We start from the raw sequence: 124869 nt of genomic DNA on the forward strand, positions 1-124869 counted from the left end.
GGATGACATCATTGACTGTAATCTGGATGATCGTGCAGACAGCAGTCTTGAACATGATTGTGGGCCACAATCCAGTGTTCTTTGTTAAACATCGCTGTTTATTTAACAGGTTTAATTAACTGTACGCCATAATTCACAGAAATAAACCGTCTTTCTAATGTCCGAGTTTCCCAAGTGGCAGAACACATGTAACTGTGAACTTGCGTGCATCTCATAATTTTACGTTGCTGAAGCAAAAAATCTGATTATTTTCGGAGATACATTTAAAAGACGAAGCGTAAGAATAACAAGCAAAATAAAAATCGAAAGGCATTTAAAAAAAAAGATTTACTTTATTTTACTTTTTTATCATTTTATTTTGCAGGAAGAGATCGGACATGAATGATTCTTTAAAAGTAATAATGAATGGGATTGTGGCGAGAGAGAGAGAAAGAGAAATGCGAGCGTGAAACCACAGAGCCATGAATGAACCCGCACGCGGAGAAATGGCAGGAAGTAGGACACGGGCTGCTTTTCCACATCGCAGCCACCAGGCGGCGGTGTTTCTTCCCTCTCCGTGTGGAATCGCTCCACTTTGGATTGTTTGATCTCACGCTGGGAAGGTTTGAAGTGGCGGCTCCATGTCACACATGCGTACCGACAGAGTGAATGGCGCGCGGGCGCAGGAGTGACTCCGAGGGAGCAGAGAGAACGGAGAGCCATACCAGAGCTGATCCTCGGCAGCTGGGTAAAACCTTCACAGGGGGTGGGAGGAGGAGGAGAGAGAGCGGAAAAAGAGGCGCTCGTGGAGAAGATGAACATGACACCCGTGGGAGGTTATTGTATTAAAACCACCGGTGTCCACTGTGTAGGACTCGCGGAGGAGTCACGGGAGATGTGAAATCGGTTCAGCTGGGGGAAAAAAGTTTTGCAGCTGTTTATTACAATGGTCATTAATGGGTCTCACCTGAACAGCTCCGCTCAGGACCCCAGTGACGCCGCGTTGAGCCGCCCGCCGTGGGTCACCACAACTTTGGGCTGCTTTCTCATCTTCACCATCGTGGTCGACATCCTGGGGAACCTGCTGGTCATCTTCTCCGTGTTTCGAAACAAGAAGCTCAGGAACGCAGGTGAGCTTCAGCAAGTGTGGGAATCAATAGGTGGAGAGGAGGGAAAAAAAGTGACGGTATGTTGAGCGCGCGTGGCGCCCATGAGCGGCTCGCGCGTGATTACTCAGCTGCGACACAAACAAAACAAGCGTCAGCATTTCAAAGCGATGGTCGTGGCGCGAGCCCACTCCACCAGACCACGTTCATTAATTAGGAACCAAGTTTGTTACGCAGGCGCTGGAGGTGATAGAAATGTTAAGCGTCAGTTTGGTGAACACAAACTTCAGCTCGTGACATGCAGCCGACATTGTTTACTCCGTAACCTCCACGTATTTATTTAATTTAATTTTACGTTATATTTATTTAGCAGCTTGTTATGTTTTCCATTTATTTTCATATCTTTTAAAAAAAAACAAACAAACAAAAAACAATGAATACCGATCCAGAATCGCCCAGCGTTCTGTTTAAACTGTGGACTAAAGACCTGTCCTGTTTAATCCACATTTTACTCCACAGTTTACAGCTAGTAGAAATGAAATTCTCATCAGCTCGCTTCGAAGTCCTTTTGAGGCTGGTAACATTTCAGCGACCTCCACAAAGTTCCAGACTGGTAGCAGCCGAAACGACGTATTTTGAAATGTTTTTTTTTACGATTCTTGACAGTCTGAAACCGCAGGGAATGCCTCGCGCTGCACCAAACGCCCCCAGGCTTCCTATTTATTGTGAATTTAAATCCTCCATCTCACTGTGAGGATCATGGTGATGTGAACTAGATTGTGCGCGCTTTGTGAGCCATCCTGGCTGGACTGGGGCAGTGGAGGCGGTGAGGCATTTAACAGTCAGAAGACAGAGCGCTGTTGAGAAAACCCAAGAGGCTCCTGTCGTACTCAGGTCTGCTGCTCACTCTGACCGGCAGCCGCGCTCAACACCGCTGGCAATGAGAAACATGCAACCTGTAATTTGAGTACATTTATTCGTTCTTAAAAACCCCGTGTTAAGAAATAAATATCTTTGTTAAAGAAATGAACCTGCAGATTTTTTTAAAATGTATTTATAGGTGATCAAATTTTGAATAAGTTCTTATCGGTAATTCAAGACTTTAACATGCTGTAACTTACAGACTCATTTCCTTTTTTCTGTATTCAAAATGACTAAGGCAAGAAACACATAAGGTATATGTTTGCTGATTTATGTAAAAGAGACGGAGAACACTTGCTGGTAGGGCTGGATGATATGGCTGAAAAACTTAAAACGATATAAGTGTTTCATATCTGTCTATATCGATAATTATTGATTATTGTTTGGTTTTAAATATTTGAAATACTGCCAAACTGGTGACATGACGTTTCCTGTTTAATCTACAGTTTTCACTCCAAGCTGTTTTTCTTAAGAAGTTATGAGGCACAGTGGCAACCTTAAACACTACATTACTCAGCAAGTTGTTGCTAGGTAACCAATGAATGAGTTAGTTAGTTAGCTGATGCCACCCACCTTGGTTAGCTGCCCATGAGAGGTTGAGGGGCTAAAGCCTTTCCTCTGCTTACATCTCCCAGAATGCTGTGCGATTCTGGATCGGAGAATATTCTATATATTGAATATCATCACCTTCCTAAAATAGCGGCGGTTTAATGGTTGGTAGCACTGTGGCCTTGCAGCAAGAAGGTCCTGGGTTTGATTCCCAGCCTGGGGTCTTTCTGCATGTTTTCCCTGTGCATGTTGGGTTCTCTCTGGGTACTCCGGCTTCCTCCCACAGTTCAAAAACATGACTGTTAGGTTAATTGGTCTGTCTAAATTCTCCTGAGGTGTGTGTGTGTGTGTGTGCCTGGTTGTTTGTCCTGTCTGTCTCTGTGTTGCCCTGCAATGGACTGGCGACCTGTCCAGGGTGGAATGTGTAAAGTCTCGCTGGAGATAGGCACCCCGCCCGGCCCCAATGGGATAAGGGTGTAAAGAAGATGGATGAAAGAAAGAGGTAGTGATTTTTTTTTTGCTTTTGACAAAAAATGACTTGGGCCATTATTTTAGGAAGGTGACGATATTGAATATTCCATCAGATGTATTGCCTGTCGATGCTGATCCCATGTCTATTGCGATATGCACTGCTAATGATTTATTGTCCAGTTGTCAATTTCTACCTAAATTAATTGGTTAGGAATGATCTCACATGCAGTTGTATGGACTAGATGTGGAAATGGAGAAGAACGTCTCTGGATAAATTAATTCCGTTGCTAAGTGCGGTAGAGCATCAGTGATACTCTGGGCCCATTTCTCTTCAAGTCCATTAGCAAAAGGTGGTTGTTCATAGTATTGACAATAGAAAAATGAACAGAACAATGTCTGTTCATTTTGCAATGTCTGAATATTGAGTGTTATAATTTGAACATTGATATGCACTGTTGCTTTACTTTGTGATGATCAGCCACTAGTGAAGTCCTAAAAGAGATGCTGGTTGTTCTCTGTTTCTTTTGCTTGCATCTAGAGGTAGTTGTGTTATGGAAAGTGAGTGAAAAACATGTCCGTGTAATGCATGGTAATTTTTGGAACAAAGGCGTAACACAAGAGATGGGGCAACTTTAAGAAACTGCATCTTAAAAAAATGTTCCCTTCATTATGGTTAATTACATGTAAGGAGGTCATAATCCAGCACCAGGAATTTAATCAAGCATGTACGTTAGCCTGAGTTATTCCAAGACTTCAGTGTCTACTTTGAGTAAACTTTCCAGTTCATTAAACAAACTATTTTCACTTGTTATCCTGAGTGTGGGTCCAATATTTAAGGATATTAAAAAAGAGATGATGCTTTGTAGCATTCTTCAAATAGCATCCATGAATATTGACAAGGGTTGGGTAAAGTCCAGACAGTTGCTCAAGATCATGCTTTTGGTTCACTGTCGCTCCTCTCCCTTCAGAGCTCTAAAGATGTGCATGCCTAACTTGAATCTGTTCTGATTTTGAACTCAAACAGCTGCTGGCAAATTGTATGTGGATTGGCAGAAGTATCGACTGACATAAACTCATCGCCTCTCGCAGGAATCTGATGCTTGTTTGACCAAATGTTTGACCCTGCAGAAAAGAAAAAAAAATCTCTGGACTGTATTTTAGCCGTTTCATTTTACAGCCAAGAGAAATTTAATTTCCCTTTGGCGAGTCTCTGTTATGGCTAAACAAGTAGGCATACATTTTCTTGGCATGTGCTAAATGTTTTTAGAAACTGCGGGGCAGTCTGAGTAGAAGGGGATAAATTAAACAGCAAGTAATGAAACGTACACGGTAGAAAAACCTGGCAGGCATCATAAGACGCATGCAGCAGCAGCAGCAGCGCTGCCGTCTATGCAGGGCCAAATCCTCTGTCGGCGCATGAAACGGCCCATGATAGAGTGAGCAGGGAGCCAACAACACATGGCGATTACTCTCAGCTGCACGAGTGAGCACGATCATCATTGTGGCCTCAACTCACTGCCAATAAATAATCTTAAATGTACCGTTTCTGCTTGTGATGTGGGAGGTTTTGCTTTTGTGCTGGAGCTGACGTGAATCAGGCCAACACAGCCTCGTCTTTGCTGATATCGGAGCAGCAGAGTTTGGATGATCTGAGAAAACCAAATCTGACAGCCGGGTGTGAGTGCTGACATGCCACCTTGCTGGGCTTTTTCCTTCCATCCCACAAGACTCAACGCTTTTTGAATGATAGGTGTCATCATCTGGTATTTCAGTGGACAGTGAAACAGAGCAGACTTTTTTTTTTAGCATAGTACAAGCTGCCTCACTGAGCGTGATTGTCAGTTGTTTCTTTATAATGGAATCATATATTTTTAAAACACATTTGCTTGCTTGTCCTCAGCTGGAGTAAAGGAATGAAACAGGAGTTAGTGACAGCTGTGATGTCAAGTGTCTAGCCAAGGAACCAAGAGATTCAGAACATCAGAAGCGATGGTGGCTACCTGAATATCAGAATTCACATGGGACAAAAAGTAAACATTACTGCATGGAGCAGTTGGTAGCATTGTCGCCTTGCAGCTAGAATGTCTTGGGTTAAAGTTCCAGTCTGGAGTTTGGATGTTCTTCTTGTGACTGCATGGGTTCTTCCCGGGTTCTCCAGCTTCCTCCCACAGTTCAAAAACATGACCTTTAAGTTAACAGGTCTGTCTAAACTGTCCTTAAACAGATTGTGTGGCTGTTTGCTCCTCAGTAGAAAAATACACAATGGAGGAAATCAATAAGAGACACCAGTGGTTAATTTATATCTCCACTCTTAAAACTGTTGCATGTAACTTTTATTAAAAGAAATGTTGTTTTACATGTTTATTAAAATAGCCACCATTGGTAACAGTATGTTATGTGACAAATAAAAAATAGAGCTCCTCCACCTCCTTTGAGTGCTATGATAGCTGTCTGAAGAAATGCAACGCTCCCAGTCAGCAAAATCCAATCAGAGCCAGGAGGAGAGTCTTAATGCTGTCAATCATCCTCAGATATGGGCATCTCTGCCATTTGCTCATGGTAGAGTGTAGTAGTGTGGCAGAGAAAAGGGAAGGGCATGACTGGTGCATACACAAGAATGATCGACAGCAGTAAGATCCTTCGTCTGGATATGATTGTTTCTGACTTAGTGCTGTATTTATGGTATTAACTGGGAGAAAGCAGAGGACTTAGATTTTTTCACAGATGATCTGTGTCATATTATCAAGTCACAACATGGGGACAGTTTTAGCAAATATGTAAACAACAAAAAACTTTTTTTTAATGAAAGTTACATATTACAGCTTTAACTTTTGTACTTCATTAAATAGTTTGGTTTTGCTTTCAGAAGCATGATTATCCATCGGTCTTCTTGAGAAGGCTGCCAGCTCTGTGAATGCGTCTCTCTGTCTGTTTGGTTTCTTAACCTCTGAAATGATAGAGAACAATGAAGTTTTTTTTTACATTTTTCTAAAAATGCAAAGTAATCACCTCCAGCAATCAGCTTACCAAGTATTCTACGTATTCTCTCTTATCAGTGTTCTCTCCAACACCTTAAACCAGTCTAGCCAGTCTTCAGCGCCAACACAGAAGCTGTTTCACCTGGACATCATTCACCATTCTCTAGATGCCTTTTTCTTTATTGTTTATGGGCATGTTTTGAATATTCCAGTGGTTCAAATGTTTTTGAGGTAGCCAAACTGAGCAGTCACGTTCTTCTCTTTTATTCTCCCTCCTGATGTTTGGCTCAGATTTGATTGGATCAACTTCACCTGCTCTCTATGCCTGGATATGTGCTTCATAAAACTGCTGTGGTTCATAAAAAAATGTTTCTTGATCGTGGCGCTGTTACTCAAATGGAGCAGTACGGGACAGTTCAAACAGTGACTCATCTAATCATCTACAATCTGTAGTGACAGGTGGAGAAAAGCCTCACAGACCTGATACCTCTGTGCCCAAAGCTCTGCCTCCGCAAAAACTAAACCAGAAGTTCCATACTGCACTGTCTGTTTTGAAATAAGAGTCTGTGTTCATTTTGCTTTGGTGCTGCGTGATTTGGCTATGCGCCACTACAATAATACTTCACCTTTTAGTCTCGGTTTTATAATTATTGGCAATTAATATTTTGCGGCGTTACTGTAGCATTAGGACGTATCTGCGTATGTCACTAATTAAAAGGAATGTTTTAGCTTTGTGAATGCGCTTCAGCTGTGTTGTGAGCAGAAATCGGCTCAGCCTCATGGAGCTTAATAAAGAGAAAAGAAAACAAATCCACGTATGTTATAGAGCAGATGTTGATTTCACAGCTTCCTGTTTAATTTAGGATCCTTATGCTGTGAGAAAGTGTGAGCCTTTGGTCTGAGCCTCGCCAGGGTTGGAATCGTCTCTCACTGTAAGACATGAAGTGGGTCTTGGATTTTATTCGTCCTTTCAAACTTGTTTACGTATACTTTTTCATATTTGGCCCCATTATAACCACAAATGTTTGTACATTTAATTGGGATTTTATGTGAGAGATCAGAGAAGTGCACAATTGTGACTTGGAAGGAAAATGATACATGATTTTTAGACAGGGTATTACAAAGACAGATCTACGAAGTGAAGTGAGGATTTATAATCTGTACTCTGACACCCCTCAATAAAATCCAGGACAACAAATTTTCTTCAGTTGCCACCTAGTTAGGGAATTAAATACATTGTATTTAATTTAACGTGAAAATTATACTGTAGAGAATTCCAGTTCCTAGTCCTGGGAATTCTGAATTGATCCAAAATGCTCAAAAATTGATTATAAAAAATGTTCAAGTACATCTTTCCTGCTCCTCTCTGCAAGTATACTGTACATCACATTAAGTATACACTCGGCCACCATAGAAAGTCATCCCACTTGCTATTTTGAATAATTCTTTGATATTATTTCATTTAAAGGGGCAGCATTATGTGTTTTCCAGGCATGTGCTGACATTTTATAGCACAATCAAGTATATGTTACCTTCAGTTATTATAAAAATGTCATGATCCTGGGTTGTTTTGAGTTTTCTTTCTTGTAATTTGATTACTTAACCATCTTGTGTCATCCTTTCCCTGTTATTGGTTCCAGCTGTTTGTAAATTCCTTGTTTGCCACTGTGTGTATTTACTCCTACCTGTTGTTACTGTTTCCCTGCTGGATCCTTGCGTCGTCTACTGTGTCATTTCCGGTCCTGTCCTCTTTCTAGACCCCTGTTTGGACTTACATTAAATCATTATGTGACTTCCATACTCCTGCCTGTGATTTGATCCACTGCTCATGTCACAAAATGTGACAAAAATGCAAAATGGCTTACCTAACTTTGAAATTGGGCTTCTGTCTCTTTAAAAGCTTGTGCTCTTTCTGAAACTCCGCCTTCAGGAAGTCATCATAACATGGGTCCTCTGTTAGCCCTTTTTCAACAATTTTACCAGCGTTGCACTGAGAAGTAGCTCGTATAAATGCACAGTTTCATCCGGTGTTTGCTAATTGTTGCTTTCAATTTTGCTTCTTGGCAAACATCTTAAGCTTCAATAACTTTACGTCTACTGTAACTTTACCTCTACTGTTTTTAAGCATTCGTCAACTTGAACCATCCTCTTTCATCTTCCATCATCATATTGTTACTGAGGCTAGCTTCAGCACTTCCTGTTTGAATGGCAATCTGTTGTTCATTGTAAACCATAACATTCTTTCCTCCCCCCCACCCCACATAAACAAAAAGTACAAAACCCAGAAGGTCAAAGTGCTATTTTAAAGTTCTAAAAAGGTGACAGCTTGGGAAAGCTGCACTGCATGAGGTGTTCTCTGCTAGCCGTATCGGTTGTCAGTTGGCTGGATAATGTGCTGCTGCTTTTGATGACAGCGACAGCTCTTTGCAAGCCCTGCAGAACAGCCCAAAGCTTCAGTTTCACTAAAACTGAGGGACAGTTCCTATGAGTGCCCAATGCTGGCCTAGAACCAGAGACCTTTATATGATGTAACAAATAAAAAAAAATCTTTTTCCCCTTACCAGTTCATTAACCAGATTACCTACTTAGTACATTGTTTTTTGCAAACTGAAACTTCAAGAAGGGAAAACAAAAGATGGTCAACATACGTTTGAACCCATTTCCCCACCTTTGCTTCCATAGAACGTCTGTGATTATTAGCATTTTCATGGACGTCTGATGTGCAGGAGTTCAGTTGTGAAAGATTTCAAATATTGATTTTGTGCCTGCCTTGTGCTGGACAGTTGATGTGATGTTTGCATTGGCTGTATGATAGCAAGATTAATAGTATTAGTATAATAAAAGTACCATTAGAGTCAACATCGATTCTTATCAGTGACTTTTAAGATGTTGGTTAAGCAATGCCCAGGATGTGTGCACTAGTCATCTTTTGTGAGTTCTTTGTCTTGATGTCGATAACTAGACAATCATGACTATTTTGGTGGTTATGCATAGAGCATGTGCAGCATTTAAATGTTATTTTATTTTGAAACGTGAAAATGTGTTGAAAATCGTACAGCTTCCAGGTTAAATATATATGCATGGAGGAGATCTGCAAAGTTTCTGCATTATAAATGAAGCACTTTCAGCATAGGCAGAGTTCAAGTGGACCTGGGAGAGTGAAACAGAGTATGTACTGTATGTACAGTACCTTGCAAAGTATTTCCACCCTACAAACTCTAATGTATTTCCTTGACATTTTTTATGACGGAGAAACCCTACGTAGTACATTGTGCAGTAAAAAAAACATGATGCTTGTTTTTCATGTTATTTTACAAATAAAAATGTGGAAAGCATGCCATGTATTTGTATTTATGCTTCCTGACTTTAAGCATTGTATCTGTAAAGAGTGTTATTCTTCTTTACATGGTCAGGATGAGAGATTGCTATAAAGTCAAGGACTCAATTCAAGTGATTGTTTGCTGTGTTCATTCAGTAAAAACCGTTCTTCCAGTAATTTTTGCATTTTGTGGTGTACAAAAAGTAATGTCCTACAATATTTGTGGAATTTCTAAATATTCAGTTTTATCCTTGACCTCGGTCTTGGTCTTGGTCTCGGTCTCGGCAGAGTCGGTCTCGACTCCATCCCTATTTATTTTTCCATGATTGCCTTGGATTTAGGTGCTTCCATGTTCCTTAACTCTTTCTCACCTCAGTTTAAAATGTCCGATTGGATATTTTTGCTTATTTTCATTGTACGCAGTTCTTTAAACGTCCTTTGAGTAAATGTATTTTACCATTTACCCATAACAACTGGAACTTTCAATGTCCAGAGTGCCCCTCAGATTAATTTCACTCCCTGCTACGGCAGATGTGATATTACCTTAATAACCTGATACTGGCTGGAAAGTGCAACGTCTTCCCTTTCAGAAACCGTTTGAATTTTTCAGATAGCGCCAAGTGTGGCGGAATTACGGTACTGCAAATTTGGCTGTATCATCGGCACTATGTTTGTATGTGGAAGGGTTAAAGCTGATGCTGTTTGTTCACTGATGTCATTCCCAACCCTCTGAGGCCTCTAAAGGTGGACATATACTGTCATTAAATTAAATGGCCCATATTTTTAACAAGGCAACACTTGAAGACAATTGCTTGCATAAAATTTTACTAAGAGCATCAATTTTCTTCTTCTCTATTACACCCCGTTGTGTCGGCCTTTCAGATAAAATTACAATAAAAAACATTGAAATTTCTAGTTGTGAAGTTGAAAAAAAAGAGGAATTATTAATATTGGAAGCATATAGCTAAACAAACATAGGTGTTTTCTCTTTTCCAATATGTTATGATTATATATGAACTATATTGCTGGGGCAGTCTCATATTTCATGCAGCTGATGGGGAAATTTTAATTCTGATAACTCAGGAAACCTGTGTAAAGGTTATGCAAACCTTATTCTTGGTTCATATTTGTCTCAGTGTCTCATGTTTACAGTTCTGTATGAGAGATATGTGAAGGTGCAGGAGTCATAGCTGCTCAGCAGGTCACAGCCGTGACGACCATGATAAACATCAGACTGGCACAGTGTGGACGAGCAGCTTAACGTTACGTGAAAAGCAATGAAAAGATTCATTGGGAGAAAAACAGTCAGTAATTAGGGAACCATAGTGGCTGGGGGTCATGACTTTGGATTTAATTAATAGCTTGTCCGAGCTGAATAACAGGACAATGAGTGTAACACGATAAGGATCTCGTTTCTTTTCTCAGGGCACTTAACTCCTCAGCTAACGTCTGAGCCGCAGCCTGGACATGGTAAAACAGAGCGCTAGCGGCCTACCCAAAGGCTCCTCCTCAGCTGGTAATTTATGGACAGCATAAGCGCTTTTTCACTGTGCCCTAAAACATGTCTTAGCCTTCATACTGTTTCGATAATCACATCTTGTAGATCTTCTTGATTTGCTGTCAGGAGCCTTTCTCGCTCTTACAAAGGATTAACTCTTAAACATCTGATCACATCAACTTAAAATATGATTACCTTGCACATATTTTACGTGGCGCTGGGATCAGATTTATATTGCTCTGCTTTAGGCCTGTCACGAAAACAAATTTTGCTGAGTGATTAATTGTCTCAAAAATTATTGCGATAAACTATAATATTGTTTGAAGACCTTATTTTCAAAAGAACACTTAACACTGGAACTGATAAACAAAGTAAAACAACCAAAAACAAAAATAAAATGGATTCTCAGTCTGCATTAACAAAAATGTACTTGAATAAAAACCAAACAACATGAAGCCAAAGTGGAAATAAATACTGCATTCAACCAAAAGAGTGCAGATTATGAAGTCTGTATATTATATTACCCTTCAGTAATAATTAGATTTAAATAGAGAAGACGGGCACATCGACTACCTGATGCAATAGTTCACACTACATGATTTTTTGCCTCGATTTTCCCCTTAGGACAATTCTAGTTCTAAGATTGTCGCTTTTGTAACCGGTTATCCTGTAGTGTGTGGTGTGTTACGGTAGATCGTCGTGGCCGCTCCAATCTAAATCAGGGGTTTTCCCCGACTGGGAGGTTGACGCAGCCTGTTCAATGTGACAGGTAGCCAAAATTGCTACCGCAGTTGATAAACCCGGTAACTTTTCAGTTGCTCTTCGTTAACGTGACATAAATAGGTTATAATGATTTTCATTCAGTCAGGACTGACACTAGCCACATGCATTGCAGGTAGATTGTAGTAAAGCATTGATTAATGTCTGGTTTTAAAATTAATTAACTGAACTTGTAGCGATTATTTTGTGTCCATTGTTGGACACCACACGGCAGGAATGAACCCGATCGAACTGTTATACCTAGGATTTCTGTCGGCTAATGTGTGGTCTGTCACGTTTTGAAAATGGGCCGACAACGCTAAGATCATGTAGTGTGAACTGGGCATTACATTAAGGAAATGAGGAAGGGGGGGTCAGTGGAGAGCACTGGAGATGAGCCTTTTTTCATTCAGTGTCATCAACAGAAAGAGAAAAAGGCTGGAAGAAACGATAAAGCCGATAATTAAAATGAGGTCGATAGTTTTAATTTATCGTGTGATTAATTGATTTATTGTTTATGGCGACAGGCCTACTCTGCTTGTTGGTGTTCTCAGACACAATGTATGAGGTGAAGGCAGGTGGTTGTGTTTCTAATCTAAAAGATAAACATACAGGAGAAGTAACTGACGTGTGGGCGTGCGTGTGCGTGTGTGTCTGCGTGTGGGGGCGTGCGTGCGTGTGTGTGATAAGTCTAGTACTCTGGAAACAAATATCGTTCATGTTTTAGGATTCTTGATGTCAGGACAAGCAATATTCTAGGATAAGTTTTAAAACAAAAATCTAACCAACAATCACTAATTATATGCAGATGTTCCTTTTTGTTGGAACCAGTAGGAGTCCAGACTTGGCTATGAATACAGTAACTGTAATACTTGCTTTGGGCAATTACTGATGAAACTAGTAATTTAGATCAACATTACCAAGTCGGGGCACTGCCTGATTATCAGGAAAATAATAGCCAAATAGATCTGTCTCCGTTATTGTCTAAATATTTGCCTTATAAGTGTAGGTTTTAAAAGAAGAGATAAAGGCATAAGTCCCACACCACACACTCTTTGAACAGCAAATATTATATCTAAAATAAATACAAAGAAGTACTCTCACTCAGATGTGATTTTATTAACAAAGTAATTCAACCTTATAGTTAAACACTCTAATCATCAAACTCGTTATGCTGGTAAGAAAAAGATAAAAGTTTGATGAACTAAGACAACTAACGGCTAGACTTAAAAGTGTAGAAATAGAGTCAATAAAATTATGTAATGAAATCAGTCCAGTACGGATTATGAATATTGAGAAGCCAGATTTATTTAAAGTCCAGTGACTGTATTGAAGAGTTTCACTGATGAGCAAATTAGCTTTTAAGCTAAATAACATCAGTTGGAGTAATTGTCATACTTGGTATGTATTCCAAATACCATTTCACAATGCAAAAGACAAAACTTTATTTTGAGAAATTTATGTATTATAAATTTTTGAGTGAATTACAAATCAATAACCTTATCAAGAGTTAATTTCTACAACTATTTATAAAGAATATAATGTTTTGCTGTCTAAACAATCTTTTTTTCAGTTCAAAGCACGATAAATGACAAGATAAATTGTTTACGAGCATCAGCGGTTCACCTACAGTTGATGGCACAAACATGAAGAAGCTACTGTATGTTTTAGCTACTATTATCTTTAAGAAAAAAGGATATTTTAGAATGATTTCAGGACTCTGTTTCTCTACTTTGTGGCCAAAAATGGGAAGGAAATTACCCATAAAAGAGACAAGCTCAACTTACTGTTCTGTCAGCGATTAAAGCACTCATTGGGATACAGTTTGAACAGTCTGAATATTTGGTGGCTTTAGCAGCATCACTCTTCTATTTGGAACGGGCTCTAAGTATCAAGTAATGCAATAAAAATCCAAATTTATAATCCTCAGCTGTTATTTCCGTCCAGAACACAACCTGTTGTGAACAAAGTTCCAAAGGACGAGCTGAGTTTAGGCATTCAGCTGGCTCTGTGTGACTCTGGAACCAGGAGACAATTAGCTGTCCAGCCAATGACTTGCAGTATTGTCAGTTAGCACACATTAGCTTAAAACATGGTTGTGTCAGCTCTGGTCAGCATGACATCAGAGCTTGGTCAAGTCAAGTTTTTCTGTATAGCGCATTGCAGCAACAAAACAGTTGAAAGTGCTTTATAGCATAAAATTATCACACAGACACCCATTATGAAACAAGGAAACTTAAAATTTAGTCGTATTCCATCATCAAAATCATCAAGAAAATACACATAAAAAGTGTTGTTCAATGTTGCCTTTTGCTAGTAATCAAATACAACTTTATATCGGTGTGTTTTGAGCCTTGATTTTAAGGAATCAACAGCCAGTGTCATGTTGTGGACAGCAATCTTGGGAAACCTGTAATTTCAAGGTTCCTTCTGCAGGATTCTGAATAAAACCAGGATCCAGGATGAAGAAAGGGTTATTTCTTCAGCTGTGAAGTATAGATAGCTACTGGATGCACAAAACAGCAACTAATATATCCTTTGGATTCAAACTCCTGGACATGGCAACAAATGTCTTCTCTCTGCCAGTAGGAGAAAGTGGAAGGTTGTGCGTTTTGTCCTTGCAAGAAAAGCAGTTTATTGCCATGTTTTATGCAGAAATGCGCTTGGACAGCAATGTCGATATTTCTCTTCAGCTAGCCCGCTTCCTCTATTTGGTTTTTGTCTTTGCAGGAGACATGGACACTTTTGAGGAATCTTTAGCTAACACAGTGAGGAATTATGTCAATTTGTACAGTTCTTCACTAAATAGCTACAATAATAATAAGACTGTAAAATGGTTGAAACCCCCTGACTGGAAATTGTAATGTCATTTCCCACTAAGGAAGTTTAGTCCAGGATTAAACTCAGGGGTCCTGAGTTTCTTTCGTGAAACTTGTCCTCTGGACCCAGAGTGGGTTAAGAAACTGCATTGTTGAATCACATAGTTATACCAGATTGATACCAGCTAGTCAGTTCTTCATGGCTTGAGCCACACAGCACTTTCAACAGCTGTACGTTGCATAAATAGAAATATATAAGTATAAAATATAAATATATTTGTAAATGTGCATGCCTTCTAATTGAATTTTTTTTAATGGTGTTATGAATTGTTATCTATTTTTGATTTTGTTATTTAAAGTATAAGATTTACTCATTGGTTTGTCATCACTATTTTAGAAAAAACACCAGTATTTGTGCCATCTGTGTGTAAGTGGGTTCACAATTTTCCACTAATGAGCAGCTATGTGGACCCCTTTCCAAAAAGTTATTATTTGTCATCACACATAATCTAGAAAATACGTTTTTCCAATTTACCCTTGAGTTACAGAAAAGCTGATAGGCACATCGATTACTGGCTGATTTTTCACACACTGTACTGAAGTTTGACAGATGTCCTTCTGAATTTTTTTTTCTTTTTCATTATATGCCTTTGTCATTCACTCAAGAAAGTATCATTGCCTTTCTTCATAATAATATAATGTGTTGTATTACATCACAGAGTTGGGATTGAATCAAAGCATTAATATTTATCTTTTTATTTTGATAAATTAAAACAAATGAAACCAATCCTTGCCTCTTATTTACTGGATTGTTAGTGGTGCATCAATACGAAATATATTGGCTATCAGTAGAAAATGTAGGGGCACAATAATGATCCCTCTGGCCAATACTGAGCGACTATGACAGCTACACGTAATATTCCGAGGAATCATGCAGAGTAAAATAATTGTGAATGTGTTTGCTCAGATTGTTTTAAGACTCTTATAAAACAATAAAGAATGGCCCCATAAGCCCTTCACATGTTTTACAGCTCCTAATCTCTGTTGTCTCATCCTTTTCATCGCTGGTCTTCTTTGCACATGATGGTAGGTTCCGTGATTATTACAAACAACAGCTATAACCAACGCTTGTCTCGGGTCAGGGTGGTGTCGAAGTCAGCCAGTTTCTGTAGTTATTCCGGTTGCCATGCCTGAACGTTTTTGGAAAAATTGCTCCTCTAACCAAAGGGTCTAACCATATCATTTGCTTGTAGAAGAAGTTATTTAAAAAATTGATGGATGTTGTTTGATGTCAGTTATGATTACTCTAGTTTTCTGATTTTTTTCCTCAATGCGGTGACCTTATCTGTGTTTTTTGCATTTTCATTTTCAAAAGATTGTTTATTGAACATGAATAGTCTCGTTTTGGAAAGTTCAGAACCTTTGAGCAAGTATTAAGCATATTTTTCAGTAAGCCCACATTTCTGATATTTTTTATTGGTCTGACGTAGTATTGTAAGTTTAAAGGTCATGTTTTCATTAACTGTAAATGTAAAATTATCATAATAAACAGAAATCAAGGCTTTCAAACTTCTGTGTAATTAATTCATTAGTGATAAAGTTCCTGAAATAAATGGACTTTTCATTAATATTATAGTTTATTAGAATATTAGTGAATTTATTGTTTTGGTCTTCCCATCAGGGGTGGTCACTTAGGGCACTGAAAGTCCATTCCAAATTCAAAATTTGTAAGATGACTACCATTCAAGTGGGAATGACAAAAGAACATAACTTTTATGTGTGTTGACCTCCCTAAGCCTGGGAATGGATTCAGAGAAATAGCTGCTTAACTTAAATTGCTGATATTTACAGTCAGAGCAATATTTAAAGTGCTTAAATCATCAGGGATTGATAATGCGCCTGGCTGCACAATATCATTTTATTGTTTTTAATTACTATTCCGATAAAATTGTGAGGTAAAATAAATCCTCCAGCGTCCCCACTGAGTCTGGGTCACCAAGTCTCCATAGCAACCATTTATTTTAAGGCAAACTGTACAAACAGATGTATATTTTCCGTTCAACAACTGCACTACTACAGTAACAATGCAGCAGAATCTGTTAAAGTTAAAGAAGAGTTGCAATTAAAAATACATTTTATAGAAGCAAAGTCTCACAAGTCCAAAAGATGTCAGTGCCTGATTAGACCTTTAAATGTTGATTTCAAAAGATCAACATTTCTCCCTACTTCCCCAGAGAAGTTTTAGACTTTCAGTTTGTCATTTCCTGGACTATGTCATTGTTGCCTATCATTGTCATTGGCTATTTTTAAAAATTTTGTTAAATAAAAAACACAGTGTCTAACATTATATTTTTTATATTATTTATTAATACAGTATTAACCAAGTCTTACTTGTTAGTTCCCCACCTTTTTAATTCCACTTCTTCCCAAGCTTTACCCGTCCTGGTACAATCGATGCCTGATGTTGTTTTTTTTTTCTCTCTCTTCTCACTTAAATCTGACCTTCCAGGCTTCATATTCCATGACACCCTGTCTGTTTGTATCACTTTGATTCAACACCCCCACTGTTCTCTGAGGATTTTAGGTTGTCAGGCTACATACCTGTGGAGGAATTCTGCCAATAGCGTTTTGCATCAAGCAAGTCAGGCAAGAAGACATTTTTTTGTAACAAACCCTGTGGATTCCAGATTAAAGAATGGCCTGGTGGGCAGAGAGAATCAAGGTTCTTTATTAGTGTGAAACAGTGACCCCCGCTTGATGTGGTCAAATCTAACAAGAGCAGGTGTTTAGCATTGCGGAGACCCCCTGTTTCTCGTTTCGCATGCTCACCGATCAAAGAGTGCTTTGTCTTGAGGCCAGAATAAAAAAATTAGTGTTAGTGCTACAAGTGCATTTCAGTAAATGTGTTATTTTTATAAATTTTTGTCAATGTAATTCTGAAAGTCATTTAAAATAATGAAACTCATCTTACAGGGCTTCATTTCAATGTTAATGTCAATGTTTATTACAATCTGCTAGGTTTCCTCATACAGACACTCTTTACGCTACTTTGAATAATTGATTGTCCGTACTGTACACTCTGATAACTAGAATCCGTTGGAATGTATGGGATTGAATTAAAATGATTTTTTTGAATTTGGAGACGACAGTCGCAGTGCATTGGCCCAAAGAAATAAACTGAATTGAATTGAACTGAATTATGGCCTACAGTTAATGAAACCCCAAAGTTCAGTTTCTCAAAACAAAAAACAAAAACATATGAATGTTGTGCTTCTACAATATTCATGTAGAAACCATAATCATGGAGAAGACTGCTAACTTGCCAGTTGATCAACAAGTAATCACTGACACTGATAAGGAGAGTGAGTGAGAAAGGTTACTGCTAAAGAAGCTGGATGTTTAAAGTGCTGTAGTGAACATTTTAATTTTAATGTCCAGTGGAAGGAAGAAATGTGGTAAAAGAGGGAATAACAGCAACAAATGGATTAGATTAAAAAAGCATTGGATACACACATGTAGGTGACTGAACTAAACCTGAGAAAGAAACTCCAGTAATTTACACAAACTGAGAGCATAGGCTGAAATGTACAGTCTAGGTTGATATTCCTATAATTAAAGTATGATCTACTCTATATTTGTATTCATGTATATTGTTTTGCTCTTATTTAATATTAGGGCTGATACAATAACAAATGTTGCTGGATGATAAATTGTGATAGAAGTTATTGCTCTTCACAATAACATTGTGGCTTGGAAACCATTTTTTAGGTTACATAATAGTAATGGCGTAATAAAGCCACTTTGCTCTCACCAAAGATCAATAAACGTTCATTTCTAACAAGCATTTAATCGGAAGTGGGAGACATTTTAAATATTCAAAATAAAAAAGCAAAGCAACAGGAATAGCAAATAAACGGAATTATGAAATCTCTGTAAACAAAATTGTCCTTCAAGAAAAGAGCTAGTTGAGACCAAAGCACCAGACTGAAGACTTTAATCACCCAGTTTTTGGTAGAAAGAAAGAAAAGAGAAAAACTCTAAATTATGCAAATGATTGAGGAAGTTATTGAGCTTCTTTTCATTTATCACATGATTAATTGATTTATTGCTCACTGTGGCAGGCCTAACAGCAACATGTAATTTCAATTTTTGTAGTTTTGAATTTGAAATCAAAAGAATAAACAGAACTTGACTGCCATGTTTAATAACTGGAGTACATTGGAACATATGTAATCAACTCAATCTATCTGTTCAGATTAAATTGATGTTTGTGAAAAACACATGAGCATTTTGTGAAGGGCCTTCAGACGACATCTGTTATACAAGTACAGTAATTATACAGTGTACAAATAAACTGAACTGACCTGACACTCAATTTTAATAATATTTATTGAGATGCTCCGTACATGAGATCACGTTGCTTCCATTCGCAATTCAAGTCCCGTCTCAAACAAACTCCATTTGTTGCCCGCCCCCTCACGTTTCCCTGTGCTATTTTTAATCATTCATTATATTATTAAGTGAAAACTTCTTTGTGCTTGGAGTTAGCTTGAGATGATGTCCCTGTGGACCATTAGGGCAGTGAGATCAAGTAAAGCCTTTTGCTTATTCAAGGGGAACTGTGCATAACACATACATACTGTAAAGTGCCTGCAGCGCAGTTTTAACTATTTGATTGTTACACACATGCAGGGATTTGGAGGACAGAGATGATGGCAAGTGAAAAGGGAGGAACCCAATTTTTTGGAGGAAGAAAACATACAAAAAGAAACACATCCTTCTGCTTCCAAGGTGACCTTGGAGGAAGCTCTTTGGTCCACCACTGCTGGACTACAGTAGAGACGAAGGTTGGACTCTGCAGCTTCTAGCTGTGAATGTGTCAGACCTCATGACTGTTAAAATGCAACAGCAATGACGAAATGTAAAAAAACAAAAAAGAAGAGGTACGGTTCAAAAAATAGAATCAAATACTTTGCTTAATCTTGCAAAAATAAACCAAAAAAGCCACAAAAGGGAATCACTACTTAAGTTTTAGTTTTTTTTCTGGACATTTTAAAAAAATGTCCAGAGTTGAGTCATTGGACTGAAAGGCAAACAGCTCAATCAGGAAGCCTCAGCAGTCTGCATGAGGCAGCGCAGTGATTCACTGTAACAGGATGTAATGATGATTATTATGGCAGACACATGAATGCCATTTGATGCAGCCTTGTGAACACGGCCTCACACAGCCTTATCAGGCCACTTTCTCGGTTCAGCGCTGCAGTTTATCATACTACACTAACTCGCATATACATGCACTCCAGATGAGTGCACCATTAAAAATTAACTATTTCACAAAGTGCACAGTAAAGACATGGGGGCAGGGGGAGCGTTACGTTCCAGGGGTTAGACGGGGCCACGCTGTCCATACAAATTATGGATGAAGTTCATACTAAGGCGCTTCTAAAATTGGAAAGCAGTTCTTAGGTTGGTACTGTTGACTAAATTTGGATCAGAAGTAGTACTATTTATGGAAAGGGTGAGCTCTGTCAAGACTTGTTGGAAATTTAAACCTGTTGAAGTATTAAAGGCTTTATTTAGCTGCATGAAGTAAAAATATGAAAGAACATGCTCTATTGTTTTATGTTTGGTGAAGAAATTGCCTGGTCTTTACCATGTGGTCAAATCATTTTTTGTTTTAACTCTAATTTACAAAATATGAAGCTAATTCCACCATCTACTATTTAATAAAGATGAAACCAAAGCACAACAATAAAACTAAATACACCTCATGATTCAAATGCTTTTGATTTTCCTTTTAGTAGTAATAACTTGACGTAGTTTCTATATAACTTCATTTGTTTACTCCACTTTGGCTGGATTCAGAACTGCAGCCATTTCACTAGCAAGGACCACGCCACAAAGATATAGCTTTAAAGATTTATTGTTGGAGGGATGAAGGGGTAAAGATGAGGGGGTGAGGATGAAGAGATGAGGGGATGAGGGATGAAGGGATGAGGGATGAACCCTCCAGACGAAACATGCACTACAAAGAAGCAAAACATTGTTATGAATGAAGATGGATGAAATGAAAGAGTTAAAGGGTAAGGGAGGATGGGGTTGATGAAATGTAACAGACTGAGATGAGTTGGTGAGCAGAGTATAAGAAGGCCGCCTGGAAAATTAGAGGTGTGGTTTGGACGTGGCCCTGCTCCTGAACTGAAGTTAACACATTAATTCCATTTGTTTCTGGACAGATCTCCTTTACATGTAGTGATTTTTTTTATTTTTTATTATTCCTCAAGTTTATGTATACAAATATGACAAATGATGTTTTTTAAATGTAAAGATACCATGGTGCAGGCTCCCAGTTGCAACATTTTTTATTTGGAAATTACATTTTTAATGGACCTGACCCTGAACTTTGTCGTCACCATCTGATAAAAATAAATATAAAATTATTTTTAATGACCCTATTAGCGATATTCTTATTCAGTTTTTCAGACAAATGCTTCTCAAGAAACAAAAGAAATATTATTTAAAACAAAAAACAACATGAAGTCCATCTGATGGAGTTGACAGTGCATGACAGATTTGACACAGAACTGAAGGTGGTGAATACTTTGGTCTACAGAAAAGTTACCTGTCCCTGACAACTGAAATTAGCTGAAAAATAACAAATTATAAATACATTTATGAATAGAGGAAGGTCTTGAAACATCTAAAATAATAATAATTATTGTTTTAGTGGATCATTTTCAAGTATATGTTAACTTTAAATGCCAAATTTAAAACTTTACTTAGACTTGAATATACTGGAAGAAACAAAATATGTAAAATTCCCCATCTCTGTCTTTTTTTTAAAATGTCAAAATAAATTTAGCTATGTAAAAATGTACAAAATTTTCTGACTGATAAAAATCTTAAACCATTGGTTTTAAAGTGGTAAATATCCCTCAATTTACATATTAAGATTAAAGCAAAGTATTTCTTTATTTGAATGCATTAAAACCATGTTGTCCACTATGTAGATTATTTCTTATTCTGAAGGTTGTGTACGGCTACAGATTGGACACAAAACTAAGGTTTGTTTTTCTGGAGGGCTTTAGGAGAGCAACAGTTTGGGAACAGTCGTGTTTTGACAGTGCAGTTGCCGTGGCGAAGGTGTAGGATAATCCCAAAGAGGCGGATTATTTTACTCTTTTTTTTCTGTTTTCGTGTGTCTGTCAAGTTTGTGAAGTAATTAGCAGAATCCACTGCATCTCTCTAATGAGCAAGAGCTCGGCTTCCTCAGCACAGTATGCATTTTTTTTAATAACCCATTAACATGCTCCCTGTGATTATTATCTGAATGAGTGTGTTTTGTCACACTCTCAGACATAACCACTCAGCATTTGGGTTTGCTCCAGCGTTCTTTGGGAGTTGTCCAAAAGCAATAGAGAATTAGGCGGTTCATGTTCCTGTCCATGCTGTTCTGAGCAGCGAGAGCCTCATTTTCTCTAATATTTGCAGGACACATCCACATGGCATGCAGCATGATGGAGAAGTAATGCACCATTTTGTGAGAAATATTACACTGTAACAACTCATTTTCAGATCTGTGTATGAATAAAAGAGCTGCTGTTTTGACAGCTTTACTTTGCAATAAGTCAAAAATTTCTCATTTGAAACACTAGATGAGATTAGATTTTTTCTTTTCTGTGGGTTTTTTTCAGATTGTTGCAGATAAAGAAAGTCAGGTTCAGTAATCTCACTGAATTATTCCAATGCGGTACATAAGATCGCGGTGATTGTTGTAGTTCTTTGGTTCTATGTGGCTCCTAAAAAGATGACATTTGACCACTTGTGGAGAGTAACCTGTTGCTCTCCAATATGACCTTGTAGACAGAATTATTAGCCCATACCTCTCGTTGTAGCACTACTGAAGCTAATAGTAGTGTTTTATAATCCTAACGTCATTAAGGGTGTAACTTATTTGCCAATTTGATTCTTAAAGAAGCTCACCCCAGAGTGTTGAACATTATCAAACATCTGCATCAGGCACACCTGATGTTCAAGGCCTGTAAAATATCTCACACTACTAAGGTAGTTGGTGGTTCCATGTTCCAAATAAGCACTCTACATCCTGACTGGAGCACTGGTGCAGTGGGACTTTGGCTATGCTGCCATTCCTTAGTACACCAGGTGTGTCAGTGAAAAAGAATTTCAATGAAAACCTTGCAGGTTAAAGCAAAGTATTTATTTATTTTAATGCAATAAAACCATGTTATCCACTATGTAGATTATTTCTATGTGATAGAAATAATCTACATAGTGGATTCTATTTTGTTAGACCATCTTCCACCTCAGTCATGAACTCTTCTCCATCTACAAGTTGGTCTTCAACCAGATGCTGCTGCTCCCTTTGCCTCCCCCCCATGTCTATCTTTAGTAGTCAGGTGAAGAGGCAGCTGGACAGACTGAACCGGAACAAGGCTGCAGGTCCAGATAGTGTCAACCAAAGAGTCTACAACATCTCTTCAACCTTAGCCTGACCAACGAGAAGGTTCTGTTGATGTGGAAGACATCTAGTCTGGTTCTGGTACCAAAGAAACTCACCTTCTGTGGGAAACTCCAGAAGACACAGGTGGAGGCCTCAACAATCATGGGAGGGAGAAGTCTCTGGAGATGATGATGGTCACAAACAGACCATGGTTTATGTCTAACCTGGTGGTCAGCAACACAGGAGCAACACAGGCTACTCTACTCTCACCATTCCTTATCACTGTGTACACTTTAGACTTCCAGCACAAGTTCGACTTCTGTCCTCTACAGAAATACTCAGATTACTCTGCAGAGATGATCAAGAAGCTGCGTACTGAGAGTTGGTGGACCACTGTGTGGCATGCTGTGGGAACAATCTCATCTTGAACATGAACAAAATAAATGAGATTCAGCTCATCAATCTTGCATTCCGCCTTTCTTCCATGTACTTGAACAGACAATTCGTACATTAGCTATTTTGACCATGAAAATCTTTAAATCATACAGAAAACACAGTTATAGAGCAGTCAATTGAAAAACTCAATTTTCTCCTTGTTAGTACCTATTTCAGTTGACAAGATGATGAGTAAGGCACTGCTTGACTTGCCTCCCCTGACTGCATGTCACTGCTTGGCAGTGACACTTGACTGTTGTCATTAGGGTCAAATGTTGCTCTCACAGGTACTATCACTATCACCAAATCAGTCCTGCACAGTTCCAGAGCCATAGCTTACACCAGGGGTGTCAAACTCCAGTCCTCAAGGGCCGGTGTCCTGCAACCTTTAGATGTGCCTCTGCTGCACCACACCTGAATAGAATAATTAGGTCATTAAGGCTCTGGAGAACTTATGTACACAAGGAGGAGGTAATTAAGCCATTTCATTCTAGTGTTTTGTACTTGAGACACATCTAAAAACTGCAGGATGCCGGCCCTTGAGGACTGGAGTTTGACACCTGTGGCTTACACCATCATCCTGCTCTGTCTTTTGTCTGCTGGATGACTCATTAGCTTTGGCCATGCTCTGGACTCCCTAGCTGGTTGCTATTATTTTGAAAATAATAGATCAAATATCTCCTCAGTCACAGTGAGTGAGGAACATTTCTATGTTTTAGAAAATTACTTACACTTATATTCAGAGAATAGTGAGAAAGTACAAATGCTTATAATCAACTCCCCTGAGCCCTTGATTAGATGGATATAATTTTTGGAATGTAAAAGTTGAGTTTGTGACTTTGCTCTGAAAATGCTTGGCGTTGCTGTGTATCTCAGAACCTGCTCTGCTCCTCCTTTGTAAAGTAGATCTCCAACGCGGCAGCAGCAGATGGTGTCATTTAACGCTGTACTTGGAAAGATATAAGGTGCAACTTGGTCAGACAATATGTTATTCATACCTGTCAGTTGAACGCGACAATTTTACCTGAATCATCATGTGAAGGTGCTAACTTACTGATGCTAAGTTACTGATGTGAAGGTGCTAAGTTACTGATGTCTCCACTCAGGTGGGTTTTGTTATGGCTTGTGTGTGCTTTACTAAGTGTGCAACAGCCACTGTCTAAATCAATTTGAGTGTAAAGCTAAGAACATATTTGCAAAGTGGGCCAGTTCACCAGCTACTCCCTCCTGTGCAGTTAAGGGTCAAGGGAAGGATTAATGACTAATGAATTAACCTGCGGCCTCGTTCATATATGTGTGTGCTTACAAAATAAGCAACCTGGGACTTTTGACCAGGATTGAGAAGTTTCTGACAATAACAATGCTGAGTGTCTAAGCTGAGTCTTGTGGAGGCTGTTTTAGTCACAAGAATTGACTCTGTAAAACTTTTGTGGAAAATGTCAAAATAATCAAAAGCATACAAGGGATCTCCAAGATTAAAGGCCATTCCCTTTCTTGTCGGATTACATGGATGTGAAATAATTTAGGCATGTTTTACATAGTAAAAGAGCAGCTGTTTGAATAGTTCATACAACTAAATTGTTTTAAATTTTTAGTTCTATTCGTTTGCCAAGTAGGTTCTGCTTTTTGAGGAAAAGTTGTAAAACAAGTAAAAAAAATAAGTTGATTGAATATATTGGAAGGATTACTTCACGTCCTTCCCACCTATAAAGATGTAAAGTTGTCTGATTATTTTTGATGCAAGACTTAGAGATTCAAAGTTTAAGGTAAACTTTAAAGTAAAACTTTTATATAAAGCTTTCTATGATGGTATACTCCTCACAAGAATTATTTCATATTTGAAATATTTTTATTTTTAATTTTTGTAACATTTGTAGAACAATTTGTAGAACATTTTTTAAAACAATGAAATGACAATTTTACAACAGGAATGGAACAATGGAAAGGCCCATTATGTGTGTGTGTGGGGGTGGGCGTGTGTGTGTGTGGATCCCCCTCACCCACAGTTCAAAATAGATCAAGCAGATGGCTTAGAGCCAGTTTCTAAATGTGACTGATGTGTATCTAACTTTTGAAAAAATACTTACTCTCTTTATAAAATTACTTTTATTAATTTATTAGTTCACGAGTATTCTCATAGGTAAAATTTCAAATTTTTGCATTTATTTATGAGTTGAAAAACAGGACAAATACAAAACTTAAATTTATACACATTTATTGACTTACTAATGTAGATGTCTACATGCATTTTTAATTGACAGTAATCTCACCCATACATAACTCCTTGTGTTTCCATAGCAACTAAAACAAACAAGAACCTGACACAGGTTGTTTGACATCATCATGTTGATGAGAACCTCTGTGTTCTCATCAGTGATGTCATAAATGTTCAGAGAGATACAAGAATTCTCAGTTTGCTTTTCAACTTGGTTGGAGGTAGATCGATCCCAGAGAGACGACTTCAAACTGACTTTACAAACCATTTTAACTGAACACCAAGTCAAGAGGATTTTTACTTTTGGTTGTCAGTTTTCTTTTGGCTTGTCGTGACACCAGTGGAGCCATGGAGAAAGAAGGAGACCATCTCTGGTTCATCAAGTCTGATCATGATGAGTTTCATTTTATCTGTGCTGCAAACTAAGAGCTGTGACTCAGTTTGTGTCTCAGTTTGTGAGTTATGGTAACCTTCATCAGGTGAAAACTTCACATCTTGTCTAGTATTGCTTTGCTCACAGAAAACCTTCTTTTTGACAATTTGAAATATTTAAAACGTTTCTCTTTCCTTTTTCTTGTTTATTGTAGATGCTTTCTGTAATTTCTGACATATTTGTGAGTAGTGTAAATTTGACTCGTAGCTTTAAATGTTAAAATAAGTAATATATAATTATATAAAAATAATAAAAATAAATAACAAATAAATAATAATAACAAATGAAAAAAATAATAAAATGAAATACTAAAGTTTGAAATAAAGTATTAAAGTATTCTTTCAAAAAGCAAAAGAAATTTAAGTGACGTCCCAACAGAACCTTAAAGCTGTTTGCTGAGTCTTTATAGTGACCAAGTAATACATTTCCACCTGACAGTAAAAGTCCTTAAACAGTCTTTCATAAAAACAGGCACAACCTTTTGTTCTGTCTGCTCTGCTCGTTGTGGTGCTCAGTTTTCTCACTTGAATATTTGGCATCACTTCTGAATGTGATTTTTATCAATGTGCTTATGCGTTCAGCACATACAGGCTGGCTGCCCAATAACAAATCTGCCAGCTGCACATGGACTGCCGGGGACGTGACACGCCCACGTGGACTGGTGCAGATGATGAAAATTGTGTGACACTGGCCTTGCAGTTGACCAGACAGATGAAGATTAGTCAGCTTTTAAAGCCCCAGCTGTGTCATTGGCATTTGTTTCTTTGTGTCTCTTTATATATATGACATCTAAAAATAAAAATAAAAATCTTTTGAATTAATGTGTTAAAACTTAGGATGAAATTTAGATAGTTAAAAATACGTTAATAACATATTGACATGACAAACAGAAGCAACAGCAAACATTTTTTTTTTCTAAATTAAGAAAAAAAATTGAGAAGAAATCGAGACAAAATCTATTCTGAGATAAAGTTGAGAAGCCACAATACAAAAATAAAATACATTTTCAAAAGGGAATCTGAATCTTACCATGCTAGAATTGATCTGACACTGATAACGACTTGGTATGGATATTATTGATATTTTTGATCAGCCTGCCCACCTCTAACAGTAGCCCTGTCTTAGAAACATGAGGATTTCCTGCAGGTAGAATATCTTGCTGTCAAAAAAAAAAAAACATCTACACAAAGGTTGCCAACATTATTGGGAAGTGAGTTATTTTGTTATGATAACAATACACATGCAAATCATAAAATACTAATTAATTTGCTTTGACTTTTCCTAAATGATTCCTATCAGTACTGGAGGAAAAAAAAGAGAAAATCCTGATCAGGTCATTTCTACTACATTGTCTACGTTTTGAAAGAATGAGATACTTTTTAGTTTCACTAACCAGCTTTTTCAAAATGCAGTGGTCACCCATGTGTTTAAAATGATGCTTATTTTCTGTGTGTAGGGGTGCAGGGTGTGTGTGTGTGTGTGTGTGTGTTTCCCTTCAGAGTTCAAAACTTCCTGAGAACTGCAATTATTTAGAGTCTGTTCAAAAGAGTTTAATCCTTTAGCCAGTGGAGTCATATTTATATATGAAATATTTGAGAAAACAACCACAGTCGAAACAAGAAGAAAGAAAAGTTGATGTTGGATTGGTGGGAAACTGACACAAAATAAGATTTTAAAGAAGGAAACTAAAAAATTGTCCATCTCATAAACTCGGATTGTTTGGGGAAAGAATTGTGTGATAAGCTTTTATGAAAAGAAATGTATTTCATATGTTCAAAGCCATCATTCACATAAAGTGCACCATATCATCTAAAAGAAGACATTAGAGAGGGCAGAAATTATGGTTTTAGAAAATATTTGTATGCTTTTAAGAGTTTATGATATGATTGTACAGGTCAACTGGGGTCAACTGTACAGTAGAAATAACTACTGCAGAATCTTAATCGTCATAAACATTCTGGCCTCAGTTTCCCACTGGAACAGCAAAAACCTCCAACAACATACAGATGATTGTTAGGCTAGGACAGTTACATAACTTATTAATTCCCTCAGCAGAAGCTGTTTCCCGTCTTGCTTTCTGCATTTTATTCTCTTCAGCAGCAAGATAACACAATCTTCTCACATCTTCCGGGCTTTAATTTTAGATATCAGCCTTTTTGGAACATGAACCACCTCAGTAAATACTACGATGTCCAAGTACCGCCAAATTGACAGGCAGTTTAATACAAAAGAACTTGGACTAGATTTACTGCTGAGGTTATTCAAAAGGACGAAAAAGAAAAGAATGAGCGATGTTCTATTGGTGTGGTTATGGTTGTTTGGAGGAGTTGAATTTTTGAAAAAGGAAAAATAGGGCGCTGTCTGTTTTGTAACATCAAATTTTAAAACCTATAAATGTTAAACGTATAAAAACAATCGGAATCTGCCTCTCTATTTGTTTTCCAAAGTGGCTGGATGATTTGAAAGCACTTTGTGTGTTTGTAGCCCGATCTCTTAAAAATAAATAGTGAGTGTGTTACGCCGACCCGAGAACGACATGGTGTTGGAGCAAACGAGTCAATGCACTTGACCTCCCAAAAGGGAAAACTTGCAGCAGTCTTACAGGCTTGGCGTTGACATACATCAACTTCTCTACCTGCTCATGTCTGTTTTTCGCCCACTTCTCTTGCTCTACAAAAACACATTCTGTGTGCCGCTACTGCCACCAATCAGTGTGATGGTACAACTGCATTCTACAATAACACCAAAAGTTTACAATAGCGACAGTTTTAACAATACACTTAAAGCCCTACAAGTCCACTAAATAACATAAACTGGATCTGCAGTATCTGACGGACTAACGGACTACTGCCCTACGTAGAAAACAGTTTTCTGGATTACAAATTCATTCAACAGGTCCATGTAGATATGATGAGTGATTGCATATTGGCTGCACTGAAAATCAGAGTAAGCACTTTGGCTTCAAAGAGTATCTATGCAGGAAACATGCGAGTTCTAAAACAACAGGTTTAGTGGTGTTAATTTAATTATATGGAAGTTTCACTGATGAAATTGAACTGACTTTTGAGAAAAGTGGTAGAGTGTACAAGTTTTTTTTCTTCAAACCACTTCTTCATTCTTCATTCAAAACTTTTGTGTATGTCAACATGTGACAGGTTCATTCTAAACTGTAAATGAGTGAAATAAACAAATAAAAAATTAAGTAAATAAATAAGCAGAGTGTAAACAGCCATCGGTATTGTTCCCACATTCACATTCTGACAGAGGTAAACACGTCGCCACCGGCGCTTGTTCTTTGTTCACCGTTGAATACTGTGCTTCTTTCTAGTTGAAACAACCAATTTGCTCAAATGACTTCTGTTTGTTTGCTAATTAGCTTTGATTTTTATCTTGTAAAGAGTTTATGTGAAAATTTCTGGTAGAGCTCCGGTGCTTTGGGACAACACTTTGACAACCGTGGAGCTGAGAGCTTGCAGCTTCAGAACGTAGATATTTCCTCTCTAATCTCAGTGAATTATGTTATCAGAGCAAAAATCCAAGCTGCTAGAACAGGTAGTTCTTCATTATTTGTATAAAAAAATAAAAATAAAATTATTTCACAGAATTCCTAAAACCCGGCCACAAATGTGTCACACTAAATAAGCTGAACCCTGAAGTCATGCTGCAGCTGTATTCAAAAAGTAGAGCAAACTGCATGTAAACATTCATGTACACACACCATACATCAGCTGTGAAGCATAATAAGCTCAGTTCCTACGTGTATGAAATGCTTTCCACAACCGTGGTAGAGAATATTAATAATGAAAAGGGACACTTTCAACTTCAGGTATAAATATTTATACTTTTTACCTCTTTACTCTTGCAAACTTGCACACCTTGGCACGGTTCGTTTTCATCTCTGCAGTAAACTGAGGTACATTTCCAAACCAGTGTTCAGGAACCACAGTGATCATCGCGGAGTTAGACCCGCTCCAATTTTCAAATCTTCCACACCCTTAAATATTTTTGAAATTTTGAAGCTGAGTTCTTAGTTGTACTTTAGCAATGATAACCCCAGTAACCTTGAAGCGTGTTGAGTGTGCTCATTTCATAATGAGCAGCAGCAACTCCTCATTAAATACTTACTTTCAAGGGACCTAAATGGCATAGATGGGATCAATCCAATCTTCTGACAGGATCAAGCTGCTTTGTAATTGCAAATGGGAATCCAGCCACCACGTAATTGGTTGCTTTTTGTGTGTGTGTGTGTGTGTGTGTGTGTGTGTGACTGGGTATTAAATGCCTACGGGAGCCTGTTTGCCAGTGTGAAGTGGGGGTTATATGTTCTTCACTCAGTGGGTTACGTATCATTTGGTCATTTAGTTAATTTGATAAATATTGAAAGTGATTTGATATCAGTCTAAGTGTGAATCGCAGAATGGACAGGGAGCCAACACAAAGCACAAAGGAGGGGAAATGGTTTGTTAAAGGTGCTTAAAAATTTGGAAGCAAAACACAAAAGCTAGCCTGGAGTAAAACTTTAAATTGACATGATCAGCACCTGATCTCTTTGTTTCAGAATAATCAGTTTTATCCAGTGAGTTGTAGTAGGTGACCTGCCACCATATGACCACAGAACCTCTAACCTTAACCCTAGTTATGAGCATTTCAATGTTCAACTTCAGGACATTAAGTTCACTAGTTCATTTCCAGGTCGTCTTAAAGAAAATACATTACAACCCACTTAAATAGAATGGAATCCATTTTAATTGCAGGAAATAGAGGACATTTGGTTTAAAAGATGCACATTTAACCGAAATTACGACATTGTGTATTTAAGTAGGAAATTTTAGGAACATTCTCACACAACAAAAGTTTTACAATAATTTTCTTTCAGGCAAAAGGGTCATCAAAGATCAGCAGCTTCTCCCCTAAATTTTTTTTTTATTTCTGTTGCTTATCCTTTTACCTAAAGTGTAATTACTTGAACACTTTCAAATGAAAAAATACCGTTTGAACAATATCTCTGCTCCATTTTAATTGGCCGATGTTGTGTCTGCTGTTTTCTCTGGCCACTGCTTTGCATACACAGTTTGTTTTCAGGAGCCATAAAGTTTGATTATTATAGAGCACTTCTTCCTGCACTCGAGGGCATTGAGGCTAAAGTTGGTGAACGAAAGCCTTTGTATGCTGATATGTATCTTTGACTATTTATAAGCAAGGTTATTTTTCCTACTCGTCATAGTTTTATCGCTGTTTTCTTTCGGAAGCAGCCACGTTTTGAGTGATCCTGGCAGGAGATGTCATGTCCCATAAGCCCAAACCCTCTGTGAGAACGTCAGACTTCAGACTATCATTTCACCCATCAGAAGGTGTGGTGTTGTTGTTTGAAGCCCGGGGGCTGCATGTCATTGACCCTCTAACCTGCTGACAAATTTAGCAAAGAATCAAATGTTTTCAGTGATTCTTCATGTGACCATCAGCAGACAGAAATGATTTTGTTCTGTTCAGTAGCTCTCTGTATGCAGAGCCTCATCTACATACTCTTGCATAGACGTGACTTATGCTGTCTCATAAATTATCACTTGAAATGAAGTGATAAGTCCATTTTGTCTGTGGATCATATTCATTTGTTAGTTTAACTTTGGTGGGCTACAAATGAATACCGCAAACAGCAAATTTTAGATATGAAGCTGCAACATTAAATTTTGCTCCGGGGGAAAAAAAAGTAGATCTCTGTTTTTTGTTGTTGTTTTTTTTAAAGTTAAATTACAATTTAGATTTGGAGTTCTTTAACCGACTGAGTTTTTTAGGAGGCAGAAAAACTCCTAAAAAGAAGTGCGTGAAAAACCGCAGCTCTTTCACGCACTTCTCTCATTCACACGCATACAGAGTTTAGATAAAAAAACAAAAGATAGATTGCAAAACGAATTATAGTCAATGAAATCTGTTTTTCATCTGCAGGTTTAGGATGTATTTGATCACGAGTTTCCAGCTGTTGTCAGTGCTTTTGCTACATACAGAGTAATCAGATGCCATCAGTTTTTTTTGTAAATGTTTAAGGAATCTGAACAGATTCTTTATTTTCATAGTCAGAGGCAATTAAACTTTTTTTGTCTTAATATTTTTCTTTATTTGCTTGCCGCTGCCATATTTTAGATGACTTTGTACTTTGCTTTTTTTGTTTCAAATGTATGCATGGCTCAGTATGTTCCACATAGACATTGAGATAATGCTGTGATTTAAGAAAAAAAATCACAGCATTTTGTGTTTCTGACGCGTTTAAAGCAAAACCTGTTTGTCCTCGCTGAACTTCAAGTCAGCTGCCCTGTATCTGGGTCAGCCCATCAGCCCCCCGCCACACACGGCCCTTCGCTGCCTTTCAGAGAGCTACTCAGCAAGCATTGTATCACCTGTGGAATACATGATGGGAGGCATGGGGGACAGAAATCTAAGGTTTTCTTATGGGAGCGTGGTGGGGGGCTAGAGAACACTTAAAAAGTCACATTTTACAAGGTAAATTTTTCCCTCATTGTGTTAGACGCTCGCACAAAGGAAAGAGACAAATTGCTTGACATTATTTCAGTGATTGCTGTTTCTTTATGCACAGGTCATTCTGCAACCATTTCAACTGATTGCAGTTGTATTTCGTTTTACAAAGTTCTTAAGGTAAAAATAGAAAAAATAAATAAATTTTTGTAAATGTATGTCTGTGATTTATAATTTAGAGTGCAGCAAGACTTCAGACAGGTTGTTGCCGTGACGACTTTAAGCAACCGCCGATCGGGGGTCAACTACTCTCACAGTCGTTACGTCGTTCCTGCTAAATAAACTTTGTCTGATATTGTAAACCCAACAGTGTCCAAAACATATTAGGTTTTATGAAGTGAAGTGAAGTCAGTGACTCGATGCAACCTGCTAAGTTTTTTTTAGTTTTACAAATTCAAATAAAACAAACTTGATGTATTGTTTTATAAGTAAGATTCATTGGAATGCATTTATGATTGGATTTAAAGGACTTTTTTATGAAGTGCCTTATGATGTGAATTATATAAACTTTATATAAATGCACTAAAATGAAACTCAAATTAACTAAATTGGTGCTGGTCATTTTAGTTCTTCATTATTTTTATGTATTACTTTTCATTATTATTTTATATTTTGGTCATTTCGTACCAACCATTCATCAAGTCATAACATGTAAACGGACGTTTCTAATGGATTGTCCTTTAACATCTGATTTAAAGTTATTTACTGTGATCTGTTCCTAAGTCCAATAAACAATAGAGTTGTTTTGGTTTTATTAGTGGTCAAAATCTTGATATTCAAATTGATCCAAACTAAAATAAATGGAGTCAGAGCGGAATATAAATGCTTCAGAAAAGTATATGCAATAAAATTCAATTACATGTGAGATATAAACATTTTCATGATGATTCGTTTCCATAACTAGTCATGAATACATTATTATGGAGAAATAAACTGATAAGCTATATATGATATAGACACGAAATAGTTTTTACAGGTACAAAAGGAATGTAGAAAGGACTGAAATGGCCTAAGACATTGGGGGACAAACTTTAAGACTTTTATATGGACAGTGTCTGTATAAACGCATAAACTTTGTTTTTGCATAGGGTTGTGTTTATCCACTTTTGGGTTTAAGGAAAACACATATAATTTACAAAGCAAAGTGTGTGTGGGGGGCAGAGGGGCAGTTTAAGTTGTAACTACAAACAAAGTGAACAAACATAAAATCCTTTCTACCATTAGTGTCATTCTGCCGGTTTCCATGGAATGTCCGCAGGAAATTGCCTGCAAGACAATCCGGCGTACTTTAAATTGTGAGTGCTGAGCAATAAGAAGATACCTGAATACCTAAAGGCCAAAATCTAAAAGACCAGTGAAACACCCTGTGGTGTGGAGTGGTGACTGCCAATCAAGAAACATAGGCATGCCTAGAATAAGACATTTTACTGGATGATAAATTGTCCCAGAACTTATTGCGATAAATGATAATATTGTTGTTTTGAGAACATTTTCAAGTAATACAGTAGTAATAATGGCATAACAATGCAAGAACACATTCTTAAAGATCAATAAACATTTAAATTCTAATTAACATTTAAACGCTGGAACTGGAAGACATTTGGAATATCCAAAATAAATAAACAATAGAAACAACAAATAAAATAAAGCACAAAGCCTCTGTAAACAAAATTATCTTTCAAAAAAAAGGGAAAGTTGAGACCAAAACACCAGACTGAAGACTTTTATCATTCCGATTTTGGTAAAAAGAGAAAAACGATCAATCAAGCAAATGAAAATTATTGAGTTTTTTTTACTTCATCGTGCAATTAATTGATTTATTGTTTACTGTGACAGGCCTAAGCATGCCCATTGCACACATGTTTTTGAACATAGAATATTCAATTTATAGTCATTTTATTCATACATGCAGTTGTAATTATTTTTAAGGAAAGGAAAAAAATAAACTAGAAAAACAAAATTTCTGAAGAAATTGATGTTAACAGAGATTTTGTAGCCTAACAGGTTTCACGAAAGCCAGTTAGCAAAGTGCTAACATGTGAACAAATTGTGGTTCCATCAAGCTAGCAGCTACGCTATCAGAGCCACAACAAAATATCCCACAGCAGTCAAACTTTTAAAATCGATCACATTTCTTAAAGAACACATTACATTTAACAACTGTAAGCAGTTCTAATAATATAGTAATGAAATTAAATAGTATATTTTATGGACAGAACACAAACACTTCTTACCTTAACCAAGCAGTCGGAAGCAGAAAGCTCTTCTTCTTCTTTTTGTTTTTAATGGCGGTTGGCAAGCAACTTAATGGTGTGCATTACCGCCACCTACTGGTATGGAGTGTGGATCAGGGCGCAACTTAAAAAAAAAAAACACTAAATCCTTTCTATCAGTTTAGTTTTCTTAAGAAATTTTATGAAATAACATAAATATTCATGGGGCGTGCTGTGGTGGCGCAGGGGGTTAGCACGCCCCACGTTTCAGTTAACCGCTCCCCAATCTAAAGTCTTACATATAATCCTGTTACCTTCAAACATGTAATAACCGCTTTATTTATTTTGTGTTTAATTAATATCTTATTAAGTTTAAATGTCTCTATATCATATTTCCTAATTTATTGTACTTGCTTTATATTTTCCACAATTAATTATTACATGTTCTACTGTTTCCATATCCATACCACACTCACATCTACCTGTTGGATGTTTACCAATCAAATTTAAAGTTTTGTTTAATCCAGTATATCCAAGGCACAATCTTTTTTTTTTCATACTTGCTCTTTTCGCTTTTCAGACTTACAATACTTCATTTGAGCCAGCTGGGGGAGACAATTCTCTGTTTTAGCCAGTAGGGTATTAGGGTTTTCAATGGATTTTCCCCATTGACTTATAATGGGGTTTTTTTCGTAGTTTTTTGCGAATTATGTCGCCATGTTCATCCCGAATCCCACCAAAAGTAATAGCTGGAATGGCGTGAATTTTCTGCAGGTTTTGATACCTCTTTTGTAGGTGTGCACGCAGCGGTATGAGCCGCATTAACGGTTACGGATGAAAAATAAAGAATTATAATAATAACTAGAAAATTTCGGAAGAAATTTAGCCGGGGCCTGCCAAGGCGCGGCCGTGGAGTTCGGGCCCGGCATCGTCGCGCCACAAATCGGCGTCGACGCCAAAGAACGCCGCGACGTAAGCAGTGGCACGCGGAGAACCGCAAGAACGTTAAGCGAGGCGGACGTGCACCGTTCGGTACGATTTAAAATGTTGTCAAGGTTTTTATTTTGGAAGTTTCAGTATGCTTCATTTCAAAGGGCCAAACTAATCCCATGCGTAATAGTCCTTGGGTTAAAATAGTTATATAATGCTCAAAACACAAGTAGCTGATGTAAAAGTATTCAAGGCTTTTATTTTGAAATTTTCAGTATGCTTCATTTTAAAGTTCTGAACTAATACCACGTGTAAGAGTGCTTTGGATGAAAAAGTCAAATAAAGCCAAAAAGAGCAATTACGTCATGTAAAAATATTCAAGGCTTTGATTTTGAAATTTTCTGTATGCTTCATTTCAAAGGGCCAAACTAATACCATGTGTAACAGTGCTTTGGATGAAAAAGTCAAATGAAGCCAAAAAGAGCAATTACATGATGTAAAAATATTCAAGGCTTTTATTTTGAAATTATTATTATGCTCCATTTTAAAGTTCCAAACTAATCCCATGTGTAATAGTCATTGGGTTAAATCAGTTATTTATTGCTCAAAAGAGCAATTATCTGATGTAAAATATGTCAAGACTTTTATTTTGGAATTTTTGTTAAACTTCAATTCAAAGGTCCAAACTAATTCCATGTATAACAGTCATTGGGTTAAATCAGTTATATAATGCTGAAAACGCAAGTAGTTAGCAAAATGCTAATGTTAGCATCATTGCTGTCACTAGCATGTGGGACATCACTAGGATGTTCTCTATAATGGACTTACTCCATTCAGTATACTAAACATGGCTAATAAGTCCAATAAATAGCTAATAGCTTATTTAAGCTAAAATGCTAATGCTAATGAACTGCCTTGCTGTGCAAGGCAGTTCCCTAACCTGAGAGAAACAGATAATGCAGAATAATATTATTGCACTGCCTGCGGCGGTGCACTAACCTCAGGGGCATGTTGAGGCTTTTATTTTGAAATTTCAGTATGCTTCATTTTAAAGTTCTGAACTAATACCACGTGTAAGAGTGCTTTGGATGAAAAAGTCAAATAAAGTCAAAAAGAGCAATTACGTCATGTAAAAATATTCAAGGCTTTTATTTTGAAATTTTTAGTATGCTTCATTATAAAGTTCTGAACTAATACCATGTGTAACAGTGCTTTGGATGAAAAAGTCAAATAAAGCCAAAAAGAGCAATTACGTCATGTAAAATTATTCAAGGCTTTTATTTTGAAATTTTCAGTATGCTTCATTTCAAAGGGCCAAACTAATACCACGTGTAACAGTGCTTTGGATGAAAAAGTCAAATAAAGCCAAAAACAGCAATTACCTGATGTAAAAATATTCAAGGCTTTTATTTTGAAATTATTATGCTCCATTTTAAAGTTCCAAACTAATCCCATGTGTAACAGTGCTTTGGATGAATAAGTCATATAAAGCCAAAAACAGCAATTACCTGATGTAAAAATATTCAAGGCTTTTATTTTGAAATTATTATTATTCTCCATTTTAAAGTTCCAAAGTAATCCCATGTGTAACAGTGCTTTGGATGAAAACGTCAAATAAAGCCAAAAACAGCAATTACCTGATGTAAAAATATTCAAGGCTTTTATTTTGAAAATATTATTCTCCATTTTAAAGTTCCAAACTAATCCCATGTGTAACATTGCTTTGGATGAAAAAGTCATATACGGCCAAAAAAAGCAATTACCTGATGTGAAAATATTCAAGGCTTTTATTTTGAAATTATTATTCTCCATTTTAAAGTTCCAAAGTAATCCCATGTGTAACAGTGCTTTGGATGAAAACGTCAAATAAAGCCAAAAACAGCAATTACCTGATGTAAAAATATTCAAGGCTTTTATTTTGAAATTATTATTATGCTCCATTTTAAAGTTCCAAACTAATCCCATGTGTAACAGTTACTGAGTTAAATCAGTTATATACAGCCCATAGCAGCAGTAGTTCTAAAGGCCAGTTCTCAGTCCTGATCTGTTTCAACTGAGGATAGATAGAACTACAGTGATGCGTATTCGTAGTCCTAACCAGCAGCCAATAGCCTCTTGAGTTCCGTTGCTATGGCAAATAATGGTCTCAGCAGGTGTGAGCTCTGAGCTGTGAGCTCTCAAACACACAAGTGTGTTTGAGCAAACACACTTTACTGAAAAAAAGCATTGGAAACAAATCCTTCTTGTTCGGGAACCGTAATACATATTCGAAAAGCGTTTCGAGCGTATGACAGTTCAATGTGTCTTCTGCGATAGTCCCGAGATTCATATCTGTACCTCACTCAGAGCATTTACAGTGATGAGAGAAAGAAATGTTGTGCCCAGATATGAACCGAGATGGGCTGTCACTGTAATTTCAGCAAAAATGAGAAAGTTTGGGTCGCTTAGAGGCAAATTGTGGACAAACCGTAACTGGTATCGACGAGCCGTCTTCACTTTCGAAGAGATCACAGACGTATCTACAAAATGAAATTTGAATGGCATTTCTAGGTGAATTTGTGACGACACAGCAAATCCTCAAAAATAGGGTATTTCTAGGATTTTTCCCATTGAGTTATAATGGGGTTTTTTTCGTAGTTTTTTGCGAATTATGTCGCCACGTTAAGCCCAAATCCCACCAGAAGTAATAGCTCCAATGGCGTGAATTTTCTGCACGTTTTGATACCTCATTTGTAGGTGTGCACCCAGCGGTATGAGCCGCATTAACGGTTACGGAAGAATAAAGAATATTAAAGAGACGCTTCTCTCCGACAATAGTAATAGGTTCCTGCCATTGCTTTGCATGGCAGGCCCCAACTAGAAAATTTCGGAAGAAATTTAGCCGGGGCCTGCCAAGGCGCGGCCGTGGGGTTCGGGCCCGGCGTCGTCGCGCCACAAATCGGCGTCGACGCCAAAGAACGCCGCGACGTAAGCAGTGGCACGCGGAGAACCGCAAGAACGTTAAGCGAGGCGGACGTGCACCGTTCGGTACGATTTAAAATGTTGTCGAGGCTTTTATTTTGGAAGTTTTGTTAAACTTCATTTCAAAGGGCCAAACTAATCCCATGCGTAATAGTCCTTGGGTTAAAATAGTTATATAATGCTCAAAACACAAGTAGCTGATGTGAAAATATTCAAGGCTTTTATTTTGAAATTATTATTCTCCATTTTAAAGTTCCAAAGTAATCCCATGTGTAACAGTGCTTTGGATGAAAACGTCAAATAAAGCCAAAAACAGCAATTACCTGATGTAAAAATATTCAAGGCTTTTATTTTGAAATTATTATTATGCTCCATTTTAAAGTTCCAAACTAATCCCATGTGTAACAGTTACTGAGTTAAATCAGTTATATACAGCCCATAGCAGCAGTAGTTCTAAAGGCCAGTTCTCAGTCCTGATCTGTTTCAACTGAGGATAGATAGAACTACAGTGATGCGTATTCGTAGTCCTAACCAGCAGCCAATAGCCTCTTGAGTTCCGTTGCTATGGCAAATAATGGTCTCAGCAGGTGTGAGCTCTGAGCTGTGAGCTCTCAAACACACAAGTGTGTTTGAGCAAACACATTTTACTGAAAAAAAGCATTGGAAACAAATCCTTCTTGTTCGGGAACCGTAATACATATTCGAAAAGCGTTTCGAGCGTACATGTGTAACAGTGCTTTGGATGAAAACGTCAAATAAAGCCAAAAACAGCAATTACCTGATGTAAAAATATTCAAGGCTTTTATTTTGAAATTATTATTATGCTCCATTTTAAAGTTCCAAACTAATCCCATGTGTAACAGTTACTGAGTTAAATCAGTTATATACAGCCCATAGCAGCAGTAGTTCTAAAGGCCAGTTCTCAGTCCTGATCTGTTTCAACTGAGGATAGATAGAACTACAGTGATGCGTATTCGTAGTCCTAACCAGCAGCCAATAGCCTCTTGAGTTCCGTTGCTATGGCAAATAATGGTCTCAGCAGGTGTGAGCTCTGAGCTGTGAGCTCTCAAACACACAAGTGTGTTTGAGCAAACACATTTTACTGAAAAAAAGCATTGGAAACAAATCCTTCTTGTTCGGGAACCGTAATACATATTCGAAAAGCGTTTCGAGCGTATGACAGTTCAATGTGTCTTCTGTGATAGTCCCGAGATTCATATCTGTACCTCACTCAGAGCATTTACAGCGATGAGAGAAAGAAATGTTGTGCCCAGATATGAACCGAGATGGGCTGTCACTGTAATTTCAGCAAAAATGAGAAAGTTTGGGTCGCTTAGAGGCAAATTGTGGACAAACCGTAACTGGTATCGACGAGCCGTCTTCACTTTCGAAGAGATCACAGACGTATCTACAAAATGAAATTTGAATGGCATTTCTAGGTGAATTTGTGACGACACAGCAAATCCTCAAAAATAGGGTATTTCTAGGATTTTTCCCATTGAGTTATAATGGGGTTTTTTTCGCAGTTTTTTGCGAATTATGTCGCCACGTTAAGCCCAAATCCCACCAAAAATAATAGCTCCAATGGCGTGAATTTTCTGCACGTTTTGATACCTCATTTGTAGGTGTGCACCCAGCGGTATGAGCCGCATTAACGGTTACGGAAGAATAAAGAATATTAAAGAGACGCTTCTCTCCGACAATAGTAATAGGTTCCTGCCATTGCTTTGCATGGCAGGCCCCAATAATAAAGAAACTTTTCTTGGGAGAATAGCAATAGGTTCCTGCCATTGCTTTGCATGGCAGGCCCCAATAAAACTTTATTAATGTCTTGATCTCAGGAAATGACTGTCATTTGGTGGTAATCAGGAGAATATGTCACAGATTGTTTGCTCCATTTTTAACATTGAAATCTGAATTTCAGTTTTAAGTGTTTTATTTTCATTAGCATTTATTTAAGCAAGTGAGTTATTACAAAAAAATTCTTATTTACAATAAGTAAACTAGAAAATTTCGGAAGAAATTTAGACGGGGCCTGCCAAGGCGCGCCCGTGGGGTTCGGGCCCGGCGTCGTCGCGCCACAAATCGGCTTCGACGCCAAAGAACGCCGCGACGTCACCAGTGGCACGCGGAGAACCGCAAGAACGTTAAGCGAGGCGGACGTGCACCATTCGGTACGATTTAAAATGTTGTCAAGGCTTTTATTTTGGAAGTTTCAGTATGCTTCATTTCAAAGGGCCAAACTAATCCCATGCGTAATAGTCCTTGGGTTAAAATAGTTATATAATGCTCAAAACACAAGTAGCTGATGTAAAAGTATTCAAGGCTTTTATTTTGAAATTTTCAGTATGCTTCATTTTAAAGTTCTGAACTAATACCACGTGTAAGAGTGCTTTGGATGAAAAAGTCAAATAAAGCCAAAAAGAGCAATTACGTCATGTAAAAATATTCAAGGCTTTTATTTTGAAATTTTCAGTATGCTTCATTTCAAAGGGCCAAACTAATACCATGTGTAACAGTGCTTTGGATGAAAAAGTCAAATAAAGCCAAAACAGAGCAATTACATGATGTCAAAATATTCAAGGCTTTTATTTTGAAATTTTTGTTAATCTTCATTTCAAAGGGCCAAACTAATACCATGTGTAACAGTGCTTTGGATGAAAAAGTCATACAAAGCCAAAAACAGCAATTGGATGATGTAAAAATATTCAAGGCTTTTATTTTGAAATTATTATTATGCTCCATTTTAAAGTTCCAAACTAATCCCATGTGTAACAGTGCTGTGGATGAAAAATTAATATACGGCCAAAAAAAGCAATTACATGATGTAAAAATATTCAAGGCTTTTATTTTGAAATTATTATTATGCTCCATTTTAAAGTTCCAAACTAATCCCATGTGTAACAGTGCTGTGGATGAAAAATTAATATACGGCCAAAAAAAGCAATTACATGATGTAAAAATATTCAAGGCTTTTATTTTGAAATTTTCAGTATGCTTCATTTCAGAGGGCCAAACTAATACCACGTGTAACAGTGCTTTGGATGAAAAAGTCACATAAAGCCAAAAACAGCAATTACCTGATGTAAAAATATTCAAGGCTTTTATTTTGAAATTATTATTATGCTCCATTTTAAAGTTCCGAACTAATCCCATGTGTAACATTGCTTTGGATGAAAAAGTCATATACGGCCAAAAAGACCAATTACTTCATGTAAAATATTCAAGGCTTTTATTTTGAAATTTTCAGTATGCTTCATTTTAAAGTTCTGAACTAATACCACCTGTAAGAGTGCTTTGGATGAAAAATTCAAATAAAGCCAAAAAGAGCAATTACGTCATGTAAAAATATTCAAGGCTTTTATTTTGAAACTTTTGTTAAGCTTCATTTCAAAGGGCCAAACTAATACCACGTGTAACAGTGCTTTGGATGAAAAAGTCAAATAAAGCCAAAAAGAGCAATTACATGATGTAAAAATATTCAAGGCTTTTATTTTGAAATTTTTGTTAATATTCATTTCAAAGGGCCAAACTAATACCATGTGTAACAGTGCTTTGGATGAAAAAGTCAAATAAAGCCAAAAAGAGCAATTACGTCATGTAAAAATATTCAAGGCTTTTATTTTGAAATTTTTGTTAAGCTTCATTTTAAAGGGCCAAACTACTACCACGTGTAACAGTGCTTTGGATGAAAAAGTCACATAAAGCCAAAAACAGCAATTACCTGATGTAAAAATATTCAAGGCTTTTATTTTGAAATTATTATTATGCTCCATTTTAAAGTTCCGAACTAATCCCATGTGTAACATTGCTTTGGATGAAAAAGTCATACGGCCAAAAAGAGCAATGACGTCATGTAAAATATTCAAGGCTTTTATTTTGAAATTTTCAGTATGCTTAATTTTAAAGTTCCAAACTAATCCCATGTGTAACAGTTACTGAGTTAAATCAGTTATATACAGCCCAAAGCAGCAGGTAGTTCTAAAGGCCAGTTCTCAGTCCTGATCTGTTTCAACTGAGGATAGATAGAACTACAGCGATGCGTATTCGTAGTCCAAATCAGCAGCCAATAGCCTCTTGAGATCCGTTGCTATGGCAAATAATGGTCTCAGCAGGTGTGAGCTGTGAGCTCTGAGCTCTCAAACACACAAGTGTGTTTGAGCAAACACACTTTACTGAAAAAAAGCATTGGAAACAAATCCTTCTTGTTCGGGAACCGTAATACATATTCGAAAAGCGTTTTAAGCGTATGACAGTTCAATGTGTCTTCTGCGATAGTCCCGAGATTCATATCTGTACCTCACTCAGAGCATTTACAGTGATGAGAGAAAGAAATGTTGTGCCCATATCTGATCCGAGGTCGGCTGTCACTCTAATTTGAGCAAAAATGAGAAACTTTGGGTCGCTTAGAGGCAAATTGTGGACAAACCATAACTGGTATCGACGAGCCGTCTTCACTTTCGAAGAGATCACAGACGTATCTACAAAATGAAATTTGAATGGCATTTCTAGGTGAATTTGTGACGACACAGCAAATCCTCAAAAATAGGGTATTTCTAGGATTTTTCCCATTGAGTTATAATGGGGTTTTTTTCGTAGTTTTTTGCGAATTATGTCGCCACGTTTACCCCAAATCCCACCAGAAGTAATAGCTCCAATGGCGTGAATTTTCTGCACGTTTTGATACCTCATTTGTAGGTGTGCACCCAGCGGTACGAGCCGCATTAACGGTTACGGAAGAAAAATAAAGTTCTATAATAAAGAGACGCTTCTCTCCGACAATAGTAATAGGTTCCTGCCATTGCTTTGCATGGCAGGCCCCAATAAATAACATGGCAACATTGCTGAGGTCATAAAGCAAAACAAAAAATAACACTGAGACAAAGACCTAGGATAAATTTGACATTAATCATTCCAGCTGAATCATGTGCAGGTTTCAGACAGAACCTTCTTTATCTGCATCATTTGAACTGCTGGTCAAAGGACTGCAGCCAAGGTTGATCCAACTTGGTCACGTTGCTGCTTGCTACAGTAATGAACTATTTACTAGCAAGTTTGTGAATCTGTACCTAGTAACATATTGTCAATATATCATATTATACAGTCTCTATTAAAATTAAAAGGCTGTTATAGTGTTTTGATACTAAAAAGCTGTATTAAATCCTGCCAATAAACACTAGCTTGGTTCTTGACACACAAAGATGACAAAACCATTGCAGGCAGGCTACCGGTGCCTTAGCCTGCCAGCAATGGTTTAAAACTCCTAAAATAAATGAAGGGTGAAATCAAAAAAGACACATAACTCTATGCAACCATGTCCCGTGTTGTAGTCTTCACACCCACACACTGTCTATCCATTCTCTACCCCTAGGTAAAACATCCTCAGACATCCTTTATTCAGTGAAAAAGAAGAAACAAGGGAAATACCAGCAGGGGAACCGATTTCTACTGAGAAACTAATGACATACTTGGAAGTCTTATGACAGTGCTTGAGATAAACTGCATTGTTTTGTGCATATATGCTGTCTTTATTGATATTCTGTCCAGTTGTATTGCATTTTTTAGGAAGTGTCCCCTAAATAACTTTTTAGATAGTTGCCAGTTGTACTCCTCTACCAGAGTACAAAAGTTTTAAATCATCCCCTGTTTCATTTCCTATTTTGACTTCAGTGAACAAGTAGTTATTAAGGTTGTCCTGATGTAGTATTCAGTATTCATGAAGATATTTTGGCATTTTTTTTAAAACTTGCCTGATTCTGTCATGATTCACAAAAACCTAAGATCCTCACAGTTTCTGTTTCCTCTGTCCAATCCAACCAGGCTGTGTCTACTTATTGTGCAGACTGTACTTAAAATACTGGGAAGTTATTATCCCAGTATGTCAATTTTTCACCTAACAGCTCTTTGGGAATCAGTTTGTTGGTACTGGAAAATTAACTTTTGTGTTGACCATAAGATCAACAAAAGAAACATGGGACTGCAGAATGTTTTCATTGACAGGTTCAGGGTTCAAGTTGGCTGTACATGATCACAAACAATAGTCCAATAGGCTGATTATTGACGACAGGTTCCCAGTTTGTACTAAGGCACCAAAAGTGTACAAAGAAAGAACCACTGGATCCACGTACTCATGTTGTTTACGTAAAATTCTGACTCTGCTAGATAATTGTTGGATCACCAGCTATGCATAAAAACAACATCATTATTAAAATACACATTTAAGATTTAGAAAATTAATAAACTCCTGGTTTGAACAAGACACATGGGATGTGGTGGAAGTGCAGAGGCAGCTGGGTTGTAGGGATCGTGTTGGATAGGTTTTAAGATGAGTCTTGAATGTGGTTAGTGAGGAAACTCTACAAAGAGCCAGAGGGAATGCATTCCAGAGTGGAGGAACAATCTGGCTGAAAGATCTTAGAGCCATGGTGGAAAGCTGCTGTGGTTTCTGATATGGGCAACTGCCCAGGGCGCCCCTTTCCCTTGGTCCTTAGATGCCTCTCCTGTCATGGAGTAGGTGGGGTCTGGGAGGAGTGGATGGAAGTGTGGGAGAGGCCACAGAATATATTGGTATATACTGTATACTTTCCCAATATATGGGATAAGTGCATATTGCTTTAAGCTCTAGAGATATTTGGGGGCACGTTTTATGGAGGACTCTGCATGTTAAAGGTTTTTCCCTTTAACATGCAAGACAAATTTACAGCATATCTGAAGAACTCTAATGGAAGTAGTATTAAATAATTTAAATAAAACAGGAACCTTGTGAATCAGAACGGAACAAGTCTGGGATAATCAGCGTCGTAGCTGCACAGCGGCAGAAACATAACTTGTTTCTAACACCTTGTTTTGAGGGGAACTTAGCAAAACAGCTCCAGATGGGGTTTTCTGCTGGCCTACTTTCCATCTTCTGTTCTGAATCACAGATGGCAGAAAGATGGCACAATCAGGTACTTTACGTTAAAGTCCTACAAATAAAGTGTGATGGTGTAGCAAGGCGCTCACTGGGGAGCAGCTGGAGCACTGTAAATCCTAGCAGTACCAAGAGCTACGACTCCTAGGGGAAAAAAAGTACAGTATCCTGCACTAAAGGACCTTATGTTGATTAAAATGAATGTGACAAATATTACAGTCTGGCAAACTTAAATCTTACAACAGCATCCGGGTGTTCAACGAGGAGATTAGAGTTGCAGAAATAACACGTTTTCACACTTGCTCTGAAAAATGGCTTCATTTTCATATCAAATCCTGATGCCAGTGCAAGACATATAAAGACTGTGTAATCAGATTGACAACATGACATTGGACAAGTTGTCTGGGGGGGTTTATCAGAAAGAAGTGACTGGACCTGTCAGGCTGTGTCACGCCACCAGCTGTGAGGGCCTGGCTGACATCCAGTGTGACACCACCCGTGGTCTTTTGTCATCTCTGCTCCCCGATCGCTGCAGAGTAAATGTGGCGGACAGGTATTTTCACAACACATGATCCTCAAAATTGCCATAGCCGCTGTGTTAAAAAATATAAAAGGCCCGGATTTTTGGAGATTGGCATGCCTCTGTGAAATGTTTTTGGGTTTTAGGATAGTTGGGCAGACTGGTGGTAAACGTCACTGGATGTGAGATGGTGCTTATTAAGTCACAACCCAGGGCCAAAATGGAAAGGGCGTTCTAATATTATCGAGTAGGAAAAAGGGAGCTTATTTATGAATAAAGCAAAACAGTGAGCTTTGGAATTGCATTTGTGGAAACGTTTTTCTTTGTCATGGAATAAAAATGCTCCCCCCTTCCTTTGAACTTAGCTGGACAAAGGACGTTGTGTGTCAGTTCTGAGTATCTCTATCAATCAGTCAATCAATCAAATTTTATTTGTATAGCACATTTCAGCAGCAAGGCATTTCATAGTGCTTTACATCATTACAAACACAGAAACACAATGCAATATAGAATCAATCATTAAGTCAAGTTCCATCAATAAATTTGCAATTGATTACATTTCAAATACAATCCTAAACAGGTGGGTTTTTAGTTGAGATTTAAAAGAAGTCAGTGTTTCAGCTGTTTTACAGTTTTCTGGAAGTTTGTTCCAAATTTGTGGTGCATAGATGCTGAAAGCTGCTTCTCCTCGTTTGGTTCTGGTTCTGGGGATGCAGAGCAGACCAGAACCTTCCAGACCTGAGAGGTCTGGAAGGTTGATACAACAACAGCAGATCTTTAATGTATTATGGTGCTGAGCCGTTCAGTGATTTGTAAACTAACAGCAGTATTTTAAAGTCTATTCTTTGAGCTACAGGGAGCCAGTGGAGGGACTTTAAAACTGGTGTTATGTTCTCTATCTTCCTGGTTTTAGTGAGAACGCGAGCTCTAAGGAATCTCTTACCAATGGGGAAACATTCTCAGCCTGATAAGATAATTACACAGGACCAGAGGAGGGTGGGGAAAAACCTTGAATTGAAACATGGAAACAAAAAGGAAAATTACACTGCCATGGCCATTTGTTAATGACTGTTTGTTGTATAATTGTTATTTATTTAGACTTCGACTTCTTGTGGTTAATTAGAAGTTGGGTTGAGCAAAACACAGAGGCTGAAGACCTAAGATTGAAATTGAGGTTCATCTTCCAACAGAACCATAACACTAAAGTTTTAGTTAAAAGCAGATTTAGATTACAGCATATTGAGGTGTTAGAATGGCCCAGTCAAGAAAAGAACGAGCAAAATAAATTCAATCATGTATAGACCTACCCAGAAATAGACCTGCAGGTGCAACGACAGTGAAAAGTCATTCTACAAAGTATTGAGTCAGGGAGGTTGGATGCCAATCCTGGCCACACTTTTCAGATCTATATTAAAAATATCTTTTGTTAAAGTTTTAAAATTGACCTATCATTTTTTTTCACTTTGACTGCTATGTGCTGCTTTGAGTCACCTTGATAATATTGTAATAAAATATTGAGCTTATGGTTGTAAAATGATTAAATGTAAAAACGTTCAAGAAGTACGGATATGTTTGCAAAGGTAATATAGCTAGCAGCAGTTAGCTCTAGAGGACAGAAGGCACCAAGGGTCAGTTTATAAAACCTTTTCTTCCTGTTTACAAATGAAGGGAGGATCTCCTATTTTTCTCTACCAGGAAGGGCTAAAAAAATGTTTTATCTCGTAAAGAAGATGGATATTGACAGATTATGTCTTATGTCTATATTAATGGATTGTACTCTGTGAGCTTTGCGTTCATTCCACTCTCTTGAAATAGCTTCAGTGCGACATGCGAGGGGATTAGTTGTGCTGACCATCCACTGCTGTCACAGTCTGTATTCATAAACACAACACCAGCAAACCCAGTAGTGATTTGGGAATGTAATCACTGCCTCTTCATTAAGGCTTCATCTTGTTCGGGCTTTTTTATTGGTTTCCTCTCTCAGTGGTTATATTTGCATTTTATTTTTAAGTTTTAGCGATGTAGTTGTGAAGCTGTTTTCATGTTGTGTGTTTCTCTGGAAGACAACCAGGAACCATCACAAACCTCCTCTAACCCGTGACATGGTAGATGTTCAGAGCTCATAAACTTCCATAGCACACCCCTACACACCAACACACACACACACACAGACAAATAATTACAAACTGTATTTCCTCCCATTCCTAGGGGACTCATCTTTATTTAATACTTTCCTGTTAGCTAGCATGGCTCCCGCTGCTCAACTCATTACTTCCATCAGTCTGGGGATCTAAGAGTTCTGATTCCTGGGATCATTTTCTCTGTTTCAGAAACTTATAAATTTACAAGAACGCCCCCGACCAACACAAACCCTCTGAGACAAAACAGGGTGTGGATTTTTCTTTTATTTCATTAAAAAAAATGAATTTTTTTTCCTACAGAAATTAAGAGACCACTTAAGATGATCAGTTTTTCTGATTTTACTCTTTATAGGTAAATGTTTGAGTAAAATGAAAGTTGTTCTCTTATTCTATGAACTACTCAGACGTTCCAAGCAAACATTTTGTACTGTATTACTTCTCATTTCTAGTGTTCTTTATATTCCTGTTAGAAGATGGAAATGCATTTTTTAACACTTGGTTGGTAAATACTGTAACAGGAAGGTGTAACTCACTAACTGCAGCTGTGCCTTATCGACTTACATCATACGTCTTAACCTGCTGATATTTTTTATAAGCACATCTATTGTTGTAACAATACGTTGTCACTGGGATCATTCCGCCAGTGTTGTGATTGTCTAAACCCAGTTGTTCTCCAGTAGTGGTTTAATGATGTAACACTTGGTGAACTCTTCTCCACAGAACTGACATCAGAAGATCAAAAAACAGACTTGCTGTGAACGATGGGCCGCTCCATCCCAGCCTACCCTGTCCTAACTTTTCTCCCTAACGATCTGCTTAAAGCACAGACATCAGAGACAATATGCGGCTGAGCAAGCTTTCATTCTTCTGCTACAAATGAGGTTTTAACTTGCCTTAGGACAGCTGTGTTACCTTTTGACAGGTCTACCATCTCAGTCAAACTCGCAACCTTCCCCCGTCCCCTGAGGGGGTCACATCAGGCCCCAGCCAGACACTTTTTACTGAAAGAGAAAGCCCATCTGGAGCTTGGCATCCCACTTGCTTGGCTTCATGAAACACCGATAAGAAACCCCTTAAAGTACTGATAAGTATCTCTGCCTTAATCACCTCAGGGATGGATTATTGCTTCTCTGTCGGCCAGTTTCTGCTGTATAATCTACAGCTGATACAAAATTCTGCAGTCAGCCTCTTAACTAATATCAGAAGAAGACACAGAAGCAAGGTTCTCCCATGCCAGTTAATCTCCTCTGGCTTTCTGAAGAAACATAGTTAGAGATTCATTTGTTTTCATTCTTTATTTTTAAAGCTTCGCTTTCAAGTTGTACCAGCTCTTTGGCCGTTTTTTGAGTTTCATTCACTTCAGTTTTATTTATGTAGCAGCACTTCACAATGCGTCTTGTCAAGACACTTAAAAAAGTAAATTCAATCCAATCTTACAGACAAGTACATCCATTCAGCTGATCCTATTTATCAAACAATGCATCAAGTTCAGTTTATAATTCAAATTAGTAAAACCTTGTATTTCTAAGGAAACACAGCAGACTGCATCAAGTGGAAAATAATAAAGGGCAACTCCGAACAAATGTGTTTTTAGCAGGAACTCAGTGTTTCAGAACTTTTCCAGTTTTCCAGATTAGAGAATGTTGCTTCTCCATGTCTGGATCTGGTTCTGGGGATGTAAACAACAACAACAACAGATCTTTATAGTCATGTAGAACATAAAAGTATATTATAACCCACAGTGTAGTGTACTAATACTGTAGTGCTGTGCATTGGTCACCACTCTTTGTAATATAGATATTAACAGATTTCACCTTGACATAAAAACATAGACATTTATTTCAGAAATCCCCAGAATAACACACATTTTCTCACTAAACATGGCGCCATTGTAATGTGATATCAGATAATGAGGTCCAGTCATACTCTGAGATGCCTTTTTTTTTACACATTAAAAGGACGGTTCTGGTTTTTTGTTCATGACAGGAGGCATTTCAGTCATATACGTTTGAAGCTCTACTTCCTTGTTTCATTGCCTTCTTGGTGTTTTATCTGTTTTTAATTTGCACTGTTGTGTTTTGCCTTTTATTTCCTTGTATGTGTTTAGGGCTTTGTTTGAAAGCGCTTTACAAGTACAGTAGTTATCATTATTATTTGGTTGAATGTCACAGTGATTCAAGGCAAACTCATTCAAACCAGCGCCACCTGGTGATGACCTGCAGCACTTGTAGAGATGTCAGAATCCCGGGTGACGTGTTGAAGACAGTCGGCACACCCTTTGTTGAATTTAAACAACTGAATATGAGATTAAGCTACACAACATGTGCCAGACTATTGGTTGCTTTTCAAATGACAGTATGCCAAGTAGCATTGCGGTATTTCAGTTTGTCAAGCTGCATTTTCATTCTTATATTTTAGATATGCTTTAAGAAACCATCCACTAAACACTTGGTGGAACTGCACATCTGCTGAGCTCCTTTGGTGACCAAAAATGGGAGAAATCTTTTGGTGCAAAACATTCTTCATAATTTTTGAGCACATGTTTTGAGCCACCACAAACACAAACTGGTTAGATCAGATGAGGTGATGAGCTGAGATAACTGTATGGAGCTTAACAGGGAAACTGGTTTTACAACCAGATCGTTCACACCGAACACACACGGCCACTGCAGCATGATTAAAAGATATTTCAAACAGAGACTATTAGAACATTCATGCTTTCTGATCCAGTTTAGAAAATTGTTGATTTTGTCTTTTCTAAGTTTATTTGTAAAATAAAGACAATTACCAGAGTTCATCCAAAAGTTACAGGTCCTTTTAAATACAAGCATTTGATTTCCCTTCGAATGAAATGAACAGGACAATACATTGTTTATTTGTGTACACCCAACAAATACAGATGTTAGCACCTTGGACCTTCACAGCTCTGAGCTCTCACCTATTTCTAACACACAAATCTGATCATCAAAACTCCAAACCAATATTGAATTGGTTGAGATTAGGCAAATGCAGCTTATGACTGTGTTTTTGGGTTTTTTCCCCTATTATTTCTTGTATCTGGCTTTAAGTAATTAGGTCTGCTTAAAAATGGGAATTGTATTGTTTTTAAGTTGGAGGCTTAACAATAATCTAAATGAAAATTATTTATTATTATTATTTGTGACTATTTCCATTTTCGTGGAAGTCAGGATTTGATCAAAATTAGGATTAATCCTGCAGCTTTGACAGTGAGCTGAACATGTGGGTAACAACTCAGTCAGTCATCTGAGGAAACCGAGGCAGCGCATTTTGAAGGACAGTAGTCAGAGTGTGGCTGAAACCTCCGAAACTTGTCAGGGGTTTGAAAATTTCCACTGCTTGGGGAGAAAAATCTGGACGGCTCTCAAAGTGAAACAAGAGTCCGATACTGATTCCGACTTTCCTGCAGAGGAAAGCGCTTTAAAAGAAACAAGAGGACGAAGGTCTCACCTGTGCTTGTTTGTTTTTCGTCTTTATTACTGTCGAGGTTCAAAGGCGTTGTGACGTTTTTTAACTGATGGCTGATTAGATCATTTTATTAACCACAAATAGGTATTCATTATAATTTTCATTAAATATGGATCTTTATGTTTTAGGAGCAGTGACCGATTATAGCCATTGTTTTTTCTTATCCCTGTGATTTTGATGACAGCACAATAAAAAAGATGACCTGCATGACTAGGACACTATGAGCAATAATGTGATGATGTAGAAAATGAGCTAAAAACATCTGGAAATAATTAATTGGATAATCAGAACAAAGATAGAGGATTTGTTTTCAAATAAAAAGGCTTGTGGAAGGAGAAAACCTGAGATAAAGAGTCAGACCTTTAACCGAGGTCAGAAATGAGCAATTGAACAAATAAAAAGTGAGAAGATAACAATCTTTCTGAATGATAACCTAACCTAACACTAGCTGAATTGTGTATCTGATTGCAGCCTGTTCACTTTACTGTAGCAGCTATGAGAAGAGCAAGATGACTGACCTTTTGTGACCTTAAGGTCCAGGTCCTTTTATTTATTTTTCTTCAAAAATCTGTCAAAAAAGTTTGCCAAAATTTGCTGAAAAGGTTGTAAATTAACTTGCTAATATTGTATTATCTTTCTATTTATAAGATGATTCTGAACTGTGTACATATGCCATGAGGAAATCAAGGCTCACAATGTTATTATTGTAGATTTAATGATATAAAATGGGGCGGGGGGAAGAATCTAGCTGACCTAAATGGACTGTATATCTTTTTGGCTTACCAGTCCGTGTCAAAATTCATTGCGAGCCACAGTGGCAAAAAGGCTCAGATGAGCTTCACTTGTACCTAAATCCTGACTGGAATTGGATAAAAGTGCAGGATTGCAGAAATGGAAAAGGGACACAGCGCTGGGCCATATCTATCCTCAAGCCAAATGAAAACTCAGAATGATGCGTCAATCACAGAACTGACCACAGTGACAGAGAGAGTCTGAGAGTGAGAGAGTCCAGCAGTCCCAAAGGCGTTTCACCTTGACAAGGTCAACACAGTGTAAAACCTTCTGTATCAGCGCTTCCACAGAGACAAACAGACACGGGAGGGGCGGGGTGCACCTTAATCATGACCTTTTGTGTGTCGCTTCAGTTTTCACTGAATGGAGAAATTCGTTTTTATTCAGACAGTGATTGTAAAACTTCAAACCGTTTAACCATCTGCAAAGTCATGTCTAATCTACGGATGCACCGATCCACTTTTTTCATTTCCGATACTGATACCGATATTCATATCGGTATCAGTATCTGAGGTTTAGTATTGTCCGATACCGAACAGAACTGAATTGTCCTAAAGCATTTGTTTCTTTTTTAAACACACATTTAAATACAGCAATAGCATCACAAGCTAGATCCAACAAATAAAAACAAAACAACTTCAATTTGTTCAGTCAGTGCAATTAGGAGTAGAACAGCCAATGAAAAATAAATAATAAGTTATTTACAACAGGTTGATAAAACCTGTAAAAATAAACTTCAACAAATCTTCTTTCAAATGGTTCAGAAAGTGCAATTAGGATTCTAAATATAATGTAAAATAAATAAGAAAGCATGACATCACTCAGAACACAAAGCATAGAATTAAATTGAATAGATCTGCCCTTATGCATAGGGCACATTGTCACCAATCTAGAATTTTTTTGTTCAATATTGGGACTGATCTAGATATTAATATCAGCATGGTGGATCTCTAATCTATTTCCCAGGTATTTGGTCAAACAGTTGGTTTTTCCAGTTACCACATTTTATGTTTTTCTCTACTTGTGAGCTGATGAGTAACGTTAAGGCTTCACTTGCAAAGGATTGTTTTGAGTTATTTCCCTGCACCTGTAGCCGTAGGTTCACTTAACTGACATCACCTGTAACTTAAATAAAAACAAAACATTCCACTTTATGCAAGTTTTTGAAAAATCAGACATTTAAATTGTATTTTCTGGGATTTTCAAAGACCTTCTAAAGTTTAGAAAAACTGATAAACTTAAAAAAAAAAAAAAAACTACAATTATTCACCATATTGTGCAGGAAAAAGAAAATATGCTAAACAGGACTCTGCAGGTATCTTTGGTAAACTATTCACCAACTTTTACTTCACTAAAATAGATGCATGACAGCATATAAACACGTGTAGACTATATATACAAACATAAATATATTCTGTTGAGCTGCAACAGCAGCTGCTTGTTACAACAGCAGCTGCTCCAAACTCTCAGTAGAGGTCAACTGAATGACACCTATAAAAAAAACTAAACGCAATTAATGTTATGTATTTTTGGAAATGACAGGCTATGCAGCTGATCTGTGGTTTGATATTTAAGCTCAGGTGATAGTGGCACATGCAGCCTGCGAGACGGGCCGTGCTTCTGATACATAAATCAGCCCAAAAATGAAACATCTTCTCATGCAGCAGTTCAATTGCAGTAAAAATGATTTCCATCTGACGTGCATTAATGCATCTTAATGTCTATGGCTGTGGGGTTTTTCACATTTGAATCATTGAATCCAGGCCCGGCATTACACCCCGTGATCATATGCTAAACATCTTCCACTGACAGACAGGAAAAAGACGTGAAAATGCTGTTTAGTTCGATGGAGAGATACTGTCAGCATGTCATGACATGCCTCTCCATGACCAAATATTAACTTTTAATTATTGTTTGTTTTTAGAAGAGGTGTGTGCTCGCTGTCATCTTTGTAATAAAGTGTCCTCTGCCAAAAAGCAAATGCAGTCGTTTCCTCCTTTCAGGAAAAACAACAGAGAACAAAAGGAACATCTGTGGATCGTCCCGGCCTCTCATGCACACAGTGCAGCTTTTACTGACAAGTATGGGTGTGCATTATTTAGCAACAGGCAACACTCCTTTTTTGGTATTGACCAACATCAAAAGGTGATAGCCGATGTTAACTCTGCAAATAATGATGGGCATGCTTTCATTTGTAATTCTTTTACAATGTTCTTCCTTTTTGTGCTCAGATATCAGCTACATCAAGTCTGCTCCTTCTGACTCATGCAGCTTTTTAGAAACAAGCCCAGATGAATGTCTCCTGAGGGAATGAACTGATTGCCATGCTTGAACTTCATTGACCCAGTTTAGAATAAGCTTCATTTAATACAGGATCCATATTTACTTTTGTGCTATTTTGTTTGAATTTTTTTTTTTATTGAAATAAAAACTTAAAAAGTGCTGAGTGAACCAAATAGCCTATTGCAAAGAAGTTTTGAAATATCAAACTCAAAGTGAAACTGATGTTTTCCTATTAGCTCACTGTGTTGCTAATGCAGACATTTTCAGAAAATGCTAAGATTTCTACTGAATGTTAATGTCTCTTAATTGGTTTTAAAATATTTGATTGATTTGAAACTAAACGTGTGAGTTGGTTATTTATTTAAGCAATTTAAATAAATAAAGCAGACATTATTTATTTAAGCAGACATTAAGTATATAATGTCTTAAATGTGAAGATCGGCTTCACATTTAAGCATGGGCCGATGACACAGAGTTAAGGAAATTATGGCCAATTTATTGTCTGACTGATTTATCAGTTCATCTTTAGAAAATAAGCTGTCATTTCTTTGTGTCCCTCAACAAGTTCGTACTTTGGCAGAAGTAGAAAGGAAATTCAAAAAGTTAAACGAGATTGAAATATCTACCTTATAATATCTACCTTGTTCAGACAGTTTAAGAAGAAGGCAGAAAGGCAACCATTTTGTAGAATTTAAAGGTTTTTTTAAGTGTGTGTGTGTGTGTGTGACTTATCACCTTTTGTTTCACTTGTAGGAAACATCTTTGTGGTTAGCCTGGCGGTGGCGGACCTCGTGGTGGCCATCTACCCATACCCTCTGGTCCTCACCTCCATTTTCCACAATGGCTGGAACCTGGGTAACGTCCACTGCCAGATCAGCGGCTTCCTCATGGGTGTCAGCGTCATTGGCTCCATCTTCAACATCACCGGCATCGCCATCAACAGATACTGCTACATCTGTCACAGCCTCAAATACGACAAACTTTACAGTGACAAGAACTCCGTGTGCTATGTGATTCTAATATGGGCACTGACTGTGGTGGCTATTGTGCCCAACCTGTTTGTGGGTTCGCTCCACTACGATCGGCGGGTTTACTCCTGCACCTTCAAGCAGTCAGCCAGCTCGGCGTACACGATCGCAGTGGTGTTTTTCCACTTCATTCTACCCATCATGATTGTCACCTACTGCTACTTGCGCATTTGGATATTGGTTATACAGGTACGGCGACGGGTCAAGCCAGACAATCGGCCCAAACTGACGCCGAACGATGTCCGGAACTTCGTCACAATGTTTGTGGTGTTTGTGCTCTTTGCCGTTTGCTGGGCGCCGCTCAACTTCATCGGCCTGGCTGTAGCAATCAAACCGGAGGTCGTCGTTCCCCTCATCCCCGAGTGGTTATTTGTGGCCAGCTACTTCATGGCTTACTTCAACAGCTGCCTTAACGCCATCGTATACGGCGTGCTGAACCAGAACTTCCGGCGGGAGTACAAGCGCATTGTGGTGTCGGTGTGTACAGCTCGCATCTTCTTCCAGGACAGCTCCAACGACGCAGCGGAGAGACTCAAAAGTAAACCGTCGCCGCTCATGACCAACAATAACCAGGTCAAGGTGGACTCTGTCTGAACCAGAACTCACAGACTAGATTTTTTTATGCTGGAATTGAGAGTTTCTCTATTTTTTAAGGCTGACTGACAAAAAAAAAAAAACAACCCCAAATATAAACATAAAACAGCTTCTGTCCTCTGGGCTCTTAAGACGTTCACACTGTACGGTGCTATCTGACCTCGGAACAATCACAGTAAAAACAGATGTTTCTATATTCTTTCTCTTTGTAACAAGCACTTTGTTTGACTCTACAGTACACGTAGTAAATTAAATGAGTAATGTCTGCTTTGTTTTCATATTTGCATTGATGATATTAATGTAGACTTCAATTATTTTTGTGAATCTCAAATTATACATACCACTGGCAGATTTAGATAAAGGAAGTCATTTTCATTTAACCAGCAAGAATAGGCATATTTTAAAAAATGGTACAACATTAGAATGAGTATACATATGTAATTTTTTTTTTTTTTTTTACAAAACATTCTTAATAGTGGATAGAAAAAATGCTTTATTGGCATAACAGGAATCAACCCCTCCACAAAGTTTTTTTTTTCTTTTTTCCACACTGAATCACATTCAAAGCTTGGGGATTTCTAATCTTTCAAGTCTGAGATTATGGAACTGAAATACCAAGATGATATACATGTTAACTTGGGTGCCGACAAATGAGGATAAAATCCCAAAAGATTCATATCCAATTTAGGTGTAAGGTGACCCTTTTATTTTACTACCATGTTTCCTCTGGAATCACTGATTTGTTGAAGTGACCCAGTCAGAGTCCCAACTTGATCCGGACTGGGACTCGGTGGAGGGAGCTAAAGTCCAGGGAGTCTTCAGCGACTCGGAACTAATCATTAACGTTAGTCAAAATAGCAGTGGAAACATGACTCTGACTGTTCTGATTACAGCAAATATCCCAATAAAATATGAACAGAGATAGAAAATCCTATTTTTCAAACTGAGAATTGAGAAATTTTTGCCCCATTGTCCATCAGAAGCAAATTTTAGTGTGAAAATACGTAAGTCTCTGCCAGTGGTATAAAGGATTTGTCTCATAAATAAACTATATATATATATAAAAAACAAGGGGTCATCAAAAAGTAATAATTAAGGCCAACAACTTTTTACTTTTTGTTGAACATATAATAATGGAGTTAGCGAGTTTAACAACAATATTTGTGACACTGTAACACTACTTGAGTACCGGCTGTATGAGTTGCTGCTATCTTATTATGCCGTACAATATTGTCCTTATTCTTTAGGTGGAATATTACAATTAGTAAGAGGGAACTTTCTCTCCATCCTGTGAAGTCATTATACTGTATGCATGGATATAAAAACGTGTTCATATGCAAAATAAAATCAAATATTGATCTTTGATTGATGGATTTGCTGTACTCTGTGCTCGCTTTACTCTTCCAAGAAGGCATTCTGTTTTGCTATTTTGGGTTTTTTTGTGATCAGCTTAAACTGCCAAAATGTCTCAGGAAACATCTGACAAGAAGAGTTTTACCATAACAGGACAGAGTTGTTCACTAAAAACATTTCTTGTAATTTTGCCACCATCTACTGATGACCTGACATGTTTGCTTCAGCAGATTTTCTGTCCTGGCCATTTGTCTGATAAAGTTGCAGTAGCAATAAGTGGACACATCCGTTCCAGTAGCACTTTCCATTCCCATTGGCAGTTTTACAACCTAACAAAGTAACCTAATATTTGCTGATGAACACTTGTGTTTATTATCAATTAATCAGTGAACTGGTTTATGCTGCCGTCCAGAGTACGGTCATCTGGCTGCAGAGGACTCGAGGACCTTCGTGCCAGAATGACCTTTTACACAGGTTATCATGTGACTTTTATCTTGTAGGGCTGCAATTAATGATTATTTTAGTTATCAATTATTCTAGCAATTCTTCTGACCTTTAATTGGATAAAAGAAATTGCACATTCATCAGATTTTTCATTCAATCTCTTGACCCTGTATTAAGCAAACATTTTTAACGTACTAAAAGCAATAACAGCGTTCCTTTGTACTCTTGATCATTTGTAGCAAAAGATGCATCGTTGCTTTTAACACTTCTAATGTCAATATGTGAAAAGTTGAACTTTTTCTGCTTAACTAACATCAATACAAATACAGTGCAGGAATTAGCTGATTGATAACTGGATAGTAAAAGGTGCTTTATACAATTTCGTACGTTTTGAACCAGGTGAAGCTATCACTACGCCGCTCGAGGAATTCTGCGTAAAACATTACATACAAAGATTTTCTTATCTTGAATTGAAATGTGTATTTATTTATTTATACAGTTTTGGCTTAATTATTTGAGTGTGTATACTCCAGTTAGTGACTAATCAGTTTCTAAATTTGTTATTTACTTCAATTATTTATTCACCGCACTTAATCCAATCAGTCGCTTCAGCCTTTTGCCACATGTACCTCTTGTCAAATTACAAAGTTCCTCCTCAGTTTTGCTTTTTCTATAAACAATCAACACCAGAATGCTTGACTTAAACTTATTTTACATTTGAACAACCTTTCCAGGCAAGGCGATTTCATCTAAAATGGTCAAATGATCCATTAAAGTAAATGATTTGATGTTATGAACCTCCTCACCGGCTGTTATTTTATGTGCCATGCAGTTCTCTCAGTAGAAACACACACCCGTTCAGGGTCAGTTTATGTAAAGTGTTGGTGGGCACTAGTATCCTTCAGATAGTGAAGGACTCTCCAGTGCACAGGAGGCACCAGCTCTATAGGATTACTGTACATTAGGTCTGTGATGTGTGTGAAAAATTTCTTTTCTTTTTTTTTTGCGTAGGCAACACTGCTTGTTGTAACACACAGAAAGGCGCCAGGCAACACAGCGGAGAGAACAGCTCAACAATGCATTGGAAATCCACTCGGTTTACGTAACGCCTCTGACCATCATCCTCTAAGCAGGAGCTGAAAGAGCTCCCTGTGGACTCCCCCCTCCCCCACCCCCAACCATTTAATCCCAAGAGCTGTGTTTGATAGGGAAACAGAGGAGGTTGGTGATGAGCAAATGTAAAAATCCCAGGGATTTAATCTGCCCCCAAACGTTGTCATACTGTAATCTGGGGCCAAAGACTTTTTATAGCCCAGGGAGTACAACAAATGAAAGAGAAAAGGCAGATGTTTTATATCCACTGATTTAGAGTTCATTCATGATTCATTTAATACTTTTAAGAAAAAGATTAAAGAAAAAAAAACTAATGAATCCCTGGTCAAATATGATTCACAAAACATGTAATTCTGCAGCTCATAGAATAATCCCTTCTTCAAATAGAGTCTAATTGCAAAACATTCTCTGAAAATATGAATCAATGTGTCCCTTATTTTACAGAATTTATCTCGACCAAATGAAAAAAAAAAAACAATGTTGCTGCTTCAAAATCCTGTAGTACCAGACGCTGTTTCTAAACCTTTGGGTCAGGCCTTCAGGTTTGGGTTTCGTCCATCAGCATGTCCTTTTGGAACCACAACATTTCGACAAGATCGCTGGCTGGCTGGTTTGTTTGTGATCAAAAATGATCAAAAATAAAGTGTCTATGAAAGCAATTTTTCAAAATATAAAAGTGTGCAATTGTTTTCAGAAGAATCAAGAGTACACTGATCAGGAGTGAGTGCAAATAAAAAGACTTGGTTAGTTTGAACTTTTGGAATGTATGGTCTATGGGAGAAGTGATAGACATTCCTTACTCTTAATAGCAAAATATTCATAAGCAGTAGCTTTGAAGCCTCTTACAAGTCATGTTTAGTGTCAGTCAGTATTTGAGCAGCACACACCATTTAAATACCATCTGTGATTTCCTTCTTTTACCTCTGGAATATTACCAAAATTTGAAAGGTCCTGTCCAGGAGTGATACTGAAAAACTAGCCATTGTTAAATTCAAATATGTTTGTAAAGCACATTTAAAGCTGCTGGAGGACTTAACAATTATTTTCTCCACTTTTCTACATTCTTTTATTGGTTACATCACATTATTTAATATCATATTTGGTTTTAACTTTATGTTTTACTTTCTCTTTTACTCTCTGTCGAGGCTAGATGTGGTTTGATGTTCTGTTTAGCTCTGATATCTTCCTGTTGGGGATCACACACCGTCTCAGTGTTTAATCTCATCTCTGTCCTAGTCAAAGCTCTTGGCCGAGCCTTTGCTGCTACTAACTGAATGTGCTCTTTCACTCTGTAGACTTGAAGACCAGTTCTAGAGCCTCACCTGATGATCTGTTTCTCTCATCAATGAAGCCACTAAAGGAGCTACTACTGCCATTAACGTTTTTTTATTTTTCCTTAACATAGAAACCTTGTGTTTTTGTTCTCTTTCTCTGCTCTGTCTTCTCAAACATCCAGCTGGTTGTGGCAGATTGATTCTCGTTCTGGTTCTGCTGCAGGTTTCTTCCTGTTAAAGGGGAGTTTTTCCCCTCCATTGTTGCCACATGCAGGCTCAGTTTGAGGGATTGCTGTGACGACACAATGCAAGCGATTGTCCAAGAGGAGTGAATGCTGCAAGTCTTTCACTCAATACAATCTGTGGGGTTGTCCTTTCATGTAAAACTCTTAAACTATTTTAAATTCTAAACTGATTTGGATTTAATTGAAATAAATAAGCTAAATTGAATTTAAACTCAGTTGTATTTTACAGTTCATGCCCTTTAGAATTACGCCACTATTTAGGGAACTTTGCTAATGAATGGGGCCTCAGAGCTGGTGGTTATCGCCGTGGGAACCAGAGGTCCAACTGTTTTTCCGGTGTGATTCCTGAATTATTTACGCCTTCTCAGTTTGGTACAGTTTGATGTGGTTTATATAATAATTTCAGTGCAGAGTGTAAACATGAGGTTGTGTGTTTCCTCTAAATTTGGCAACATTCTGCTAGAAGCTTTCAGCAGGGCTGTTCTGAAGTGCAAAGTAACTGACCAAAATGAATGTGGGGCATAATAAAATAATAGTTTTTTGAAGTACAAATGCAAAATGTTGTGCTTTGAAACTTCTGCCTCATCAGTGTTTACTGTGACAATTCTTGATGAGTTGATGCCTATGGTGCAGAGAGATCAGATGCATGTTTTTAGTTTTTTATTGCAATAATTGTAAAAAGCTTTCTTTTGTATTTCATATCAGAGAAAAATCTGTATTTTTGCATTGGTGCAAAATCATCAAAATGATCATGTTCATACGCTAACATGGTCTTAGCGTACTTAAGACGGGGTTAATGCTTTTATCAGCAGACTGATTGTCACAAAAGAAGAGAAAATGTTCCTCACATTGTCTTTGCAAAGCATTCCTCCAAACAAAAACAGTTATTCCTTTGCATCAAAATGACTTCACATGCGATTTTGCACCTCATGGAGCAGTTTTCCAGATCATCAAACACTTGAAGCTGAGAAGCTTAATTTGCGTTGTAGACGGCTGCAGCACATTCATAACTGCTAAAAACCCAAGAGTTTCTGCTCCTGAGGAATTCACTACTGACTGGCAACCAGCAAAAAAAGCTTCATCAACATTGGAAGTGAGGGCAAGTGCATGAAGAGAGGCGAAACATTTCCCCAACCTTTCGACAAGAGGAGCCATCAAGTATAATTTATCCTGAGAGAAAAAGGTAAATGATGGGAGTCAGGTTCCTTTTTCTACACTGCTGTGATGTCAGCAGTGGAGCATCCATACAGTTCAAACTAGAAGTTTGCAATGTTTTGCCTCCAGCCATTAGGGACTGAAACTGCAAGAAACTGGCATAACTACATGATCAAAATAAGCACTAGCTTAACCCACTCTAGTTCCAGCAGCAGGAAGAGGAGGAGTTTCAGGAAGGAAACTCTGTGATGTCATAGGCGCATTGTAACAAAGAGCGGAACACACCTTGTCCTGTTTGCAACACTGCTGCGTCAGGAGAGAGGAATCTCTCTTGCACCATCAGTCATAAAGACAACATCGAGGATAAAAGCTTATTACCAAGAGCTCAGGGTCCAAAGTTTCAGGTTCCTGTTACATCCAGGAACTAATCCCAGCCGAAGGTACGGTCCTGCATACGCCTCTGGATTCAACTGTACATTGAAATTGGTGTTTGTAGCCTGACAGTTTTCTTATTACTCCTTGGAACATTTTTAATGTTTTATTTGTACATCAAATGTTGACGAATGTAAAATATTTCAAGTACAAACTGAATGTCGTTCAATTTATACTAGTTATTCTCTTTTTTTTAAATTAAGTATTTATTACTTGATGCACATTATCTGTTCTAGTTTTCTTTATGTATCGCTGAAAGAAATGACAGTGATTGACAAAGATAGAGGACAGTGTCGCTTTATGTTCCCATTTTTCTCTCCCAGAGAATTAATCCGCAGGTGAATCACCCGGGCTTTGAATGTTCCCTAGAGGTGCACAACACTGCACTCGGCTGTCTGGGAACTGCATGGCACAGAGGAGATTATAATGATCTCACCAGCAGTCGAGTTACATAAACTGACATGGTAATGGTATGTCCTGAAAGAGAGAGAGACCATTAGCAGCCTTGGGGTTCTCCTGTTGTAACGACAGAACAGACGAGCGTGACACGTGTGAAAAATGGCAGCTATCCTTTTACACTTTACTCGACAAATTCCTAAGCGCTTTCCGACTTGAGCATTTTCTTGTAGAAATGTTGAGCTGCGTGTCAATGAGCCACATTAGAAGAGTTTCTTACCTTGGATTAGTAGAAGGAACAAATTCCTGCACTCTTTTTTTCCTGCCTCTTTTACTCATTTTCTGTCACTCTGTTTTTTTTTTCTTTCTGAGCTTACACATACCCGTTAACACATTTCCCAGAAGGACACGTCAGCTCTGGTTACTGACTGACCACACAAAAAAAATGATACGGAAGCTCTTCAGAGCGCTGAGAAGCAGATAAAAAGGTGAAGTCTGAAAGAGCACTTAGAAGCTAAAAGTCCAGATGTTTGCAATAAGGTTAAAACTAATATCAAATAAACTAATCCAAAAATCAGTTTTGCCAGACCGTTTTTCTGCCCTAGGAAGCTACATGGTTTAATCCAGTAGTGTCCAAAGTGCGGCCCGGGGGCCATTTCCGGCCCTCGGAACAATTCTGAACAGCCCTTGATAATAGTCTATGCAGTTGACACACAAAGTCTTCATCCAGGCTTTTACTTTGAATTTAATGTCTTTTAATGGTAAAAGGAGACAAAAAAAACAAACCATGCAAACTGGGCATTTTAGATGAATAAACTCATCAAAATGAAGCTGGGCTGAGCCATAAGTATATTTGTTATTTAAAAAGTGTTTTTAATGAGGTAATAACATTATAACATGATGTGAAGCTCCAAAAAGTCCATTTTACATAACACTGCCCCTTTAAAAATATGTCTGCAGAAACATCTCAAACAGAAGTCTAAATAATTATGTCTGCTGACAAAATTGTCCTTGCCGGCAGAAAACAGCAAACACTAATGAGTTTTTTAAGCAAGCAAATGGACAGCATACGCTTTTTACTCAACACACAGCTTTATTAACTGGCACCACTTACCATTTCATGTTAAAACAGGTTGCATTCTGCATTAACATTAAGGTATCAGTTCTGCACATGCAAATTTAAGACATTACAGATGCATTTGTGATAGTGCAGAGCAGATTTGGATTTGGGTTTATTTTCAGTGCAAAGAACACAGACAGAAAGGGACGGGAGGAAAAGACAACAAGACGAGTGGGGCAAAAAGTTCAAAGGGAAAGCAGGAGGAGAGCTTAAAGGTGAGAAAGAAGGAGAAAGAGAATACAAGATATAATCCTACAAGTCCACACCTGCAGAAAGAGAAGAAAAACACAGAGAACTGAGAAACAACCTAATAATAATGACAAACTCACTGGGCTGATGGATGACAAAAAAATGTTTTGTAGTTTGTTGCATTTCTATTGGAAGCATTCTAGCTCACTTTCTGTATATATATATATATATTTTTTTACTTGACGGTCTGGTCTATCTGTGACGTTTGTCCATAAACAGGAACAAGGTGTGCAGACAATCTGGAAGTGACATCACCAATTAAATAGCAGCTCTCTAATCCAGCACAGTGGGGTAAGTAAGGTTCATACATACATTTAGAGAACCCCCTCACCCCGCCATAATTATGGATTATTACAAATAATCCATAATTACAATGGTAAGCTTTCCCTTTTCAATAATTAACCCTGTTGTAACTCTTAGTGCAATTAACTCTATTCAGTATCTCCTCAAAACTGGTTGTGATTGGAGCACAAGAACAGAAGATAAGCCCACTGCTGCTGCGTTTCTTTGACAAAATGAGGGTTTTTTTATTTTTAACCTTTCCTTCCCTCTGCCTTCAGTGGCAAGCAGCTGTAAAATTACCAGCTGTTTACCTCTCAAAAACATTAACAATGTTTAGTGAACAGAAGAGAGAGAACAGATTTTTTTGTTTTGTTTTCCTTTCAGGTTAAAGCAGTTATTAAAACCAGGGGAAACAAGTGTTACAGGGCCAGCTCTGCTCCTACCACAAGAATATTATGTGTAAAAGTGACTAAATCTTTAGTTGCTCACTGCATTGTTTACATTGAAGTGCACTCATAGTCCAGGTACATTTGGGTTATTTGGGTCACCCATAAGTCTCTGTGTGTGTGTGTGTGTGTGTGTGTGTGTGTGTGTGTGTGTGTGTGTGTGTGTGTGTGTGTGTGTGTGTGTGTGTGTGTGTGTGTAGGTGTGTGTGTGTGTGTGTGTGGGTGTGTGTGTGGGTGTGTGTGTGCAGGCTAAGGCTGTGGACAGTTTTGATGTATGAGTTTAAACCTGTGGATGCCTGACAGTTCAGTTCTTTTGTCGTGTTAGAATCACGTCAGAAGCAGCGCGGCTCTTTTTGCATTGCAGTTTTTTAAGCCTGTTTTAAGTCCGATTATATCATCAGGAGCAAACGGAGCCGGTAGCAGCGAATCTTACGCAGACCTCAGTGTTACATAATCCACATAACAGATGTTCCTACTGTGGAGATACAGGGTGTTACATTGTAACATCGCTAGGTCGTCATCACTCAACATAAAACGTACATGTCAGGAGACTAGAGATATTCAGAATTCACCTCTTCATTATGCTTAAGGGAGGGGGGGCTCTGCTCTTTTTCACTTTTTTTGTGGCAGGAGATTAGATTGAGCTGGTTTGAAACGGGCCTCGCTGCCTGGGTGGGTTTTTAACGGTCGGGTGAATCCAGTGGTACGTTTCTCTGCCGTGTGTCTGGAGCGGACAGCGTCTCACCGCTCTAGACATCAGTGAATGAGATCGTACAGTTGTTCTGATTAATCAGATCAGGGATCATCCACTGGCAGGTTGATGGATACAAATAAAAGCTAAAACAAATACATACACAGAGCAGCAGGATGAGTGATATTAGTTGAGATTTTTTGGGGGGGTAAAAGTTTGTGTTAAACCTGTGATTTGCATATTTTCAGCTTTCCAACCCAAAAAGTGAAACTTTACAATGATGAGGAGGAAGTTTTGATTTATTTTGGCTCTGGTTTTATCTATCGACAGCACCACTGCTCAATTTAGAAACTAAACCGTCTTTATACCAACCAGATATAACATTGTTATGATATAAGAGCGTCCTGAGAATTTGTTCTTTTTTTACTACCTCCATAACGATATCACTAAATCCATCAGGATTTAGCCAACGTCCCGATGCTGTGGGGTATATCTCAGTTAAAAGCTGACGCCATAATGAAATCACTGGATACTGTTACCTGATAGACTGACTTTGCTGACCCAACAGTTCACTCTGATTTCTTAGAATAAGGGACCTTGCTGAGTATTAAGGGGTGGGGCATGTGCTGTCACATCTCCATGTCAATAAATTAGCCATTTCAATTGTGTTATCCCGACATGAACAACACAACTTCATTTTATTATATTTGTTGTACTTGTATAATATCTGAGTTTCCCTTCAGCTGTTGGCTACAGAGAACAGGACCATTCACTCTTAGATTTCTGTTTACCCAGAACACATCGCTGGTGACCTACCAGCCAAAGAAAGAAAACTATTGTCCTCAGGAGGACATTACAAAACCTGTGCCCCAAAACACAAATCAAGAAATGCAACAGTACAACAGAGCTGGATAAGTAGCAGACGAAGCCAGTTAGAACTGGCTAAAAATAATATAGGGAAAAACAATAACATTTTTGTAAAGGGGCAGTATTGTGGGTTTTCCAGCCACATAAAATCAATTTATAACACAATCAAGCAACCATTTTACCTCCAGTTGTTAACAAAAATGTGTACATCAAATATGACTTGACAAATTAAAAATTTGACTTAATAAATTATACACCTTAAAATAGGGTTTCTGTTGCTTTAAAAAAATCCTTCCCAACATTTTACCTCCAGGAAGTCATCACAACATCCCTCCTCCTAATCCTTTAACAGCATTTATGCACTGAGAAGTAGCTCATATACTGAGCCCATCAGATGCACAGTCCCACCAGGGGTTTGCTAATTGCTACTGGCTAGTCTATGGGAGCTGAGGCGGAAGCTCAGAAACTTGGAAGCTGCAGCTCAGTGGAGGAGCTGTGTCCTTGAAGATAGCGCTAAGTTCCACCAGGTGTTTTGCACAGCTGAATGGTTTCCATGGCGATTAAAGGATTTCTCTAACATGCATTAAAGAATCAAGGCAACACTACAAATATGTTTTGATGAGGAAAAACATGATGACATGACGTAAAGCTCAGAAAAGTCGATTTCACGTAACACCGCCCCTTTAAGACAAATCCTGGAAGTAACCCGACTAGTTCTGATAATTAGTTGCTCTAGATTTCATTTGGTGGTGTCAAAATGATAGACAACTGAAAACCACTGCAATCACTTTCTATTTTTCTTCTTACTGTTGTGCACCACTTTGTGTTGGTTTATGACAGCGGCCTTCCAGGCCTAAAGGACTGCTGACCTGCAGCTTCTAGATGTGTTCCTGGTCCAACACGCCTGGTTGACTGGTTGTCATTTTGACTGCTAAATTCTTATTTGACTCAGATGTGCTGAAGCAGAGACGCATCTAGAACTGGAAAGACATCGAACCTGGAGGCCTGGAGATGAACACCACCGGTCTGTGTCATAGAAACACCAAGAAGATATAGCAAAGTTTGTTTGTACCTTTATAAAATGTAAAAAAACAAAAGGTTCTGGGGCTATGAAGGCGGTGTACATTAGATAGTAATAAGCAAACTGCTCTCACCTTTGTGAATAGAGACATGCTTGGCTTCTGTATTGACTGATCCAAGAAAATTAAAAAGGAGGACCATATAATGAAAATAAGTGGATAGTTATTTTTAGCCCTTTAGTGACACATTCAGACCATCCAATCCATCCTTTCGACAGACAGATGATGGTGTCTGAATGTGAAATTAGTCGGAGCCTCGACTGTGGCTTGTTGGGCTTTTTTTTTTACTTTTAATGACTGTGCTAATTAACAACTCTTCCTCAGCTCTGGGATAAAATGGGGAAAGAGATGATGGATAGGCTTTGAGACAAAGAGAGGGAATCCAGAAAGATGGACACGCGCACAGGAAGCCCCTGCTAACGGACGCGGTCGGCTCTCCGTTCCAGTCGGGGGCCTTTCAGCAAAGGTCCAGGCAGATAAACTTCCTCCTAATGAGGGAGCAAGACGGCTGTCGGACATGCTGAGAAGCTATTATTAGTTTTTACTTGGCTTGCTGGAGGAAAATGGATTCACTATGACTAAGCATGTCTCTTCTTGAAACATATCCAGACGTCCACATGTTAATATGTAATGCACCTTAGAAATCTTATTTTTCTCTCTGATGCCTTGATGTCAAAATGACAGGACAGAATTTTTGCGGTCTTCCATTTGACACGGTGCATTTTACAATCTGTATTTGCCTCATCACTTTTGTACTATTCATGACACAATAAATGGTTGACTGTGTGACTCGTTGCCAGAGCATAATTATATCCCAAACATCTGATGGAGACAGCAAACCAGTAATTATTAGAAACTGCAAACACTGGTGGTTTTAAAAGTTTTTCCTGAATTTATTTTGACTTTTAGTTCTCAACACTTGCCATCTTTTTCCATCAGTGTTCAACTTAAATCTGAGTGAGCCCTTCATCCTTTTGTTGACAAAAGAAAAAAAAAAAAAAGATGAACCTGGTTGGTGAAAAAATACTAGGACCAAAAACTGTAGCATCTGAACCTCGCAACAGGGACTATCAGAGCTTTAGCAGTTTGAGGTAAGGTTGTTTTGCATGTAAAAATGCTCTCTTGTACCAACCAGTATTTGACAAAATACATTGGGATATTGATTTTTAACTCATGGTTTTATTGAACAAAGCCTAACAGTGAAAGTAGTGATGTATTGCACTAACTTGCAGTTACAGCACTGAAAATATTTGAGCCACATTTAGTTATGTCTGCTAATGTCTGCTCTCTAGGAAAAAAGAGAAAATCTTACATGCTTTATATTTTCACTGAAATTATATAGAGCTTTTCATATCATTTTGACCACTGAGAGCCATTTACACTAGAGTCACAAATACACACACTGATAAGCAGATCAGTAGGCAACTTTGGGGTTAAGTGCCTTGCCCAGGGGAACATCAACATGTGAAGGAATGTGAGGAAGCTGAAATCAAACATACAACCTTTCCAATCACAAGATGGCTACTCAACACTGTAAAACAAACAAACAAACAAAAACCTTCTGTAACATTGTTAAAGTCTCTATTTTACTGTAAATTAGAGACGTTTTTTTTTTGTTTGTTTTTTTTTTGTTTGTTTTTGCAGTGTACACATAGAGCCACAGTCGCCCCTCTGTGTAATTTGGAGAGTTTTATGTCTGGATGTTTTTTAAGTTCAGTATTGAAATGATTCTTCTGTTTGACTCAACTTACTGATACAGAAAAGCTGCGATGGACTGGTGACCTGTCCCACCTCTCACCAGTTGACCTGTGGAGTTAGGCACCAGCATCCTTCATAACCCCACTGGGAATAAGTGTGTTGGATAATGGATGGAGACACAAAAGTCTTTTCTTTTTTTAAGTAATTCCAAATTTGCATATTATAAACTGTGATTCCCCCCTTAAATTATGCATTTTCTCCTTTGTCTTAAACACTAATTGTTTACTTATGACCTTGGAAAGAATTAGAGCCATCTGTAATTTCTCTACCTGTCCACGTGACCCCGCCTCTCGCCCGAAACGTTCGCTGGAGATGGGCACCAGTTCCCCTCCTGACCCCATTAGGAACAAGGATGTGCAGAAAATGGATGGATGGATGTAATTTCTCTGGGAAAGGTTTGGTCAGAATCCTGAACTAAATCTGAGGAGTCACCAGCAGAGCTGAGGACAAGAGCTGTCCTCACAGCTGAATAGATTTAAAGAAAATTTGCAGGTAGAATAAACCATTTCTGCCAACTGTTGGGGTGGGAAGCTGACAGACTCATCCCAAAGGAAGCTCAGTGCTGTGATTGAATCAAATGGAGCTTCAATGCAGCAGGAACAGATTTATTAGGTTTAGTGCAGGAAAATCTCACAAATGTGGAAAAGGTTTTGAAATTATTTATATTGATGTCGGTTGTTTTTTTTCTTTTCACAAAACACTGCATTGTAACAGGAGTGTGTAGGCTATTTAGAGCAGCTGTACCTGTGTATGTACTGTATCCATTCCATCTCCCAGAGGAGCACATGACATTTAGATCTACAAGTTAAGCAATTTGCAAACCTCATCAGGCAAGGTAGACCGAAATAAATCACGTAACACTTCACCAAGAAACAATGGTTTAAGAGTTCAGGTCCACATGACACACTCAGTGCTTCTTTTGGCAGATAAAGGTGCTAAATCTGCAGTAACATTGTTAAAAATGCAGCGATGCAATATTTTCTGGATGAACTATTTCAAATATTAGCAGTGACTTCTCTAACAGTAATCAGATTGTTGGTCATGTTCAAAGAGCCGTTTCTCTCTTGGTTGACATGAGGGGACTCCCCTCGGTCACATGGCAAAAATCAGTGCAGTCATTGTTGTACCAAATAACTCCAGCCTGCCCTTAAAGTGTTCTTTAATTCTCACAGTTGTTATTTTAAATGAGGTTTACTGGCTATTTTTAATCTAGTGCTCTAATCCGTGTGACTTTAAATAAAACTAGTCTTCTTAGTGTATTTGTAACTGCAGCTGAAAAGTCCCTAAACATAAAGGCTACAAGTGCAGCGGCTCCATGTGAAACTGAAAAGGCCAAATGCCTTTATTTAATAATCATATGACAAGTGAATTGTATTTTTAATTCTCTGATTAGACCTGAACTTGAAACAAAAAAAAGCAATAATCAGTTTTTTTTTTATCTCCACTATATTAACATTTTAATTTCTAAGTTCTCCTTCAGCCTGATAAATGAAGGACACTCAGCACAGACTTCAGACAATCATTCACCTTTATTATAACATCTAATTCCAAATTAGTTTATGTTTCCATTACTTGTAAAGATAAAAATGTCTGCACAGTGACACTGCTGCCTTGCGGGAAGAAGATCCTGGGTTCGAATCTCAGCCTGGGGACTTTCTGCACAAATCACTGTTGACAAGTTCACTTGCGATTGGTTAATTAATCCCTGGTGACAAAAAGCTGCTCGCTGACAATGACTGCCATTAGTTTTAGTTAAGTAGTGAACATAACACGCTAAATCTTAAACGTATGGCTGAAATCTAAAAGAAAAAGGGATGCGGTTGTCATGACGTGTTTGGACCCAAATGCAGCAGGCAAGAGACGTAGTGAAGATGTGGAAATTTTGTGAAAAAAACAGAAGCCAACTTACAAAACATACAAAAATCCAGAGAAACTCCAAAGTAATCCAAAAAAGGCTAAGCAGGAGACACGAGGACGTCACAAGGAAGAGACTGGAGTTGACAAGATGGACTGTAGAGCAATAACTCACCATGAGCTGCTTAAGTACTGGGAGGTTGAGTGCTGGAAATAAAGACCTGGGCTGATGAGTTAAGTGATCGCAGGTGTGAGTGGAGGAAGCAGGAGCCAGACTGAGGGGAGAAAGAGAGAAGGTGGCACAGGGGGCGAGGGAGATAACACAAAAATACAAACACTAAGGAATAACTAGACCTAATGAAATGAAACCTAAAGAAACTAGAGTAACAAAAAAATAACTCTAAGAAATAAACATTACTAAAAACACCATGAGGAGCTGAATTAAAGGAAAACAGGAACTAGGCTGATCTAACCAAAACAGAACAAGGAAATACAGAAATAATCAAAACTCAACCAAAGAACCCAGATTCCTGACAGCCGTGCTTTGCTACTAATTGTCAAAACTACAACAACTATATAACAAGATCCAAGGATATCACAATTCCAAGGTCAGGAAAAGGTTTTCATTAAAACAAAAACAGAGAAGGACAGGAAAGTAGCTCAGTTATGCTAGCTTGACTCTCATAACCTTAACATTTAGATGTGCTGCAGAACTGAGTGTGTTTCGGTTCAGATAAAAAAACACACAACCACTCTCTGACAGATCAGTAGAGCAGGTGTTTAATTTAGCTAATCAACCAGCGCTGCATTCATATGATCACTTATTAATAATTGCAAAATAAACATCAAACCTGGAAACATAAAACTGGATTCTACTGAATGTTCTGTTCTTTGTGGGGAAATGTTGGCATATTTTTTGGGCGTTGAATACAAGTGGCTTGGATTTGTTGCTCAACGGCTTCTCTGCATTATTTTCTGAGTTTTATTCTCCTGTGAGTGAGAGAGCTGTGATCCTCAAAATCTGAACTAGATTTAGTTTTTTTTGTCACTCTATCAATCCTGTTTGACAGTCAAATAATAACTACTATCAATATCCCTTCCATCTAAAAGTCAGAATAACTGAAGGTGCTGAGCAAAATGTACATTTTAGACTCATGCATAACCTTTTAGCAACCTCATAAGCTCACTTCATACTAACTCAGCATCTTTCTTCCTCTCTTTGTTTCTTTTTTTTCCACACATCATGTGCCAACTAATCTTATCAGAATTCACACAGATATTCTCTGGAGCTATTTTATGTTGACAGCTTTAATCCATTCGTTATTTGACAACTCTGCCACTCTTAAAGCAACCAAGTAGACCTAGCTGTGTCTGAATCACGATTAAAGTGTAGTAAAAAAAAAATAAAATCAACACAGATGGGAGGTGAGTACAGAGGGGTGTGTGTGTATATGTGTGTAGGGGTGTGTAGGTGTGTGTGTGTTCAGTTGGCTTGTTCCTGCATGGTTGGCATATTCTCAGTTGGATGAGCGGACATTTATGTGATGTCAGCACACATTAACCCATCTGAAAATACATGGGAAACAAACAGAGACACATGTGCCCGGTTCCCACCAGCTCAAAGTAACAAGCTTCTGAATGGAAAGGCTGGCTGAACGGATCCTAAAATAGAAATGGGTAGTAAAGAGCGGGGTGGGGGGGTGTCCAGGCACTCTGGGTTTAAAAGAAAAAAGTGAAAATAAATGTTATTGCACTTTCAATACCATTTGCATTTTGCAAAAGCTGTTTAAAAATGTAAACATAATCCCACAGAATAAAGATCAAACGCCATGCTGCTTGGCCATTTGCTAATCGGCATACTAAATGTCATTTTTAACAAATGGTAAAGAAAACACACCCAGAGTCTACATCTACATCGTTTTTAGAATTTGCTGTGTTTCCAAGTCTTGTTTATAAGCCTGACGGCCCGTCAGGCTGGTAGTACACTAGGGGAAACCATGAGCACTGATTTTATTCCAAAGTATGTTGTTCTATACATATTGGAAATATACATATTTCAGAGGAACTAGAAAAAAACTGTTCTGTTCCTTGGTGTGCAACTCTGGAATTTAATGCTGACTAATGTAATATTTAACGATAGTGAAACAGACCTGGTTACAGGATCACAAGAAACTCGAGGAGTGACAGACAACAAGTCATTGTTTCTTCCGTATTTATTTAATTGTAGAAGATAATGAAGAAAAACACAAATCAGATGTCTTCTGGTTTTGTCTAGTTCTGTGTTCTACGGCTGTAAGAAAACGAGCGTAAAAAAAACCTAACTTGCCACAAGAGGGCTTGAAACAGCATTAAAGTTGTATTAACAACCAAAATAATAAAGTTTTATAGTAAAATTTAAGAAAATATACTAAACAAGCTTCCATCCGGTGTATATCAAAAGAGAAAAACGTTACAAAGGAAATGTAACAAAATATCAGCAACTGTGTAGAATGTAACTTACCCTCACAAAGCTTACGGTGTTGCGAGGGAGAGGAAGTTACGTTTCCTATTTATCCTATTATAGTTTTCCAGACAATACTGGAACACAGAAAAATATGCACAAATTACTAAAGTTTTTTTGTACTGTTGTAACCATTAAACAATCTCCCTTTCAGTTCAACCATATAAGTGGAGACACATTGTTGATGTTACCATAATAAAATAACTTGCAATTAATTAAGTTTTGGTAAAGATCAATGTAATTTTCACAGCTGTTAGCAGCTGCTGAAAGTAACTAAAAAAGTTATTTTTCAAAGAATAATCAGTAATCCGATTAAAGTTACTTTTTCAAAATAACTATGCCATCACTGGATACATCATACTTTAGTGTTAAAAATGCATTCTTCCATGTCTTTTTTTTGTTGTTGTTTTTATTTAATTTCTAAAACCTGTTTTTGTTTTATTTAATCTAAATCATGTGCTGTGAGTCCCTCCATAAGAGTAGTGGTGGTGTTGCTGCACCTAAATGTGGAACATAAATAGACTAAAGCGAACTCGTGTTTCTGCTGAATTAACCGTCTCTCAAGTGGCCGGGAGTGAATGTGCTGGTCTGGATGTCTGATGGATGCTCTAGGTGAGCTTTTCCTCACATTAAGCGATTGACTCAGCTGGCTCTGTTCTTTTAATTACCACTGCAACCCCGCAGAACTGTTTAGCAGACTATCCTGCTCCAGTCCTCTGTTCGGTGCGATGGAACTGGCAGCCCCGCTCTGTGTCTCTTACTCGTTTGCTAAAATCTCTCACCAAAGGCAGCGAAGGCTGCTGAGGCCCTCTGGGCTTTGTCAGCCAGTTACTGGCTCCCACGTTACACACAGTCGACTGTTTTTCCGCCTGCTAAAGCCCCGTGGGCAGAGATGCTAATTTGAACAGTTTCTGGATGAGACAGCGCTGCGAGAATTGAAACTATCCATCCACAGAAAAAGACTTGCCTCCATGCTGTAATGTGCCTCCACCGTAAGCACGTGTGAGAGCTTGTTTTAGACACTTAAATTAGCTTGGCATCCTGTGTTACCCGGGGAGCAGAAGCTTTTTATAGGCTTTGGTCTCCCAAAAATAGCTTCACAACAGATTTGGCGATGTAAATTTTTAACGACTATCCAGGCTGGAGCTGGAAGTGAGACAAACAATATCTATAATAGAAAAACTTGACTATCTGGCAACAGCAATTGTTGTGATTCACACAGCTGTCTCACTGAAAGGGACTTTTTTAACCCATTGATCAACTGAAGGTAAAGAGCCTAGAATAGGTCATCGCTTTGAGTTAAAGGATATTGGAGTCTCCACTAAGGCAGGAAGATCCTTGGAGCCATTCAGTTTGTTTTCCCTTCAATGACCCAAAATATGTTGGTTAGATAAACTGGAGACTCCAAATTCTATTTTCCATTCTTGATACAATTTCCAATATTGTGGCAAGATTATTTGAAGGCACTGGCTTCTTACAAGTTCATAAAAAATATGATTCAGCCCACCTTTTGTGAAATTTCCAATTTAAAAGTGTCACAAGACAACACTTGGTATAAACGTTAACATCCTTTATGGGAGCCTGGGCCTTTGATTGAGTGCTGCAATTATTTCATCGTATTAAAATAGCTTATCTCAGTGTGTCTGTGTGTGCTATCACTTGCCTATCAATTTGCTGTTGACGCAAGTCAGTGTTGTCACTGAGGAAAAAAAAATAAATTTTTCTCTAACGTAAAATAATTTGTGTTTCAAAATGGTGTATTTTTACACTGTGAACAATGATCTGATCATCTTTATTTCTTTTTCTAGTAGCCTGTTGATTATATCAAGATATTGATTATTGTGGGAACATATATGGTTAGTTGGCCTGGTGTGTCACTGTGTGGCACTATAACAGTCTGTATATGCTGGGTTACTAATCTTCTTCCTTGCTGAGGAATGGAGTTCGGCACTAAGCCCCTCTGACCCTGCAACCCTGAGTAGATTTAAGTGACTATAGACAAAAGATGGATAGATGTCTGATGTAGAATCATAGAATCCCCCCAAGATGCCTAAGTGGTATTTACATATCTTACTGCTTAAGCTCTGCAGTCTTCTAAGGACACCAGCAGAGCCTTCATCAGGCTGAGTCAACTCAAACTCAGCACAGATTATTTCATTGCTTTCAAAGTCAGTCTGTCGCAGTCCGGTTAAGGCCTGTTTTTAAAAAATGTGTATGGACCAAGATGTTTAGGGTGCATTCACACCAGCCAGTCTGCTTTAATCAAACTCTAGTTTGTTTGTCTAGAAAGTCTGGTTTGTTTGCGGAGGTGTGAATCCACAGTCAAACTATAATGCAGACCCAAAAAAGCAAACCGCGGTCTCAGTTCGATTAAAGTAAACTCTGGTGTGGTTTGAATGCATATGTGAACTGGAGTCCGCTTCACAATTTGTGAGTGGACTACAGTCCAGGGCATTCTGGGTAAATACAACCGAAACAAATGTGTGAGTCTAGCACCAGAGGGAATAAATGGCTCATGGTCTTTTTTCAGAGACAAAAGAGGAATCTTACTGCCACTGTAATCTGATGCTACTCCATTTTTGTTTACATTTTGTGAAGAATAAAGTTACGCTCAGCGTCTTCTTTGGAAGTTCTTGGTGTAGCGCCACCACAGGCAACAGGGCGAACAGGTCTTTCAATTAGTTTGGATCATTTGACACCGTGCAGTGTGAAAGCGAACCGCACCAGCTGAAAATGTAACAAATGTTGCAAATTTGGGCCTAAATCGTACTGAAACATTTAGGATATTATCTTTAAAACACCCTTAGTGTCCTATCCAAAGCATGATTATAGTTCTACCATGCCACCGTTGATTTCTTCTATGATAGAGAAAAATGAGAAATTGACATACCAAGCTATCTTAAGTCACACCATAAAGGAGAAGCCTACATTTTTAAATCTACAGCCCAAAGTCTAAAGCAGTTAGTTGTCATGCTGTGTGTCATGTTCTGTTTTTTCTAAGCTCCGGAGTGTTCTGGAGTAAAATGTGCAGCAGTCTGTTTAACAATGGACCAAACTGAATCAGCATTCAGGTCTCTTATTCCAAGGACATCTCACAAAAATGTTCCAAAAGCAAAAAAGAACTGAGTTCTTTGTCTCAGTGTTTTATTGTTTTTAATTGCTGTTGCTGTAGAGAAATATAACTGAAGTCCTGATTTTGTGAGTCACTGAAAGCACCACTCCATAATGTTTACATGATGCTCTTGAACTTGTTTAGAATAGGGAGTAATTTCTGAGATGCCTTGATGCACACCCAACAGACCTACTGGTTGTCTTGTTTCTCTTTATCATCTTTTGTTGGAAAACGCTTAATATTTTATCTAGGGCAGCCAGAATGCTGTACGTGTAAATGTTTTGTAAAGACAGTGCTTTTAGAAGAACAGCATACAGCAGGAGATGGTGTTCTTTTTTTCTTTCATCTTCTGTACCACATGCACAGTAAATGGAAACTGAAAATTGCAATGACATGTTTGTTCTTCGCGTGGTACCGTCTTAATCTCTATTTGTGAATGCAATATCAAACTGTATTTACCGACATTGGTTCTCAGAGCATTCCTGGACCCACGCAAGGATTTCTACCTTATAATTAGATCTGCTTTTAAACACAGTGCTGCCTGAGGGCTCGATAAGGCCGTTCAGTCGGGGGGGTTTTCAGCCTAGTCTTTGGCACACAGAGATGTATCTGGGCTCTTTGAATCTCTTATACAGTACATGGTGAAAACTTTAAATTCTCTTTGTCCACCTGTTTAAATATTTTTACGTTTCTGACTGTGTGGGGAAATAGATGCCAACAACTTCTGAAGTTGTGGGCGCTCCATATTTTTAACTCTGATACTCAACCTTTTGCAATCCAAATATATACATATACACTTTATATGATGTGCACGAAAGTATTCATGTGTCATTTGTTGGAATTAATCTAAAAAAAAAACATATGAAGATAATTATACTATTATATTCATATAATGTAATTATATGAATTACCTTAATTATGATTCATATAATTACAATATATTATATGAATTATAATAGTGTAAAGGTAAAGTTAATCTATTCAAAGGTTAACTTTAAAAGGTTGAAGTTAACCTTTTTCAAATTAATTGGTGCATTCTAACTGTACTGATTTATTTTGGCAATTTATATATTTACATATTTCTGCTTTTATGTCTAATTCTGTCACTTTCAGTCCTCCATACAAAGATTATCCACTGGACAATTGCACGTGTTTGCAGTCATTTTTCGGTGTATGAAGTGCAGGTGTAAATGCACCTGAATTGGTGGGCGTGGCCAGCAACAACTTAGTTGGATTTAAAGTAACAAGAGACTCTGAAGCAGCTCATTGTTAAAGGAGCTCAAAACGGGCAGCAGAATATCAGTATCTGTAAATGATTTTGATGAATAATTCTGGTGAACAGGTTTTGTATAGCCCATACATGAATCCTAAGCTGTCCAAGAATGCATTCCAGGATGACCTTTATTTTTTTTTAAATTGCAAAACGCACAAAAATTCATCATGATTGGGCGTTTATGTGTGGAACTCTGAGAAAACAGATTCATTTAATAGAATTCAGAAAAAGTCGTAATAACCGATGTGGATCGGTTATATTCACATTTAGTGCTGTGAATGTTTTGCACTGTATGTATTTTCCTCATGTAGCTATTTGTTTGGAAACATCCCCAGCTCAGCTCAGGGCAAGCTGTTGTCATGGCAACACCTGTCCCCTCAGATTACAGATAACGTCACAGGAGCTAATTCAGAAAAAGAGGTTTTGGCTGACTAATGGCAGCTGGGACTATTTTTTTTTAAATTTATTTACTTTTTTTTTTTTTTACAGATAAGACCTTTCCTGGAGAATCCTTCTCGGAAATACAATGAACCAATAGATGCTCTCCATGAAATCCATGTATAATTTCCAGTCAGATCTGTGAGCATAAAACTGTGGCATATGGTGACCGGTTTGTGTGGTCAGAACTGTTGACCCATATTTGAATTCATGACACCTGCACAGATCATTAGAGCATAAGAGCTTAAATGAGGAGAAAAACAGCCGAGCATCCCATTCACCCAACATCCGCTACTAAACTTTACAACAAACAGGTGTGCACAGAGACATTATGCATGGATTACTATGCATCTAAGGACCTTACTAAATAAAAATAAGAGAATGCGATGTTAAATGTCAGATGGTTGCAGAGATGGAAGTTTACGTTAGTTTTCACAAGTCTTATGTTATCCATTTGATTTTCAGATACGCTATAAGTGGAGTGATTGTTTTTTACTATTTCAATAAACGAAAGAAAAAGTGGATCCAAGCAGAGGACGTACAGTGGTATTTATTAGAAAACAGAAAAAAAAAAGAACTTTATAGAAACAAAATTGCTGCAGCTAACATATTGTGTTAATCTGCTCTAATCGCTCATGTGTCACTCAGGAAGTTGCTACTGTCTGCGATGAACAATAAATTTTGGGTATGAATGCATAGAACGGATAAATTTCAAAACAATCCCTGTCATTCAATAAATCAGCAGAGTCTGGAGCACTTAATCTCATGCATATTTAATGAGGATATATTAAAAACGTGCTCACTCATATTGGGCACGCTCAGCTGTGTGCTGATGCTATATTTAGAGCCTCCCTCCACTGTTTCTGGCTCGGCACGTGAGGCTTTGGGAATGTCAACAAAAGGCAGCAGATAACAAGATGGAAAATGGGAAATGTCAGAGATGACAGAGCTGCTGTAAGTATCTGGGTGGATTTTTTTTTTTTTAAATATTGTCACCTTGATTAGCGTCAGGCTTAGAGGTGAAATGCTGGCCTTTAGCCTGTCAGGCACAGGCATGGTTATTTGGGTTTAACTCTCCTTATCCCCACCCTGTGTGAGATGATTTGGAGGAATGCTATTTTTAGGACAGTATCGTCATGTGTGAAGCCACAAAAATAAAAGAGAGACGGAAAGCAAGAATGCAAAGAAACTAAAACTAATGACCAGATATCTGCAGATTGGAATATTTGTTTTCTTACAATATATCTTTATGAGAAAAAGTCAACATTTCTGTCTCATCCTTATATCATCTTTATTTCATTTTCAATAATTCATCTCATATTGAAGGAGAGAGACTCAGTTGCCTTCTGTCCACATTTGTATTTTATAGTTCTTTATAAGCAGGCGATTTCTGAAAAATGTACTACTCAGGACCACATGACTGATACATTTCACATCTAACTTGTTTTCATGCAGATACACGTTCTGTCCATGCTCTAACCTGAATTTTGCAGTGCCAGGTTCTCCTGCCCGTCCAGCTCCCCAGCCAATATGATCATCTGATCTTCCTGACTCGGCCCACTCCCGGCTTCCTTCTCATCTCATTATCTCCCTCAGTTCTCGCCAGATTGCGCGCTGGTCTTGGCCGTCCATTTTCAGTTTTTGTTGTGCCAGCCATCTTTGCTTCCTGCTCGTGACCTTTTAGCCTGTTGTTGGCTTCTGATCTTTGCCAATGTTATATTGATTGCTTGCCCTCCTGGTTTGATCCTCAGATTTTTTTTTTTTCTGCAAGGAAAGGATCAAACTACATTTTATCTCTGTATCTATGTAGGTCAGCCCTTCGTGAACTTTTGTTTCTGGAAAAAAAAGTAGCTTTTTTCCTCTTTGATTTTCCACTACAGTCGACAGTCAAAGGAAGTACTTTTAAGGTTTACTTAGCCCAACTGGTGCTGCTTCTGTAACAAAAGTAGAGGTTGTAGTTCAGAAGGAACTGACCTGTCACTGGCCTTAGATTTTTTAGGTATTTCAACTGCAGCAGAGATTGACATTAACTTTCTCAAGTACCTAAGTGCAGCCTTGTCTTGTATGCCTGTAATACACACCTTGCATGGAGGAGTAGGACTTAGCTTTGAATTTTCAAATTCAGTTTGTGGTATGTCTTTTTCAGTTAAAGGACAAGGTCATTTCCACCTACCTGACTCTACCTGGCAAAGTTTACTCCATAGTGTGTCGGAAAAGAGTTTCTAACTGATTGTTGAATCAGGATCCATACGACTTTCATCCTGGCGGTAAAACAATACATCACATTTTTACCGATGAAGGATTGCTAAGAGGCTTATGGGAGTTTTGTTTCCCAGTCCTTATGTGTTTTGTGGATTTGGAGAACACTTATGACTGAGTCCCCTTGACACAGGAGTGAAACACATTGTATTTGAGTTGGATTTTAAAAGTTTTGCTTTGTTTTTTATGCCGATGATAATGTTGGAATTTTAAGCTTCAACTTTAGACATGCACTGGAATAATTGGCGGCCTATTGTTAAAAGCAACCGAGAGGAGAGTTAGCTCTTCTCCGGTCACAGTTCTCAGTTCACACTTCAGGAAAAGGTTGACTACTCACTTAGAATATGAAGAAGAGTTCAGGTTTCTCATTACTTGGTAATTTTTTGGATGTAGAGGGGAAAGAACTGATGGACTGGGGTCTTCTCTGTGGTACTGGGTGGGCTCATACAGCTTATCATGTTAAAGAAAAAGCTGAGCTCAAAGGCAAAGCTTCCGATTTATCTGTCTGTTTTCCAAACCTTATCTGAGAAAATGTAGATTATGAAAGCAAGAAAAAGATGGAGATCAGTGACTGATATGGACTTTCTCCACCTGGTTACTGGACTGAGAACTGGTGACAAAGTGAGAAGTCCTACTTAACTATAGGTCCTTCCCATCACAAGAATTAGTTGAGATGTTCTTCATTGTCTCCCTTTAAAATTTCCCAGTGATGCCCTTGTTGAAGGAATCTCAAGTAGACCCAGAACTAGCTAGACTGACTACACATCAATTCTATACCAGAACATAGTGCTGAAGAGAGAAAAATCTGCACCAGATGTTTACAGTTGTGAGGATTCTCAACAACTTGAGAAAGCTCAAGTCTTAGTGTTTCCGAAGGTAGAAGGCCTCCATTATATTAGCTTGAAATGTGAACATTTTAATGTGACATTTACTGAGTGGGGAACTCAAAACTGCCTCTCTACAACAAAAGGAGCCAACGGAAGCCATTTGGGCCTACGACCAGGACTCTTTGTATACACCTCCCATTGGAGGATTTTTAGGGACGAGAGGAGAAACCAGTAAAGATCCAGAACTCATTGAATAGACAGTATGCCTTCTGGCACAGAGATGCATTGAGTTGTTAGTGGAGGTTGGGATATCTGGCATTTCCTTTCTCAACTTATTTCTGTTACTGGACTTTGAAAAAGTGGGAGGGGATGGATGGATTACTCAGAAGAAAAGAGCAGGTTCCTCCACAAGTTAGTCATTCCAAAACATAGGCATGCTAATCTGAATGAATATTTATCTGTGCAGAGAGAGCACCTGCATAACATACCATGATATTAAATAATGTTATTGTACAGTAGGATACTTTCTAAAATGTAGCACAAGTACATTGTATGCTGTACCAGTAAGTTGAGTGACTCATGTTTCATCCAGTATGAGACTATCCTGCTCACACCATTTGAGCTTACAATCAAACCAACAGGACTATGGGACTTTGGAGTGTCACTGAGAGTGTCATTGACTTCCACTGTGCCATTATCTGAGCTGTAAAAGTACATGTGCAAAGGTGTTCATAATAACAGGCAATGCAAAAACACTGCATTATTTACTGCATCCCTTCGCTTCAAACACAGAGTTTCAATGATACTCATATGACCCTCTGGTGTTTGGATGAGGAGGACAAAGAGATGAGGACAACAACAGCTTGTTGTTGTGCGAACAATTCCCTCATTCTGAGTTCGGTCAAAACAAAGAAGATGACTGTGGGTTTAGAGAAGATTAGAAGAAAGTCAAACATCATTTCGATGCGGATTTGTTCAATGACTACAGACATCTTGCTGTTGACCTGGACAACAGAGTGGAGTGGAGATGCAACACCGATGTTCATTCCAAGAAGGGGATGAGCAGACTTCATATTGGGGGAAGCACAAATCCTCCATTGTTTACACCATTATGTCCCATATCTTCTTTGTGCATCTCTGCAGAGTGTTGTTTTTGTCAGTATTTACCTGCTGAAAAAGCAGCATCAGACCCATACATATAAACTGAACAAACTGATAAAGAAAGTTGGCTCTGTGCTGGATGTAACTCCAGACTCCCTGGAACAAACAACAACAACAACAAAAAGAGTACAAGTTGGTAAAGTAGATGGACAAATCACCTTCTGGATGATAAAACAGAGGTCATGGGACTCAAGGAAACTGACCGGTAAACAATGGAAGAACAAAACAGGAAAACAATGAAGAGGAACAACAGAAATAAACTGAGAACAACAGAGTCGTGCAAGGCAGGAACCAGTGGAGAACCAGAAGCTTATATACACTGATGGAGAGAAGAGAGTGACAAAGGAACCAGAGGAACTAATCAGAGGTAAGTTGAAGCAGCTGGGGAAGGCAGAAGGAATTATACTGGTAAACTGAGGAAGGGAGAAACTCAGAGAGCTGAGACACAGAAACTATAGATGATCCGAAAAAAACTGTCACCAAAATAAACAGTGAACTGAAAGAAACACTAATCTAACAAAATGAGTTCAAAGAACACGTGAAGAGAATAAATTAGCACAAGGAAGAAATTAAAATGGGAAAATATAAGCTAATACACAATAAGGAAATGATTAAGCAGAAACCAAAGTTCTTATAAGATTATACCACTTATTGCAATATATATATTGATGCTGCTGATAATATACAGAGATTAAATAATGCTGATGGTTCAATTACAGTTTTGGGAAAATGTATTGGTTGACAGAAAATTTGAATAATTATAACAGAAATATAGCTAAAAATAGTAACGATGTTGTAGTTACATTATGAGATGTAAAAATGATGGCAGAAGAGGAACAGAATTACAATTGATATATTAAACTTAGATTGTTCTATATACTTACTAGCTATTTAGTGACTTTTAAAATATGCAGTGAACAAATATTTATCTGCAACATTACAACAACAACAAGGTTCCCTTGTACCAATATTTATTTATGTAATGGTATAAGTGCTATGAGGAAGATAAATAAGTAAACCAGAAAGAATCAAGGATTTCCTTTTTCACATTACATTTTTCCAAACCCCTCATAGTCTCTAATGCGTTTCATTCAGACTACTTTGATAAGATATGATTTGATATGATGTGAAATTAAATCAAGTGAGCAGTAATGTCATGACTGTTGTGGGAAAAGCAGCTCAGGCTGTCAATCGTTCAGTCATCACAGCAACCATCAAACCCCCAAAGCAGTGAAAGCCAAAGGGCACAGTGATCAGACTGACAGAGGGTGAGAAATGATGGAGGGAAACTTTGAAAATGGGGAGATCATAAAAAAAACAAACAAACCCTATATTAACGTTTAAAAATATAATTAGCATGTAAAAGAGCAGCTTGTTAAACAATATCCTGAAAACAGACGTAGGCGCCGATGGCCGTGACTTACTGATAGAGTTAGTACAGTATTGAAAATCTTTGGAGCTTATTATGCTGTCAGTCACTGCGGGGTTTAGCCTCTAATCCGATCCCAAACAGAACCCTAAATCCAGTCATCTTTATTCCTCTGCTCACTCGCTAATGTATTCCACTAAGGAATGGTGTACATAATGCGGGCATAAATCTTTTCCAATGATCACAGACGTCTGCTTAAGCTCGTTCCTCAGCTGGAGACACATTGTACCCGTCAGTGAGTAATTTGATGGGTGTATTCTGGCGGGAAGAAGGGGGAGGGAGGGAATTAACTTTTTCCTCCACGTTCCATTTGTTGAGTGTGTGCTTTATCCCTCTGTGTTCCTTCATGGGTGTGTGCCATCTCTAACATTGGCAGCCCTGGTGTTAGACAAACACCTGACTCAGCACTGCACAGTCTGAAAGGTGACACAGTCATCTGCAGGGATGACACAACGCAACGCTGCACTCCAAAATGCTATAAGAACAAGGCTGGACAGAAGAAAAGGAATGTCATGGCATTACAGTGTTTCTTATAGCTTAGCAAGTGTCACCTTTATGATATTACTTTTACTTGTTTTCATGACAACTTCAGAGAGTTGGATCAATCTACACATCATCTGTGAAAACCCTGAACAGAAAACCACTTTGCTATCATCATTGCACTCAGCAACTACAATAATGGCCAGCTTTATTGTCATCATTTTATAGATGTCAAAAAAATAAAAACTTAAAACAAATGTATCTATCTAAAGGTGAATAATCTAAATGTAAAGGTTTCTGCTTGGATAGTGTAGGTTTCAGGTTGTGGAGCAGTGGGACTGTGTTGTGTTTTGTGCCTTAAGGAGTTCTTTGAGGAGGCGGGACGGCGGGGCATCGCCGCACATGCAGTGATGTGAAAATCTTATGCTCACTCCTGGTGGCGACAGGAAGCTGATAATGTGCTAATCAGAATCCTAGCTGCAACATTTTGGATATATTGGAGCCTCTGCAAGCTCTTGCAGCCGCCTCTTAAGAATCATTAACCTTAACAATTGTGTTCACGGTGAAAAAGGGACTGTTGGCCACGTTCACTTCCTGTCTTCCCATTGTGCTCCGAGATTGGATGTCTGTGTGGGAGAGAGGCGAACAGGGCATAGTTAAAGCACAACTCATTAAATCTGGAGAACACATTCTTCTGTGCGCTCTGTCTGCATAAAATTAATTGGAACAGATCCGAAATGTGTTTTGAGCCCAGCTGACTAAGAGTCATATCAAAACAGAGAGTAAACATTAGCCATTGTAAGCCCAACCATTCAACAAATTGTGTGATATTAATTCATTGTCAACAGAAGTACTTTCTTCATTTGCTTCTCTAAGACAAAGTTATCACAGAGATTTAATAAAAAAAAATTCCTGTGTTGCTTGCGTGTAAAATGCTTAACCATGACTTATGTGTGTTGTGACTTTAACAAATAGGATTTGAGATCTTTGATGCATCTCTATTGATGGGGTGATTCCAATCCAAAATCGAAAACGTCATTCCGTCTTTTCTAAATTCCGCCTGAACTGAATTAAACACTTTCAGTACTGCCTGCATCAGCTGTCTGGTCAGCAGAAGTGTTTTATCCTTCACACTGCTGCACTGGTTCGTGTCAGGCGTTTGTGTTTTCCTGTCAAGGACTCGGAAGCACCGTCTGTCAGGAAGTCTCTATTGTTGTAATGAAACAGTTTTGCAACACGGCCGCATATGTTGTAGCGTTGCTCTTGGCGAGTTTGATGGTCAAGAACGTGTCGAGGTGTTAAGTCTTATATTGTGTTACCATTTTTCTTTCAGTTAATTCCTGTGGTTTGTGTGTCAGTGTGTCTTGGAGAAGCCAAAGCAACAAATCGCTGCACGGCTGAATGACAGGCTGTTGACATTGTGCTAAGAAGTGACATACACTTTAGTAAAATCCTGGACAAAGGTTTCCCTTCTGGAGTTCATTTATAATTTGAAAAAGTATAATGGGTCATCACACACAATCAAGGTAGGACAGATAGATGATGGAATACATGGAAGTGGTGTTTGGGATGAATGACCTGTCAAACTAGACCTTATGTGTGAACTAACAGCATGAAGGACTTTCTCTCTGAAATGACGGATAAAAGCAAAAAGCCTGCTGAGCCTGACTGAAGCTTTAGATGAACTCTACAAAAACATATTGTTTCCTTTTTAAAAGATCTAAAGGTTTGAAATTTCTTACTCAATTATCTTTGAAACATGTTCCATCTCATCATTATACAATTATCAGCATGTTTCAGAGATAATGTTGTAAGGGAAATTAGGAAAAAAAAAAAAATGTGGTAAGACTATTAATAGAGTAAAGGGCAGTTGCAAAGAAACTTAGCAGAAATTGAACAGATACATAGATTTAGTTCTGATTTGTGAAATCAGAGCTAAATCCAAGAAGAAATTTCAAGTAAAGTGCCAGATGTATTTAACTTTGATCTGAGCTAATACTGACACACTCAGGAATCTACGTTTGTGGTTCTCTGAAAAATTATGTTCCAATTATGCATCTTAGTGGCGCAACATATTTGAAAACACGAATGATTACACCGCATTACATCATGAAAAAAATATCTAAAAAAAGATTTTAAAAAATAGGGCATTGTGACAAAGCTTTTTAAATTCATAAGGAGGCATTTGTTAAATTGACCAATGGATCATTTTTGAAACAGATTTAAGAGAGGAAATTTTCAAGTGCTTTGAAAACGAGCTATAATCCCAAACTACAAACCTTAGAACAAATTGTTATTTGTAGTTAGACTTATAAAAATAGATAAATTCAAACATTCCTTTTTAAAAATACATTCAAAAAGTGAACAGAATATACAAATTTGATGCATTTTGGGCAAGTGGGGACAAATTAATGCTTGGAACACAAAGAATAAAGAGCAGCTTTAACCATACTGTAAGAGAAAATTTAGATTCATGTCTTCAACACAAAGTCTTAGCAAAAAAATTGGAAAGCAAATATTAATGTTCAAATATTTTTACTGCATTTTTCTTAATCTCTGGATTTAAAAAAAAAAAAAAAATATATATATATATATATATATATATATATATATATATATATATATATATATATATATATATATATATATATATATATATATATATATATATATAACTTGTCCACAAGAGCTGCTGCCAGAAGAGATTGTAAGATCCCCAACAGGGTTAAAGCAGATTGCTCCTTACAATAAATAAATTTACTCTATGACCCCAACATTTAATTATAATCCCTATATATATATATATATATATATATATATATATATATATATATATATATATAACTTGTCCACAAGAGCTGCTGCCAGAAGAGATTGTAAGATCCCCAACAGGGTTAAAGCAGATTGCTCCTTACAATAAATAAATTTACTCTATGACCCCAACATTTAATTATAATCCCTATATATATATATATATATATATATATATATATATATATATATATATATATATATATATATATATATATATATATATATATATATATATATATAACTTGTCCACAAGAGCTGCTGCCAGAAGAGATTGTAAGATCCCCAACAGGGTTAAAGCAGATTGCTCCTTACAATAAATACATAAATAAATAAATTTACTCTATGACCCCAACATTTAATTATAATCCCTGGAATTAATTTTTTTTTAAAATTCTGAAGATTCTTGGTTTGTCTGTTTTGCAACATTACAATTATTTTATTTATCTACTTATTAATTGCATCCAAATCAACATTTTCACATGCAAGAACAGATTTTTGTTGAAAGTGTCGGGAGCAGAGCATTCCGGCAGACAGCTGCGGTGGCTCAGGAGGTGGAGTAGATCGACCTTTTCACAGATTATCTGTCTCATAACAAACTGTTACAACATGGTGACAGTTTTAACAAATATGTAAAAAGAACTTAGAGAAATACTTGTCCTTCATCTTCTGGGGACAATTGTCCCCGGAAAGCCACTTGATTACACAGGATCAGCTGATGTACTTGGTCTAGCAGTAAACAGAGTCCAGTGTACTTTCCTCAACCTTGGATCTTGTTTCTGTTTTGTTTTTTGCTCAGACATAAAGTCCAGATCCTTCTGCCAAAAGGATTGTGTAGAGATAAGAACAGTGCTCAGCTATGGCTTGTTTCAGCGGTTCTGTATGCACAGCTTGCGTTTGCGAAGCACTTCCTGCTGATGCTCAGCTGTCTCTGTTCTGCCGTGTGGATCGCATATCTTCCTATGTGAACTGGATCAAAACGATCCATTTCTCACATGTCATTTCTTTCAGAAATGAATTTACATTCACAGTTATACATTTTGTTTTTGTTGCTTTTAGCCAGACATTTCTCAACACTTTGAAAGCTCCAACATGACAATGCATTAGCAGTTTGTTGAAACTTGTGGCATTAATTAGCACAATGCTTTCGACAGACTGAGTTAGCCTAGCTGCTCTAAAGAGGGTCTCACCTACAGTATGAGATTTCTTGTAGGTGCCACATAAGGATTAGTTGAAATCTGGTTTTCATAAATCATATCCCAGGGTCTACAAAAAGACTTCAGACATGTTGATGGCACATATCAGTTTTAGTTTTATTGAACTGCTCTGCTCCTGTAGTTCATCACAATATCATGATTATAGATTGAGGGATTCAACTCAATCTATTAGTTAAATGAATCTATAGATGAACTAACAGGAGTTTCTCTAGAGAAACTATTCATTACCTTAGATCAACATTTAGCACTAAACCTTTTAATATTTGAGCAAGACCCAGAAAAACTCCTGTTAGATTGCAAATCTAGAGCAAACTTAGGAAGTGCCATCTAGTTTATAGAATCAAACCCTGAGAATCAACATTTAGTTTTATCAGAACATGAATCCAGAGAAACCTGTACTAGTTTATTAACTATGGACTACTTATTCTTATTAAACATGAGGAATCGAGATGTAGTTTTATACTTTTACCCTTTTGTCTTTGTTTTGTTTGCATTTCCTTCTAATTCATGTAAAGCACTTTGAACTGCCTTGTTGCTTGTTACCTCAACTAGGTCACTGGTTTTTTAAATGCTTTATGTCTGGAGGTGAAGAGGTGAGTTGTTTTATATTCTTGTAGGTTGATTGTAATAGTCTTGATTGTGCCAAGAAGTGACATACTGGGTCTGGTGGTGAAGCTCTTGATGCAGGTATGCGAGAGGCTGAGGACATGGGAGCAAAAGTAGAATCACAAAGAGACCTAGAGATAATCAGAAAATGTTATCATCCCACAGAGTGAAGGTTCTGCACCTTTTAAATCCCCAGCACACTGATGAGGCTGATAGAAAAACAAAGATCTTCTCTGGAAGAGATTTAACACTCAAAAGCGAAACACAAACACCTCAGAATCCTGACAGTGACAGATTGCAATTCAATTCAATTAAGTTTATTTATGGAACACCAGCATAATAAACTTAATTATATTGTCACCTTTAGACGACATTTGTAATCTAAAGGCGCTTTACAAAAAAAAGTTCAATTCAGTCATGCATATAATCCAGTACCAGCACCCCTCCCGACCCAACCAGGGACGAGGGAGTTAGAAAATGGGTGGATGGATATATTCCAGTTGGTTTTAGTTATCAAACCATACAGTAAGCTCAATTAGATATTCAATTAGATATAAAAAGTTTCTTGGAAACCCATCAGATTACAGGAAGAGAAGTCTTACAAGAGCTTTTCCCTATGCCAACTTCCACAAAAACATCTTCTGATTGTATTGCTTTAATTATTTAGTGTTTTGTCGACACGTGATTGTGTATCTGAACATTAGGCTATTTTTTAGAATCTATAACTGCTAAAAAGTTTAATCACATCAGTGTTGACATCTGTTAGTTGCTTTACTTCATGTGACACGCTGATGTGTTTTGTCAGAGAATCCCATTCGTTGGGTAACAGCACCAGAGTGAGTGACTCGAAGAAACTGGAAAAAAAAAAAAAAAAAAAAAAAATGTTGGCTTTGTTTGGATGACTTCTGCTAAACCCCTTGAGGAGGTTGTGGAAAGAATTTTGCACAAGCTGCTCAACAAAGTAAACACTAACCTCCTCAGAGCAGCCAATAAAATAACAGAGAGCCTATTTAGAAGCTCCTTCAGTGCAGCTGAATTAATGACTGTCTAAAAAAGGTCATTTCTGTTTGCGTCGGTGATCTTTGACAATGATTCTTTATGATAGGAATGAGAAATTCCTTGCAATAAAATTCATATTTTCCTTTTAATCAAACCTTCTACTTATTTTATGACCAATGGAGTAGTAAATATATCATTGGCAGAATAAATAAATTGGAATAAATTAAGAACAACTGTTTTTCCCGCTTGAAGATTAAATCTGGTTTGGTGGTGGAGGGTTAATAAAACAAATAAAAACAAACTCTTTAATAAACTTGTGAGAGGAGCATTCATTTAAAAAGACAGGAGTCTTTTCTTTATTTTACTGCAGAAAATAAAGAGAGAAAATGACATTTCATAATTGTAAAAAAATAATAATAATAAATAAAATTGCTAATGAATTTCTTCTAAAAAGCACAAACTACCACTGACACAAATTACAGGGTAGCAAATGCTGCTGTCCAGTTGCTGCTGGACGCTTGAATCTCTGGTTTTTCCAGCTAGCTATGTGCAACCCAACAGAGAGGAAACCTGCAAAGATCTTCTCTGAAGGACAGAACATGGTCCAAAAAAATGAGGTACATAACAGAGAAAAATAATCAAAATACTCTCACAGTGATAGCAATGCCCCCCACGTGTCAAAATAACTAAATGCCTTGATACATTTATAAAGTGATTCAAGTTTATTCTATAAATCCTACAATGTGTTAGGTAGGTTACTATTTTTTTTGAAGAAGCAACAAGATTGCAAATATTTTTGTAATTTTGTAAATCCATCCATCCATCCATCCATCCATCCATCCATCCATCCATCCATCCATCCATCCATCCATCAATTGTTTTCTGCTTATCTAAGACCGGGTCACAGGAGGGAACAAGTCAAGGAGAGAAAACCAGACATCCATCTCCTGCCCGACATCCTTCAGTTTATTCTGGGGGATCCTAAAGTGTTTTGCGGAGCAGACAGGATTTATTGTTGTTCTAGTTCCAGATCTTTTCAGGATTTGCTTTTTAAGCAAACCCAGGAAGTGGTGTGAAGGGATGTTCACACCACTGTAAATCCATTGATGACATCCAGGGACACACACATGACTGGTTGACACTCCATAAATCAGAATAGATTACAAAATCAGCTATTATGGACTTCTTTTCTGTCTTTCAGTGTTTCTTTCTGCAATAAGAAGAGAAAAAAAACTATACATGTTCTAGAGGACATTGTACTTTTAAGGTGAAATGAGTGTTGAATTAAATTAAGTATTTAGATGTTTGCAAACTAATGTGATGATAACAACATCATCAGTGTCCTGTCTGTGCTAATTTCTCAGTGGATGATGGATATTACTCTATGGCTGCTTCCAGAAGGATCGATCATGGAGGCTTAGCAGTCTAATCCACTGTCTAATGCAGACTGTCTTGAAATGATCTTGAGAGGAAATGCATAAATACCACCAAGCTTAAAGTGTTTCAGAATTTCTGCATTCACTTTTAAAATGCTGTTATTTTGTGGAACAATTAAATGGACAACCAATTCAAAATACAAAACTTTCAACCCAAAATGACCCATTTCCTCCTAATTCATGGAATACAAATATATGAAACATCCAATGAGCAGAGACTTTTGAAAACAATGTGAATGGGTGTATTTACATAGTCACAGGGACACATGGTGCTATCGGTGGTACAGGGTGACCATGGAGGGGAAGAAATGTACCTCAATAAAAAAACGATGTCAGATGTGGTGAGTGAAGTGAGCAGTTTGGGTTGCATGGATAGGATTGACTTGACATGAACATAAAAAATGTAAGGTTTCACGAGCTCCTTTCCTTCCAGTTCTATTAGTCGAAAAAAGAAGAAAAAACTTTAAGAAGAGGACAGGTGAAATGCATATGTTTTATTAAACAAATGTTCCCTCTGTTCACTTACTCTTATTCAAGCATTATTCAAATTGGTCCTAAAAAAGACAGACATTATCAGTCACCAACTTATCTGGCGAAGGAAGCGTTGATGGGGAACTATTTTCCAGGCACATGGTTCCATTTCAGAACGCAACCATGTAACTATTTTATCCACAGTTCTTATAAAAAATATTGCCTATATCAAAAATAGCTTAAAAGAAATTTTACTTTGTTATTTGATGCTTTGAAATTGGTCTCTGTATCTTTAAGCTCCTACTCTATCTTGTAAGGATTTAGGTTTCTGTGTTGTTTTCTTGTTATTTAGTTCCTGTGTCATCTCTCTTCTCCTTGATTGTCTCCAGCTGTTTCTCGTTTCCCTGATGATTCCCTTGTGTGTATTTAACCCCACCTGTGTCACGCCCACCCCCATTGGGTTCTTGTCATATGTTGTGTATAAGTCTTTGCTGTTTTGTTCATTGCCAGTGCTACCAGTGTCTCAGTTCCTTGCTCACCTGTGCTGCCTGGACTTTTTGAACATTTTGTGTGCAGCATTAAACTTTTTATTTATTTTTGTACCATTACCTGGGTCCAAGCCACATAAATCCTCACCACCAGTTCCAAATGTCATGACATTTCCGACACTCCACCTTCAGCATGGCATCACAACAATGCTTTACCGTTCACGACCTCAGTGAATGACTCTTATCGGCGTCAGACTGAGACGCAGTTCGTTTGATGAGCTCAGTAGCTGTGCAGTTCAACCAGGTGTGAATGACTGCTGCCTCTAGTCTGAAGGAGCAAAGAGGGGGAGGGATGATCTGTGAGGCGGAAGCTCAACTGCAGCTCTGTGGGGGAGCTTTGTGGAAAAAGGCAGCAGTTTGAAAAGCAAGCCCTTAGGCAGCCCTGAATGGTTGCCAAGGAATATTCAAGAATTTCTCAAATATGCATGAAACAAAGCATCGATCCAAGTATGTTTATAATAGTTAAAAAAAATCATCCAAATAATTCTTAGATGTATGTTAATTTATTTTCCAGAAGAGTTATTTTCAATTGAGTTGATTTTTTGGAGACCGGTGCTGCAGACACTTTGGTGACTTTCCCATTTTCTGGTTTGCATCCACAGCCGTGTTTTGCTCTACAAACACCTGAAACACACTACAAATATTGGCCAACGTCCTTCGGTCTTTTTGGCAGCATGAATCTCATCTTTTCTGCTTCAGAGATTGTCTGTGCCAGCAGTGGTTCATTTTGTCCGTTTGTTACACCTACAGGCCTCTGAAGACGCTTCACTGAAAACTAGTCAGCTGCAATTCAAAAATCCCCTGTGCCTCATTAAAAACTAAAGAAAAAACAAACATTAAAATGGTTGTCATAAAATTAATGTTGGGTGTCCTACAAGGAGCATGTTTTAAAGGATTCTTCCCTTCTTCAATAAACATACACACACACACGCACCCCTACATATGTATTTTTCAGGAATGCTGAAATATGAGCTATGAGTAATACATGTGTGCTATGTTCCACATTTGACTGCATATAGCAAGAGAATACACTGTCTGCCATACAACCTTCATCATAATCTCAAAATGACAAGAAGCTTGTATCATGCTAACAGCCAGGTTCTAAATTATTACCACCAATAAACCCTAGAATCAAGGCAGAAGCGCCTCACTGCACCCTATCAGACAGTGAAAATTGCTTGTGTGTCTGGCACGGTAAACTGAAGAAAAAAGAAAAAAAATAGACACACATATATACAGTATAGTCCACCTAAACCATTTTAAATGAAACAGGCTTGAGGCAAGCCCAGGGAGGAATGACAGGCCAGCACTGAACAACAGATCCATCCTTTTAGGGTTGCTGAAAGGTAGTGGCTGCTGTGACAGTGAAAGATGGTGGGGCTGTGACATTGCATAACCCAGTTTACAACGTCAAATGCCCCTGAGATAAAACCACATGAAAGGGCAGGTCATAGACCAGGACACACTGACAGCCCTGCTCATAGCTCAGAAAGCGGGAACTGCATTGGAACAGGTAACCTTCCTATAGACCTCTTCTTCAGATGCAGATGCAGTAAAAGCTTTGCTTCCTGCTCTCTTAAGGTCACATGCACTCCGATTCCGGGGAAGATGGCAACATTGCAGTGGATTCCTAGAATGGATCAAATATTCACACACAATCGTGCATGGGCTTCGCAAAGCTTAAAACAAAATTCATCGACGTTCTTATTCTTATGATGCCGGAACTCCCAAATTCATACGTCCAAATATCGGTTCTCATATCCACAGGCGTCTTCGGGGAGATGATTGCTTCTGTTCCACAGCAGGAGGAAGGAGCTTTGTGTCTGATTTTCAGTCTGCCCAAGACATTCACCAGCATGGAGATTTTTTTTTTTCAGTACAAATGTATGCATACACACTGGGATTGGGGAGCCTTTCATATAGATGAAAATGAAAAATGAGGAGACATTAATTGCAGTTTCACACTTAAAAGAAGTACAAAGCAAAACCTATTCAGGACTTGTCATTGCTAAATTCTTGTCTGACGATTTTTCTGATGCATTTATTAACAGTCATATATACAGTATAGTTCAGAAATGCATAAATCCATAAATGTCACATTTATGATATTGGAAACATCAACATGAAAAACTTGCTCCTCAGTCTCACCCACAACTTGCCAGATCCTCACATCTACTCCTGTCAGTCCCTTGTGCTTTCTTAAGTTTAGAAGCGTTTTGGATTTTTTGTGTGTGTCTTTACCCTGGTTCATGCTTTTTTTTAATAGTTTTCAGTGTTTTGTTTTTTTTAAAATCTTTTTTCATTAAATCATCAAACTCAGCTGCTGCCTCTGACAATATGCTGCCTAAGTCGTTTTCAAAATCTTACAAATCAGCCTCATCGGAACCCATAATTTATTGAATGTGATTGTAAATGTTAATATGAGATGGAGATTATTCATATGGCACTGACATTAATTCAATAACCAGGATGTGGAGTTAACGTTACCTGGGAGATTGATGGGAGGAGACGAGGTGGTCTATGTGCCCGAAACTGTAGCCCTCAGTGTTACTGATCAGGTCACTTCCCTCTAGCTTATAACGACTTGTGTTTACTTGTTGCAAGATTACATACAACTTCACTATCATAAATCAATTTCACACCCAAAAGTCGGGTATCGTTTAGCAACTTAACTTACCTTGATATGTTTTTTCAGATTCGACTGTGAATTTCTGAAAGCTAGAAGTTTATGCTTTCAGGGGAGCCAAAGGTGGCATCAGAATCTCCCAGAATCGTTATTTGGCCCGGTTAGCTCAGATAAAACTTTTAAATAAGGCCACGGGTGGCGCAGGTGACTACCCTTCGTAGACTCCATTGTGGCTGCTTGGTGAGTCTGACTCACCTTGCTTTTCTTGGAGGAGGGTCTAACGCTACTTTCCCACCCTGGCAGTGGTTTAGTGGACCAATTCTTCTCTTGCCATTGATTACTTTCAAACTAACAAATCAAAAAAGCGTAATGCGACTTGGATGCAACGTGTAGTGCAACGTTTTATAGAAATGTAGCTAAGTAGAAAGTACAGATAGTTATTGTAATGCAGTAAAAGTCAAACGTACCCACAATTAAATGTACTTAGAGTAGGACACATGAAAACTTAAGTACAGTAACATCCCATCCCTGTTCATGGGAAATAATTGCAATCCCTGTCACAAGTGGGGGTCAGTGGGTTACCCAGACCTCTCAGCAAAGGGTAGACACACACCAACCCACTCAGTGTGTCAATCTGTTCCATGTCTGGGCCAGGTGAGGTTTTGCGTATTAAGTTGTAGGCTTCACTCCTGGTGGTGGTCTTCCATCAATTCCTATTAAGTTTCAGTTTTGCAACCATACTCACCCGGGGGACATAAAGACTTTGGTCTCCCAGACGCTGCCTGGCGGGACATGGGCACGCCGCAGGATCGCTAGCTGGCATCGTTTATGGTTGGAACACCGTTGGAGGACCAATAGGACAGACTGGACGTCTCGCTCTTGCTGAGCAAACCACCACAAACACCCTGTCTGGGCCGGGAGGCCAGCTTTCAAAGCCCACTGGAGCCCTCCTGTGGCAGTGCTTTGCATACCAGAACTGCAGAATCAAATTATAGGGGCATTCCATTTTTTTTCGGCAGGGAGGTGGGGACGGACACTCTTTTTCAAATCAAACATTTTATTTGCTTCAAGCTGTGGTCCTGTGACTACTCATACAGTATTACGGGGGTAAAAAAAAAGAGTGTAGTGCTGTGTCCATTCAATTGACTTAAAAGTCAAACATAGAATAGAAATATACAGTATTTTATTGCCCTACAGTGGGAACAGTTCTGTGCAACAGCAGCAAAACGACATGCAATCACAGCAAATAGACTCGCACTCAAGAGTCTTGAGTGTGAGTCAAGATACAATACTAAATATATAAAAATAGAATAAAGAATAAAAACGCTGTACAATGAGGGCAAACATTCATACTAGGAGAGGTAACAGCAGCTAGGAAGCACAAGGAGCAGAACAAAAAAGTGTTACCCTTCTGTATACAAACAAGTCAGGTTTGTGTGTGGAGGAATCGCCCTGTAGGTGGAGATTTACTCTACTTTGAGTAGAGTGGCAGATGGTGTTTGTGGAGTGCGTGGAGCCTTCTTAAAACGCTGTCCTTCCATTCATTCCTGAATCTACATGTTAAGTCTTTCTCAAATGCTAGCTGTATAAGGTTGGCCTTACGTTTATGAATCACGCTGCTCTGTGAAGACTTTTTAACTGTGGAAAATGAATTTTCACAGGAGGCAGTGCTGGCTCCAAATACCAGCTTATGTTTGAATGCCATGAAGACAACTGGCGTTGCTTCCAATGGCTTCTCTACTTACTGAACCAAAACATATGTCCTGATTCTGATCACAGAAATGATCCCACTTTATAACTCCCAGGAGGTACCTAAAGGTCTGCTTTAGTAAAACGTGTACATTAAATGAATGTCAGCATTAGAATAAAATTACCATTTTCACTATTAACCATAAGCATTATAGTATGAACATTTAAACCTCTTTATTTTTACTGTATTTTACTAGTAGAACAGTAGTATATCTTAACTTGTCTTATAGAACACTAATACCAGTCTGAACAGTAGTGATTTACATAAATTTTCACTTTATCTTACAAAACCATCTTGGTGCATTTCTAGATCTCTGACTTCTAAGTGCAGCAGCAGATTCATTAGTGTTTCCTGGCAGTGCAAAGGTATCTAATACAATATCACTATTTTGTTCTGAACCAGCAAAGGTTTGTTTTGGGAAGTGTGCAAGTTCTGAAGCATTCCACTTGTGTCCGTCACTTAGTAAGAAAGTGTTTTGTCCAACTTTCTTCATGACAGTCCGTGGTTCTGTAAATCTTGAAGATCCTTTGGAAACATGCTCAGGTCTGCGAACACGAACAGTGTCACCCACTTTGACTGTTGGTACTTTAGCTCTCATTTTCTTGTCTGTGTATTCCTTCATTTTATTTTGCTTTTGTTTCACCCTCTTTTGTATTTGGGCATGTGTTTTGCTTTTTAGTTCTGCTGGGAGTATGTTTAACTTGGTTCGCATTTTTCTGTTTCTCAGTAGCTCAAATGGGGTTACTCCGGTGGTTACATGAGGAGTAGCTTGGTAGTTGTGCAAGAATTCTGTTACAGCTTCTTTCCATAAACTGTGACTTCTTTCAGATGTCTGTATGCAGTCCTTAAGTACTCTGTTGAATCTTTCCACAGCACCATTTGTTTAGGGTAGTATACACTGGATCTTAAGTGCTGTATCTCTCTCTCCCTCAGAAAATTACTAAATGCATGAGAAGTAAACTGACAACCGTTATCTGAGACAATGAACATCAGATTACCTTCCCTACTGAACACAGTAGCTAAAAAGCAAATGACGACATCTATAGTGACAGTAGAAGTGCATGCAACCTCAGACCATTTGCTGTAGTAATCTGCAAGTACAATAGCATAACAGTAGTTCCACGTAGCATTTTCAAATAAACCTGTAATGTCTATTGCAACTTTTTCCCATGGTTTACTAGGAAATTCAACTGGAGTAAGTGGAGCCAGAGCAGTATCTTATCATTGTACTGGCAGTTAACACAGGAAGCAAAGACAGAGCTAAAGCAGGACTGTTGACTATCAGTTCTTTAAGTGAAGTGAAGCTAGACTGTGCTTCTGTTGTCCACTTGAAGCTTAAATCTGTGGAGTCTCAGCACTGCAAGTAGTGGCCCAATGACAGTCGCAAAATCTGGAATGAACTTGCTGTACCATGATGCAAGACCAAGGAAAGATCTCAGATGATGTGTCGTGTGGAGCTGGAGCATGAATCACAGCAGTGACTCTATCCTGATCTGGTTGAAGACCTTCTTTTGAAATGGTGTGACCCAGGTAGTTCAGTGAAAGTTGATTGAATTTGCATTTGTGCATGTTTAGTTTGAGTCCGGCGTCAGTCAAGGCTTGAAGCACTCTCCGTAAATTGGGAGTGCAGATGATGTCATCCAGGTATGCTTGTACACCTGGCAAACCTTTAAGGATGTTTGACATTTTTTGAAACGCTGATGGGCAGTAACTAAGCCAAATGGAACTCTGCAGAAACGAAAAAGTCCATCATGAGTGATAAATGCTGTAATATCACGACTTTCAGAATGCAGAGGCATTTGGTGGTAGGCAGAGGCTAAATCAATTGTGGAAAAAACAGTAGTCCCACATAGATTTGAGAACAGTTTATCCATGTGTGGTAATGGATGGCAATCAGCAACAATGACTTTATTTGGTTCCCTTAATCGACTTTCAATTTGTAATGCCAATGTTGTAGCTTTAGCAAGTGTTAAGTCTGGTTCAAGTAATAATCTGTCTCTTATGCGAGTATTAGCAACACGCTTGATCAGTTGATCACGTAGCATTTGTGTTCATTTGACTTTGCCAACTACATTCCGAGAAATGGAGATAAAGACATCCAAGAACTGTTCTGAAATCAACGTCCTACAGGCAGCTGAAGACTCCAAGTCCATTTAAACTGGTATACAAAATAAAAAGTCAAGGTAAAGACTCCTTTCATCTAACTGACTGTAGTCTGTTTTGAAATGCCTGTTTTATTCTTCAAAGCCATCTCTTTAAAGGATTGATTTGGTGACACTCTTCAAGGTCATGAATCTCTTTAGAAGTCAGCTCCAGAAGGTATTTTAAACAATGTATAACTTTACAAAGAAAACAATAAAGACTCTGTGCTAATGGCTTTTGACCTTTATGCAACCTTTGAACCTATGCACCAAATGTCCTTATATTAATTCTTATTTATGATGGGAAGTCATTGGTGTACAAACTTCAGGCATCCGAGAAGGGTCATAAGATAATGTAATTCATATAATTACGTTATTTTCTAAATTTTGTATGATAGGAAAAATCTATAAATCAGGACAAAGTAGTTTGGTATTTTACCTAAATAAAAACTCCTTTTATATCTAATCTTTAATTTAATACAAAGCCTGTATTTGTGATGTGTTATGAACCAGGCGCAGGCAGAAGGCAGGGTCAACAAACTTGCAAGGTAGAGAGCAACACAACTAGGAAACAAACAAGGTAGACATATGGATAATAAGAAGCAGAACAGCAGGGGACTCTAACGATGAGTGACCAAACAGGTATAAATATTGAGCAGGGTGATCATGTTGAAGCACAGCAGCTGGGACGAGACAAAAACTGGGGCAAATGAAGGAAGCTGATGACAGAAACAAAAGGCTACAAAAATAATCTTAACTGAAGATGTTACAACTAAGCACTAGTGGCTACATGGGAATAGTAGTTTGATTTCCACTGGAGCTCCCTCCCTGCCACCTGCTGATGTTGACCTGGGTAGTTCACTTACTCAAAATTTGCCTCTTAATCTCTGTATGTGAATGTTTGCACTGTTTTGAGTGTGACTGGGTAAAAGCTGTTCTGGTGCAAAGTGTTGAGCATGACTAGAAAACTGGAACTGGACCAAAATGCAAGAAGGAGCTTGGGAGGATTGAGTAAACATTAGCAAAATAAAAACTTAACATCAGGAACACGAGGGCAGCATGAAATGGTGGAGCGCCAGGCTGTACAGCAGACAGCAGGAAATGTCCCAACGACCATCACTCTTTCCACCAGTTCAGCAGTCTGCTTTATTAATATCAATACCAACTTTTTTTTATCGTTATTGAGCTTATCTGTCTAATTGCGTTTTTATTTTTAATGCTTTCTTTATCTTATCTATTAGTCTAGTGTTCCACACAGGGTGGACCTCCTTGAAGATGGAATGTGGACACAACAACCAAAATCAACAAGCTTCTGTCATGAAATGCGGGTGAGGTGGTGAGGCAGACGCTGTAGACCCAGGTAGGTGTGAGAAAAAAATGATGATTTTAATGATGAAAATAGTCCAAACAATCAAAAATAGTCCACAGCCAGGCAGCACGGCTGAGCGTAAGCCAGGGCTCAACGCTGGTAGCAACTGGAGCAACATTGGACAAGGTACGAACTGCTAGACAGAATAGACGCTACATACGACTAGGACCCGACAAGGAACAATGGACACAGGTGGGGTTAAATACACAGAAGATAATCACGGAACGAGGCACACCTGGGAATAATCAAGGGGTAGACAGGACAACACGGAGACTCGGAAGACACAGAAACATAAACACACAGAAAAACACAGATCATGACAGCTTCAGCTCCCCATTAGATCCCAGCAACAGGTTCAGCACTTTGTTTGAGCTGTGGCTGACGTTAAAGCGCTTTATAAATAAAGTTGATGATGATGATGATGATTGTCAAGATTTTTTGTCAAATCTTGCTTATTATTTGCTTCAGTGAAGAATTCTGCTTTTTGATTCTCACCAATTCTCTCAAAATTCTAAAGCAAAAAGACTTTTCTCATGTAAGCGTGGAGCAGCCCCATTCCCACAGCAAGTTCTTCACTCGCAGCTTCCCAAACTGACACCACGTTTCTGCCTTTACTGCAGCCACCATCTTGACCTGTGGATGTTGCACTGCAAACAGCTTCTCGTAAAGTGTCCAGGTCAATATTGTTTCTCTTCCCAAATCCTTCTTCATATATTTTTTTGTCACCACTCATTTTAAAGATTATCTACAGTATATGTCAGTGGGTTAAAGATCTCAAGATCAAAGTCAACTCTGGAGCTTTGGACTATGTCTAGAAGTCCATCATTACCTGCTTTAGCCAGTCAAGAGTCATTGCACCACACTTTTTATTTCGCTATATGGTGATCTTTTAAAATAAACAAGGTTCAAATATCAAACTCAAGATGGGGGTGATTCAAATTTTCTAATAAAAGGGCACTAAAACCTTCCTTTTAAATAAGAACTATCCATCACGTTAAATTCCAGCAGTAATGATTTGATTCCAGTGACAAAGTAACAAGAGCTAAAATCTTGTTTTCTAGGTCTTTGGATGCCTTTAGAAACTTTTGGATACACCACTGGCTAAAAAAAGCATTCATAGTTTTGGTACGCAAAGACAAATGAGTCACTTGGAACTGAGGAAGGAAAACTTACCTTGACATGCCAGATGGTTTACTCCTCAGAAGCATCTGGTAAATTGTCCCTGAAAGGTACGTGGAAGGACGACTACATAAGCAACATCAACACCAACGTCTTCAGGAGTTCATATTGATGAAAATCATTACACATAAAACCAGCCTGTTGCTCCAGGATAGAATGCAGATTAATGACAGTGCTACTACAAACTCATCAATTGTCTTTCTTTTTTTTATTTCTTCAAGCAGCCGATCCAATCAACTGCAATTAAGTCCTGCTCACACCAGAAGAAGGAGCCATTCATCACATTTTTTTCATGACTTCCTTCAGAGTTTCTCATTTTATGATGACTGTCATAAACACTGGGGACACAAGAAAATGTATTAAAGGACAAACTTAACAGAATTAAATAGTAAATGTTTAAATAATTTTGTGACCTTCGTTTATTGACATTCAAGTTTCTGTATTGCTTATTTTATTCATTTATTTGTGTATAAGCGAGAGAAACTGATAAAGGCCACTCCTATAACATAGGAAGAAGGTCACACTTCATTTTTAAAAAATGCATTCCAATATGGCTTCTTTTTACACCCTTTTAAACCTCCCACGGTGTTAGCATGACTCTCATGAGGAGTGTGTCAAATGTCCCAGTCGGACACCTGGGGGGCTGGGAGTGTCCTTCAGACTGTTGGTTCCTGAAACCACACACAAAACCCTCTAAAAGCGCTCGCAGGGTCAGTGCAACGTCGCCGGACTGCGCACACAGCAAAAAACTTTACCACATTTCTTCAGACCATGTAAGGAATAATTAGGACTGGACAATTTCGGAAAAGCCAGGCAAGGAATATGAATTGTGATTAATAATAATAAAATAAAAAACTTATTAAAGTTTATTGCCTGTTCACAGCAAACATTGGTCACAGATAATGTCAATTATTTCCACCTCAAGTGTTGTGCCTCATGTATGTCTCATCACCACTTGAAATGAGCCATACATGAGTCGAAAGGCTGCCTTGCTTGATAAGTTCAGTGTTGTAATGTCAAACTAATTGGGTCTCCAATTGTTCCAGGTCTACTGGACTATTAGGTCCAATAGCAGACTGTGTCGTTTTAACACAAGAAGTTCTAGAGAAAAATCCACAAATTTATGCACAATACTGTGAGGTTTTGGTTGTTCTGTGTGTTTATTTAGGTTTCTGTGTTCTGTTGAGTCTCCATGTTGTCTCGTCTTTCCCCTGATTACCCTCCTTGTGTATTTAATCCCACCTGTGGTCCTTGTCTACTGTCATAGTACTCTGTGTTTTCCCCAGTTGCTACCAGCTCTGAGCTTCTAGCCTTCTGCTCATCTGTGCTTCCTGGAGTTTGGGTTTTGTGCATTACTTTTCATTTAACCATCATTTTTTCCACAACCTGGGTTCACTGTGTCTTCCTCACCATTTTACAACTGCAAATTCTGACAAATACAGTTCAGCTCTGCACTGAGTTTCTTAAATCAGTGAAGCTGTAGGTTGTTTAATCATTCCTCCTTGGTGGACAGCAGTTCAAAGTGTTAATATGACATGCATGCCTACGATGCACTTAATTACCACGGTGCTTAAGATATGCTAAGTGCAATTGCCATCATAGATAACTATGGAAAAATTCCCTGACGACGAGTATCGCATATGCTTCAAAAAACAATGTTATCCATCTTTAATTTGCCACAAACATACAGAATTTCAGATGTTGGGAGGCTGAAGAAATCAAATTTTAAAATCACTTATTTTGATATGAATATATATGATCCAAGACACTGGGATCATTTTGTCTTGGACAGGGAAAAAAAAGAAAACAAGAGCAGTTTCTATTTATATTCACTCTATTTTTAGCTTCAGTGGTGCCACAGAAACAGACAAATCGAAAAGCTCCGCACGTGACAGACTTAGCCTCCACAGTTCAGTGCTTCCACCTACTCTCGTGCAACCTCTATCTTCCCCAGACCATCTAATTGAGGATTTTCTTCCTCGCTTTTTCTTCGTCTGCATCACGAATCATTCATTTTAGTCGCTCATTCTTCTTTCACCTGTCCTTTCATTCAAAGTCTGTTGCTGTCTTGCCCTGTGGATGTCTCCCGTGCTTCCTTCCATTCATTTGTGAAACACTGGCTACACAGTCACGTTTTGCTTCATACTTTGACAAACCCCTCAAGGCAAGCCATTTCAGGATGTTTCACCACTAAGCAACACACCAACTCCATCACTCTCATAGACGTGTGGAACTCTTTCTCTCTCACTCTCTCACACACGCATGCCCGCACACAGACACACATCGCCTAAACCCAAACACACTTTCTTTCTTCTGTTTTTTTTTTTTTTGCTCCAACACGTGAATCCTTAACCTGCCACAACTGATAGAGGTTTACCACACCACAACGTTTTCCGTGACATACTCAATTATGACAAGCAGCCACAAAAGCAAGGATGGGATTTGCTGAAGGCAAGATACAACAACATTTAAATAGATTCATGAATGTATGAATGCAGAAAAGCTAAAAATAACGACAGGTTTTATTTATTTATTTACCTCTCCCCCCCCCCAGCCCTCCGCCCACTCTTCTCATCCAGAATCATTCAGCTTCTGCTGTTGCTTCACTCTCTGAGGACATGTGCTAAAAATAGAGGTGTTTCCCATGCACGTTTTAGAATTATTTTCCTCAGCCTCTAATCCTGTCTCCCCCTCCTCTCCCTTTGCGTGCGCTCTATCCGCTCCGTTGCAGTCATGTGTCACATGAATACAAACGCAGCAATACACAGTTGGCTGCTAAATTTATTCTGCCACATGGACAGAAAGTAATCATCTAATTTAAACAGAAACGTCACTGTTTCTATTTGCTCTTTGTTAAGAATTGGTTAATATTGTTTCAAATCCTGTGCCACAGAATCTACCTCAAAAGGGTGATAGAAGCTGGATGTTCAGCTTGGTTGTAATTCAGATAATTGAAATGACATTATAAACAATGGACAGTCTTTAAATTTTGCTTGGAAGGAAACCAAACTACTTAGTATTTTTGAATTCTTTGGCACGCTTGGTGTTATTTCTGTCGTGACTACCTGGTCATTTTTGTGACCATGCAGTCACAAAAACTGCATGGTCGGTCATTTTTCTACAACTAAAAGTAAAGTTTAGTTAGAAAAGATGGCCAGTGTCCTATTCCATTGTCTATTACACAATGGAATAAAAACTTGGGAAATGTTAGCTCTGTAGGGAGCATATTTTCATTTATCAAAAATTATGTTAAGAACCTTTACTTTTAAGTACAAATGGGTAAAAGAAGTTAGAAACATTTAAAAAAATTAATGGTTAAATATTTGTATTTATTCTGAACAGCATTATCACAATTGCCACTTTTGGGGGCATGCAGTTCAGAGAATATACAGTATTTGTCAATAAAATGCATTCAGCTAAATTATTCAGAAGAATACATTTGTTTTCTCCATTTTGTTCTACATGTTGGTGGTTGAATTTTGAGCAATACAAAGATGGATGTAAAGCGACTGCTGTTGTCTGAACTGTACACCTGTTAGCTTCACGATGTCCAATCATTTTCATGTCCTGTGTTAGCAGAGTCACTCTTCGGCACAGCGTTCAATGTGGCAGCATGAGACTCACACAGGTTGTGGCTTTCGTGTTGAACCCCCTTTGCTTGAAGGACACACCCTTTATTGTACACGAGTGTCTTAAATTAGACAGGTCACGTGATGTGACACACAATAATGATAAAAATAACAACAAATGAGAGCACAAAAACATTCATACTGTCAACATCCTGCCACTCTGCTTCTGCTTCAAAATAACCCATCCGTATTTTGTAAGTGAACTCTGGAGAAAGTTTGCGGCTGCACCACAGTGCCCCCAGTGGAGAGCTCTGTTTTCTTCTCCTGTAGCATTTACCATCATTACAGATTTTGTCCATTTCGCTGTCTTCTTCAAATGTTGTGGTGGTGATAACTTCTGAAATGTTCTGTTACAAAGCCTCTGTCGCGACTGGGACAGCCTTCGTGTATATGTTACCATAACAACACATTATAAAAGCCATGGTTTGGTGTGTGAGCATGGTTCAGTTTGGTCCATCTTTGTTCAACAGAAACGGAGCTCCTTAAATAAGTATCCATGATTTACCCATCTTGTTGACCGAAATCCACAACAATACATGTGTGAACAGCCATTCAAATACCATATGCTAATACAGAGTTCTTACATGATGTCACACCATGTAACGGACAGCCATATTGGCAGGCGGTTGTCAGGACAACAATAGCTAAGCCACAAACTTAAAACTAGCTCCTGCCTTGTTCCTATTTAACTTATGAAGAATATAAGAAAACTAGAAAATTTCTGAAGAAATTTAAACGGGGCCTGCCAAAGTGTGCCTGTCAGTTGGCACACTTCGTGGGCGTTCTGATGCTACAAATTAGCATCAATGCTAAAGTAAGCTACAATGTACTCAATAGCATGTGGAGATTGACAAACATGTTGAGTAACATGGACTTATGCCATTCAGTATGTTGAAATTAGTGTACAAGTTAAAATGAGCCAAACTGCTAACATTAGCGAAAATGCTGTCAGTAGCATGTGGAGCATCACTCCATTCAGTGTACTAAGCATGGCTAATAAATAAGAAAAATAGCTAAAAGCTTCTTTTAGGGAAAAGGCTAATGCTAATGGGGGCAGTGAAATGCAAAGGTTTGTGCTAAGGTTAATTTACTGTCTTGTGCAGCAGGGCAGTGCAATAACCTGAGAGAAAAAAGATAGTAAAGGCTAATATTAGTTAGCACTACCCTGAGAGGAATATTTAGGCTTTTATTTTGAAATTCCGCTACAAAACTTAACGCGGTGTCACTGTTGCTCCCCGTGATTAAGCTCATAATTACAATCCTCTGTACTGAATAGCTCTCTGATAGCAGACGGTGTCCATAAACAAGTTTACTAAATATTGTACAATAACTGAAAACAGAGATGTAACTTCTATCATGAATATAGATTAGCCAAAAACCCTCCAAATTACAATGAAATACTTCTACTTCTGGTGGGCGACGGAAGTAACACCCTTAATCGTTTCCCCAGTAAACCTCCCAGGAATAAGGTGGATAGAATGTTCAGTTCCAATGGTATCAATGACATCAGCGGTTATGACGTCACTCTATGATACCACAAAGGAGTCTCTCTCTTGAATGTAGCTCACAGACAGCATTTTCTCAGACCTGTTCCACAGTTCTATCACGACAGATCACTCTTCAGAGCACGTTCGAAATTAATTGAAACAAGCGGGATATCGATTCCAGATATTACACGCCTTTCAGAGAAGCAAGAATTTACCAGAACATCGACATGAAGCAACAACAGATTGTTTGTGAACATGAAGCTTTTCCAGCTGAGCTTTCATGGGTCGACATGATGGACCTCAACATCCAAGTCGACTTCGACGCTGTCATTTCTTTTGAAAATGACAGCGACAGCCCCGTTAAGCCGGAAGATCAATCAGCAGAGATTCAGGGGGAATCAGGTCCTTCTAGCAACTTTGAGAGTCCAACATCATTGGAAGTCAAGCAGGAAACAACTCCCTCTGCTGGCTTCGAGATTACCCCCTCAGTGGAAGTTGTGGGAGAAACAAGCCAACATGTCATCGATCTCACAAAGCAGGTAGACGATCTTAAAAAGGAGTTGCAGAGTAAGATTTTTGATCTCCATGAGGAAAGAGACAGAAGGATTGCATATCAGGCTGAAGTCAAATCACATCAGGAGGAGATTCAAAAACTGCAAAATATGTTAGTAAAAGAACATCACCTGCGAGTCAAACGTGAACATGAAAGAAACGTGCCAGAGATTAAAGATGTGTCAAAGGTTCCTTACTCTTCCAAAGTTACAGCCGACAAGAGCATCCTTCAACAGCTGGAGTACTTCAAGAGGGAGGCTGAAAAATATGCCTTCCGCAACAAAGGTCTGATAGAAGTCATGGTTGAAGAATACAGAGTGAGACTTAAATATGAGGAGCAGCTCAAAAGTCACACTGAGCAAGCTTCCAAATTCAAAGCACAGGAGGAAACGATGAAATCTCTGCAGGGTCAGGTTGCAGACCTGAAGGTGAAGTTAAAACTTGCTCTGGAAAACAACCGTCCTAGAGTCTCCACCCAACCAGAGGCCCCCCTGCAGACAGAAGGCTCCCTACAAACAGAGGAGTCCAAGGAAAGACAGACCTCCAATCCATCAGTGAGGTACGAGGAAAGACAGACCTCCAATCTATCAGGGAGGTCTAACGAAAGACAGACCTCCAATCAACCAGGGGTCTCCATGCATAGCGTGGCTCGGCCTTTGCACCGACCCACACCCAGGTTGCAATCAGAGGAGTCCACGCAAAGCCAAACCTCCACACAAACATGGAGGTCCGAGGAAAGACAGACGTCCATGCAACCAACCTCCACTGGTTGCATGAAGGGGCTTCATGTTGGCGTGAAGGCCAATCTATTCCCGGCTCGGCCTTTACGCCGACCCACACCCAGGTGGCACTAACCTAGTGGCACTAACCTAGGTCACTATCCAAACCTAGGTTTTGCTAACACTCGGCATTAATTGATTGATTAATTGATCTCTCTAAATTGTCCTAAGGTGTGAATGTGTGTGTGCAATGATAAGTGTGTTAGATGATGGATGAATGAATATTTGTTAAAAGTGTCTGACAGTAGAATATGAAACAGAGAATCTGTGAAAATGCATCTAGCTCTGCTACTGTCCAGAAACATCCAATCAGAACCAAAAGGCAAACTTTTGGTTCTGATTGGTTTCTAATGTGTTGAATTAGAAACACATTAGACTACTAATGTACTGCAGCTACACAATTGGCAGAAAAACTCCCTAATATTATATCATCATTGGTTATAATGATTTAGAAAACAAAATGTTGTACAGGTTTGTCAAAACTATTTCGACCCACATTAGAACTTTGCATTGATTTCCTTCATTTTAGTAGCTGCGATTTTGTCTAATCCACACATTTACAATAACCCTACACAATACTAGTTTATTCCTAACCCTAACCCTATCTAAAACTTAATTAGCATCTTACCTCTAAATGTTACCCCTGACCCAAAGCAGTGAGTCCATCATATTAGGACCAGGCTTTGGTCCTAATATGATGGAACTAATGCAGTGTTTCTCAATTCTGGTCCTCAGGCCCACTGCTCTGCATGTTTTAGGTGTTCCCCTTCTGCCACATACCTGGATTAAATCTGTGGGTGATTAACATGCTACTGCAGTACTTGATGACTGCAGAAGAGGTCATGCTGTTCTGAAACAGCTGTTCTGAAACAGAGACACACCTAAAACATGCAGAGCAGGGGGTTTAAGGACTGGAATTGAGAAGTACTGACCTAATGTGACACTGGACATATAATGGTGCGTTCACACCAAATGCGTTTTGAGCGTCAGGCGCAGCTGGTTTGCATTCAAAGTCTATGTAGAGGCGCGTCGAGGGCTATTGCATCGCGCTTCAAGCCTCTAGCTCGGCGTAATTTGAACCGTTTGGAGCGTTTGACAAATCTAGCGCATCCAACGCTTCACATAGACTTTGAATATAAACCAGACTCGCCTGACACTCAAAACATGTTTGATGTTAATGCATCAGTAGAATGTTCAGTACCACTGGTGACAATGACATCAGCAGTGATGACATCACTCTTTGATGCATCAAATGAATCTCTCTTGAGTGTAGCACACAGTCTGTTTTTCAGACCTGTCCCTGTTTCAGAGTTATAAGTTATAAGTTATGAATCTTCTCCAGGAGCATTGTTAAAATGATTTGAAGGCTCAGAATCAGCCCAGTACAAGTTCACATTCTCAGGTTAGAGAGACTCACCTGGTATAAAGTTAATTTTTTGGTGCTGGAATCACACCGAAGATAAATTTGTTTAATCAAAGTATGTCATGAATATGTGTTCATGTACTCCATCTTAACTCCAGAGCACACTAGATTTTTGTTGCTTTTGCCACCACTTGATGATATGCATATAAGATATAACATAAACAGCACCATTCAGAGATGCAATGAGTTTATAGCAGTTGTTTCACCATGTCTGTAGTTCTGACGTTCTGCCATCACTGTGGTTCTAAAGAGCAGCTCAGAGAGGCAGACTGAATTCTGTCTATTTTGAGTCTAACTGACTGTTTTGTGTCAGTTAGACTTTTGTTTTGAGTTAAATTTGGCTCGTTTTTTGTTAATCATGTCGCCACAGTTACTCGAAATGCCAACAAAAGTAATAGCTCCCCTCACGGGATTGAGCCGCACGTTTTGATATATATATTGTGAGGGGCCACGCAGCGGTACGAGCCACCACTTGATGCCACACACCTGGATTGTGGCATCAAGTGGTGCTGCATTAACGGTAGTAGGAGGCAGCAGTTATTTTGAGGTGTAGAACAATAGGGGCCTGCCCATAGCAATGAGTACTCTACTCACCTCTGTGTAACTCTAAGATGAACATTGGTGATATTCACTGTAGTACTGTACACTGGTGTCCAAAGTTGGTCCTCAAGGGCCGGGATCCTGCATGTTTTATTTTCTCTTTCTCTGTTTGTGCTGCCAAAAGTGGTGGTAACTTCTCACAAAACTGATTTTGTAAAATTCACTAATAATAATGTAACCGTAAAAACTGCTGTGTCAGTGGAATGGATATTACTGTTCTAAACTTTTGGCAATATCACCCAAAGTACCAAAGGAAAATGATAAATCAGTCAAAACAATAGAATGTGTCTCATTTCTTAGATCTGCCTGACTCAGCATAGTTGTGATCTCACAGTGGGAAACATAAAGATTAAAAAGTCAAATGACCTTTCTTGGTTTACTTGTGAAGTGTGTTCTGTACAGGAAATACAATCATCAAAATATAGTGATGTATTTCTTTACATCCCCAAAAACATGGATTACTGATGTAAAAAAGAAACAAATCCGTCAAATGACCTTTATAATTTTCCATTTAGAAGGTTATGTTCCTATTGTATTCATTTAACTTCCTCTGTGTCAGTGCTGCATACAGCCAACACTGATATCTCAGACCAGAATTGTACTAATTTGCATGAGAATTAGCCAAACAGCATAACAGGACAGAGTTAATCCACTCTTAGATAAAAGCAACAATAGCAATTTTCGATGCTGACCCCATTTGTTGCACAACACAATCTGTTTGTCACAGTCCCATTTTTTTTCTCTCTCAAACTCATTACGCTCAGACAATGAGATAAAGAACGGATATACTGCAAAGGACGCTCATAATTTCTAGACAGAGCAGCTGATCTTCTTGTATTGGTTAAGAAGTGAGATTCCATTCTGAATGCGCCCTAGTTGTTTGATGTAGCGTGTCTATTAAACAGGAGAAGTTGACTTAGATAAATTGCTATGACCTCAAAAAATATGATGTGCAAGAATTTAAATTGACTAAATATATCACTGTTTGTGGATATAATAATAAGTCCATTAACTTTTTTGGGACTAAAGGAATAAATTCTCAGACTTGGTAAAGTCAAGCCAAGGAGTAGAGCACAGTATTTCTCACCCAATTTACATTTTTCCGGGACAGCAGAGCGAGCATCGATCATATCCCAGAACTCATGGACTAGTGAGTCCAGTCACCAGCCCATCGCATTGATAACATTGAGCCAGGCAGCCATTCTATTGCAAAATCTCAGTTATTTGTAATTGACAATTAAACCATAACACATATTTGTATTGTCTCTTTATATCACAATGCCACAATGTGCTGGAAAGTTTTAGCTTCTAAGCTAAGAATAGTTCTGTTTATGTCACGGTAGTAGAAATAAGACACTCAAGCAGACTTTGGTTCCGCTTTGCCTCCATTGAAGACATTTAAGATATGAATGTATAAAAAATGTAAAATAACAAATGTTTTTTTTTTTTTTCTTGTAAACACGTACAACGTTGAATTAGTGCAAGTATGTAGGTGTTAAATATGACCTAGACAGCCTGAGGCAAGAAATTGCCTGCAACAGATTTTTATTTCATATTTTACATGGCTCTGTTGTGTCTAAAGTCTAAATAGAGTAGAATAGAAACTTTATTGTCATTGTCATATGGACAATACAATTAAATCAGTCACATACTGTGATTCTATACACCAGCACGGGTCCTGGTGAAGGATAAGGTTTAGCAAACTGATATTCATAAGAGTTCAGCCAAATAAAGTAAAAGTGGGTCAAGGACACGAATGGGAAAATCGATAATTGCTAGTTATCTTAGCAAAATGGGAAAGAAACTAAAAGCTGATAATTTGTCAGTCAAGCCTGAGATTGTAATAGATATAGTCAGCAAATGAGGGGATTTGCAGAATGGAAATTAGACTCAGTTGCAGGCAGGGTTACAAATGGATATAGCAATGGGGGTCATATCTATACCACCCCAACGCATTACACACATATCCCATCCAACCAGAGTCTCCACCAGCCTGCCTCCACTATTAAAAGGTGTTTCTCATTAAAAGTCCAACAGGAGGTCAGGGACATCATGTCTGTAATCTCCCAGAACTGGAATGATAAGAACCCAGTTATTCATCTTTGACCAGTAGCAGCACCACAGTGAACTAGATACAGTGAGTTGTGTGTGCCCAGCTTCATCTATTCATTTATTCTCTGCACATGACACTAAAAAAAAGATGGGAGCTTTACAATTTTGATAATTTTGTACCAGGGTGGGATCTCTTCAACTGGAGAAATGTTACAAACCAGTGTTTGGGTCCATCCTAATCAATAACTTCTAATAACGGTCATGTTGTAGATCCTACACATTTAAATGTTTAAAATGCTGGTCAGTAACAGCTATTAGCTCATTTTTGCTGCCAGTGAGATAGAACAATAGGACAGTGAGGTCCTATTGTCTTAAGACAATAGGACCTCACTGTTTTATAGTCATCTTGCAGGGTAAAAGTTCAATGGACTTCCTTTAAAAAGAACATTTAAAACATTGGTTAACGTTAAAAAGCATGCATCCAAAAAATGCTATCTACTTGGATTGTTGAGAGTGAAATGTTCTGTGGCATTGTTGTTTAGAGAGAAAAATATCCAATCTTTAATTTGAGAACATCTATGGAAAGGTTTCAATGTGAGATCACAAAAAATTGAGTTTCAGGATTTTTGAACTCCTTTGTGGGGGTCAGTGGGTGAAGTGAGTGCTGTGATATTCCAGACGGTGAACATACTTTTGTAAATATTGTTTTATTTGAGGATTTCTTTTCACTCCTCTTTACAGATAAAGTTTCCTTTTCTTTTTTAAGTTGATTCACTCTGCCTATCTAACTTGTCGAATGTTTTCTGTTGTGTCGACTAATGAGCAAATTTCAGAAATATGGTCTTTGAGGGTCATTTTCATTATTCACACCTGATTACAAGGAAAAAAATGGAAATTGCTTCCGCCTCAACGAGACTTCATAGATCCGTTTGCTTATTAACATTTCACCTTCTTGGGGAAAAAAATAAGATAAAAGAATTTGATGATCATTACCAAGTAATATAACAAAACTAAGCATGAGAAAAATGGTCAAACCTTTTCATTATAAATGTTTTTAAAGCACTTTTTTCCCTACGTCTCCTGTACATCTCACCACACACATCCATATCTTATCTTTTCTTTAGAGGGAAACCTACAATTACTTGAGCTTGCAGCTCAATGTTCAGTAAAGTAGGGCATGTAGTGAAGATGGTCAAATAAGTAACGTCAACTCTTAAAAATAACAGAATATGAGACGTATTCTGTTGTTTTTAGTCTATATGTGTCTTCTATTTATGTGTTATGCTTGTTTGTTATTAAATACATATTACACAAACATTGTGCCAGACAGATTAATTCTAACACCAGTCATCTCACACAGACTTCAGTCGGTTACTTTGTATGATTTTAACCATTACTGTCAAACAAATGCAGTTGAAACCTTTCCTAGTCACTGAAATCACTCTGACATTTTCTTTCTCACCCTTCCTTGCATGAGCCATAATGCTGTTGCATATTTTACTGTAAACCCCAGTAAACAAGTATGGAAAGGTTACTGTAGAAATAAACACACAAAAAAACATAACTTGAAGACAGTGGTCATTTTTGCTTCTTTGCACTTAGGATACAAAAAAATATAAAAAAATAAACCTTAGACAAAGTCAGAGCAATCTGAAAAGAAACTGAAAGGGCTTGGTTTGACACAATCGTATGAGTCTTTGCACTGGCATGAAACAGAAGTCACAATCTTAGTAAATGTGTTGACTTAAATCAGTCCTGCAAACATACTTGAATACACATAACACATGAACCCAGCAGGTCAATCAGGTTCTGCTCGATCCACTCTGGAATGCTCTCAAAGTGAATCTGATAATCTGTTTGTGAAGCTGCTGCTTGGTCCGCTGAACATCCTGATTCTTTGGAGCCGAGTCTGTCTCTGATCAGAACACCAGAATCATGAAAAACAATAATCATGAATGTCACGTCACCTCTCAGTCTGGGCCCACTTCGTCTTTGTTGTTCATGTGAAAACACAGGATGGGGGATAGAGGCTGATCCACAGTTAATGCGTCTCTAAGCAAGTTGCAACAAAGCACAAACGGGAATGTAGGTGAGTGAAGTGGGAGAGTAGCTAGCAAAAAACTCAGGCAGCTTATTGTGTTTGGTTTAAGCAGAAAAGGTGCATGATACAAAAATTTCAAACTTGGAACCAACACTAAGAAAAATACAGGATTTGCAGTAACCTTATTTTTATGTTATTTATTTAAAACAATGGGTTATTTCAGTGTTTTTTCAACATTAGTGGAATATAGATTTGTAAAAGAGAAGAAGCTAGTGTCCCATTTACGGTACTAATCAAATGCAACTGTTTAGCCTTGATTTAAAGAAGCTCAATGTTTCGGCTGTTTTGCAGTTTTTTGGAAGTTTGTTCCAGATTTGTGGTTCATAGAAGCTAAATGCTGCTTCTCCTCTTTTGGTTCTGGGGATGCAGAGCAGAACCAGAACCAGGAGACCTGAAAGGTTCTGGAAGGTTGATAAACAGCAGATCTTTAATGTATTGTGGTGCTAAGCTGTTAGAATATATTATTTTATAGTCTGTTCTCCGAGCTACATCGAGCCAGTGGAAGGACTTTAGAATTAGATAGATAGATAGATAGATAGATAGATAGATAGATAGATAGATAGATAGATAGATAGATAGATAGATAGATAGATAGATAGATAGATAGATAGATAGATAGATAGATAGATAGATAGATGTGAGAATGTTTACGTCTATTTGTGCTAGCTCAGAAAACTCAGGCTGTATGTTGGGTTAGTGGAACAGCTTCCCTTTCATCTGTCAGTATGCATTAGAACGGCACCAGAACACTGGCTAGCTAAACAAGTTTGGCTCTCCGTGCGTCCCTCTCTCAATATGCAAATTGATCCCTTTGATGTTGAACCGGCAGCACGGGGACGGACAGACCGAGAAAAAGAGAAACACAGGGAGGAGGTGGAATAAGGAAGACGACAAGATGGGTTTGTTTTTAATCAGCAACGTGTTCTAATGAGGACCAGTGTCAGCAAAACAACACTACTGTGCTCCTAACTGACCCAGCAGACTCTCAATTACTTTCCATAAGCTGCACTTTCCTTGCCGTCTTTTTCAGGAGAGGCTGCCACACTTTGTTGTTGTTATCCACAGTCCACAGGGACTGTTGAGGGAGAACTAGACACCCCCCCAGTTAACTGTAGAATATGCGCACACTCTAAAACATCCAGTAAGCTTACTTTATAATTTAATTGAAAAAGTAACTAATCGCTGCGACAGACTGGCGACCTGTCCAGGGTGTACCCCGCCTCCCGCCTGGAACGTAGCTGGAGATAGGCACCAGCAACCCTCCCGACCCCATTGGGGACGAAGGGTGAACAGAAAATGGATGGATGGATGGAAGTAACTAATCGCTTCAAAGTCATGAATCAGAAGCAGGGAAATGCAACACATCTTCAGACTTAGGAGTTTTTAGTTGAGTTTTCAGAATGTCCCTTCTATGAGGAAGTGTGTTATATATTAGAAAAAAAAATCTGATTGAACCTAACGGGTTAACTATGTATGACATTAAATTGCATTTCCATTTTGCACCGGCAGCTATAAGAGGCAACAGATATAACACAGTCAGGCTATCATAATATCATATCTCATAGTACATACTTGCAGTTTTATTTTAATTGAAATCTAGACTGGCTAGATTGAAAGTTGTTACTATGGAGGCAACTCATATAATGTAAGTAATTATATCTTACTGAAGGAATTAATGAAAGACGGAACTCATTTTCCACGTTAGGATATTGCATGCACCAGTAGAATATTTATTTCAGATGATTGTGACCAGCTAATGTAACACGGTATTATTTAAAAAGACAAGATGAACTGTGGAGATATCACAGGTCCAGCCGGTCCAACTGATCTGAATTAATCTAAATGCCTGTGTGTCCAAGTCCTATTTAGATCAGCATTGAAGTCCCATTACCTTAAAGGATCCAGACAGTCGAATTGCTCCATTTCAGGAAATTGAGTTGTCTGCTCATCAGCTTTTAGGGAGATGTCCGGACCATGAAATGACTGAAAGAATCTTTGAACAAATGAGAAAACTATTTAAAATTTGAATATTCCCCATTTCAGTTTCCATAAAAATCAGTTTGTTCATTAAGTGTGCATGCACAGCACGGATTCTTACTCTACTAGCGCTGTAGAGCAGAGCTCCTTTAAAAGAGAACTACTTTATCAACAGTAATAAGAAACATGCAGAAAAAAATGCTAATTACCAAACTGCAACATAATGTAAAAAAAAAATCTAATTATTAATGCAAAGAGTCATCACTGAACACCAGGGGAAATATTCAACCTGAAATCTGCTGTTGCTAAAATAATTTAAAATATTTAAAGTTTTGAATGGATTCTTAGATCCCAGTTTGACTCAGTTTAAGACATGATTTTTAATAAATTCTTCATTTTAAAAAATTCTATTTATTTCACATCCACAACATCTTTTGGAAAAGCCAGCAGTGCCCATATTATAAACTACTGTACTTTTTTAAAGCATCTTTTGGTCAAATGTTGATTAAAATAAACTATTTAGTTTGCTTATAAACGCATCTTTTTTTTAAAAAAAAAAGATAAAGTCACTGTATCAGTAATATATACTGTAGGTGTGGGTTTCTTACTGAGCGGAGTCCCTACAGATTTATTGATGCTGGATTTTAGTATAGTGTGTTCTCTTTGTAGCTGGAAGTCAGATTCAAATGACCCCTGAAGTCAGAATCCAAACTTGCAAAAGCAAATATCACACAGCAGCCTTGATTTGAGGGTCCAAAATGGCATTCAAATCATGAGATTTCTATTCTTGTTTGCCGTCCATTTTATATAGTATCATGGCCATGCTATGGGAAAACAGAAAGCAAAAACGTATACATATTATAGAATCTTTCAGTGGAGATAAAATAGGTTAACTGGTTGAACTCACCTGATGATTTTGTCTTTTCCATGTTTTTTACTTTCCTATTTCAGTTGGTGTCTGGGGTATATTGCACCCACTTAGACAACCAGTAATTCAAAGTAATTTAATATAATCTACTTGAAGTCCACTCCATTGAAACATGGTTATATAACTCCAGTAAATAACATTTAAAAGCAGGAAGTTGCTCAGAGTTGTAATGGTTTGACTAGGGGTCAGATTCTGTAATTCTGCCCTAAAAGAAAAAACTGAACTACCAATAAAATGAGGATGTAGTGTGAATATTATTTTTTTTAAAGTGGAAAACTGTAAATTATTGAAGAGACTAAGCATTTTTAGGATCATTTATCTTCAATAATATCTATCAAAATACATCTTTGGAAACAAATGATTCTAAAGGCAACATAATGTAAGTAGAAAGGTAGAAATGTGTAAAAACAAAGGTGTGAGAAATGTGAATACGACCTGTCCGAGGGTAAAAAAGGTTTCAGATTGAAACTTTTTTCAAATGTTTTTCTACATTGAAGTTTTTTTGTGGAACGACTTTTTGTTCCAATTACAGCAGCTTGTCTTTTCTCCAGTCTATCCAGCTTATTCCAGCTGAGTGTCTGTAAACATACATTTCTGAACATAAATTTGAAGTCTTTGAAATTTCCTAGTTTATTTACAACTTTTAAAAATTTGTTTCACACCTGGACGAAAACTAGAAGTGAATCCAACACTTAATCCTCACTAGCAGCTTACCCAGACTGGAAAAGATGTGTTTATTCCTACTTAGTGGAACAGATGCAACGATTATGCAGATTATATCAGCTGTTAGAATAATATCTGGTATGAAAAATAGCCCTGGACGCATTTTTCCCTTCGTCTGTAGCATATGAAGTTACAAAGACTGTTCATTTACATTACTTTGCAATAAGGCCATCCTCCAGCATCGACTGTCAACACGTACAACTGGGTGTGTGTGAACTTTCATCTTGCTTATCTTGTCAGAAATATATATTTTTAGAAGTTTCCAGCTTTTGTTCCATTTTCCAATAAGGCTGTGATCTCCTGCTGTTTGTAGTTGAGTCGTCTGTGAACCCTGAACTTCAGGGGAATTAAAGTACAACATTAGATGTTGTTTTCTTTCAACCTGAAGAAATCCTGGCATAAATAATTATTTTATTTTAGGCGTTAGAACGTCTAAATGTAGTTAGTCAGGGCAGATCCTAAATCCAGATACAAAATTTAGCCCGGACCCATAAACGGATCTGGGGGCAGATCTGGATTACAGATCTGGGCCACAAGAAGTCCGCAGGTTGCATTATAATACTGCATTTGGCTCAGATGTGGAATTCTAGACCCAAATTGGGTTTTCTGGAGGGGTCAGGCAGGCTCACGATCAAGACCAAAGTCCATAAATGGGTTCATGCTGGTAATCGCTGTTTGAACAAAACGAGTATGAAAGTTAAAAAAAACTATTTCAAGAAGAGAAAGCAACTGAAATGCAGATGGAAACAGTTCAGGGTAAGCATCTGCAAGGGGGGGGGAGGGGAGGGGGGGAGGAGGCTGACAGGCTTTAATTTTGGGTAGCATTAATGAGGGGCAGTAGAACTCAATTTAACTAATGAGGGTATTTTAATAGAACGGGTAAAAGGCAGATCAGAAAAATGGGGGGATAGTGACTAGTAAACACAGAATAAACAGAGATGGAGCTGAACCAGGGCTGTACGGTGACACAGTTGGTAGAGCTGTTGCCTTGCAGCAAGAAGGTCTTGGGTTCGATTCCCAGCCCCGTGTCTTTCTGCATGGAGTTTGCATGTTCTCCCTGTGCATACTGGGTTCTCTCTGGGTACTCCAGCTTCCTCCCACACAAAGACATAACGGTTAGGTTAATTGGTCTCTCTAAATTCTCCATAGGTGTGAGTGTGTGTGTGCATGGTTGTGATCTGTCCAGGGTGACCCCGTCTCTCGCCCGAAATGCAAGCTGGAGATAGATACCAGCACCCCTCCCCACTAAGGGACAAGGGTGTTAGAAGATGGATGGATGGATGGATGGATGGATGGATGGATGGATGGATGGATGGATGGATGGATGGATGGATGGATGGAGCTGAACCAGAATACAAAACAATCTAAAGACCACTAGAGAAATAAGAGCCAAAAGCAAACATTTTAGTAGATCAAATTACAAGATGGAACAAAGAAACACAAAGGAGTGAAATGAGATGGAAAGGCATTGGCAATTAGAATCAACCTAAAATAATCAAAATATGAGACAAAGCAGTTTTAGTTGAACTGCACATTTTTAGCAACAAGGGAATTCAAAGTTTACTTGATTAGAAGGAATATATGTTATGCTGCAGCTAGCATAGACTGCTGTGAATGCTAAGGCTAGCTAGCATTGCCACTGATGACAGCGAATAAACAGTTTTCCTGTAATAAGTTGTTTCTCCACTATTATTATATTTAGCAGCAAGTACATGAGTTTGATTGACAGCGCTAAGACCGTCCTCCTTGTTCTGATTGGTTGTTTTTCCATTTCTTCAGATGCCAATAGTAGCACTGGGAGGAGGTGGATCAGATCGATCTTTTCACAGATTATCTGTCTCATAAATTGACACGAAATAGTGACATACTTAACAAATATGTAAAAAAAACCCTTTTTTTCTGAAAGCTACATACTATAAGCATTTTTAACTACTGCTACGGGGTACTTGAATCAAATAAAGAAAAATCACTTTTAATAAATGAAATACCTAACATGTCTTTAAAACTGAATCTGCTCTGCTAACAAATACCTCTCTGTACTTTGGAAAAAGTTACCAGTTTCTTTCATGTTTCATCACATCACATTGTTTCCCTGGTCCTGAAAGCAAGACACATAAAAAATGTAGAAACAAAACCACAGAGCTCAAAAATACACACAGCTGTACGCTGTTTAACCCAGGTGGGATGGATGTTTACACTGACAGCTGCCAATTATTCCAATGTGTTGACAGTGCGAGGCTGTCACCTTCACAACACAGTTCACTGGCCATGACATTATCAGTTAGGCACATCCTGAACAGAGATGAAAAATAACACACAGACGCTAATGCGAGCTGTTGGGGGGGAAACACCAAAAAAAGGAGATAAGAAACAGAAAAAGGGCAAGAAGAGACATTTCAGCTTGTGTGGGGATCAGAAGACCTAACAAGACCTTTATTGTGACATATGAAATCAGCATCTGCCGCTCAAAAGCAGTTTCAGTTGTCCCCGTTTTTATTGAAGGATGCCAATCAAAACTGTGTTGCTCTGGTTCCAGAATCAAAATAGCTTTTCCTACAATTTCAAGGCTACTCACATCAACCAATCTTTTGCTGACAGAGCAGCAGCAAAAACTGTCATTATTTCAGATTATTAAGGGTGTGCTTTTCTTTATTAACAGGAAAACACAATGTTTAGATTTGCTGTTTTACAACAACTAGGGATTAGTGGAAAAGCAGAAATGTTTTCAAAAGGTTACAGCAGCTCTGAGATTGAATGTCTGACAAAAGTGAAAACATGCTTGGTTTGAAAAAAAAGGGATTTTAAAGTAATGGTTTCCTGGTACAAAAAGCCACATGTACTGGACAGTATGTTCATCTAACATACTGTCCAGTATAGCCTGTACAGTCACCAGAGGCCAGAAGTCTCTGGTGATTCATACAAAAAATCTAAATCTTTTTGGTGAGTCTCACCAGAGACTCTGTTCCTGTGTTTAGGAACAAAGGATCTGTTTTGGGATCCTTTGTTCCCAAAATCTCTTCCTCCAATCAGAGCTTCCACATATGGAAATAAGTGGTTCAAACCAGGTTTGTAATATTTATGCAATCTGCTTGTTTCCAAGTTAAAAGTTGTTGAAGTGATTGGTGAGATGAGGATACATGTGGTAAGACCCAAGGTAAGGTGAGCTGATCAATGATGTCCAAAAACCAGTTGGCAGATCCAGGTACAACAGGATGAAACACCAGGGACCAAAACACTCAGAGTGACTAAACAATGACTAAGGATCCAGCAGGGAACAGGCGACGCAAATGAGATTAAACACACATGGGATAATCAGGGAACAAGAGAAAGCTGGAAACAATCGAGGGCAATACATGACAACACCAGGACTAAAATTAATCACATTAAATTCACCAGAAATAAATACACAGAAAATCTACATTCTCACAGTTGTAGTTTTCGATTGATCCAATTTATTTGTTTGGAACTGGAAAGTGAGGGAAAAAAATGGTCATTACTATAATGATTCTGAAAGATGTCTACAAACTGGTGTCAAACCAACAAACCTCATTCTGCAGCTCGATTCTGAATGTTAATTTCCAGTTCATTGGAATGCTATGCCAGTATATTTTTTTAGCATGCTCTTCAATGAATCATATTTACATTTACCCAGTTGAAACCTCTAATCATGTTTGCAGTGTTTTGGAGAAACAGTAGTTGGCAATTTTACAGAACTGTGACAGACTGGCGACATGTCCAGGGTGAACCCCGCCTCTCCTCTCGCCCGAAATGTTCGCTGGAGATAGGCACAGTACCCCTCCTGACCCTACTAGGGACAAGGGTGTAAAAAAATGGATGGATGGATTTTACAGAAGAGCTGTGTGTTCAACACGTTAGAATAGCACATTTTTATGATGCTGTGGGAGTTCTGGTGGAGCCAGCTGCACTCCACCGCCCCCCAAAGTGGGATCAATTGAGTAAGGTACATTTGTATCCTAAGTTGGCATTTTCCAAAATCGATATTGTATAACTACTTCACATTTACAATGCTTTTGTCATAATTTGCAGGTGGTGAAGGTGAGGCAGACGCAGCGGACCCAGGTTGTTGAGAATGTATGAGGAATTTAATGAAGATGCGAGAGCTACAAAGTCCAAAATCCAGGCAGCACAGAATGAGCGGAAGGCTAAGGCTCGAAACTAATAGCAACTGGTATAAACAAATAACTAATGGCAGACTTGATGGCAGACAGAACTGGACGAGGCTAGACGAGGAACCGACAAAGAACAAGGAACACAGGTGGGTTTAAATATACAGGGAGACAATCGGGAAGCATGGAACAGGTGTAACTAATCAAGGGGAGGACGGGACAACACAGAGACTCCACAGAACATAGAAACTAAACACACATAAACCCAAATCCCTACAATTTTATTTTGGTAATGAAATGAAATAAGACTTAAATAGCACATTCAATGACGCTTTACATGAAATCAGTCATTCCCATTCCCGCTGAATGGTTGCCACGGGAGATACAAGAGTTTCTCCAACACGCATAAAAGAATCAAGACAACTCTCCAGGTATAATTTTGATGAGGGACTGGCATTATAACATATAATGGGAAAAGACTGCTGTTGTGTTCAAGTTATGCTAAAAGGAATTAGCCTATCAGTGAAGCAATTCAAGCCTGAAATACAAAAAAATGCAATTAATTTGTTGAAACTTGTTAAAAAGTTGAATCCAATACCACCACCAATTAATATCAGTACCTTGGTTGGTGCAGTAGAAGCATTAGAAGCTATTACTATTAGATATCTCAGATATCTCAGAAAGTGAGATCTGATTGATACCTAAGAAACCTAGATTGTCCCATCTGTAATTTTATCTGAATAAGGGTGACATGAGATTACAAAAGTTTTAACTAGCACAGCATTACAATTTAGGGACTGACCTGCTTGTGTGTGTTTTTGTTACAAAATGATGATGAGACATCATTTTTGCCCCACATCTCAGATGCCTGTAGACAATCCTCAGTGTCCTTGGCCTAGGAACTAAGCCATGCTTTGCTAATACTGTGTCTTATGTGCCACTTTTAAGCCACAGTGGATAACATTACTAAGTTATTAAAATATAAACATGTGGTAGAATTAATGTCACAGCTTAAGTCTCAGCCCATGAGGTTTAGTATTATGTCAGCTTGACTCAGAGGCGTCTCACATGACAGCAGCTCATCCTTTCTGTCCGAGCCAGTGGTGTGTGACATTCATTCTTATTATTGCCCCTGAATCCTCACCTCAATCCATTGTTCATGATGCACTTCATGCGATGACAGTCGTAATGACCATTTGTCCGTCCCAAAGTCGTTCATGTTATGAGTCAGCAAACCACTGAGAATCAAGGTGACATGGGCTACAACAAGAGCATGCTAGCTGCTTTCAAAAGCAGGACTGCCGTACACAGGGTGATAAACCCGGGGTACCAAACTGCACCTCTACCTGGGTCAATAACAGTCTTACATGAGTGTCAGCCTCTACCGTCATTGAGAAGCGAACATGGATCCATTATTTTTGTGATCACTTAATACCAATCAAATATTAGTGTTTCACAATGTTTATGGAAAAAATTATCATAGAATCTACTTCACAAGGTACTGGACTACTACAAATGGCATTGTAGTTCAACCGGCCATGTAAGGACTACTAATCCCACAATGCACTGCAATAACCCACTTCTTCTTCCTGAAGGAAGAGGAGGAGTTTCAGACAAGCTGATACAAAGATGAGATTGATGTCCCTCTGGTCTCAGTTGTGGACATGCTGCATCGGACAGAACAACATGCTTTTCTAACCCAGTTTCTTCTCCCTCCCTCTTTCCTGCGGGCAGAGATGGAAACCTTGCTTTTTGATCATCGAGGCTGCAATCGGCTACCACGCTGTGCATGGTAGGTGTGGTACCTACCATGCACAGGTAGGTACCACCTGTACCTGCTATTATTACACCCTAAGTAATAATAGCTTAGGGTGAACATGTTTTGTGTTTTGGTGTAATTTAAAAATTCTGATGTTCGGCTTATTCAATATAAAATGTTCTACCAAATTCACTCCACCACTCAGAAAAAGCCTAAAATGGGTCGGGTTCATGTAGAAATTGTTCAGAAAATGCACCACATACTTCATCCCATCATCACCACATATATTTATTTATTAGGAAACACCACAACATTTGTTAATGACACCCCAAATCCTAAACAACTACTTATATCTTTAACCATTGCCAAAAAGACAATGCTTTTTTTTGATTTGGGAAACCAGGACCACCATCAGTCTGACACATTGGAAAAATGTACTCACTGAACATATTTCAATGGAAAATAAGTAGAGCTGCTGGTGGCTAAGTAAAGCTGGAATTGTTTGTAACAAAATTTAGGCTATTTGGATTTTTCTTGCATACATTTCCTAACTTATGGAGATCAACACACACCTGCCTCACTGAAACCTTAATAATAATCTAGTACATTTTTGATGAGTGCCTTTCAGGACTCTCCAGGTAACTTTGCATTAACAGTATCATAAAAACCACACCCTAAATAGAGGTTAAAAAGTGCTGCAAGGAGAATGACATGTGAGATAAAAAAGGAGTGCTTGTGCTGTGACCTGTTGGAAGGTGAAGCGGCTTCTGAACAGGTGAGTTTTGGGGTGAGATTTGAAAATGTGCAGGGATGCTGTGGTTCAGAGATCCAGTGGCGGTTTATCCCAGAGGCAGGTGGCAGAGACACACGAGGTCAGACGAGGAAGAGGCTCGTTGATCAAAATTACCTCAAGAGCACAGCAACAACTCATCCAAGAAATCACAAAAGACCCAACAGCAACGTCCAAAGAACTGCAGGCCTCACTTCTCTAAGTTAAGGTCAGAGGTCATGTA

The 124869-nt window shown here is 38.2% G+C and overlaps 1 protein-coding gene across 1 annotated transcript; it reads left to right on the forward strand.

The window, feature by feature from the left end:
* The first annotated feature begins 367 nt into the window (after positions 1-367).
* Positions 368-57694, forward strand: mtnr1a (melatonin receptor 1A). The gene is made up of 2 exons (XM_005810220.2): positions 368-1109; positions 55461-57694. The coding sequence occupies exons 1-2, from the start codon at positions 926-928 to the stop codon at positions 56327-56329; spliced, it is 1053 nt and encodes a 350-aa protein (XP_005810277.1). The 5' UTR covers positions 368-925; the 3' UTR covers positions 56330-57694.
* The last annotated feature ends 67175 nt before the right edge of the window (positions 57695-124869 follow it).

This window comes from Xiphophorus maculatus, chromosome 5 (assembly GCF_002775205.1).
Source record: "Xiphophorus maculatus strain JP 163 A chromosome 5, X_maculatus-5.0-male, whole genome shotgun sequence".
Taxonomy (NCBI): Eukaryota; Metazoa; Chordata; class Actinopteri; order Cyprinodontiformes; family Poeciliidae; genus Xiphophorus; species Xiphophorus maculatus.

Coding starts and splice junctions, on each gene's coding strand:
- mtnr1a (XM_005810220.2), top strand. CDS start 926: ATGGTCATTAATGGGTCTCACCTGAACAGCTCCGCTCAGGACCCCAGT. Junction 1,110..55,460: donor CAAGAAGCTCAGGAACGCAG/GTGAGCTTCAGC, acceptor TTTCACTTGTAG/GAAACATCTTTGTGGTTAGC.